The sequence below is a fragment of the Rhinolophus hipposideros genome (assembly GCF_964194185.1).
Source record: "Rhinolophus hipposideros genome assembly, chromosome: 18".
In the NCBI taxonomy this organism is placed as follows: Eukaryota; Metazoa; Chordata; class Mammalia; order Chiroptera; family Rhinolophidae; genus Rhinolophus; species Rhinolophus hipposideros.
In genome coordinates, this window is record NC_138064.1 from 19782956 (window position 1) to 19927134 (window position 144179).

General features: G+C 36.0%; 2 protein-coding genes across 5 annotated transcripts; both read left to right on the forward strand.

Annotated features, from left to right (window-relative positions):
* The first annotated feature begins 10203 nt into the window (after positions 1–10203).
* TMEM196 (transmembrane protein 196) lies at positions 10204–72736 on the forward strand. 4 transcript variants are annotated; one of them, XM_081079774.1, is made up of 5 exons: positions 10204–11286; positions 60514–60570; positions 65221–65475; positions 66625–66698; positions 69410–72736. In XM_081079774.1, exons 1-5 carry the CDS (start codon positions 11140–11142, stop codon positions 69414–69416), a joined length of 540 nt encoding a protein of 179 aa, XP_080935900.1. In that variant the 5' UTR covers positions 10204–11139; the 3' UTR covers positions 69417–72736. The 4 variants fall into 4 exon arrangements, with proteins under 4 accessions (XP_080935900.1, XP_080935899.1, XP_080935901.1 ...); XM_081079773.1 differs by having other exon boundaries at positions 10276–11304; XM_081079775.1 differs by lacking the exon at positions 66625–66698 and having other exon boundaries at positions 10276–11304.
* Positions 72737–83184: 10448 nt separating this feature from the next.
* On the forward strand, positions 83185–96718 carry POLR1F (RNA polymerase I subunit F). The gene is made up of 4 exons (XM_081080203.1): positions 83185–83472; positions 88326–88467; positions 92277–92485; positions 93785–96718. The coding sequence occupies exons 1-4, from the start codon at positions 83219–83221 to the stop codon at positions 94200–94202; spliced, it is 1023 nt and encodes a 340-aa protein (XP_080936329.1). The 5' UTR covers positions 83185–83218; the 3' UTR covers positions 94203–96718.
* The last annotated feature ends 47461 nt before the right edge of the window (positions 96719–144179 follow it).

Below are 144179 nucleotides of genomic sequence, written 5' to 3' on the forward strand. Positions count from 1 at the left end.
CTTTAGAGAAACAGGGACAAGTTAAAACTCACTAGTATCAATGAGTGGACCATTTTATACGATGCCTAAGGGACTTGGAAATTTCTCCTGTAAATGGTGGACTCCTCATGAGGCATGAAAATTATAAAATATTTGAACAACTATGATAATAAAAAGTTTTTACTTGTTCTGTTTGTTACAAAAGATAGAATTGAGTGCAGTGAATGGAATTCACAAATACAGATGTTGGTTTAACTTTCAGACTTTTTTTTTTAATGCAGTGTTTCTGGTCACTACAAGAATTGAAGAAGAGGTCAGGAATGTTATACTTTAAAGATAGGATGAAATCTAACAAAAGGGATTCTTACGGTGCTATCAACTCTACCAGCCTATGCTATTCTACTTGTCATATTTGTTAATGCAACCTAATAGCATGTTCTCATCAATTTGTCTCTGAAATATTATATAAATACTCAGTTAATCAATACATAACAAAATAACTATGAAATACCTTAGCACATATTTTTTAATGTGTGCAAGAGAGTTCAGAAATCAGCAATGGGTGTGTAACCTGTCTCTTTCTGGCGTAAGAATTTGCACAGAACACTCCATTTCACTGAACCTCAATAGTCAGTCAGCTGGTTCTTTTTAAGGTAGAAAGCAAGTCTCAGCAGATATTATTATCCTTGGTTTATAGATTAGGACACTTGGTTAGTAAAGTTGTTAATTTCTTCTATGGCTTTGCTGGGTTTTTTTGCTTGTTTGTTTGTTTTTTTGTTTTATGCTTTTTTTTTCCCCTCTGCTTGATCTACCAATTGGGTATTAAAAATCTCCAAATATAAGTATGGAATTTTCCATTTCTCTTTTAATTCTATTAGCTTTGGCCTCATATGTTCTGACATTCTGTTAATAGGAGGTTCCACATTTATGATTGTTATATTTTTGTATTCATGAGTCTATTGCTCTGGAAAAAGTTATGCCAAAACTTAATGACTTGAAGCAACATTGATTATCTCACAGTTTCTGGAGATCAGGTATCCAAGTGTGGCTTAGGTGGGTCCTCTCGTGCAATCAGGTGTTAGCGAGGTCTGCGGTCACTTCAAGGCTGTCTGGTAAAGATCTGTTTGCAAGCTTACCTAGTACGTGATTGTTGGCAGTGTTCGCTCCCTCATCCTGTTGTTGGACTCAGGGTGCCCATTCCTCATGGACTGTAGGTCTGAGGCTGCTCTCAGGTCCTTGTCTTGGCCCCCCAACATATCAGCATGTTTTCTTAAACATACAATCAGAGAAGGCAATAGAGATGACCATAACATAGGAGAGTCTTTCATAACCTAATTGCAGAGGTGACATCCCATCACTTTTACCAAATTCTATTAGTCAGAAGTGCTATATTTTGCCATGTATAATGCGCTTCCATGTGTCATACACACCCATGTTTTTGGCCCAAACTTTTAGGGAAAAAAAGTCTTTCGCCTCAATTTTTTAATTCAAATGTTTATTTGTTTACATTTAGGTAATAAGTTTTTTGTATTATAAATTAATTTTAGCATTCATTTTTAACATATTATGGTACAAGAAATTTTATGTAACTAATAGTTATGAAACACAACAACAAATACAAGATACAAGAAATGTTATGTACTGGTAACAAATTGACGATATTTATGCACCATAGAAGGCCAAGAACGCTTTGTCATGGCAAGTTCGTCGTAAGTTCAACAAAACTGATTATCATATTCCAGAAGATTATTTTGCTTACCAATATCATTATTGATTTCTAGAGTTACACTTTTAACTCATAAGCAAAAATAAAAGAATTTAAAACACTTATATAGATACGGAATTAGTACTACCCATGTATAATACACATCCTTATTTTTCCCTCACTAATTTGGGCAAAAAAATGTGCATTATACACGGCAAAATACGGTAAGTCACAGGTCTAGTCCACACTCAAATGAAGTGTATTATACAAGGATATGAATACCAGGAGGCAGAAATATCATAGTCCGAAGCTAACTACCACAGGCTATTTGTTTAATTAATTTTTTTCTTTTATGTTCATTTCTATTTCTGGTAATAATTTTGTTTTGAAGTATATTTTACTTTTTATTAATATAGCCACTATTTGCATAAAATATTCTTTTTCTTCCATTCACCTTTAAGTTATATGTATTTTTATTTCAAGTGTGTTATCTTGTATACAACACATAGCTGAGTCTGTTTCCCTTCTATTCTTTCTGACAATCTTTGCATTTGAGTTGTAATGTTTATTTCATTAATGTTTAATATATTTAATTATTTGTACTGTTGTATATTTATGTGCCATTTTTTTTTTTTTTGGTTTGTTTTCTACTTGTTTCCTCTATGTTTTGTTCTGGTGTTTCTCCTTTCCTGCCTTTTATTTAGATTTTAAAACAATTTTTAGAATTCCATTTAAGTTTTCTATTTAGCTTTTTAAATATATTTCTGTGCTTAGTTACATATTTTGCATTTTGTTTTTGTTACTACAAATTACAATGCATTCTTAATTTTTATAGTCTACTTATAGTCAATTATATATTACTTTATATAAATATAAAATGCTTGCAAACATATAGGACTGTATTTCCCATCCTTTATATTATGGTTTTTTTTATATATGTATATATCTATATCTATATCTATATCTATCTATCTATCTATATGTGTGTGTGTATATATATATATATATACACACACACACACACACACACATTGTAATCCTACAAGATGATGTTATGATTTTTGCTTTAAAGTTATATGAGGTCTGACAATTGAGTTCGTGAACTCATCCTAGAAAAAGTGCTACATGCCTCCTTGCTGAATATCACTATGGTCACCTTCAAAGTACTCCCCTTGGGAAGCTGTTCACCAATGCCAGTGCCTAGTCCACCATTCAAAGCAATTTTGGATTTGCCATCAGAACCGTCGTTGTATTACATTTGATGTACTGAATGTCATCAAAATATCTTCCTTTCAATGTTTCCTTTATCTTTGGGTAAAGAAAGAAGTCATTGGGGGCCAGATCAGGTGAGTAGGGAGGGTATTCTAATACAGTTATTTGTTTACTGGCTAAAAACTCCCTCAGAGACAGTGCCATGTGAGCTGGTGCATTGTCGTGATGCAAGAGCCATGAATTGTTGACAAAAAGTTCAGGTCATCTAACTTTTTCATGAAGCCTTTTCAGTACTTTCAAATAGTAAACTTGGTTATCTGTTTGTCCTGTTGGTACAAATTCATAATGAATAATTCGTCTGCTACCAAAAAGGTTAGCACCATCGTTGCAACAAGTTCGCAAACTTAATTGTCAGGCATTGCATAGTTTATAAAGATATTAAGAGGAAAAGGGGGGAAATGTCTTTTTTATTAACCCAGATATTGACCATTTTTGATATTTTTTGTTTCTTTCTTAAACTCTGGTTATCATTTTCTTCAGTTTGAAAAACTTGTGATTTTGAGTAGTTTGTATCTGAAGGAAATGAATTTTTTAGTTTTTATCTGAAAAGATCTTTATTATGCCTTTATTTTTAAAGAATATTTTAGCTCTATATAAAATGACGGGTTGAATTTTTTAAGCCCTTAAAATACATTATTCCACTGTCTTCTGCTTTCCATTGTTTCTGATGACAAGTCATTGATTCAAGTACATAATATGCCATTTTTGCTTTTAAGAGATAATCTGTAACTTCGGATAGACAGTTTAACTTTGCTTTGTTGTACCTTATTTGTGGCTTCTTTATTTTTCTCTGCTTTGTATTGATTTAGCATCTCAAATATGTGAATTATTCTCTTTCATAAGTTTGTAAAATTTTGGACATTATGTTTTCTAATAATTTTTTGTCTAATTATCTTTCCCATTCTTCTTCATCTATTCCAATTATGTTTGATTATTTGATATCTCTTAACAGATCCCTAGACCTCCTTTCATTTAAAAAATATTCATCTTGTTTATTACAATTATCAATTTTTATTTATTTTTATTTTTAAATGTTATTAAATTTATTATGGTGACATTGGTTAGAAAAATTATATAGGTTTCAAGTGTACATTTCTATAATACATCATCTATATATTGCATTGTGTGTTCACCATCCAGTCAGTTCTTCCATCACCATATACTTGACCCCCTTTTCCCACATCTACCATCCCCCCCACTCTCTTGTAACAACTTAAACTGTTTTTGTGTCAATGAGTTGTTTCTTTGTTTCTTTGTCTTATTCATTTGTTGCTTACAGTTTTATATCCCACATATAAGTGAAATCATATGGTTCTTGACTTTATCGTGTTAAGCAAAATAAGTCAGACAGAAAAAGACAGTTATTAAGTTTTATTGATCTATCTTCAAATTTACCCACTCTTTCCTTTGCCATGTTCATTCAGCTAAGTCCTTACAGTATTTTTTAATTTCAAAAATTGTATTTTTTACTTCTAGAATTTCCATTTTTTATCCTCACTAAAATTTCCCATTTACCTACTGAAAGAATATTCATTGGTAAAAAAAAAAAAAAATATATATATATATATATATATATATATATATATATATATATATATATATATATATATTCCCTGTTAGTTTAGTGGGGATAATTATAATTACTGTCTGAAAATACTTACCTGTTAGTTCCAATATCTGGTTTATTTTGTAGTTGGATTGGCTTAATTTTTTTTTTTTTGGTCACTTCAGAATATTCTCTAGTAGGCATTATATTTTTTTAATTTTGCTGTTAATTTTCTTGACTCTGGTAGAACTGCAAACTGTTTCTCACATGGCAATTCGTGTCATGCATATCTTTGTTTGAAACTAAACTGAGATAAAAATATTGTTTACATTATGTATCATTGTGATGCTCAGCATTCTTCTGTGTAGACCCAAGCTTCCTTCTGGCGTATTTTAATTCTGCTTGAAGAAAATTTATTTTAATATTTTTTATGGTGAAGATCTTTACTAAGAAAATTTACGAAGTAAATATTCTCAGCTTTTGCTGGTCTGGAAGAATCTGTTTTGCCTTCATTTTTAAGGTATTTTTGCTGGGTATACAATTCTAAGTTAATGGGGTGGGGAGGTTTGTTTTTAAAATTCCTTAGTTTAAAATGACATTCACTTGTCCTCTAGGATTGAATAATGTTAGATGAGAAGTCTAGAATTCTTGTCTGTTTTTCTCTGTACATAATGTGTCTTTTTTCCTCTGCCCTCTTTTCATTTTTAATTGCTACCATATCACTGGTTTCCAGCAACCTGATTGTGATATGCTTTGCTGTGTTTATCTTACTGGCAATTTATTGAGTTTCTTAGATATCTGGGTTTGTAATTTTCACCAAATTTGGAAAATAATTGGCCATTATTAATTCATATATTTTTATCCACCTCTTCTAGAACTTTATCTACCTCTTCTTATATTGTCTCACTTATTCAATTGTACTACAGGTCACTGAGTCACTGTACCTTTTTTTTTTTAATCTTTTTTTCTTTATGGTTTAATTTGTATATTATCTTTCTCTCTCTCTAAAATTAATTTCTATTGTCCTATCTTAATATTCACTGATCTTTTCTTCTTAATTGTCTAATCTATTAATCTCATGTATTATTTTTCATTTCAGATATATGAGGTCTGACAATTTCATGAACTTGTTGCAATGCTGTTGCTAACCTTTTTTGATATCAGAGGGAATATTCTTTATGAATTTGTACCAACAGGACAAACAGTTAACCAAGTTTATTATTTGGGAGTGCTGGCAAGGCTGTGTGAGAAAGTTTTCTCCAAGAGTTCATGGCTCTTGCATCACACGGCACTGTCTATGAGGGAGTTTTTAGCCAGTAAACAAATAACTGTATTGGAACACCCTCCCTATTCACCTGGTCTGGCCTCCAATGACTTCTTTCTTTACCTGAAGATGAAGGAAATATTGAAAGGAAGACATTTTGATAACATTCAGGATATCAAGTGTAATATGATGACAGCTCTGATGGCCATTCCAGAAAAAGAGTTCCAACATTGCTTTGAAGGGTGAACTACACACTGGCATTGGTGCATAGCTTCCCAAGGGGAGTACTTCAAAGGTACCTCTGGTGATATTCAGCAATGAAGTAAGTAGCACTTTTTCTAGGGTGAGTTCATGAACTTAAACATCTTACCTCATATAATTTTTCATCTATAGAAATTATATTTGTTCAGTTATATCTTCAATTTATATTCTTATTACATTAATGTTTTTATCTTCATCTTTGAACATATTTCTAATAGGTATAATAAAAGATTTAATGTGTTAGCTAATTCCATCATTTCTAATATCTTAGTTATAAATCACATTTTTCTGCTTCTTTATATTTCAGTTGTTAATTGAACAGTATGTATTGTGAGTTTTGCATATACTCACAATATGCAAAGTGAGTTGAGTGATGAGTGATGGTTCTTGTCATCTTCTTAAAGATATGTTAGATTTTGTTATGTTGCTTAAAGAACAGATAATTTGGAGGTCTGCTTTAATGCACTTTTAAGTCCGATATAGAGTTACCTTTACCCCAAACATAGTTTAGCCTTACTACTTATGTGTGCCACATCTATGTTCTCTACTAAAGGCTGAATGTTCAACAAGGACTCTTGTTGGCTATGGAAACTTGAACACTTCCCAGACTTCTTGTAAGTTTCAGATTTTAGTTCTCAAATCATTCCATTTCGAGCCTTGTGCAGTTGCACCCCGTGATTGCGTGGAATAGAATTTAACAACAAACACAAGGGATCCCTCTGGATAATTTTGGAGCTCTTTCTCCACTAAACACTCGTTTCTCTAGTACTCTTTCCTGAAGATGTTGTCTGTCTCAGCCTCCAAGAAACTTGCTATTTGTACCGTAAGCTCTGTAGGACGACTATTCTCTGCTTCATAGGCTCTTCTTGTAACCCAGTTTGTTAAGTGCCTCTAAGTCAAAAGACCAGACCAAAAAACCTTGCTTGTGTCTCTTTTCCCAGGGGTTACAGTTCTGTGTTGCCTGTTGTACAGTAACTAAACACTATTTATTTAAATGTATTGCATATAGTAGGAGAGTAAGTCTAGTCCAATTTACTCTAGAATGGCCAGAAGTGGAAATACCCACACTCTTTATTAAAGAGTAGAAATCACTATAAAAGCATTTGATTTTTATGTGTTTAAAATTCATTAATATTCAAAAGACATTTAGACATAAATGAAAAATTGTAATAAATATAGTACTAGTTGCTATATTTTGTCTAATTTGGTGAAGCGCTGACATTACTTAGATATATCATCAATAGAAGACGAAAAAGGCAAAAGGTACTTTCATGTCTAGTTATCTCCGCTTCTTGATCTTTAAATTAAAAAAAAAAATCCTCAAAATGTTGTTTTCTTTTTTCCCTTTTTTTGGCTGAATCACATTATCAAACCCTAGCTAGGTCTTTAGATATAATCATTTCTAACCACACTGACAAGAGTATTGAAGTATTAAATAGACTTGTAGAACTTAAAAACCACTAAATGGTTTGTAAAATTTTGTGATTTTTCTTTTCCTTAATCTTCTATGCTAGATTGGTCATTCAGTCCAGTGCTTTCACCAAACAAATTTAGTTTATAATAGCTCAAACATTTTAAACCAGATCTCAAAATTAATCGTTTAAAATTTTAACTTTTTCAGTTATTAACCCTATACTAGTGGTTGAATTATTTCATTAACTTACTTCATTATACTAAGACAGGTGGTATTTGCCTACCAACGCCTGGATTTTCTTTTATTCATATACTAAAATTTCTGTAAATCTTATTTGTGTAAATGGGTACATGAGAATCTCAGAACTTTTAAATACTTACTGGCAGACTTAGGTCCTTAAAAGGGACACATTATGAAGGATTTTATTCTGACTAATATGTTTAGTAAGAATTATTTTGAAGTTATCTGCACATTCATGTTCACTGTGTCATATATAAGCCAGCAGGTGGCAAACAATATTTTTTTTTGTACTATTGCTCTTGTTGAAGAAGCATTGAACTAGGTATCAACGGATCTCCTGAATGGCTCTTTCAGAGTACAATGACTTAAAGAATATTAAACCCTCTAATTCTGGAGCCAGTGGTATTTGGATAGCAATGCACTTTATTTAATTTTCTCTTGATTTACTGTTTTATCTTGTAATTCCTTCTCTAACAAATAGTTTTAAGAGATATAGGATGCCAATTTGAACCTATCTTTTGCTCTGATTTCCACAATTAAGAGTAAATGTTAGCTGCCCTTGTGTTTACTTTGTGGGATTCTTTACAACATTTAAAAGGTCATGCAATATATACTTTTTCTCCCAGAACAGGTAATGTAATATTTTTTTGAAAGTTTAACAACATTAATCTTCATGTTTTTAAACACAAAACAGTAATTTCTTCTGTGGATAATGATTGTTTTTCTTTCACTCCTATAAATATTTCCATTTTAGTGTGACTTATTAGTAGTCATTGATACATAAAGATGAAAATGAATGTATTTTATGTACATTTGGTTTCAGAAGTTTTAGATTTTTTAACCAATAACTCAAGATCAATCAACTCAGACTGGTTATATTTGGGCATATTTTTAGGCTTTAAGGTATTTAAGTAAACATATTTCTTTTTATCACATTCAGAGATGAAAATTCAGCTATAATACATGATTTGCTCATTTCTCTCTGTGAAATTCATCTATTGTTAATAGTACTTCCATGTTCTCTACAAAATTAATTTCCCTTCCTATAAATTATATTCCTTCCTATATATCTGCATTAATCATTCTATTTTAACAATAACTATAGCTTGTTATTCTCTTGCTAATCAAGACGAATTTTTTTTAAAAATGCGGTGACTAAAAACAAACCAAAGTTAAGTAACATACATGCTTCTTGATTTCTACATATACATTAGATTACTTAGATGAATACTATACTATTTAAATAAAGTAAACTATGCTTCATTAAAGCCAAAAACTCTTTTTGAAGGGTGCTAACGATTGACTGCTCGGTGGACTGATTTTTCTTGAAGTAGAAAGTGAATCACTAATTATACAACAGAAATGTTTGAGTTGCTCTGCAAATAGCACAACTGAAGACTCTTTAAAGCCTAATAACGTATGATTATCCCTTCCTTGCTTTTTTATTTTTAAGGGAAAAGGACTCATTTTTTTTTAAAATTCAGAATATGAATATATCATAAGGAAAGTAAATTATAGTGTAGAATTAAATTTAAAATATGAAACAGGCCATGAATCAAATTTAAAAGAACTGAAACGGGCACTTCTGCAATCTATTGCATATCACTCAGCTTTAGAGATTTTAGTATTGAGGCTTTGAAAAAAGAAGATTCTAATCAGAAAGGTCATTGCCCTGGACTATTCTGCATGTATTCAGGGGTCAAGAAGACCTGGTCTTGTATAATGTGCCCTAACTCTACCCTCCTTTCTTCTATTTTCCTTCAATCCATCTCTGAGGAGCCCAGTTTTTGAGAAATATGATCCATAACCCAAACACCTTCTCATTCCTTCACTTCCTGGGTCTCCTTGATGGAATACTTTGTGATTTTTCATGAGGTAAAAATCAGAGACATGAAAACAGGGTCCAGACAACGACTTGCAGACTCCTAGTGTCCAATATGCATCAGACGACAACACAAAAATACCCAAGCCAAAGTAGGCCCCTGCTTTAATGCTTCTGGAGAGGGTAGACTGTCATAAAGAATTTTGCAATGAGCCAAATTTTTAAAAATATAATGTCCTTTCCAATAGTACTTAAATGTACACCTCTTGAATTTGAGATAGAACATACGGTCCCAGACGAGCTCCGTCTGGCAATGGATCCCAGAACGTGTAGCAGCGCTTCTAGAAAACAGCAAGGATCTGCTTGCTGGCTGGGGAAGGACCACGGCCACATCCCCACAGAAGTGTCACCCCAGCCAATGGCGTCTTCCCCCAACCTCAGACAAGGAAGGTGACAGGTCGTGACAGGGGAGTGGACGCTCCTTACTAGCAGGCTTGAGTCTAGGTGTTCTGGAGAAGGGAGTCCCTTCGGAGGGTTCTTCAGAGTCCTAGTGAATTTAGGAGTCTGGCCTTTCTCCATCCTCTGTGCTCTCTGCCTTGCTTTACCCATGTGTTCCCACCCCCATCCCTCCAATACGCAGAAGAAAGTTTTACACACAATGAGCCCAGCGTTGACGTAGGCACTGCTTCCCCTCCCATCTGGATAGAAGCCCAGAAGGAAGCCAGTGGGGGAGATGAGGAAGTGGGGGTCGCTTGAATCGCTGTGGTTAGGGTCCCCAGGCGGGGCCAACCCTTGGCCAGCCAAGAGTATTGGATCTAGACCCACAAATAGATCAAGCTTTTCCCTCCCCCACCAGCCTCTTAAATCCCAATGAGGTCACTGCAATGAGAGAGAATCAGATCCAGAGAGAGGGGGAGGAAGAGGACGACGAGGAGGGAGTAGAAACCCAGACGGGAAAAGGCCATCAGACAAGGTCGCTTTTCCTGGCGACACAGCAACTGCGAGGAGCGTGGTGCTGAATACCATCCGCCCGCTCAGCCTGGGGACCGAGGGACGCGCAGAAGCACTTTGTGGTACCACGAAAACAAAGGAGAGGAGACGAGCGGGAGAGACAGAGGGAAAGAGAAGCTCTGAGCAGTTCCGCTTTGGATCTCCGGGAAGCAAACAGAGCTCATCTCCTTGTCAAGGAAAGAAAGGGAAGCCTAAAAGGGACTGGGAGGTTAAAGAGGGAGCCGGGTTTCCCTGCGGAGCCTCGGGACGCGGCAGAACTCTGGACAGCGCCTCGCAAGCGGGACTCGGAGCTCACCCGCTCCTCCAGGTTTCTAGCTCCTGCTTGAAAGCCCTGCTACTGGCGTGCTCTCCTCTCCTGGTCTCCGACCACCGAACCCCGGGAAACCCTTCTACGATCCCTGTCTGAACGTGCGAGGGGGTGGAGCGGCTCTTTCGCCTCTGGCTGGGTCAGGGAAGAGGGTCTCTGGTGCTGGAAATCCAGTCCTCGTGGATTAAACTTCACTGGTGAAGAAAGAAAAGTTTTGGGGTCTGGTAGGGGGCGGAAGGGGTACGGAGGATCGTGGAAGAAAGAAGGTGGATGGTTGGTTTCCCTCTCTGATCTGGAAGGAATGATGACCGAGGAAGAATGTGCACCAGCGGCCAGATTATTGGGAGCCTCTTGCTGCTCTCTGTGCTGGAGATAGGGCTGGGGGTGTCCAGCGTGGCCGTGGGGGCGGTCAGCTTCAGCCTGGCCCTCCGACAGCACAAGCCGCAGCTCGGAGACTCGTCCCCGGTATGGAGCGGGGTGTGTGTACGTTGAGCCATTTCACTCTCTCTTTACCTGTGTAAGGTGATGGTCAGTGTGCGTGCGTTACTCACTCCCTCCCTTGGGGGGAAAAAATCATATATCTCCTCTGACTTGCATGTAGATTCATGTTGGCAGGCTATGCTTCTTGACACTGCTCTTGTATTTATTTAGTAGTTGTTTTCTTGTTTTTTTTTTTTCTTACCTGGACTTACCACCAAATTAAATGGCTTTGTTTAAAGTTATGGAGGAGGGCAGTTTTCACTAACTGAATCTGCAAAAGACTGCCCAGTGGTGCTGACCGGTGGGTCTCACCTGTCAAGGGCAGACTCACTTAGCTTCTGGTTTCTTTTACAAGGAAAATAAAAATGACAGTGTTACATCATTTTCTTGTACCAGGAACAAGTAAAGATAGAGTTATGCATTTATTTCTGGGTAACAGTCCCCGAGGTACACTACGGGCAATACTAATATGCCAAAAAGAGAGAAGTGTGATGTGTGAAAGGAGCGTTTTATCCCAGAAAACACTGCTCTTAATTTTCCCTTGCTAGCTTTCTGTACTTCAGGTCTAAAAACTCTTTTATAAGTTCTAGGCAATAAGCTAAACAACAAATGATATGATATTTAGCAACATTGTTATTGGAGACTAACTCAGCTCACACAGTACCAAATGCTCAGAGAAAAATGTCATCATTATCTCTGGGTCAGATGGCATACCCAAATAGCTTCTTCTTCATTTACGTTAGGTGAATCTCCATGAAAGCCTTAAAGACCCATTTCTCCCACCAAGAATCAATAAAATAACTCAGCACTATTCCTAGTATGGGCCTAATTGTGAAAATCAACTGTTCTTCTTCTTTAAGTTATATAGCTGCTATATCTTTCTGGGTCTCTAGCTTGATTATAATTTAATAGGATGTTATTGTATCACTAACAACCAGTAGGTGTAATAAACAATCATGGCTTAATTACTTGAGCTTTAAGTTACTTAGAAATAATGACTATGAAGTCAAGGAAAATCTTTCCAAAGTAATTCATTTTGGGGGGGAAATTTTAGCATTCTTAAAACTGGTATGATTCTCCTTTGGAAACTTAGTTTTTATACTTTAATTTTTCAAGTAACGTGCATTTTTTTTAAATTGAAGAAGTTAGAGAAAAAAGAAAAATGATCTTCAATCCTAATATTGAGCTCCTCCAAGAATTCTTGTTCTAAATTCAATAACAAGTTACTACCAACCTCGGAGTAAATTACCTATTTCTTTATCATATAATTTTTATGAATGCATTTAAATTTAAGTCTGAATGTCTAAAAGGCAAATCTTATATCTGATTTTACATCTTCATATGTAGTAGTGATTATTTTGAGATTTGTAGTTATTATTGTTATTGTTATTATTTATCATAAATAGTCAGACTCTAAAACTTCAATCAGACAATTGTTAAAATGAAATATGATATTAACACTTAAAGCAAGGGGAAGAAAATAAGATCTTTTGAGGATTTATGAGGAAGAAACCTAAAACACTTTTCAAATCACTTCCCCTCTGAAATTTAAGACACTGAGTAAATAAACGTACGTTGTCTCTAAATAGTATTAAAGCATCCAGTTTGTCTTCAGGAATTAAAAAATGGTTACATTTGACATAATGGAAGAAAAATAAATGATTTTATCTTTCTTCACAAAGAATTTACTGTTTTCTAGAGGAGTTGACATATATGTATGTACAGAAAATGAAAATTTGAATCAGTTCAGTGAAAAGCAAATAAAACAGCAATATATCTCATTACTATCATAAAGAATTATTTTCACTTTAACTGGCTCTTTAGGGTGACCCAAATTCACCTGTAATCCTTGAATACTAGTTTGAATTCTATTGTCTGATTCAGTAAAATCGAAAAATATATGTGATGGAATGAACTGATTTGAAACTAGAATGCCCAAACAGTTGGTCACTTTTATAAACTCAAGTTAAAGAAACATCAAATATGTGAAGAAATAGACATCCGAACACTATCACTGTTTACCAAATTATAGGCTTGTTACATTGATTTTTTCAATTACTTTTCAGAGGTCATTTGTGATGCAGTTTGAATTATCTCTTAATTCTGTCAATAATGAGCTGATCAAATCAGTATTTATAGAGAGCTTACCATGTGCAAGGCATTTTAGTATTTAACACAAAGACTACTCAGTTGAATCAGAATGCCTCATAGAGGAAGCAAGATGGGTACATCACTAACTTTTATTAGTGGTGAGATATTAGGGTTTGACCTCAGACAGATAGAGGGGCAGATAAAGGGAAGGGGTTGGGGTGGTCAGTGAAACATCCGTTGGAGAACTATAATTTTTCTCTTGATATTGCAAGTTTATTTGGACTAGAATTAATGTATCACAGTGTTAAGTAATGTATCACAGTGTGAAATCTGGAGTCTACCTGGGTGCAAATTTCAAATCTGCCGTTTACTATCTGGATGACTAGCCAATGTTATTTTTTTTCATATCTTGTAAAATAGGATTATTAGAAGGTCCAAATGAAATAATGCTCTTAGTAAAAAGTACAGCATGTAGTAAGTACTGAATAATGTGAGCAGCTAATACTGTGTAGACTGACAGTAAAGGACGTGAGAAAGGAACATCTTTTGGGCAGCATGGATGAGGACAAAAAACTGGGATAGAGTGGGTTATGTTCCAGGAAGAATAGGTTCTTCTGTATTTCTGGGGCTTATGTGTGTGAGAGGGAGATAAGGATGGAAAGAATGGTTGGAGCTGGACCATGGGAGGTTATATGCCAGTGCAAGGCAATAGATTTATTTCCTCATATTTTAATGATAATAATGATAATAATAATGCCAATTCTTACTTTCCAAAGATACTCCAGGGAGATGCAGAGGAAAAGTAGATAGAAAATTATTAATCTCTTTGGTATTTTTTGAACACTAGCTGGGATTTTGTAATAATTAACCTGTCAGTGTAACCATAGTCTCTAATCAGCGTGTGTTTTGATTGGTGCCATGAAGGTTTTTTTCAACATATTAGTATAGTTATTACAAGATTTCTGAACTAAGTTTTAGAATTCAATGGAAATAAAACTGTACTATGAAAGGATTACTTCTTATATATGGAACCAACATCATAAGCTTTTTATCTAGGCCAAAGGCACTAAGAATTCAGGCAACTATTTTGATATTTGGACCCAAACATACAAATGTTTCTAAGGGTAGCTTAAAAATAAAATAGTACCAAGATAAAGGGCTTAAAAATCCATGAGGTGGGTGCTTATGAAGATTATTTCCAGTTACTATTTCATAATTAGGCAAAGGGTGCTTCTGCAGTCAGTCTAAAACGTGGGCATTTAGAAGGAAAAAAATCATTTAACCATAATTTCATAGAGAAAGCTATAAGTACCTTTATAGAATTTTTCTTCTCGATTGTTTGTTACAGCACATACAGTACCTTACTGAAAGCGTAAAAGAAAAAAAAAGACACTACTCTTGGATAACAATGAACCATTGAGTAAACTGCTTTGGAAAAGACACGGTCATGTGAAATATAATTGATGTGTAAGGTTTATTGACAGGGAGTTAAATAGACAGGGCTATGTTTCCAAGTTGCTGTGTGATAGCCAATTTTCTTAGCCTTTAGTGCATGCTTTATAATGGGAATGGACTGTATTTAGTAGTACACAAATTCATGGATCCAAGAGAATTTTATTTTGTTTCTCTAGGTTGACACTTGGATAGTGGTGTCCAGAACAACATCTGATTCTGAGTTGTATTTGATATTTACCATGCTAACTTCCATCCATGTATATCTGATAACCACCCTATAAATTAAATACATTAAAAGAACTTTTCTGAGCCTTGTTTGCCCCTCATATAAACATAGTGTTTTACAATATTTAAAATTTTTGTTATATAAATCGTATAAAGTTTGAGTTATATTTAGTGCTTATTTTTCTGTAGCATACTTGATTTGTGTTTCTTGCCTTTATCTGCTTAATGATAGGTGAGTGCTTAGGTGAGTGAATATAATAGCATAATCAAGGCACGCACCTGTTATGTTGACTCCTGATTCACCATGGCAACAACTCAGCCAATTGTAAGATTGTTAAAATTCACCTACTGTACATTCTGATCCATACCACAGCAATATAAATGAGGTGCTATATATAAATGGGAGCTGCTCCAAAGTATTATTTTTAATATTTAAATAGGTCTGATTCATTTAAGGAAAAAAAAATAAACTTCAAATGTACAAAATTTGAAGCTAGTGTGTCTATGACCAGGTGATATATCATTTTTCTCCAGTCAAAATACATAGCATAAGGAATTCATAACCATTAGCATGAAATGAAAACACTGCCCCATCCTAAAAAAAATATTACAAATGTACATTTATACTTCATTTTAAAATAATTTTACTTATGCAAGTAATTCATGAATACTCATTTCAAAGGGTTAAAAAGAAGGATCAAAACTGAAGTTCTCTTGCCTATCACATCTACAAAATTAGCCACCCTTGCAAATGTCATGCGTAATCTTGTAGATACTTCTCCATGCTTAAACAGTATTGTTTGAACATATAGGACAATTTTGATCAAGTTTCTGGATATAATAAAGACTATTTGTGGACTCTGTAGAGCCAGGTAAAGAATCTCCTCCTTTTCTTATTCACTTTTTTATTTTCAAGTGCTACTTGTTACCTACTGGGGTTAGGACAATTAGATAATTGGCAATTCAGTAAGTTAGACAAGCTGAATTATTGGGAAATGTAGTTACTAGTCAAGAAATCTTCGGTCACCTATTTGTTGACAAATTGTTAGATACAAACATAATCTGAATAAAGTCAAACTCTTTTATCTGGATAGTTTTTCCTAAAATGTACAAACTGGCTATCTGCGTTGATTTAATTATTGGTCAAATCGTCCAACCTGTGCTTTAAATATGGCCAAGCAATTTGACTTTCTTTTACAGTCACTTAGCCCTTAGATAATATTTCATTTTATTGATAGATGGGGGACATAACGGAGCCCAGTCATTCAACCTGAAATGCTTGTTTTTAAAATTAAATAAAAATTGGTATAGATTTTGGTGAGTATATAAAGGAGAAGAAAATAACAATTTTATTTTCAAATGATGTTGGGTCATTCGGTTGTGAAGTGAACAAACTTTCATTTTACTACTGCATATATATGTGTATATATATATGTGTGTGTGTGTGTGTATGTATGTATATATATATATATATATATATATATATATATATATATATATATATATATATATATATATCCTATTCAAATAGCATTTCTATACCTAAATAAGCCCCCAGAGTTGTTCAAAATACTTGACTTTATTGTCTAAGTAATTTAGTCAAATTATCAGGTGGTCACTCTGCAGATAAATGTTTATTTCAACGTGCTAAATGGACAATGCCAGAATAATTAATTGATAGTACATGAAGACTCTCACTGATCATCTCTCCAGGAGAAAATGAGAGACACAGAGGGAGAGAGAGAAGAAACTGTGTGACTACTTTCTTTTGTGATGTTCAAAATCAGGCAGTCCTTCTTGTGAATGCAGAATACTTTATTCAAATTGAATGACAGATCAGATTCATACATCTCACTCAGGAGAACTATGGCATTGGATAACTTATGTTTCTTCACTAAGTCAAGGAGAGAAATGCCAGCATCTTTTTCATGGGTCGTTGGGAAGTTGCTGTGAAGTTAGGAAGACTATGATTATCAAATGGTCAGAACCAAGACTGGCACAGATTTCAGTGCTCTGTGAATGTTAGCTGCTCTTTTTCTCTACTGCCTTCATGCTGTTCCGTGACTGCCTGGAACCTACAACACACCAATGGTGTGCTGGTTCTCAACATTTTTCCAAAACAGCCGTAATCAACTATAGCTTAACTCATCCTTTTTTGTGTGTGTGTATATGTCTAGTTAGCTTTTGACTTAATTCAGGTAAATACATTAGCAACTACAAAAATATACCAAAATATCTACATCAGAGAGGTCATGTAAATTATTCAGCTTAAAGCTGAATAGGGAATCAGCTGCGGCTATGAGATATCCCTCTTTGAAGTGGAAGGGTGATAGAAACTCTATCATAAAAACTTTCAGTTATCAGACAATTAGGCAATTATCTAAATTAGGCAATTGAAACTGTGGGGATATCGTAACTACTATTTATGTCATAAAGTTCTCATAAAACATAAAACAATGTAAGTTTTTGCCATAAAATGAAAATAAAAGTACAAATTAATATTTTTATTAACAATAAAGATACTTAATATCTTGGAGGCTGTATAATTTTGCTTCAACTATCCAAGTTGCTTTTGAATCGGTGTTGATTACACGCTGTATTATTAAACAGATGCATCGGTGAAGTATCTAGATTTCAACAATGATTATTTTTCAATTGAATTTTATTGGGGTGACAATGGTTAGTAAAGTTACATAGGCTTCAGGTGTACACTTCTGTAATACATCATCTATATATCAATGATTCTTCTAATGTGAATTAGTTCCCATGAACTTTAGCACCTGTATTAAGAGTCTTGAGAAGCAATTTTAAGTTCCATTAGTTCATGTTCTATTATTAAATATTAGACAAAATTATGTAGTCGAGACAAAAATGAAATATTAGTGGTTAAGTAAATCATCTTGGGGGACATGTTGCCTAGAGCCCTTTATCCTGTAGAAATAATGCTAGACATGATTAATTGTTAACTATGATTCAGGTACTTTTGTATACATTATTATTGCTCATTCTAACAATTTTGTGAAGGATGTAAAATTTTGCAAAGTTTATGTAGAAAAAAGAACTTACCTAGTGTCCACTGTTATTTCATCAGCTGAGCTGGTTTTTAAAGCCCAGGCAGTCTTGTTTCAAAATCTGTATTTTTTTCTGTTGCATTGTGTGGAAATTTTTCATGAAAAAGCCATTCATTCACTGAGGCCTGACCTCATTATTTGCTCCCACTCCTGAGTATATGAGTCAGGCAGGAAGGTGTAAAGGCCAAGTCCTGATTGCTGTTTATATCTATTTTCCAGAAGAGATTGGCACAGTCAGCTGATCAACAAGCACAACTCCCATGTTCTCAGAAGAGTGTGACATATTAACTAAATTGTTCCTACCCTTAAAGTTTAAGCTTTAGCCTTGAAACTAAAATTAACTTATGCATCGCAATGATTGTTAAATATTATGAGGGCAAGTCAGGAAGGCACAAAACAATATATTTAAACATAGTTCAAAATATGAGGTATCAGTAAGGGGTCAAGGATGACTTCCTCATGGAGGGAGAACTTTATCCAGGAAGTGGAGATCAGTCAGGTTTCCAGTGAGCAGAGAAGAGAAGATGAACTAAGCAAAGCTATTACCATGTGCAAAGCTATGGAAAGAATAAAAAAATGGAGGGTTTGTAGAGGATTGAGGAGACCAGACTTGTTAAAGCAGACATGTTCACATAAAAACTGATAAGTGAAGTTCTACCTTATTTAAATAGAATAGGATCAGCTTCCAAAGGGTTTTGCAAGAATGACAAGACTAGTCTGCTCTTGATTCTCAATGATGAGCTCTGCTGGGCAGAACTTGATGATTAAGAGATGAAGGCAGCTGAGCCGGGTATTACTGCTCAATTTCAAGGGAAAACACTAGCCCTTGGTTCCAAGATATGTATCCTGAATCAAAAGAAAGATTTGAGGGAAATCTTGAAACTTGAGGGAAGCGCCAAACTCACATCACAAACCTCAAGTGACTTTCCTGTTGATGGTGGATTTGTAAGATCATAAGTTCTTTTGTTCAATTATTCATACAGCTGCCTGACATATAAAAATAAGAGTAATTTATTTAATTGGAGGTGTCAGCATGACACAAAGAAATGAAAATTGGTTTTGGAGGTATTAAGACTTGGGTTCAAATTCTAGCTCTAACATTTTCTAGTTTTTTGAGTGAGTTACATTATCTCACTAAGCAATGAGTTAACTCATCTTTAAAATAGCAATACTACTACCTATCTCATGGAGTTGTTCTAAAAATGAAACGGAATACTTATGTGAAAGGCTTAATACATGTTAGGTATTCAGTAACTGTGACTGGCCCACAACAATGACTACATGCTTTTGCCATATTTCTAGAAAATTCATCTTCTGTATGTGTGTATTATAGACTTTTTATTTTATGCATTTCTGAAGGGGAGCTTGTTATAAGACCATTGATGAAATTGACCTTAGACTCAAGGCTTGGTAACATTTAAGTCATATATTCTCTTAGAAAATATGTACCTTTCATAACTGATTTTGAGCACTAACAGTTAATTGTGATTTAGTGTGCATGTCCAAGGGCCCCAGGAATATTTTCTAGGTCAATATTTGGATAAAGAGGTATAATATTGATTTACCAAATAGAGTTGTGTGCTTGATTTTTGGCTGGGCTTTGGAATTCTTAGTTCTTTCTCTACTTGTTTCCTGCCAATTATTTTCCTGCATGGGTTACTCTGAGGAATTAAAATAATAATGATAATACTTACAACATTAATAATAACAGCAATGGCCGCTTGTATTTATAGTATACTACATTGCCTACGAATTCCAACTGCTTTTGTTATACCATTTATCTCAGCAGATGAGTTTCTTCACTCAGGGATGAGAACCCTAAAGGATTTAGGGTTTAGTGATTTAAGATTAGAAAGTGAAATCAATAACAGGAGTAGGATAAAAATCTAAATCACCCAAAGAAAGAATGTGTGTGAGTGTGTGTGTGTGTGTGTGTGTGCGCGCGCGCGCGCGCGCGCGTGCATGCATGCATGCACTCATATACGTGTGGGGGAGATGAAGAGATAATTCCTAGGCGGATGTTGACAATTGTCATTGATATGCAATATCAGCTGCATTTAGGTTGCCAATGCCCTGATTTGGGGGCATGTTCACGATGCTGTGACTCTCTACTAGCAACAGCTTATTTCCTCAACCGGCCTTCCAAATACTGCCAGGGATGTTGACGGACACTCATTTGTGGTGTTGGCAATTCTTGGGAAGATCATAACTTCTATTCTCTAGTCCTCTGGAGTCCCTGGCGATTTTCAGCTCTGTGAGGACAGGTCACAAATCATAGATTCAAAGCTGGCATGTACCCAAGGGAGTATTTTTTTTTTCCTTTCCTCCTCACCAAATCCATCTTCTATATTTTAAACTTTGTTATATTTTCACCATGTATCAAATTGTGAGCATTATATTTAAATGTAGCTTAACTATATTAAAACATCTAAGTTGAATTTACTCATATATTATAAGAAGGAATCTTAAACATAAAAACATTTTTAAAAATCATGCAAATTGGGATAACCCTCATTAATGTAAAACTACCTTAAGTTATATAAAAATAGGTATTGAATTTTTATTATGAAAGATAGCCTACCGTGTAATGTATATAAAATGTTTAGGTTACTTTAATGACTAGAATGTTATTGAGAGCATTATATGTACCTGGATGTTCAATGTCTGTTGCATCTTCCTTTGCTTGCTTCCAAAAGTACAAATCATTACCTTAAGTTTTTATATGTTTGAATTTTAGAATTCATTTATTTATTCTATTTAGCTAAAATAACAAAAATTTGGACTCAAGGGATAAACTTTTCTGATTTTGTTACTGCTGTCTAGGAGATAGTTTTATCTTGTTTTGTTCAAAGGACAACATGAATAATGACGATACCTAAGATTTATTTTGACAACTGCCATTTAAATATACTGCAAATATTTAAGTCCCCCTTACCCGAATTCACAAGTTTAGTTATAATTTTCCTTGCTACCGTTGGAGCAGAAACAGTTCTAACATCTAAAAGCCCATTTATTTAGCAAACTCAAAGTATTCTACAGATTATTTTTTACAACAAGAAAAACTGTCACAAAGTACAATTGGAGCAAAACACAATGCATAATGCATTAAATACAAGAAAGACTGCATTACATAAATATTGAGGTGGACATGTGAAGGAAAGGCATTCTGAAAATCAAGGCTGATTCTTTCTGCACAATGAAGGATTTGGGTATTAGGCCAGTGGAAAGTTTCTGAGATGTTTAGACATGGATTCTCCCTTGAGTGCTTTTGGTTTCATTTATTTGCTGTGGTTGCCTCTTAGAACATGCTGTCTGCTAAGCCACCAAGATGGCCTGGTGCTAATCGAGAACTGCTTATCACATCAACATGTCTGTTGTATATTTTATCATCTTGGTAGTTTATTTTTATGTGAAGGTTATTATATTTGTGAGAGGTCATGGCTCTATTGATAAAAATGTACGTTAACCCCTTTCCAGTTGAACTTCTGAAAATTTTTACATTTTCTGAAGTGGAGGAAACATGGTACATATATGGATCTATGTGCCTTGCTTTATTTCAATGTTTTGTTTTGGGGTCGAAAATAAGAAATTGGTTCTAGCTTAAGGGAAAAAAGAACACTGCATAATTAGCAGAGTTTTCCATGGACTGAGAAAAGAAATATAAGTAGAAAAGTGACTTCTTTTAAAGACAAACACTATGCTGAAATTGCAGAAGAATGGCGAGAGGAGAAAGCGGAGACCATTCAGGGCATCTGTAAATCAAATAAAGGCAGAACAAATGCAAGGAACTGAGTTATGAGATAGTACAGCTAAAGTACTGGGACCCCCACCACCACCACCACCAAGGAGTTAGGCTTATGAAGATGAGGCCAAATCAATGCTGAGACAAATGGCAAAGATACTTGATAGGCCTGACCTACATTCCCTGTACTGGGTTGGGATGAGTCAAGAAGAGAATGACGGTGTGGTGCGGAGGAAGGACAATGAGAAATCTGGAAAATCAGGTTTCTGTTTCCTTTCTCATGAGCCAGATGTTCATTCCTCTCAGTTTTCCTTCCTATTAGATTTAGTCAACAAATATTGATTCCACAGCTACAGTCTATGCCTGAAGTTAGGGTTTGAGGCTCTAGCAGTGAATAAAATAATCATGATCCCTGCTCTACTGAAGTTTAATTTAAACAAGAATATAGACAATGAATAAATAATGCACAAATTAACAATAACAGGCTGTGACATGTTAAACAGAAGAAATATAGGCTTATGAAGAATATAACTGTTATTAATAATAAAAGAATCAGAAAAAAACATCTCCAAGGAAGCAATATTTTCTGAAGGATCATGAGGCTTTACCCAGATGAACAGGGGGAAAGCATTGTTTCAACCCGAGGGAACAGCATGGGTAAAGACCCTGAGATAGGAAAAGTTTGATTTGTTTGAGGAACTGAAAGAAGGCCACAGTGACTGGAATATGGCAAGTGAACAGGAGGAGTTATATGCACTGGGTGAGATGAAGAGACAGACGTGTGTGTGTCTGTGTGTGTGTGTGTGTGTGTGTGTGTGTGTGTGTGTGTATGAGGAGGAATCAAGACACATATTACAAGGTTTTTATTTTCCCCGACTTATAATAGGAGTCATTTGAGGCTGAAGTTTAGAAACATTTTGGAGTCAGACAAGTTAAGAAGTCACAAGACTAGTTAGGGGGCTACTGGGATGTATGATATAATGGTTACATGGATGAGAATGAAAGAATAAAATAAAAATTGAAAAAAACACAGATAATTGAGACACAGAGACAGTAAGATTTGACAAGATGTCATTGTAAAGTATTAAGAATGACTCTCAGATTTGTGGATTGGGCAATTGATACGATCCCACTTACTCTTTTGAGAATTAGATGATTAGAAAAGGAAAAGTCTGTGTGTGTGAGAGAGAGAAAGAGAAAGAGAAAGAGAGAGAGAAAGAGAGAGAGAGAGACAGAGAGAGAACAGGGGTCACTGTAAGGTGGGCAGAGATCATGGATCTATTTGTCATCTTTTAAGTTATCGGTGCCTGTGAGATATCCAAATGGAGAGATGCTGTGGACTGTTACATGAATCTAGAGTTCAGAAGACAGGACTGTGCTGGAAACCTGAACACGGGAGTAGTTTATAAATACATTAAATACATGTAAAGTTATTTAAAGTCAAGTGACTAGTTGAAACCACCAAAACAAAATCTTTAGTTGCTATAATATTTAGAAGCTGGATAATGATGCAGAGGTAGAATAAAAAATGACTGAAAATTTGTGACCAGAGAAATATGTTAAAGACCAAGAGAGTATGGTATCAGAGAAGCCTGAAGGAGAGCGTTTCTACGTAGGGGAAGGACTAAACCATGGAAGTCACAGCTTACCTCAGCAGAAGCAGTTAAACAGTGATGTATAAACCCACCTGAGGTCTGCTAAAGGGAGAATGGAAATAGTTAAGTGGTAAAGGGAAAATGTGTAGAGAGATAGAACAGCTGATACAAAAGAATTTGGAATCTATATGAAGGTTTATATTTTTATTATTTTCATTTTATTTTTTGATCAGTTACAGTTGGCATTCAATATTATATTAGTTTCAGCTGTATACCATAGTGGTTAGACATTTATGTAACTTACAAAATGACCCCCCCAATATGATGGACATAAAGGGTATTATTCTAAGGGCAGTAAGTCAGACAGAGAAAGACAAATATCATATGATCTCAGTTACTTGTGGAAGGTTTTTATTTTTAAGGGATATTTTGGAACACTTTTGCATGCCGATGTAAATAATGGAGTAGAAAGGAATCTATAAACGAAGAGAAAGTTTTGAGTAAATGAAGGGTGATTGAATTTAGAGCTGCAGTGGAGGTTTTGTTGATACGTTTTATCTTCGTCAGTTGTAAAAGAGAGCCAGCAAGACAAATAGGAATAAAGATGCAGAGTTTGTGACACAGTGTTGAATGGTGGGAGAAGTCTCTGATGGCTTCTGTGTTTTGTGTCTAATCTGAGATCTGAGAATAGCTAAGGGTAAAAAATAGATAGAAGTTTGGTTTGAGGAGCACTGAGAATGGCATTAAAATGTTTTCTATCCCAGTTGGCTGACAATTATGATTCACACATATAAACTGGATAGAGACATAGAAATAATTTATTCCAAATTCATCATTTCACAGATAAACAAACGGAAGCTCAGAAAAAGTGCTGGATATAGAACGAGGAAAAGAGTCCAATTCTTAGTCCAAAACTATTTCCAGAGATGCCTCAAAATATTAAGTATCCTTAAAGTAAGCGCTCAACCAAAAGGAAAATGCAGTTATCTGGCTACTGCCCCAAACTGAACAAGAATAATCTCAAATTATTGGCACTGCTAAACTATTACAGAAGCAGAATAAGCATTTTATTAGGTTGTTGGGGTTTCCCCTCAACTGGGAGTTTCCAAGAAACAGCTTTCTACAGAAATAGTGCTGTGTTTTTAGTGGTACTTTTTCAAAGCAACTGAGTAATTGAAGCTCATGTTTAAAAGTTAGCTAATATTTCCAAAGCCACAAGAGCTAGTGATCAATTTAGGTGAATAAATGAGTTTCCTTCAAGAAGCCTTTAAAAACAGATTCTAAATCTCATTGGTTAAGCTGTATACATTAGGAGAGTTGGGACAGGGAATATCAAAGTCCGGTAGCTCTGAATATTTTGTCTGTTTTCTTCTTCAACTCAAACATATAGGAATCAAAATGAATAGATTTAGTACATAACTTGCCTAAAGTGAGTAGGAACAAATATGTCTATATATAATATGCCTTCATCTAACACTTTTTAAAATTATCAGAATATTTTATAAAGATAGATACCTTTAAAGGACCACATTAAAAAAAAAAAAAAGGTACTCTTTTCCGTAAAAGTATCTTTGGCCATCGATAGCGAAGAATGTACTTCTAGTGATAGACTGAGCTGATTTTTTTAGCACGACATTAAGAAAGTAAAATATCATTATGAAAAATAAACAGAATTCACCACCTTTGTATCCCAACCAATCTTCAAAATAGTCTCGTAGAGAGGATTTTATGATCTATCAAGTTGAAGGTATCTGCTGCATTAAACATTGGACTACAAGTTTGGGAATCATTATACAATGAATTATTAGGAAACTAGAGCCCCAGAGAGTAAATAGAACTCACAGAGCTGAAATTAGCCAATTTAGGACAGCATTGGATCTCCTGGTGGTCGGATATTGTGGAGGAAACTCGTTTTTCTTTGACTTGTGTCCATTAGGTATCATCTAGACTTACACAGTCAAATAGTAGCCACTCGTGGCAGGTGGCTATTGACCACTTGGAATGTGACCAGCCTGATTTAAATGCACTGTAAGTACAAGATACACACTAATTTCAAGGACTGGGTATGGCAAACAAGGAGGTAAAATATCTCGTTTTTAAAATATTGATTGCGTACAGAAATGATAATAACTTGAAGATATTTAGTTATATTCAATGAATAAAATATATTATTAGAATTTTCACCTTTTTGTTTTTAAATGTCACTATTAGACTATTAGACACTGTTAGACACTATTAGACATTTAGAGATACACATGCTTGCATTTGTGGCTTACATTAGATTTCTATTGGACAGCTCTCATCTAGATACATTTTTTTTAGCAAAAGAAATAATTAGCTGGTCAGGAAAATCGTCATGCTTTGTTTACCTAAGATATGAACAATAGATGAGCAAAGGCTTTAAGACAATTTGAGCTATTAATGAACTAGGAAAGATGAATTAGCTTAGTTGGCAGGGAAAGACACAGAAATAGCTGCATGTTACCTATAGCATTTCCCCAAACGGACAACTAAGTTACCTGCTCCTGTGGCCCAAGCCTTTCAACCTTTTTTTTTTTTTAATTGTGAAGCCAGTCTCTGTGTGACTTTTTAAAAAGGGATTTTAAATATCATTTGCAAGTACCAAAAGTGTTTGGAAGAGGGGAGGAGAGGCTTTTTCCCATTTCTCCAACTAACCTGAAATTCATTCATTTATTTATCCGTTCAACAAATGTTCACTGAACTTTTTTGTATGTGCAAGGTCCTGCATTAATGCTAAAGTTTTAAAGATTTAAAAAAAGAAAAAAAAAAGGAAAAAATACTGGAGTCAAAACTTTTTGTAATGAAAGGTATAAAGTAAATAATGAAAAATATGATCAATGCATAAAATGTGATCAATGCATCAGTACTATAATGAACATGAGTATAATATATTTTGTTAGGTTCTGACTACTAATACATAGAGGATGTATTATATACATACATAGAGGATGAAAAGAGCTTCAGAAATAAAGTTAATATTTATACTGGATCTTCACATTTAAAAAGGATTTTCCAAATGGAAGGAGAAAACATTTGTTGCCATCTGCCATGTCCCACAACCAAGGCTAAGCATTCTCACATGGGTTCCTCTTTTAAGTCTATAGTCGTGTTATATTCATATTTGTCTCCTCATTTTTATAAAAGGAATGGAGAACATCATTTCATTATAAATGGTATATGTAGTGTCAGAGAGCTGTCATATATATGTCATAGTAGATACTGGAAAAATCTCTCCAAAAAAAATGAGTGGGAAGAAATAGGGCCATTTAAATCAGTGATCAGAGAATGTTGGAGCAGAGAGGAACTTACAAATTCATCCAATCCAATTGCCTCCTTTTGAAGAAGAAGCCCAGAGAATTCAATTGACTTACCTCATGTAAGTAAATGCAAAGGAAGACTAAATGGGAGTTAGGGGTTCTGCTTTAAAGTGCAGAACTGCTTTCTCAATAGTCCTTTGCCACAGCCTCTTAGCCCATAACTATAGAAAACGATTCCATCAGAAACTGCACTTCAGTAACAGCACATGTCAAACCCTATTCATCATTTACTGCAAGCTGTCAGATTGTTTGTACAAGATTCCTTTCTGTATTCTACCATTTAGAATTGCAATTATATTATTGACAATTTTATGACATAATTTCCCCTTGTTTGAAATTCTGACGATTTTCCCTCTTCTATCCTTGCTTTGCTGAATATTTGTTCCTTTTACAGGACTGATTTTATTGAGATAGTTATGGTAATACAAAGCCTCAGAATATACAGGATCCTAGAGCTTCCAATTTGCCAAGTAATCACTGGTCTAGCTTTAAATGAAACACTTTGCTGAGAATTTGAAAACAGATAATACACTGGACTCTGAATCCAAGGTTTTTATAGCTGGTGGGGAAAACGATCTTGCAAACACAAACAGATGTTAAGCACTTGAATTCTTCTAAGAGCTTTACACCTGTTATATTATCTAATATTTGCAGCAATTCTATGAGAAATATATTCTTGTGCATCTGATTAAAAGAACACTGTGGTAACATAATTTAAGAAGTTTCTCAAAGTCACCCGACTGGAAAAGGATGAAACCACGATTCAAACCCAGACAATTTGACTCCAAATCAGTCACTCTTAATCACTAACTTCTACAACCTCCTACTAAATATAAAATAAATGCAATTAAATACAAAATAGAGTGTGTGCTAATCCCATGGGTGCACAAAGGAAAGTAAAGAGGGAGACAGATGATTTCATGGAGGATGTGTGTTTGGGGACAAACTTGGAAAACTGAAGTAGTGTTTGAAGGGAGGTGAGGAGAAAAAGACATTGAGGGCTGGTGGAGGCATGATCCATGGAGAGCTTGAGAATGGTAAAGAGAATGTTGGTTTCAGAACGCAGAATGCACAGAAAAAAGAGAGCCTGAAGAGGTAGGCTTGACTTAACTGTGAAGAACTTGAGTACTATACTATGGAATTTGAATTATGTACTTTTTAAGAAATGAACACGTACTGAAAATGTTTAAAGGTTTTGAGGATAACAGTAACATGAGTCAATGTATTTTAGGAATAATTACCTGGTCTGCAGTGTGGAGAATTAGAGCCAGGAGGATTATAGACATCTTTCATGTTAAAAATTTGAATTAGAATGAAAGTAACTCCAATGGGAATGGAAATAAAAAGGGTACATGTGAGAAACTTTATGGAGGCACATTCAACACGATGTGGTGGAAGCAGGCTTACGAAAAATAAGGATGGTAGAGACTGGAAATTACGGCTGACTTTCTGCCTGTATTAAAGAGATTGAGAGAGTATACTGAGATCAGAAAAACAGATATGAAGGCATGTCTTAAGGGCAAAAAAAACAAATTAAGTTTAGACAATTTGTGCCTCTTTGATTCATTTATTCATGAAATATGCATGCATCAGTTATATAGCAGACATTGTGTTATGTACTGGGAATACAATAAAGAACAAGAAGATATGCTCCCTGCCTTCAAGACACAGTCTAAGGTAGGGGGAAAAATATTAAACAAACAAGTTTACAAATAAGTATTTAATTACAATGCTACAAAGGAAAGAGAGTGCCATAAGAGCTTAAAATGGGAACTCAGTCCAGAAAGATAAGGAGGTCTTCCACGAAGAGGTAATATTTAGGTAATATTAACATCAGGAATAAGAGTTAGCCAGTCAAAGAAGAATATGACTATTTTAGGCTAAGGAAAAAGCCTATGCCAAGTCCTTGAAGTGGAAAGGATTTAATGAGTTTCACAAAGTTAAGAGAGAGATCAGGAAAGGCTGAGGCTGTAAAAGAAGGCAGATCATGAAACATTTTATAGACCATGCAAAGATTTTGGATGTTTTTCTTAAAGATAATATAATAACATCAAAAGATTTGAAATATGGAAGTAACAAGTTCAAAAAAGAGTGGATTTGAGAAAGACAAGTGCCAATTTGGAAGCTTTTGCTGTAACACTGATGAAAGATGATAGTGGTTTGGAATAGAGTGGAAGCACTAGAAGTGAACAGAAGCAGATATATTTTAGCTATATTAAGGAAAAAAAAGAAGAATACTGTGTGGTTCACTGACTGTGGTACATGGAAGTAGGAAGGAAGTGTCAATAAGGAGTCCCAGATGTCAAGGATAAGAACTGAGTGGATGGCTGTGCTATTTCCAAAGTGAGAAATACTGGAGGAGAAAAATATTTTCAGGGAGAAGATGACAGTATTTTCAGGGGAATATTTTCACAGTGTTTTCAGGAGAAGATCATCAGAACATTCGGCATGTAAAGGATTTTGTGAGGCACCTCAGTGCCTTATTCTTCTAACTGGGTTTCGTCTTAATTTTTACACTATAATCCCCAGCAGTTCTCAAGTCATACCATCACCATACCTAGGCCAGTAAAAAAGGGAGTCCACTTCACTGACAGAGAACAAAGTTTCTAGAATGTGTTATCTTTTCCTCTGACTAACCTTATTTGTGTCTATTGTCATATCTGAAGCAATCACTGTAACAAAGAGGATAGGGCATCTTAATTAATTAAACCTTGTTCTCAGGGCTGCAGGAGATGAGAAGCACATGACTAAGAGTAAGAAATAGATGGCTTCCTCTGCAGAAAAATGAGGTGTAATGTCCAGAAGATGGATGAATAAATTTTGAAGAGCAAACTAACAGCTTTCTACCACCATACATAATAATTGATACCACAGATGTGAATAAAAGAAAGATAAAAACAAACAGTTTGAAACATGGGGCTGGGGAGTATTGAAAAAGACAGTTGGATTTATGTTTCTGAATTCAGAGAGAGAACAGTACTCCATATATAGATGTAAGAAGTTGTCAGCAGAAAAGCAATAATTAAAGCCACAAAGAGCATAAAGAGAAAAAAGGGAACTTCTGAACTGAAGCTATACCAGCTTATAGCATGAGTAGGAAAAAAATAACCCAACAATAAGGACCAAGGAGTGATGGGCACAAAAGTGTCAGGGCAATCGGGTGAGTTCAGTGCCATGGAATCCAACAAGAGGTCTATTTCCAAAACAAAGAAATGGTCAATAGGTGTTCAATAATCTTTTTCTACTAAATTTATTGAAGAGACATTGGTTAGTAAAATTATATAGAATTCAAGTGTGCATTTCTCTAATACATGATCTATATGTCAGATCAGAGAGTCAGTTCTCTTTCAATCACCATATATTTGATCTATATGTTCAGATCAGAGAGTCAGTTCTCTTTCAATCACCATATATTTGACCCTTTTACCCTCTTCTTCTATAACCCCTCCCACCCACCCTCTGGTAACCACTAAACTGCTGTCTGTCTATGAGTTTTTGTTTGTTTGTCTTCATTTGTTACTTTCAGTTTTATATCACACATATTAATGAAGTCATACGGTTCTTGACTTTTTCTGTCTGACTTATTTCGCTTGGCATGATAATCTCAAGATCCATCCATGTTGTTGCAAATGGCAATATTTCATTTTTTCTTATGGCCGAGTAAAATTCCATTGTATATATGTACCATATCTTCTTTATCCAATCATCTATCAAAGGACACGTTGGTAGTTTCCATGTTTGGGCCACTGTGAATAATGCTGCAATGAACATAGGGGTATATATATCTTAAGAAATAAATGTTTTCAATTTTTTTAGTAGATATCCAGAAGAGGGATTCTTAATTTTTTGAGGAAACTCCATACTGTTTTCTATGGTGGCTGTACCAGTTTAATTTCCCACCAGCAGTGTATGAGGTTTCCTTTTTCTCCACAACCTGTCTAACACTTGTTATGACTTGTCTTGTTGATAATTGCCATTCTAATGGGTGTGAGCTGGTATCTCATTGTTGTTTTGATTTGCATTTCCCTAAGAGCTAGTGAAGTTGAACATCTTTTCATATATCTGTTAGCCATTTGTATGCCTTTTTGGGAGAAGTGTCTGTTCAGGTCCTCTGCCCATTTTTTAATTGGATTGTTTTGTTGTTGTGATTTGTATGAGTTCTTTATATAGTTTGAGTATTAGCCCCTCACCAGAGGTATTATTTGCAAAACCTTCCCCTGTTCATTTGGTTGCCTCTTTGTTTTATTGATGGTTTCTTTTGCTGTGCAGAAGCTTTTTAGTTTGATAAGTCCCGTTTATTTATTTTTGCTTTAACATCACTAGACTTTGAGGTCAAATTCATAAAATCCTCTTTGAACCCAAGGTCCATAAGTTCAGTATCTATGCTTTCTTCTATGTAATTTATTGTTTCAGGTCTTATGTTTAGGTCTTTGATCCATTTTGAGTTAATTTTTGTATATGGTGACAGCAGTCTGGTTTCATTCTTTTGCATGTGGTTTTCCAATTTTCCCAACACCGTTTATTGAAGAAGCTTTCTTTTCTTTATTGTATATTTTTGGCTCCTTTGCTGTAAATTATCTGCCTATATATATATATATATATGTGGGTTTATATCTGGGTTCTCAATTCTGTTCCATTGGTCTGTGGGTCTGTTTTTTGGCTAGTACCATGCTGTTTTGATTATTGTCACTTTGTAGTATAAATTGAAGTCAGAGAGTATGACACTTCTGGCCTTGTTAATTTCCTCAGGATTACTTGGGCTATTTGTGATTCCATACAAATCTGATTAATTTTTGTTCTATTTCTTTTAAAAAAAAAAATTCTTTTTTTAAAAAACTGGGATTTTGATGCAGATTACATTAAATGTATATGTTGCTTTGGGTAACATGGCCGTTTTATGTATGTTGATTCTTACAATCTGTGAACATGGAATATGTTTCTTTTTCTTTTTGTTGTCTTCAATTTCTTTTAATAATGTCTTGTAATTTTTAAGTGTATAGGTCCTTCACATCCTTTGTTAAGTTTTTTCCTAAGTATTCTATTCTTTTTGTTGTAATTGCAAAAGGAATTGTGTGTTTTTTTTTCATTTCTTTTTCTGAAATTTTATTTTTAGTATGTAGGAATACAGTGGGTTTTTGTGCTTTGATTTTATATCTTGCAACTTTACTCTATTTGTTTATTGTTTCTAAGAGTTTTTTGGTAGAGTCTTTAGAATTTTCTATGTAAAGAATCATGTCATCTGTAAAAAGTGACAATTTGGCTTCTTCATTCCCAATTTGAATGCCTTTTATTTTTTTCTCTTGCCTGATTGCTCTGTCTAGGACTTCAGGTACTAAGTTGAATAACAGTGGTGAGAGGTGGCATTTTGTCTTATTCTTGATCTTACAATAAAAGCTTTCAGTTTTTCACCATTAAATATGATATTAGCTTAGGGTTTGTTGTATGGGATGTTTATTATATTGAGATACTTTCCTTCCATACACATTTTATTAAGTGTGTTAATCATGAATGGATGTTGTATCTTGTCAAATGATTTTCTGCATCTATTGGTATGAGCATATGATTTTTATCCTATATTTTACTTATGTGATGCATCACATTCATTCATTTGCATATGTTAAACCATCCTTGCACCCCTGGAACGAACAAACCCTACTTGATCATGATATATATATATATCCTCTTTTAAATGTTTGTTGTATCCGATTTGACAGTATTTTGTTTATGATTTTTGCATCTGTATTCAACAGAGATATTGGTCTGTAGTTTTCTTTTTTGTCTTATCCTTACCAGGCTTTGGTATTTGAGTAATGTTGGCCTTATAAAATGAATTAGGAAATATTGCTTCTTTTTCAATTTTTTGAAAGAGTTTGAAAAGGATAGGCATCAGATCAAAGATCTTTGAATGTTTGGTAGAATCCACTAGTGAAACCATTTGGACCTGGACTTTTGCTTTTGGGAGGTTTTTGGATGATTGTTTCAAGTTCCTTATTGTTGATTGGTCTATTTAGTTTTTCCAGTTGTTTGTGATTCAGTCTAGGAAGGTTATGTATTTCTAAGAACTTGTCCATTTCTTCTAGGTTATTGAATTTTGTGGCATATAGTCTTTCATAATATTCTTATATGATCCTTTGTATTCATTGAAAGTTCTCTTTCATTTCTGATTTTGTTTATCTGTATGTTTTCTCTTTTTATCTAGTGAATCTAGCCAGGGTTTTGTCAATTTCATTAATCTTTTCTAAGAACCAGATCTTTATTTCATTAATTTTTTTCTATTAACTTTTTGTTCTCTATTTAATTCTGCTCTAATTTTTTTTTATTATTTCCTTCCTTCTGCTGACTTTGGTTTCATTTGTTTCTTTTTCTAGTTTTTAAGATGTAAATTAGGTTGTTTATTTGGAATTTTTCTTTTTTTTTTGAGATAGGCCTGTAATGATGTAAATTTTCCTCTTATTGCCTCTTCATAATATCCCAATATTCATAATATCCCAATAAGGTTGATATGTTGTGTTGTCATTCTCATTTGTCTCTATGTATCTTTTGATCTCTCCTTTTATTTCTTCTTTCACATACTCATTCCTTTTAGTAGCATGTTTTTTAATCTCCACATATTTTTGGTTTCCCCTGCTTTCTTTTTGCAGTTGATCTCCAATTTTATGGAATTATGGTCAGAGAATATACTTGGTATGATTTCAGTTTTCTTAAATTTGCTGAGGCTAGTTTTGTGTCCAACATATCATCTGTCCTTGAGAATGTTACATGTGTACTAGCGAAGAATGTATACTCTGGTATTCTGGGATGAAAAGGCTCTCTAAATGTCCATTATGTTCATTTGATCTAATGTTTCATATAAGGCTGATATTTCCTTACTGATTTTCTGTTTGGATGATCTATCCATAGATGTCAATAAGGTATTTAGGTGCCCTAATATAATTTTGCTTTTGTCAGTTTCTCCCTTTAGTTCTGTTAGTAGTTGCTTTATATATTTTGGTGCTGTCTGATTGGAAGCATATTGATAGATATTATGTCTTCTTGATGTTTTGTCCCCTTTATCATTATGTAATTCCATTTTTGTCTCTTGTTACCTTTTTTTTTTAATGGGGAACATTGGGGAACAGTGTATTTTTTCAGAATCCATCAGCTCTCAGTCAAGTTGTTGACCTTCAATCTAGTTGGGGAGGGTGCAGCTCAGCTCCAAGTCCATTCATCGTTTTCAGTCTTAGTTACAGGGGGTGCAGCCCACCATCCCATACAGGAATTGAACCGGCAACCTTGTTGTTGAGAGCTCTGCTCTAACCAGATGAGCCATTCTGCCATCCCACTGGCAGCTCAGGCACAGCTCATTGTCTTCAGTCTAGTTGTGGAGGCACAGCTCACTGGCCCAAGTGGGAATCAAATCAGCAAACCTGTTGTTAAGAGCTCGCGTTCTAACCAACTGTCATCTGGCTTCCCCTCTTGTTACCTTTTTTATCTTGAACTCTCTATCGTCAGACATAAGTGTGGTTACACCTGATCTTTCTCAATGCAATTTGTTTAGAGTATTGTTTTCCATTCTTTCACTTTGAGTCTATATTTGTCCTTGCTGCTGAGATGTATCTCTTGAGGGAAGCATATGATTTGGTTTGTTTTTTGATCCAATCTGCTACTCTGTGTTTTTTTTATTGGTGAGTTCAGGCCATTTACATTTAGGATGATTATTGATATATGAGCATTTCCTATAGCCATTTTCTCTTTTGTTTTCTGGTAGTTCGGTGTCCCCATTGTTTCTTTGCCATTGTGTTTCTGTCTGTTATTTTAGTTTGGTGATATTTTATAGTATTTTTCCTCTGTTTCCTCTTTTTTATGTTGCGTGTTTCTGTTGTAGGTTTTCTCACTGGTGGTGGTGGTTACCATTAAGTTTATGTATACAGTACTCCTTTGTCTTCTACATGCATCTTATCTCCATTCCCCTGTGCAACATCAGACCTTTACCCACTCCACTTTTGTGTTTTTGTTGTCACAAATTATCGCTATTTATGTTCTGAGTTCATTTCTGAGTTGCAGGAGCAATTATCTTCTTCTTTTTTACTTTTTAATGTTTTTAGTTCCTTTAATCTTTATGTTATATTTAAGAGTATAATGCCCTATTCTGAATAGGGGTTTCCACTTCCTGGTTCTGTCTGTCTGTTAGTCATCTTACTCATAGTTTTGTATTCTTTTGTCTTTTTGTTTCAGGTAGAACAACCTCCTTCTGTAGTTCCTGTAATGCAGGGCTTGTGGTGGAAAAATTCCCTCAGCTTTTGTATGTCTGGAAAGTTTTTATTTGTCCTTCATTTCTAAAGGATACATTTTCTGGGTACATTATTCTTGACTGGTAATTTCTCTCTTTAAGTAATTTGAATATTTGATTCCACTCCCTTATATTGTAGAGTTTCTGCTGAAAAGTCAAATGATAATCTAATGGGATTTCCTTTATGAGTTTTTTCCAGAACTGCAATCTTTTTCCTCGTGTCTTAATTCTTTCTTTGTCATTAATTTTTGACAGTTTTAATATAATGTGCCTTGAAGAGGGCCTTTATTGATTCAGATAATTAGGTGTTCTGTTTACTTTTTGGACTCAAGGATCCAGATCTTTCCATAAGTTTGAAAGTTCTCATTAACTATTTGTTTGAAGAGGCTCTCTGTGTCCTTCTCCCTCTCTTCTCCTTTCAGTATGGCTCTTTCTGATGGAGGCTAGACTTCTTTCATTTCTTTTAACTCTCGAGTCTCTCTCTTCTTCTAATGGTGTCTTTTCCAGATTTCTATTTTCAATACCACTCATTCTTTCCTTCATCTGGTCATCTCTATTTCTTAATTATGTCATTATTTATCTATTTTATTGAGTTCTTCAGCTCCAGAGTTTCTATTCGGTTCTTTTTTCAAATTCCTATCTCTTTGGTAAATTGTTCTTTTTTTTTTCATTGAATTTATTTCTGAGTTCATTAAACTGCCTATATGAGTTTTCTTGCATTTCTTTGATTTTTTTCTGAACTGCAATCTTGAATTCTCTGTCATTTAAGTCACGTTTCCATGTCTTTAAGTTTACTTTCCAGAGATTTTTCATTTTCTTTGTGAGCTGCCTTGTTACCTTGATTCTTTATGGTATTTGATGGATTCTTTATCTGCCTAGGCAGCTATGGAAGTAAATTCAGCAGGTTAATAACAAGAGGTCTTTCTTTGTTTTCAGTAGGTAGCACAGGAGTGTTTTATTTTCTCTTGCACTGCTCCAGTTGGATTTTAGGATATCTGCTGGGAGATCCCCTGGGGAGGTGAGTGTCTCCTCTGTGACCGGGTTATCTCAATCTCAAGGAGATCCCTGTGGAAGAATGTGGTGGGTGATGGGGTTCTGAGCCCCTAGAATCCCAGGGCTGCCTCTGCAGCCAAATGCAGTGCTGCACTGCCTGAGTTGTCCCAGGTGCCTCCACTAGGATCACCCTCGAAGGATGGGGGCAGGGTAGTTGGGAGACGCCACTGGTGTGTTTGTGGCTTTTTTCTCCTCCTAGTAATGGTGACTAGATCACAGCTTCCTCGCTTCTATATCACCACTTTTATCACTGGGATTAGCCACAATATGTTTCTGCCACTCAGGAAATGTCTCTCCAGCTCTCAGGGCTATAGATATTCAGCTCTTTAATCCAACCGTCTCTGCTATAGTTCCTTCTGGGGTTTGCTGCTAGCTCTGTGAGGGGAGGTGGACAGGCTTCATGGCTTTGTTTTCTGCCAGGAAACGACGGCTGCTAGAACCCAGCTGTCACACTTCTGTATTCAGTCTCTGCCTTGAGGTCTCTGGCCCAATCACCTCGTTTGGCTGCATTATATGCTGATCCCTCGGGCGTATGCTTGGGACCATAGAGAGTGAACTTGCAACCTGACTCCTCGCCTCTCCTATGATGAGCTTTGGGCTGCATCCGTGGCATGCTTCTCTGATCTTCTGCCTCCCTTCTTCCCTGTTTGCTGCAATTCACCTACTTTCAGATGTTTCATTGTGTGGATTTCTCAGACATGTTTCTATGCTGTGCACGGAATCCTTTGTTGGATTACAGCTATTTAACTTGTTGTAAATTCAAGGGGAGAGATCAAGAGGACCCCTCACACCGTCATGCTTCTGACATCAGTCCTCCTTCTAGCAATTGATAAATGTGTACTATAAACCAGGGACCATACTAAGTATTTTGGTTAGGAGTAGAGTGCTGGTGGTAGTTATAGCATTACTAAAAAGATAATCTCTTCTTTAAAAAGCATAAGGTCTAGTGATATTGTAATATATATATATATATATGTATATATATATGTATATATATATATTTATATATATATGTATATATATATGTATATATATATATTTATATATATATGTATATATGTATATATATGTGTATATATATGTATATATATGTATATATACGCATATATACTATAATATGAGTCAAAATATAATAAGGTCCATAAAAAGGCACACATAAGGTACCAAGAGAATATAGGAAGAACATAGGGAATTGCACCTTGTCAGAAAATTTGAGATGAACCCTAGAGAACAGGTAAGAATAAGAAAAAGACTTTGCAAGTAGAGAAGTGGACATAAGCAAAGATGATTAACTGAGAGTACACGGAGATTATTGTGGCTACTTTGGTGTAGGATATCAGCAGGAAACCAGTTTGCAATTGGGTTGGAACTACCCATCTGGGCCCAATCACAGACCAAGGAGTTTATAGAGCCGTTGAAAACAACTGAACAAAGAAATGAGATGCTAAAAAGCATGCTTAGAATGAACTTAGAATGACAGTGGAGAAGCTAAAGGCAGGGAGACAAGAAACCTCTTAGATAATCCAAGTGTGGGCTAGTGAGGGCCTGAATGAAACAAGATATTTACTGTGGATGTAGAATTAATGGCACACAGTATTTGATTGATGGGAATGATATGGAAAAAGTGGAAAATGAAAAGTGCCTCTGAGAGAATAGTAGTAAGGGTGAGAAAAATAGGAAAGTAATGAGTAGGAGCAGATTTGAGACTTATTTTGTGAGTATTTGGAGCTGACAGTATCCCTGCTGGATCTATTCATTGACTCCCATGCATCTGGCTGTGAGCACAGTGAATTCAGCATGATTGTAGGCTGACCTAAAAATAGCCAAAGCCTTCATGATGACCAAAATCTTGTGTTATTCTCTAGTCTCTTGGAACATAGACCACTTTAGACATGACATTTTTCTGTAAAATATCAGAGGCAAGTATTATTGTCAACACTTAGAAGACTTCCCTTGTGTCAAATAGAAATTAATGCATTTGATAATTACTGTCTAGAAAGTAGTCCACTTATAAGCCTTAAAATCTTGTTAATTGCAGCTCAGCATATCAGGGCCAGAAGTTGGAAGAGAATAATAATGCCCAAACCCTTGAGTATATATTGATTTGCTGTTGGACAACCCACACACATAAAGGAGGGAACATGAGCAAATATTCGCAGTTTGACATAAGGCAAGATTCTGTGAATGAGAAAAAAAATGTATAAAATATTTTTAGTAATGTCTGTCAGGATTTCAGACAGTAGTCTATACCCATTGGATGCTCAAAAAATTTTACACAGTGTTCATAATAATTATTAATAGGCCCATTTAGTTATGGTTTATTCAGTATTAGAAATTATACCAAGCTCATCATGATCATTATCCCATTAATCCTTGTAATAGCACAATAAGTATCCGGATACTTGTAGTAGTATATCCATTTTTCAGATGGGGAAGTTGAGATTCAGAGAGTTTAAGTAGCTGGTTTAAGTCCCACTAATATGTAGCATAGTCAAATTTAAATTCCATGCCTTCCTAACTCCAAAGTCTGTGCTTTTAACTGTTATACTATGCTCCATTTCTTTTAAGTTCTGGCGGTAAAAAGCAATGCTTGTTCTATAGCTCAGACCCTAGTGGACAGCACCCACAGATTAACCTTTTCCCAGAGTGAGAAATGTCCTGAAGCATACATATGGATTCTCTAAGATTTCAGAGTACCCAGCAGCTCAACATGAAAAGACATTGTAGATACCCTTCTCCCTCTTGTAATCTCAGCTATTCGTTGAAACACAACCATCATGCTATCTATCTTGTGAGAGGAAAAGGGTTATTTTCTCTTCAATATTTATGTTTCCTCTTCACGTCATTGAGCAGGGGGAAAAAAATGCCAACCTGTTTTTTCCTAGTTCTGCTCTAAAACCCAAAAGAACCATGATGTCCTTTTCCTCTAATCAGAGGCTTTCCTTATTTTTACCCCAGAAATCAGAGTAAAACTTAAAACTGCATTACATGTTTAACCATCCCTCTCAACCTATTCTTAGTATTAATAGTTATTCCTTCTAGATGCCTTTGGAAACAAAACACTATTCAAGGAAATGAGCACTGGGAAATTGTAACCTTTAAAACAACTATGTAAAAAGACATAATACATGATATTTCCTCCTTCAGAGAGTCTGAAGTTGCATTTTGGATATAAATTGCACAAACCCTACTTTATTTCTGAGAGAACGATGTTAATTTTATTAAGTGCTATAAAGTAGAGAACAATCAGTAAAAGAAGATAATGTTTGTTTATAGACTTCTAAGCATTGTAGACCCCATTTATTTTAATCTCTGTTGTCTTATTTGGGAGTAGAAAATGGTGCGGGACAGACAAAGAACACCAGAGGGCCACGGCTTAAAAATATCTACCACCCAACAACAAATTTTCACCAGTTTAAGACAGACATGTGTTAATTCTTCTGAGATACAAATACCTGCGGGGAAGGGAAATATATAGACTAGACAGGTGGTGACTAGGTTCCTCAACATCTGGAAATTTGCCAGAAAGTTATCTTCTCTTGAGTGAAAAAAGGTCTGCCAATTTATTGATTTCCTTTCCAGGCAATTCCACTGCTGACACATCTTTTCTTAAAGAGACAGAGAAAGACAGACAATAGGACATTCAGGAGTAATCATGAACATGGCTGAGAAACCAGAACATGTTTGTTCTAGAGAAAATACAGGGTCAAGGGTTTGCTTGTCTTAAAATGTGGAAAATGGGTAAATGCCACAAGGATGAAGGCTTCATGAAAGAAAGAATTTTCTGGCAATTAAGGTGATTTAAAGATGAAAACGGCTGCTTCTCATCATGGACAAAAATTGATCCTAAACTGTAAAGACTCTTGTCAAGCTAGAAATGCAAGTAAGACAGTGATGTCCGTTACATTTCAATTGTATGATTCACTCACATCCCTGTTTACACTACAACAGGCTGAGTTTTGCCCCGGGGAGAAGGAGAATTGTTTGTGAGTGTTGTTTGTTTGGAAGCAGGAACAGGGAGTAGGAGAAAGGAAGGGAGATAAATGGAAGAGAGGAATCTGGAAGAGCTGCTAATTCCCAAAAGACTTTGACCTTCCCTTTCATTGAAAACAGAACTCTCCAGGACATGTAGCACTGGTGTGGATTATTACCAAGTGTTCTGACATACACACAAAGCTAGAAAACGGTGTTATTCCCATATGGATACTAGCTTTTTGTGTCTAAAACCCATCCAAGTTATATGTTGGAATTTAAATTGATGCCCTTTGGGGATTCTGTGACTTAATTCAAATATATATTCACATGGTGGGAACTTAAAGCCAGAGAATGAAATATTTTTATTAGCTCTTTTCATATTACACTTTATACGTCTTTTCTGTTTTTAAGAAAGATTGCCTCTGCTGGCTTATTTCCCATTTTGTTCATATTCATTAACTCCTCTAAATGCTAAAGCTATAGACCAATGGCTTATATGATATGATCAGAACAAAATTCTGGAAATATTAAATGAAATTTCCTATTATTTTATGTAACTTTACTGTAGAGAAATGGGAAAATATAAAAGCAAAATGACATTGAAGTCACCAATGATCCCACTACTCAGAGATAATCACTGTTTATATTATGATATATTGCCTTAGCTTTGTATGTATGAAAATAATTTTTTCAATATAAAAACAAAATATACATAAAGTTTTTTTATTTTATTGCTTTGTTAAACTTAAAATAGCATTATAAGCATTTCATCATGGCCTAATATATTTTAAAAAACATGATTTTAAGGACTAAATTTTAGTTATTTAGTCCAGTCTTCTGCTTTCAGATGGTTCCATACAATTATTTAAGACTAACATTATCTATACATCCTAAAAAAGATTTGCCTTAGCTCCCTTTCGTAGATAGCTCCAGCTTCCTACCTGACTTCAAAGCTAGACAAATGTATTCTTTATCAAGATAAACTCATTTCTTTTTTTCCTCTACATTGAGAGTTGAGCATCCTTAGAATTTTGATATTTTCTTTTGAGCTTGAAAATTAGAAGTCTTTCATAACTGCTTCTTTCCTTAGACATGATAATAATATTATCAGAGAGTCAGTATAAGACAGTGGGGAGGGAACATGCTGTACAGTCAGACAGTTCTGGATTTAAATATTGATTCTGCCGTTTATTAATCGTATACACCATTGAAGTATATCTTGGACAAGATCATTTCCATTTCTCTGAAACTCAGTTTCTCCTTCTGTAAAATGGACTGGTTTTGTTGTTTGAGATAACATGCTTGAAGTTCCTTGATTATTGTAAACCAATATTAGTAAGTTAATATTCAATGATTGTAAGTTCCCTTCCATGTATGGTTTGATAAGCCCTCCTATGGATTCTTACCAAGTTCTGTTATCACTGCATTTAGGTCTGCCACACAATGAACACCTCTAAAGGTTGAGGAGGAAACTTTTCTATTGTAATTATGTATGGTCTTTATTCTAAAGGAAAATTAAAGGGCTTTAACTCGAGAGGTAGGAGGACCTTATCTGAGTAATGTCCAAGACATAACCATCGCCATAAATATACATGGGTGAGGAACTGGTAGAAATAAAGGTATTACATGAAAAGATTGATTAATTGAAGGGAGAAATCTTTGTTCAAAAAATCACTCCCAGCTAGAGATAAAGACCAACATTTTAGTAGTAAATGGAAAAACAATCCTGTAAATTAGTTGGTAGCTAGTGCCACCAAGTGGTAGGAAAATACATCTTTCGAGACTAGAATCCAATAGCCTTTAGGGGAAAAGCTTCCCTTGTCACAATTTAGTAATTACATTGTGGACCCAAATGTATTCTGTCCCCTTTTCTCATTGCTTCATAACCACCCAAAATCTGATCTTCATTAAATGGCAAGCTGTCTTTGATTTCTATTACCACACTATCAAAATATCCTCCCATCAAAAGAAACTTTTAAGGCTAATTTTGAAATTTGCCTCAGGAGCTTCCTCTAAAACAGAAAGGAACATAACTGCAATGAATGCTGAGAGAGTTGGGGTAAAAAACATGACTGGAAAATCCTAATTTAGTTTATCCTCTAGAGTTAGAAAGGCCAGGTCTGCCACTTACCAGCTGTATGATGTGTAAACATTGGTCTTAGGATCAGTTTTCTCTGTTGAAAATGAAGATTACATTAGATAGTGTATATAAAATATTTAACCCAGAGCCTGGTCTCCAGCAAGTGCTCAACAAATGTTAACATATTCTTTTTATAATTATGCCTGTTGCACTATATTTCCCTTCCTTAAACCTAAATATTTATTGTCGTTACAACTATTATTAATATAATTCAGCCTAACCCTAAAGAAGTACAAGTTAAGAAGGTAAAATCACTGTAACAGCAAACTTTGCCAACCGCGAGAGGGATGTTCCATGATTTCTCTTGTTCCAAAGAAAGAACTAAGGAGAGAAGATAGGAATGAAGAAAGTTCCTTCTCACTGAGGTTCTGAGCAAGGCAATCAGGTCCCCTTTCAGTTCCCCTAACTCACATTGTACTCAAAAGAATATGAATCAATTATTTTTTTGGAAAGTTGCCTATAATATAAAATCCTTATGTGGATGCCAATTATAATTTTATACTCTAAGAACTATAAAGAGTCATCTATTATTAACATTAAATAAAAAGAAAGGTAAAAATAGGAAGGCTGTTTCTGCAGTTACAGTAAACTATTACCTGACATTGTATATTCACCAGCCTCAATTAACCAGCAGATCCATACATTTATACATTGTCTTGACTAATTTATGGTCAGAGCAATAAATAGCCCAGTACACTAAGGAGCCTAAAATGTTTTCTGTTTCATCAGAGATAGATAGCATAGCATGTGTTTGTCACTGAACTCCAGTTATTTTGTTTGTCACTGAACTCCAGTTCTTTGAAAATTGGTCATCTAGCCTTGTAGCAAATTACCCTTAACCAGAATGTCAGTATATTTCATAGGATCCTACTTCAACCCCTTGTCAGAATTGTACCAACCTGTCCCCTCCACCCCAAGAGGTGATCATTGAGTCACTCCTGAAACATTTCCAGAGATCTCATTAATGTTTCTTTCTCCATGTAACTCACATGCATTTTTCTTGATTGTGGAATTTAAATCCAAAAACAATATGCAACATTTGAGACTACCCCCATTTCCCAGATGGTGCAAAGGACAGAACTTTTGGTAGTACCAGCTTCATCCTGTGAACTGGTTCATCCTGCAACACCAAATGTACCTGTTCTGTATAGCTTATCTTTCAGCAATCATGTAATCTCACAGACAGATATTTTTACGGTCTCAGCATTTTAAAATAAATAAAAATAAAGATCCTTGAGGTATCTCAGTTTTAAAAATCTGGATAGAAATCAGAATGAAATGGAAAAGGGTCACCATTTTCGTTAAATCAACTCACAGAATACTCCAAAGGATGATTTCAATTGGAAGCAGAAGACCATGGAAAAATGGCCTCCAGCTCTTTGTCTCCTAAGGTTTGATATCCTCCTGGAATCATCAGTACTGGGTCCTTCCAACAGGATGTGGGATGGAACACAGCCTGCATGTTAGATGAGTCGATGCACCTGAAAGGGGACCGTTGCCAAGCATCATACCATTTCTTTGGTAATTTTGCTGTAGTACCCTTTTGTTTCCTAATCAAGTTCATTTTAACATATTAGCTTATTTTTGTTGTGTTGAAAGAATAAATAGGAAGGGATTTCTTTTTTTTTAGTTAAAATTTATTGGGGTGACAATAGTTAGTAAAATTACATAGGTTTCAAGCATAAATTCTGTAATACATCCCCTATGTCTCACATTGTGTGTTCACCACCCAGAGTTAGTTCTCCTTCCATCACCATGTATTTTGACCCCTTTTACCCTCTTCTACCACCCCTTTCCCGCTTACCCTCTGGTAACAACTGAACTATTGTCTTGTGTACATGAGTTTTTGTTTATTTGTTTGTCTTGTTTCCCTGTTGCTTTCAGTTTTATATCCCGCATATCAGTGAAATCATATAGTTCTTGATTTTTTTCTGTGTGACTTATTTCGCTTAGATAAGCTAAGGGATTTATTTTCTGTTAGGTTTTATTCACTATTGGGCTAGAGATATAGCCAGGAACCTGAGGCTAAGTAAGATAATAACTGTGAGGAAAAAGAGAAAAGAATTTCAAGAAGAAAGTTAAAACGAAGGTGATAGGCATACTTGTAGCTGTTCTTCCCACCAGAGAGATTTCCCTCAAAGCTTTTCATTGGAAACATTTTATGACTTGTCTATGAAAAATAATATTTTTTTGGCAAAATGTTTCTCATATACTTAGAGCTATTGTGAAAATAAGCAATGATTTGGAAACCCCAATCTTCAGTTCTCATTGAACTTCTGCCACTAACTTGCTGTGTGATTTGGGGGGGAGAGGGAGATTTTAATTCCTATATCCACAAAATGGAAATATTAGCTTTTTTTTTTCAGACTTCCCAGAAATACTGAGAGGAAAAACCCAAATAGTAAGTGTTGCAAACTTTTGAAAAAGTAAACTATGGAAGTTTGAGAATTGATCCCAACAGAATACTTGAGACAGTGTTTCTGTTTGAGGTCCTTTAACAGGAATCAAAACAAAGGAACTGGATGATGAAGGTAAAGTTCCATTTGCTAAGGCATCTTGTAAACTTTCTTCCAGTAAGGCAAATAATCTTTGTGCTGAAGGATATTGATGGAGAGTGCAGTGTTTAATATTTTCTTCAAAGACCATATCCAAAGTGTTTTTTTTTTTTATACACCCAAATTCTTTTTGCTACATTATTATTTCTTCCTGCAATCTTTGGGTTTTTCAGTAAAAACATACCTTAACTCCAGGAAATAGAAAATCTGTCAGACTTAATATTTTTGCTTCTTTAAGATCCAGCACCTATTGTCTGGCTCTATTGAGAGTATGTTATTTTTTATTCACTGTGGTATTATCTTGTAATACTACAAAGTTATGTAAGTGGCTGTGCATAATAAAGTTGCTGAGTAATGAAGAAATGAATCTGTGAAAGGCTGGAAGAAAGGTTCAAAATTATCTTATGATGGTTTTCTTTATCCAGAGAAAACTGAAAGCCAGCACATTAATAACATAAATCAATGAGACTCAGAAACCACCATTCAGAGCTATTCTGAAACAATTCAGAAAATCAGCATCTTCTCTGGATCCTTTATTAGCTTAAGTTTATAAATCATCTGCGCCATTTTTCCACTTCAATTACAATGGTTACTTCCAAAATTTGGTCCTCAAAACCTCACTCTCCAGATTCATTTCCAAGAATCTTCTAGTTTTAACTGCCTGATTCATGTTCTTGTAAGGTCTTATTTTATTTTTTTAAGGCAATGAGTTATTTATAATCAGTTTTCAATTTTATAAATTTTCCAATGACCTCTTTTGAGAATTGACTTGCAATTCTCTCTATTTGCCTTGTCAAGGTTTTAGGGCTCTCTGGCAATCTAACTGAACCAGGTACGGAAAAGATTCAATACATGTTGTTGTTGTTTAAAACCAGTTTGAAGTTAACTAAATAGTTAAGTGGAAAGAAGGGACAGTTCACCCTCAGGAAATTGCAGGTGAGTTATAAATAGTATACTGCAACTTACTGGTTATCCCTGGAGTTTGGAAACACATTATTCTACTATCCTCTTTCTAACCTCCTGGTTTTCACAGTCCAATTATGTATACGGACAGGCTCTGGTATAAACATATTCAAGAAGAAAACTTTAATTTCCTCCCTGATCCAAAAATATTCATTATAAGAACTGTAGTGAACAGAGAAAGCCTGGCTAAATAACATAAACTACAATATTGGACCACAGAGTGGAAATAAAATAATTCTTCTCTGTGTTTATTTTGCAAGATTTCAATTAACTGGTCCAGACTCTCTTGAAAGAGAGGGAAGCAGACAGAGAAAAATATGAAAAAAACAAGTTAAACAAAAAAATTCCCCTTAGAGAAGCAATCTTCTCATTCCTGAGACTCTCTACATGTTAATAGACTACTAATAGCCCCACCTTAGCTTCAATCTTGGTGTTCTGATCACCAAAAATGATTCCTCTTCATGGGAAACAGAAAAACAATTAGCTTAAAGGATCTTAAAAGCCCAAATATACCACCAGTTCTTTATTGAACCTGTCAAAGATAAACCACTTAAAACTTGCCATGCAAAGGCATAAATCTTTACAATAGGATCCAGAAAAAGTAACATCGGCTTCCTTACCCTTTGTGGTTGATGGAGATAAGTATGAACCAAACACTCTTACTTCTGCTGGAGTGCTTCTGACAACTGATTTAACCCTGGGAATGGAGAAATAAATGTTCTCTATGAGAGTTTAAACCCTTCATGAAACAAAATAAGCCTGGTTCATCATATAAGCCTAGTCTTCAGGGTCTGACATTAGATGTCTACTGCTGCTCCGCTCAGGGCTACCACTCCTATGGTAGGTCCCACCTCTAGCCAGCTCTTGGTAGGACCAGCTCATCTAAGCCAAACTAGAGAATTAAATCAGTCCTGTGATTCTACAGCTAAGCTTCTCACACTATAGGGAACATAACAGTTACTTTGGAATTTATCCAAGATGCTGATTCTTGGATCACATCCCATCAAAATTGAATTCAATGGGAACCCATGACTCTGCATTTATAACATGTCATTCTGCTTTAAAAAAAAAAGATTGATGGATGTCATCCTTTGAAAAAATCTTGTCAATGCATTGTAACTCAGGTCATTTGGGCTAAAGTGAGTCCAATTGTTAAACTAGCCAAATGCATATTCTCAAAAACTATTCTTGGAGAAGAGACAGGGAGGTAGCAGAGCAACTTTTACGCATTGCCTAAAGCCTGAGAGTGTTGAGGGAAATCTAGTTAATTGAAACTGGATGGATATATATTCAGATAGAATTATTGTGTGAAACATATATCCACAAATGAGGAAAGATTGCTTCACTTTGAGATCTTACAGAGGATTTCAAATACAGTACATAAAGTCAGGAGTATTATATTTGTGACATAAACGCTAATGTTTGATGAATTGTTTTTAGGGACCTTATTCTGCCTACCATAGTATTCTTTCTCCCCCTCCAACCCCCTCAGAAGAACACAGAAAGATAGTAAGTACCACCTAACTTTAGTCATGGCCCTTCCAGGACAGGCAGGCCATAACTTATAATCAGAAAAGGGGGTACTCGTCTCTTGCCTTTAGAATCTCTACTTTCAGACAGGATTTGTTTGCCAAATATAGTACTTGATGGCATAAAAGAACGTCAAAGTAACGAAGCAATTAACTCTATGTTTTTTTGTGTGTTTTTTTAAAATGTGTTCGGATATTTTAATGTGCTGAAGCTTTTTGTGATATACTTGGATTGTTTTCACATTAATTTATCTTGACTGAATGTAAAGGATCTGAATTTTTTCCAGGAGCTAATTTCTGGATGGGATTGGGAAAGTATGTGCATCAATGTTAAAGGGTTATTAAAGGGGAGATTGAACTGTAATCACTAAGAACAGTTTACTGAAGAATAGAACAGCTAATTTGTAGGTAACACTACTAGAGAGAGTGCTCAAATTGACCACCTTCCAGTTTTCACCAAGGGGGGGAAAGCTAATTTGTATCTATTCTGAAGCCAAGCCAAGTGTTCTGAGAGAAAATGAATCAATAGCTGGGATATATACTCATAGATTACTTTCCCAAATCATTTTCTGTCTCACATAATTAAGAGAACATAAGCTAATAATGTTATATGTCAATTATACCTTCATAAAACTTTTTAATAAAAAATTTGTTTAAGACTATAATGTTTTCTAGTTTGAGAAATGACTTCTCACCTTTGAAAAAAGACTTCTGGCAATTATTACTCAGTGCCAAGGTAATATGTTTTTCAGTGATTTTTTTGTAGAATGGTCTACTTATGCTGACGTATCAAGAACATCTGAGGTTTCAGAAGGAAACTTTAGAAACCCACAAAGCTGAAATTGTGACACTTAAAAGGTCAACACCATTCACATTATTTTCAAATGCTACCCTTGAGAAGAGAATTAACCTAATCTGACAATCATGAGTGTTTTTTTTAAAATAAGTTAATTGGATTTTATTCAGTGAAAAATCTAATATACCGAGTTATGTGTCTTAAAATTGGCTAAATTTGATTATTTTCTGCTCCTCCCCATGCATACTATAAATACATTCATTCATTCATCTACTAATTCATTCCTTTAGTTTGAAATTCCGTTATGTCATCTAGAAACAATTTCAACAACACGGCTTTGTCTGAGGTGCTATGGCAATGTTGGATATAAAAATAGGTGCTCTCTCACCCTAAGGGTACCAGTAATAGCAAATGATATAATACACACAATTCCATTTTGGAATAATATGAGGTTCAAAACTGGTTCTTTGCTCCATAATTTCTTTTCTTCATTGACTTGCTCATCATGGAACAAACTTCCTTTTTATAATTTTATTTTTAATACATCTTTTTTCTAGAGGGTTGAGAGACTATCAAAATACTTTGTAAAATAAAAGCTGTATTTTACCTACTGTCATGAATGTGTAGAACAACAAAATTTTTTCTAACTAAAGATGAAATATAGTAGTCATTGAACATGAGGCTACATCTACTTTAATATGCAGTGGTTTATGGTTTGTTGTATTTAACTGAGAATACAACCACATTCAGCCTTCAATGTCATTTTTCCATAACAGGCTCCATTTCTTTCACAAGGACTGAACTCAATTCTTGTAAACTATTCTGTGGCACTTTTGGATTTGTGCGTGAAAGCTCTGATCATAGCAGTTTCCAAATTCAATTCAATTAAACATGCAAAACCAGCCATGTGTAGACAAGCAGACAAGATGATGGCCGTAAGTGTTGAGACTGAAGAAACATTAGCAGAGCTTCTTAACTCCAGGCTGTGGCCCGCCATCCTCCTTTCCAAATACACATTCTGAAAACAAATATTGGGGAATTTTTATCAGGTGGTCTTTTTTCTTGTAAATACCCTTTTTTTCTTTTGAAAGGAGCATGGCACTTTGAGTCATTCACCAATCTATGTGTTTGCAGAATGTGTAGAGCAGGATAGCAGCCTATATTTTGGCATCAAGACGTTCTGCTGGTATTTCTTCAAACTAAGGCCATCATCTTCCTTGACTATATACAAGGCCAGGAGTGATTCACTAGTAAGGATGAATCTTGATAGGCTATTGTTTCTTAATAGATCAATAATAAGTTTGCCTTGAGCAAATAGAAGTTTAGTCACTTAAATTTTGAATAGCAACACCTGCCCATGGCTCCAAAATAAATAACTAAAAGTATTCAGTGGCATCCTAGCCCCCTTCTCCAACACAACGAATCACAGCTATTTGTTTCTTATATGTTTTTCCAGAATTACTTTATACATGTGAGAATTACTTTATACATGTGAGAGCAAATATGGATATAGATTAATATATATTTCTTGCCTTTTTTCACAAAAAGTAGTTTATTACATACACTTACATGATGGTGCAGCTTGCTTTTTTTTCACTTAACTATATGCACAACTTTCCATATCAGTGTTTAGAGAAATTTCTCACATATTTTAATAGATGCAGAGAAGTCTATTGAATTTAATCAATTCTCCACTGACTGATACCTGGGATTGTTCCTCTTGTGTTATTAACAATTCTGAAATAAATAATTTGACACAGATCATTTGGCATACTTGCAGCTATGTCTGTTGGATAAATTCTCAAATACAGGGTTGCTAAGGCAAAGGATATAGATGTATACATATACAGATATATATATATAATTTTGAAAATTCTTGCTATATTCCTCTCAATAGATAATGTATTGATTTCTCTTCCCACAAGCAATGTATGATAATCAAGTTCCCCGTATCTTAATTTATTATCAATCTTTAGGATTACTGCCAATCTGATAGATGAAAAAAACATATCTGAGTTAGTTTGAAATTGCATTTCTCTCATTATAGAAGAAATTAAGCAGATTCATAAATAGTTCTATATGTAAATATATAGTATAATATATAGTATATATAGTATATATATTTATATATAGTATTATATAATATAAATATAATATGTAATATATTAAGCTAAGAATTAGTTCATAGTGATATCTACAACTCTAATCCATTACCATATGGATCAATCTAGCTTGTCCTCTTGCTTATCTACAATCTCTCACTCTAACATCCATCATGTATTTAATTTTCTTGTTCAATTTCAGTATAAATGTATAGCAGTATCAGAATTGTTAACCAGTAATCCTCTAGGAACAACTTTGTCAAATAGAGTATAGTGCTTATGTACAGTTTCTTTTCCAACATTATTTGGGTCAGTGCCTTTTCTCCCACGTCCTTCAGTGAAACCATTTCATACATTTGTTATTCAGTTGGATTGTTTTGTCACATTCTGCATTCTATCCTGGGATTTCCCTGATCCGTTAAATCTTTTTCTTTAATTTGCATGCATTAAGGTTTATCCTTTGTGCTATAAAGTTCTATGGGCTTTCACAAATGCATTGTATCATGTACCCACATTTACAGTATGATATAGAACAGTATCACTTAAAGATATCCCTATTCACCTATTCAACTCTCTCTACCTTCCTCCAAATGCTGGAAACTACTCATCTTTTCACTGTCTCTATTGTTCACTTTTTAAAAAATATCATGTAATATGACCTTTTTAGACTGATGCTTCTCATTTAACTATACGTATATGTATATTTCATTTAGCAATACATGTATATATATGTATGTCTATTCACATATATGCAATATATGTGAATTTCATCTGCTTATTCGAATATCATGAACTCTCATTTATTTTTTCACTGAATAGCATTTTATGGTATGGATGTACCACAGTTTATCTGTTTACCTATTGAAAGACATCTTGGTTGCTTCCAGTTTTTGTCAGTGATAACACTGCTATCGCATCTCAAATTAGTTGAGTAAATAGCTATAAGCACAATTGTTGGATCATATGGGAAGACTGTTTAGCTTTGTAAGAAACTGCAACATTGTCTTCCAAAGTAGCCGTACCATGTTCCATTTCCATAAGCAAGGAATGAAATTCCTGTTGCTCCATACCACCAACAAATGGTATCTCCTGAGTCTTTTGTTTGTTTGTTTGTTCGTTTGTTTTGTTTTATTTTAGCCTAACAGATGTGTAGTGGTATTTCATTGTTGTTTAAATTTTATAATTTTTAAGGACAAACAATGTTGAATTTCTTTTTATACTTTTACTTGTTGTCTGTAGATCTTTGGTTAGGCGTCTGTTCAGATCTTTTGCCCATATTTTAAATCAGTTGTTATTTTCTTATTATTGATCTTGTTTACTTTCACTCTATTTCCTTCCAATGGTTTTTGCAACAATGATTATTTGTATTAGTGTCTTTTTTATGCCTATGTTCTCAAATTCCAATATAAAATTAATCAGATTTTTCCATATAATAGTATATTACACCCAAGTCTAGGTCTAGTTAACTAAAGCAACACAGAAAATTTGAAAAAAAAAATTCTGAAAACATTAGGGGCTTAGGGAAAATTTTGTTAGCAACAATGAAAGGCACTGGGTAAAATAAGTTAAGATAGTGAAATAATGATCTCTATTCCTAAGATCCATTAGAGACCATAGAGTTCTGACACTTTGACCTTCTGTTATAGACAAGGACTTCATGTTTCTCCCTTCAAGAGCCCTTCATTTGGCTCATGTCTGTCCATATCTCACTAAGAGTAATTAAGGGGAACATCAGAGCTTCAGTGGAAAGCACTAAAGTGAGTGGATCTGCTGATAAAGCACTTGTGAACATCCTGCATGCAATTCTGGACACATTGAAATCACCTGGGGAGGTTTAAAAATTCTGATGCTTGAGTCTCAACCTAGAAATTCTGGTTTCTAATTGGTCAAGGTATCGGGAATCTTAAAAGCTAATACACAGCGAAATTTGAAAATCACTGCCATCAGGCAGGCTTTCCAACGTGATAAACTTTCCCTGTGTTACACAGATCATTTATACTACAATTACTAGGGAAATGGGATCCCAAATGGAATGAAGTCCATGAGAGAGAAGACAGCCTTATAATTCTAGCCCGGGTATCATGTAAGAAAATGATCATCATATCAGCACAGCATCAGCAAAAATAGGAATTGCTTATCATATTAGCATTTTGTGTGATAAACTGCAAAATAATCCTTTAAGCGGGTCCAGTTGTCATTCTTTAATTGGCAACTGAAGTACTCATAGAGTGAAAATATTCCAGAACTGATGGAAGCAAAGCAACACATCAAACTTTTAATCCACGCAGGAGGAGAAGTACACTGTTGAACCAGAGACAGATTTCTTTCGAATTAATTTCTCAACATTTAATGTTTCTCTGTGTTTTTCTGATAATTTTTCTATATATTTTTTTTAAAAACTGACTAATTTTGGCGACATTGTATAAATCTTCAAAGGTTACCAAAGTATGAAGTTCAACTTGTAGTTCAGCTCATTATCTTAAGGAGAAAAATTTAGTGCCATTTCTATTTTCTACTGAGTGTATCTGTAATAGTGAATTTCAGTGAAAATTATTTCATCTGAGGTGGTTAAATGTTATGTCGGAAAAAATTTCAATAAGCTGTCTTAAAACAAGATTGGCCCACTGTCTTTTATAATCCCATCTGCCCAACACTTGTTTGTTCTCCTGGCCAGCTGATAGAACCTCTGCTTTCATCTGCTTCCATTTCAACCATGGTCCAAAATTTTCCATTACATAATTTAAACTCAGAAATTCTGCAATAGCCTATTTTGCTCTTAGTCCTTTCCCAAAATAAACTTTCCTGGACAGGAAAAAATACTAATAAGGAACTCGTTAACTAGCACCTAGGTCAGTTCTAAGAGAGCATGAGAAGGGGGGTGGGTGGAGATAAAGAAGGAGAAAAACTGACAAGGGAAGAGAGGTTTTCATTTATTTGGGGGAGGTTTTAACAAATCCCTTTTCTTTACCAGCAGAGTCTGTCCTTCTCTTTCTTTTCTCTCTAATTAGGAAAGTTGAATGCATTCACATTTAATCTGATTGCTTATATTATTGAAATTATACCAATTTACTTTATAGCTTCATTTTCATGTTTTTAACTTTCCTGTCATCTGTTGGTTCAATCTTTATTGCTACTGTTGTGTTTTTCTCTTTATTTTCTGGTCTATATTTTAATGCACACATTTAGAGTTCTACTTTTCTATCACTATCTGGAACTAATTAAGTCCTCTGTTTTTCTGCGAATGATATAAGAAGCTTAGAACAGTTTATTTACATCTTCTTTAACACCAACCCACCATCTCTCTTGCCAAAATACCTGGGATATGCATTCTAAACAGATACAGGTTTCCAATCAATATTTTTCAATTTAAACGATTTACTGTTCTGTTTTATTTTGTGCTTTTGCTACTATCGTCCTTTTTATCTCATGTCTCCCCTTATTTATTTTCCTGAAGAACAGCTTCTAGTAATTCTTTTAGAGAAATCTTGTTTGGGAGCCTGTATTAGTTTCCTGCTGCTGCTGGAATAGATGACCACAAGCATTTTGTGGCTTAAAGCAACAGAAATTGATTCTTTCACAGTACTGGAGGCCAGAAGTCTCAAATGCATCTGCAGGATGGCATTCCTTCTGGAGGCTCCACTGGAGAATCCCGTTTCTAGGTCCTTTCCACTTTACAAAGGCCACATACGTGCTTTGCCTCATGGCTCTCCTCTGCGTCTTCAAAGACAGCAGTGTAACCTTCTCAAATCTCTTTCTATCACTTTGTGTCTTTGTATAGTCTTCTGTCCCTTTTGACCTTCTTGTCTTCCTCTTAAAGGACCTTTGTGATTACATATAGGGATGATCTGGATAATCCACAAAAATCACCTCATCTGGAGATTATTAGTTTAATCACATCTGCAAAGCCTTTTTGGCCATAGAAGGTAACATACATAGATTCTGGGGATTGGGACATGTATATCTTTGGAGAGGCCTAACTTAGCCTACCACAGTACTTTTGCCCAAATAAGCATGTCTTTTTTTATCATCTCTAGTGGGAGTGAGAGTGTGGCTGCATGGATGGCTCAAAGTTCAAAAGTCTTTTTTTTCAGAACCTTGAAAATATTTTATCTTAATACCTTCTTTTAGGCTGTTAGCATGAAAGGTGGAGTCATTGTAGTAAGGTGTTGATTTTGACTATTAAAATAATTATCTTTGGTGCACCATAGTCTTCAAATTCCATTAATGGTGAACTGTAGTTGCCTTAATAGTTTTCAATGTCAGTGCCTTGCCTTCAGCTTCTTTTGTACCTGCTTACCTCCACCACAGAAGAAGTCTCCTTCCACACTCTTTCCTTTCCCTCGGTGTAGATTGCAGTTGCTCGCTACTCCCACTGGTTAGGCTCCTAGTGAAGGACAGGTGGGAGTGAAAAAGAAAATTCTTTGTTGTGCTAGTCCAGTGTCAGTTTAGAAAGGCCCAGTGATCTGGCCTCAGGGGCAGGACTTTCTGAGTATTCTGTGCCCTACTCCTTGAGACAGCCAAATTTGACATTGTATCTGTGGTTGGTTTCGTGTAGAAGCTTCCTGCTTCTCCCTCAGTGGTTAGGGACTCCCATTTAGTATAGGCATAGCATGTTGGGGCCAAGATAAATTTTTTCCCCTCCCCATATACAAAAAAATTTTTCTTCTACTTTTCCTCCATTTTCAGTAATAATGCATATGTACGAATGCTGTGGAAATTACAGGTTTTGCTACCCTTCTGCCAAGGGCTTAAAAATTTGATTCATAAGAGAGAAGGCCTCACGAAGGAACAAGGCTTTGCACCCCCAGTCCCAGACACACACACACACTTGTAGGATAACAAGCATCTCCTCCTGCTATCTCTACAACAGGTTACATAGTTTGTGTGTTCAGACTCATTTTTGGAGGAGCATATTCTTTTAATTGCAGTCATTCCATTGCCTTGGAACCTTAGCTCTCTGATGGACTTGAGAACAGCTGTCAGTCTGTAGTTTACTCAGTTTTTCTTATTATTAAGGTGGAAATAACACCTTTGGCATTTCTATATCCAAAGCAAAAGCAGAAGGCTCCATGAACTTTCATTAAGAAAATTCACTGAAGAATATAGAACGCTATCTCTATCAAAGCTCCATTTCATCCTACAGTGAGTTCACAACCTTAGTTATTTATTGAATTTAATCTAAATTGGAATCAAATGAGTGCTGCTTGGAGGACTAACTAGTTTTATTACACAGTTGCACTTAATACCTTATCTTTAGGTTGCTTTACTTATATAATTTCATAGAGAAAAGCAAATAACTCTTCCTGGATTTAAACAGCCCATCTTCTCAGAAATACATATATCTGGCCATCAGTTTTACTTTTTTTAAACTAAATTGTTTTTCATTTGTTTCATAATTTCCATAATGTGGGTGAGTGCTTTGCATCCTGGATAAAGCTATGTTGAGGAAAAAAAAAGTAGCTTGAAATATTATAACCAATTCTCTCTATATAATAAGGAAAACTTAATTTTAGACTGTGATACAATCGACTGAGCTTATACTTATTTTATTACAACAAAAATTAACAATGGCAAAGGCAAAGGAGAGCAATTATAGATGATCAGGTGTTCATTGAACACTTCTAGTTGTATTTCCTAGAATAATGCATACTGCACTAGCACTGAAAAATCCTTTTGAAAAGCATTTCCATTAGAATTAATTAATTTAGACACTTAATGAAATCTTTTATTATATGTATGATTTGTGACCTTGATGTGTGACCTTGAGCAAGCCACTAAACCTGTCTGGACCTCTGATTCCCCATGTGCACACTGTGAAGGCTAAAGTAAGTCATCTTTTAAGATCCCTTCCAGTGCTATGACTTGGGGAAAGATAACCAATGAAAGAAAATATCATTTGCTGCTTTTTTGTGCTTATCTTCTTGATGAACTGTGATGGCTAAACTTTATCCAAGATCCCTTAAAGCCTCCTCAGAAATTTCATGATTGTATATACTTCTGGTTATAAGGGTCTATTTTTTCTCAGATTACAAGTTTTCGCTAAGGAATGTGGATTTTGGACACCCTAACAAAAGTAACTCTTGTGAAGTATTTATACTCCATATCTGATTGAGAGTGGAAAAATATTATTTGATGCCCCTCCTACTCTACTTCCCCTCCCAAGCCCTGAACTTCCTTTTCTTAGTGAGAAAATAGAAAGAAACAATTTTATTGCCACCTAGGTGTTCTAATCAAAATGAGATGGAGAACTCTGCATATTCTCCTGAGGTCCCCTTGGGTTTTGCTATAAAGAAATAATGGCAATATTTATAGATTTCAAAAGAGATCCAAAGAACACAAAACTACATTACTTTCAAATTATTTCAAGAATGAGTTCTGGGTAGATGGACTTTCAGGGTAAGTAATGGGTTAGTCAGGGAAGCAAGGGGAGAACATGCTGAAATTTGATCTGAAGCTTGGAAGCACTGAGAGGTACAGAATTGGTCCAAACTGGAATGGCTTCAGCACAGCCTAGAAAGATGTGAGATGGGATCAGTGCTAAGAAAGAGCCCATATGAATGAATACAAGATCATCTAGACCTAAGACACAGAGGGGGGTGAGAAATGCTCACTCAGCAAAAGCTTTCCAAGACTGCTGAAAATTATGCAAATATGCAAGTTTTATCAAGTTCTGAGTTTCTATCTTCTCATGGTTTTATAGTATTAAAATTATTTTGTTAGGTCTATTTATATAGTATGTTAACCTTTTTGTCTGTTATATGCTTTCTGAATATAATGCCAATTTATTTTTGCCTTTGTAAGTTATCATTTTTAACTACCAAATGATAATTTTATGTATTAATATTTGTAAGTATTTTCCATTTTGGTCTATGAATTTGTTGCTATGTTTAGGAAGTCCTTCCCACTCCTCTAAAATTATGTAAATATTTAACTTTATTATCTGTTATTACATTTATACTTGCCTATGCAATTAAATATTAAAACTGTTTCATAGACATTGGCTATATGATGTTAGGGAAGATTAACAAATTGTCCTAATTCTATTTATTGAATGAATGATCCTGATATTTTCCCATGAATTTGAAAGACATCCTATATTATATACCAAATTCTTATATATCCTTGTGCTCCCCGATCTAACTGTCTTGTTGCGTCATTGCCTGATTTATAATCATTTCATTCTGTTATATGGAAAGTTCCCTTACAAAGAGAAACTTAACCTTACCCATTATTTTTCATCAAATTTTCTTGATACTTCTCATATGCATATTATTTATTTTAGATAATCCTCAAAACATTTTGATGTGTATATTTTAAAACCTATCCATGTGTGAAATACTCAGTTAAAACCATTTAAAATGTTAGTTTTGACTCAAGAAGGCTAAATTTAAAAAGAAAAAAATCAAGTGAAAATGAGTTTACCCACAATCAGAGCTTTCTTCCTTAGTAGGCTTATTATTTATTAATGAATGTATTACTTTATTTGTATGGTTTACTTTCATCCAGAATTATGTGCAAATGTGCAATCAAATGGCCATGAATGTTTCTATCCAAATTAAACAATTTACCAGTTTCTGATAACCAAAATATCTAATAGTGTGTCATTGGTAGATGTTTTGATGCAGCTACTTTTGCAAAGCAATTAGGTAACGAATGTGCTTACTTACACAGAAATTAGATGCCATCAATACAGTAGTCTTCCCATTATCCGCAGTTTTGCTTTCTGCTGTTTCAGTTACCCCCGGAAAACCTGGTCTAGGAATATTAAATGGAAAATTCCAAAAATGAATAATTCATATGTTCTGAATTGCACACCATTCTGAGTAGTGTGATGAAATTAAATAAACTTTTCTGGTATCCTAGTGCTTGTTTTCAAGTAACACTTATTTTTCTTAATAATGGCCCCAAAGTGTAAGAACAGTGATGTTGGCAATCTGGATATGCCAAAGAGAGGCCATAAAGTGTTTCCTTTAAATAAAAAGGTGAGTACGGTACAATAAGATATTTTGAGAGAGAGAGAGAGAGAGAGAGAGAGAGAGAGAGAGAGACCACTTTCATATAACTTTTATTACAATGTATTATTATAATTGTTCAATTTTATTATTAGCTATTGTTGTTAATCTCTTGCTATGCTTAATTTATAAGCGAAACTTACTCATAAATATGTATGTATGTAGAGGAAAACATATAGTGTGTATATAGGGTTTGAAACTCTGCAGTTTCATGCATCTACAGGGGGTCTTGGAACATATCCCTCACAGATGAGGGGACTATTGTAGCTTCATCCCCTTGTCTTCTTCCAGCATAGCCACAAGGACAGTATTTCTGGTAGAATGAAGAGGTAGCCATTTTACTTGACATCATTTGAGAGGCATAAAGAATGTCTCTATAGGAAAACTTTACATATTTTGGATATTAGCTCCTTACCAGAGGCATTGTTTGAAAATATCTTCTTGCATTTGGTTGGTTGCTTCTTTGTTTTGTAGATGTTTAATTTTGCTGTGCAGAAGCCTTTTAGTTTGATACAGTACCACTGATTTATTTTTGCTTTTACTTCCCTTGGCTTTGAGGTCAAATTCATAAAATTCTCTTTGAACCCAAGGTCCATAAGTTTAGTACCTATGCTTTCTTCTATGCAATTTATTCTTCCAGGTCTTATGTTTAGGTCTTTGATCCATTTTGAGTTGTTTTTGGTATGTTGATGACAAATAGCAGTCTAGTTTCATTCTTTTGCATGTGGCTTTCCAATTTTCCCAACACCATTTATTGAAGAGTCTTTCTTTTCTCCATGTTTTTGGCTCCTTTGTCAAAAACTATCTGCCCACATATATGTGGGTTTATTTTTGAATTTTCAATTCTATTACATTGGTTTTTGTGTCTGTTTTTCTGCCAATACCATGCTGTTTTGATAGTTATTGCTTTGTAGTACAAATATATAAGGAACTCATACTATTCAAAAATAAAATAAATAAAGTAAACAATTTAATTGAAAAATGGGCAGGGGACCTGAACAGACACTTCTCCAAAGAAGACATACAAAAGCCCAGCAGATATATGAAAAAATGTTCAACTTCACTAGCTATTAGGGAAATGCAAATCAAAACCACAATGAAATATCACCTCATCCCAGTTAGAATGGCTATCATCAACAAGACAAATAATAACAAGTGTTGGATAGGCTGTGGAGATAAAAGAACCCTCATACACTGTTGGTAGGAATATAAATTGGTACAGCTACTATAAAAAAATAGTATGGAGGTTCCTCAAAAATGTAAGAATAGAATTACCATATGAACCAATAATCCCTTGGGGTATCCAAAATTTCTGAAAACATTTATCTGTAAAGATATATGTACGCTGATGTTCATTGCAGCATTATTCACAGTGGCCAAGACATGGAAACAACCATAGTTCCCTTTGATAGATGATTGAATAAAGAAGATGTGGTACATACACACAATGGAATACTGCTTGGCCATAAGAAAAGATGAAATATTATTTTCAACAACATGGATGGATCTTGAGATTATCATACCAAGCGAAATAAGTCAGAAAAAGTCAAGAACCATATGACTTCACTCATATGTGGGATATAAAACTGAAAGCAACAAACAGACAAGACAAACAAACAAAGAAACAAAACCTCACAGCTGCAGACAACAGTTTAGTGGTTACCAGAGGGTAAGGTGGGCATAGTAAAAGAGGGAAAAGGGGGGTCAAATAAATGGTGATGGAAAGAACACTGGCTATGCATAGTAACACACAATGCAATACATGGATGATGTATTATAGATTTGTACACTTGGAATCTATTTAATTTGGCCAACCAATATCACCCCAATAAATTTAATAATAAAAATATATGTCCCTGTCTAATGCCTTATCCTTTCATTTGTGCTAAATCCCCTACCTATAGTATAGCCCACTGATTTCTAATTGCTTAGTATGAATGCATGTATCACACCACTTTTCTCTCTGAGAAAATAGGAAGGGACAAGAAAGCAGTGGATGGAAATAGAAGGAACAAAACTCTAAATTTATTTACTTCATAATTTTGTGTGGTGATAAAACTGATACAATTTTGCTTAAATACCACAATTACCTATATCAACCTTGCAAAAAACAAATTTTTGTTACAGTTTGCATTTTTATTCCTTCCTATTCTGGAATGAACTGTTTTCATTTTTAGCTTTTGATAGGAATGTAAAAATTTCAAGGTTCCCTGAAGCAAGTGTCATGAGTGAATTACAAGCTAAAATCTAGGTGTTCTCTTATCTTTGGATGTGAAATAATTGTTCTTCTTTTCCTTTCAGTTTCTTCTTTGTGGCATATGTGGAATATTGTGCGCCAAAAAAAAATCTGGACTTGTCGTAAGTTTCTGCCTTATTTGTGTTGTGTATTAAAATATTTGAAATGTAAGAAGTCAAAAATGGAAATGGTGACTAACCAACTTTTATCTGCTGAATGTTACTTATACAAAAAGAAGACTGACAAATAAATCCTGGCCTTTTTATTTTCAAAGAAAACTATCAAGGTTATTAGAGACTATGACAAAAAAAGAAAAGAAAGAAAGAAAGAAAGAAAGAAAGAAAGAAAGAAAGAAAGAAAGAAAGAAAGAAAGAAAGAAAGAGAAAAGTTTTGATACACTCTTTAAATATGTGAATGACTTCTGTGAATGACAGTTTCCACTTTTCCAATTTATAGAGTCCCAAACATTCACATGACTTCTTCAATAAGCTGAAAAAGATATAACTTGAGTTCCTGGGAAATTTAACTGTTTAAATATGGAACTGAGCCTAAGGATTACTGGCTTTGTTTGACTGTGAAGTTAATTTTGCAAACCAGCAAAACAGCTGTGTTGTTATAGTTACAGTTAATTCCCAAAGATTTTTTATTTAATTTTATTTTATTACTGTGAATGCAAATGTAAGTGTTTTCAGATGTTTTATGGTACTATCATGGGTTTCAGGGGTATGGAACATGCTCCCAGTTAACTCTGGCATTGGCTGGAAGATAACTTCTGCATGCTGAAGTGTGGGTTCCCCCACTGCCTTCCACATCATTTTATGAGAGTTTTGGAAAGAAGGAAAAAAACGTGGTTTATTTCATTGAGTACAATAGGGAAAATCATAGATCTTTAAAACTTTGCAAAATTAATATGACACATGGACCCTAGCAAGTGGTCTTTGAGCCTAAAAAGCTTTTTCCAAGGGGAGACCAATTATTTGATGAGGTCAAGTAATGGGGGGTGGTGTAGTTATTTTTTTAACATATTTTTTTTATTGGGGAAGGGGAACAGGACTTTATTGGGGAATAGTATGTACTCCCAGGATTTTTTTCTAAGTCAAGTTGTTGTCCTTTCAATCTTAGTTGTGGAGGGTGCAGCTCAGCTTCAGGTCCAGTTGCCATTGCTAGTTGCAGGGGGCGCAGCCCAGGAGTCGAACCCGGCAACTTTGTGGTTGAGAGGACGCACTCCAATTGAGCCATCTGGGAGCTCAGGAGCAGCTCAGCTCCAGGTGCCATGTTCAATCTTTAGTTGCAGGGGGCGCTGCCCACCATCCCTTGCGGGACTCGGAATCAAACTGCCAACCTTGTGGTTGAGAGCCCACACTCCAACCAACTGAGCCATTCGGGAGGCAGCTCAGCTCAAGGCCCGTGTTCAATCTTAGTTGCAGGGGGCGCCACCCACCATCCCTTGGGGGACTCAAGGAATCAAACTGGCAACCTTGTAGTTGAGAGCCTTCTGGCCCATGTGAGAATTGTACCGGCAGCCTTCGGAGTTAGGAGCACGGAGCTCCAACTGCCTGAGCCACCAGGCGGCCCAGCCCGGTGTAGTTATTTTTAACTCCTTTTTGTAATCATGCCTTCTTCTGTGAGAATATCTATTGAGACTAAAAAGATGAAGTCTCCATTACTTTAGACATATGATATGTAATATTTTAAAATTACATACAAGGAAACCTGTGGATATTTTTTTTTCTTCGTGGAGGCTTGTAATTTGCATCTATGATTCTCCCATCGATCTTTTGACATGGACTTCATTTTTTTCTACACCTGTCTTCTACAAAGACTCTTTATGGCTATGTAGTAACAATTTCTTGGAACTTGGGTGAAAGAAAAAGTTGTGGGGAGAGAAGAGAGAGAGAGAAGGAAGATCTCTTAGTCTGCTGGAGCTGTTATAACAAAGTACCATAGACTGGGTGGCTTATAAACAACAGAAATTAATATTCATGGTTCTGGAGACAGGAAGTCCAAGACCAGAGTGCCAGCAGAGTTGGGTTGTGGTAAGGCCATATGATGGCCTTGCAGACTTTGGCTGTTCCAGACTTTGGCTGTTTTCTCACAAGACAAAAGGGAGAAAATAGCTCTCTAGAGAATTTTATATGAGCACTGATCCCACTCATGAAGGCTCCATTGTCATGACCTAATTATTTCCCAAAGACCCCACCTCCAAATGCCATTGTATTGGGAATTTGGCTTCAACATATGAATTTTGGAAGGACAAAAGCATTTAGTCCATAGCAAAAGAAAAGGAAAGGAAAGGGAAAGAAAAGGGAAAGAAGGGAAAGGAAGGATCTTTTTAAAAGCCCCTAGGGTCTTTTTTTTTTTTGTCTTTCTAATTCTCTTACAAGTTAGAGAACAAAAATCTGAACATCTGAATTTTTTAGGAACTGTCATTCATTTTATCCTGCTATACCATCTGGGGTTCCCATAGATGACATTTATCTATCAAGGATTCTTTACCCTTCAGTCAAATTGTGTAAAAATTTCTCCACTCCGAATACTCTGGCATCTAGAATCTCCAGCCTTGTGAGATTTGGAAATAGTATATGGTTGTAAACGTGGGTATGGATTTTACATTTTAATTCCTAGCTGAGAATGTTGTCTGTACACATTAATGAAGTGCCATGCCTTGAAAGAATTACTGAGAATGACATCAGAAGAGATACGTGTTTTCCTCTAATAGTCGATTAAATTTATCATCTTTTTCTTAATTAATAGTAATTAATTATTTGAAGGCTAAAATGTATTCGCTTTTCGTATTTTCTAAGAATGAGTAAAAATGAAAATACATTCCCAAGAAATTGCATTCCAGCTGAATACACTTTAAAATGAAATAGAACTGGTTGATTCTACTTAAAATTGGGAGCTACAAGTTCCTACTTGGGATGATGTAATTATTTGGTCATTGATACTCAGTATTCTATTTAATTAATTGTAAAAAAGATTTTATGCATCCATTACTGGATTTTCAGCCTTGGTGACAAGTACTATGAGACAGACACAAAAGGAATGCTGAATTCAGTTGGAGAGATAAAAGGAACTATTTGTAGTGCTTTCTGCCCATCATGCTATTTCATTGTGCTACTTCATACATCCATGGTCTTATCTTTTGCTGGGAACTACATGCACTTAGCTCGGAGGACATGTTGTCAAGGAAGTCTTGTGTGAAACCTGTGTTTGGGCTAAGTTCCTCTCCTCCCTACTTTGAGGGAAACTCATTCATCCCTCTTTCTTAATATTTGCTGTGCCATGTTGGAATGGGGGATCTTCTCTCACACACAAGACTGCAATGTACTCAAGGGAGATATTAATAACTATGAGCTACTGATTTTTGTAACACCAACTGCTAGTTGATTCAGGGCCTAACAGGTGCTAGGTGCTCAATAAGTGCTTGCTAAACCCAACTATCAACAACAAATAATACCTGTAAATGTAGAATTAAATGCTACAGTAAATTATCTATCTATTGACCCTGTGGAATTGTGCCAGAGGAGGAGATCAGCAAAGTCCAAGAAGTCTTTTTGAGAAAGTTAGGACTAGATTTGGGCCTTCCATCTAAGGGTCCAAGGAAAAAGCAAAATTCTTTGCAGGAAATAAAAAATATTGTTGAGATGGGAATGCACAAGCTGTGTTGATGGACAAAAGAGGATATAGGAACCGAGACTCTGTTCCAGAGAATGATGGAAATATGTGACATCGTTAAGGTAGTATCATACGATAAAGTATCCTGAAAACCCACAAGAGAATACAAAATAAAATTATTAAAGCTATTGAAATATTCAGTTAAATTTATTAAATATTCACAGAATATTTACTATACAAAAGGTGTTGTGCTTGGTTCTGCCAGCGATCCTGTGATATTTAGGTTGAGTAAAAACCCTAGTTCTATTAATAGAGACACAGATCAAGCCAATAGTAAGTTCAAAAGCAAAGCCACATATTGTGTTTCTCCAAAACAACTAATACAACAGTAGTTTTAGAATATCTATTGTGTATTCTTCACTGCCATGCCACGTAGTAACAAAAAATTTGTAAAATAAAAGGCCAATTCACAGCGAGTCCCTAACTCTCCTGTTAGGGAAATGTTAATCAATACACACACACAATAAAATGTTTATAAATTTTAAAAAAAGAGTTCACTATATTCCCTAAGATCACAAAACTAGAGAAGTATGAAAATTTGAAGCTTGGTGAAACTAATGGCAATTCAATGAGAAGACATGTATATATTTGAGGGGTTGGGGATTAACATAGTGAAACGGATTTGAAGTCAGAAAATCTGAGATCAGTACCTAAATTGAGCATTACTTGCTCACCATTTATTTTCCAAAATGTGTATTATCATCTCTCTCAGAGAATTGCTGAATGGATTAATTGAGATGGCATCTGTTGAAGTTCCTAACAGAGTAGCACACTTTAGATACCAAATAAATATTACTTAAATCTGAATCTACCTAGGAGACAAATTTTGCTTATTTCAGAGTTTTCATAAGATGTGTCCCTGGCCTTTATATAGTCAGCTATTAATTCCTGAAACACTATGGTGTATGCCCTCTCTATTGAGTCAGATTACATAGAAACTTGATGAAAGGAGAGCTCCTGTCCTGGAGGAAGCACCAAAAGCATCTTCTCCTTACTGTAGCTCAACCATTCTGGACGCAACAGGAAAGGCAATGCACTGTATTGGGTCAGCTTTGCTTTCTCAACTTTAACACTCCCATTCTTTTCCTTATCAGATGATCCTCTTTTCTGCTTGCTGCATATGTGGACTCATTGGGGGCATCCTGAATTTTCAGTTCCTTCGGGCAGTGACAAAGAAGACCTCTTCCCTCTATCCTCTGCATGTCGCCTCCATGTCTCTTGCGTGCATTGGGATCGGCGGCTGCACCCTCTCTTCATGGCTCACTTGCCGTCTAGCCAGCTATGAACAGAGGAGGATGTTCTCAGAAAGGGAGCATTCGTTGCATCACTCCCATGAAATGGCTGAGAAAGTGAGTCTTGTACCTTTTCCTCTCACGACTCTTGTGTGATAAAGACTGTAGTCAAATCTAGGTGAATTAACGTGCAGCTTTAGAGGAGAATGTGAGGAATTAGACTTTATAAAAGTTTGGTCCTACTGGATTAAGAATTGGAATTTATTTATTTTTTTTGCAATTCTGGGTACACTTATTTTCAACATAATGTGATAGCCTTTCTATCTACACAAAAACAGAATTCCTAAAACAGCATTTTTAAAAATACTAAATGCCTTATAAATATGGACTTTTACGTATTAAGGAAAAACACTAAATATACTTTCCACCTAATAACAACAGTTTTAGAAATCAGATGAATTTGCCTTTTTAGCCCCCCCTTTGTGCTTGTAAGTAGATGCATTTGATTATGTAAATTAGATTTTCTAGCATAAAGGAGCCTTTTAATAAGGCAACAAAAAGCCTTGCCTATCAGTGCAGAAATTTCAATTCACATAAAGGTTTGTTTAATTCGCATCTAAACTTCATGCATATTTGGGTAACTATGCCTGTATTTTAAACAATGTTCCTTGCATAATTGTTTCATGAAACCCATTCAAACAGGAAGTTACATTTACCTCATAAAAGAACAAATGATGTAGTGAGCTGTCTATGTTTCTACTACATTTTGCACACATTTTTAAATTTAATTTCTGTTACTGAATCTATTAAGGAAAATATAAACAGCTGTGAAATAAACTCACTAAGATAAGGCTACATCGTATTTTACTTGATATCATGGAAGTAAAACTGCATAACCACAGTAGAAAAAGGTACCAAGGGTTACCACTGCATATTTCTGTACAATGTTATTTTAAAGAAAAACATTTATTCTGTTGTGTTATGTGTTTCCACTTTGTATACAATCTATACATTCATATAAGAAGAGTAAATGCTCTTAAATTGTTCCAAGAAAGCAATTTTAAACAGATTTACATGTGTCCTTCAAAAAAGTTAATAGTACAAATAGCAGAACTGGTAATTTAAAGAAATGGGTTGTTAAAATTAGATTAATATTATATATTTGGATAGTGGTTCTTTCGTACTCTACTTTTATACTAGTGATTTAGTTTTTTTTGTGTATATGTTTGTGCAATATTTATTGTATGATTGTTATATTTATATTAGAGATTGAGGGCTATTGAAATAACCGACTTGCCCAGCTGCCCGGTGGTGCCCCCGACACCAGAGTTACCTACAAGGTACGCTGATTTTTAGGGAGTTACCATGTTGTAATGTCACTGCAGGAAGTGCCTCCTCGTCTAGGAAGCCATGATGTCAGCAGATCAGTCTGGACTGATGCTGGATGTTGTTTCTCAAAGTATCACTTTCATGAATGCTACTTTGAGGGACTGACATAAATCTACATGGCAGAGTCTTGCAGCTTGAAAGTTGGTTGAGTATTTAAAATATTCAGCCTGCCTATAAGCATCCAAACACATTTCTGCTTGGATGATTCATGACTCCTTTATTTTCTGCTACATCATGATTCTGAGTCAGTGTCATCATTCACAGACCAGAGTTTTGTTTTTAATAACAGATGTATTTGATAAAGGCAAACTATATTTCCCTCATACCAAAAGTGCATGAGGAGATAAGCTAAGTCTGACACTAATACAGTAAAAATTCTGTATGAACCCTTTCTTTTTGTAAAATTATCTGATGTGATACATTTCAAATTTATTTCCCATATTTTGGATTGCTGAAAATAAATAGTCGCCACACTTGCTTTGGTTAAACAATATAATTGGAACTACAGAAAGTCACGTAGCTACTGTGGCTCAACTGCAGTATGTCCATTTGCAAATACTGGTCAACGTTAAAATATAATCTTCCCGTTACACTGGACATGCCTACTTGCAAATAAGCTGGAGATTTTCTTTCATTTAAAAAGGAATTTTTCCTGTTATGTTTTTATCAGTGATTTGATTGCATCTATGTTAGAGTGAATTTGGTTAAGAAAAATTTTTAAGGTTTTGAAAAACTGGATTTTTTTATCCTGCAATAAAAGATTACACATTAGATTAGTTTTTATGATTTTTAAGCTACTTTTTGAATGCAAAGTCATTTTTAGAAAAGAAAAGTCACCTAAGAAACTTCTGTAAACTCATTAGGAAATTGGGTTTTTGTCCTCGTCGGAGGAATAGGAAAAGATGTATGAGTAAATATTGTTAAAGATCATTTTGGAAGGATTATTTCTATTTGTCTTGCCACCAATAATGAGGTCTTGAATGAAGACTCAAATCAGCTTTTTTATCAGTAAACATAACCACAGCCCAATAACCCTAATGTACTCTTTAGACTTACCTTCACTTCATATTGCTCTAGCAGAGCCAGCCTCTCTTTTAGACTGAACCATCACCAGACCATAGAGGCAGGCTGCTGGCAATAAAGGATATTCTCAACTTCCTATCAATGGCTTTCCTCTAAAAGGGTTTGCGTTTTCAGGGTTTTTTTTATTTTTTCCTTGTAATTTTTTTTTGCACCTCAGTAGGGGAGATAAAATGGATATCCAGGGACATGATGACCGACCAACCCCCTACAGCCTGGAAGGAGCCAGGGCACTTTGCATGGACAGATGGTTCTTGATGTGAGAGGAAAGGTCTCTACTGCATATTGTCTCCTTTCCCAAAATTTTCTTGGAAGAAACTCTATCCCATCTTCTAAAAGACAACAGTTGTCAAAAGCAACGTTCAAAAACCAGGCCAGTTCCTACCAAGTCACTCATTGCTCCTCCTAAGCAACTTCCAAAACCAACCAATACAAAACAAAGCAAGTGTTTTCCTTCTATTTTAGCTTCTGTATTGAATTTTCAAAGAGAAGAGACTAAAAAATAAGGCATAGGTAGCTTTTCATTTTCAAATAAATACTTGGAAGAATTTCTAAAGTTTATAAAAGCAAACACAATACTTTGTAAATGCTAATTCACCCAAACAGAAAGTAGATAGATATAAACTGATAGCCAAGAAATAATTGAGAAAATGATTTCCATTTGAATTGTTCTTTACTGCTTTGTTGCAAATAGGCCTGTTCAAGTGTAGAAAGATGTTGTCATCTATTTTTAGAAAGTTTTGCCTAAATACTATTTATAATATGATGCACTAACCATTATAAATGTGAATGAGCCTCACATCTCCTCATTATATATTTTTTATACAGGGAAGAGCTTAAAGTTTAATATAACATGAATTCACAGCTTCTAAATTTTTCTTAAATTAGCGTATTTTCTATCATTGCAAATGGAACTTTTTATGTTAGGTCATCGTTTGTATTTAAATTTTCATTGCATTCCCATGTAGATTTCCTTATTAACTTCTTAATAATTGATTCCTTAAAAAACATGTTAAGTGATTTTTCCTTTTTTTTTTTTTTTTTACTGTATGAGTGACAGTGTCATGAAAAATAATCTTTTCCACTATGATTTGTTAGTGAACCATAATTATAAATCAGCAATGCTCCCTGTGGGCCTTTTTCAGTTCTTAGCAAAAAGACCACAGACTTTTCAATAGAATTAAGGTAACCCCTACATGGCACTTGTTGACATGCTCAGCAAAGGTGTCTATGCATTGGAGAAACTGGGCATAGAACGATCTTTTTTCTAGGTAAGGTCTTTCCAAAATAGAGTTGCGGAACGAAAGGAGAAACTCAGGGCTACTGGGGAAAGATTTAACTGTTTTTGTTCAATCTCAAAGAAGACTTTGGTCTCACAGGCTGTCACTTAAGCAATTTCATGTGCTCCAAGATGCCATGAAATTTCATTTCCTCAAATGCAACACCACTATCAATCCTTGTCCTTCTCCCAAAATCTGCAAGTTTTTCAATGGCTTGAAATTTCTGTTTTGCAAACCCATTAACCAAATCAGTGTCTTCCTCTGAAGGAAATTGTAATCAATTCATGTTATTTTCCTAACAGGAAGTGACGGATGGCATGAGCAATGGAGGACCACAACTGATATTTAATGGAAGACTATAATCAATGTTTTAAAGAACTGAGCATTTTTTAGGATTTTCATGAGGCAAGGAAATACCAAAGGACTAGGAGATAAAACTAAAACAGTCCTCACATTCACTACTATCTCTCCTGAACACCCACTAAATTATTCTTTCTCAATTTTGCCTCACTTGTTTCTTCAGCTATTTTTATTGGGTGAAAAACTTTCTAGAAATGTTCTAGTACAATAATTTCAACAGACTTTCCAAATTGTTCTAAAAAAGACTTTTCAGGGAAAAAAAAAAGGAACAGGTAAAACATAAAGATTCATATTCTACACAAGCACTATTTGATTAGCATGAGCGTTAGATTTATTATGACACATTTCATATAAGTAATTAAAAAGAACAAATATCAAGAAATAACAATAATTTAATGTCTTTGTTTTGAAAGATGATGGCTTCAAGAATGCCATGATTCAAAACCTCAGCAATGCCTTGTTGTAAGAACCTTGTAATTATTTTCAACTAGTGAATGAATTATATTTCATAATTGATTTGTAAATGACAAAAAACTTAAAGCATAAAAAAGAGATTTTTTTTAGAGAAAGAATACTAATCTGTTTGATATTTTTGCATTCTTGCACAAAAGTGAAAGTTGTAAATGAATATCATTTAAGATAAATAAACATGTATTGATCAAACTGTGCAGATTGATCTGCATGTTCATAATTGAGCCCAACAATAAAGTATGCGTGTGTATGTACATATATATGAAGGTCTGACAATTAAGTTTGCAAACTCATCCTAGAAAAAGTGCTACATACCTCATTGCTGAATATCACTACGGTCACCTTTGAAGTCCTCCCTTGGGAAGCTGTGCACCAATGCCAGTGCCTAGTCCACCCTCCAAAGTAACTTTGGAACTCTTTTTCTGGAATGGCCATCAGAGCTGTTGTCATATTACCCTTGATGTCCTGAATGCCATCAAAATATCTTCCTTTCAATGTTTCCTTTATCTCCAGGTAAAGAAAGAAGTCATTGGGGGCCAGATCAGGTGAATAGGGCGGGTATTCCAGTACAGTTATTTGTTTACTGGCTAAAAACTCCCTCACAGACAGTGCCATGTGAGCTGGTGCATTGTAGTAATGTAGGAGCCATGAATTGTTGGCAAAATGTTCAGGTCATCTAACTTTTTCACACAGCCTTTTCAGCACTTCCAAATAGTCAGCTTGGTTAACTATTTGTCCAGTTGGTACAAATTCATAATGAATAATCCCTGTGATATCAAAAAAGGTTAGCAACATCATTGTAACAAGTTCGTGAACTTAATTGTCCAACCCCATATATATATACTGTAAATATTGAAAATATATAGAGCATATATTTATAGTATTCATGAATGTAAATAGGTAGTAGAAAAGAAATTGTGATGCTGTGGGAATATTATCAAGACTCTATTCCCACAGAGATGGGAAAGCATTGTTCAAGGCTTTTCTATGCCCACAAAATCACATATTTAATTTCTACTAACTTTGTTCATTTTTATTCTTTTTATTATGTCTGCTGTGTGTAAATATTGTATCTGATATTTATGAAGTTGAGTGATCTGAACAGTGTAAAGATAAATTAATTATTTGGCTATTTTACTATTATTATGGTATTTATGTAATATCAATTATTAATACTGATTTATAAAAATAACTTTAAATCACATACTTCCACATTTATAAATATATACATAATGAATTATGATTATTCATATTTATATTTCAAACAATTTACAGCCCTATTAACTTATATAAAAGAACAGATGACGTATACCCAAAATATGAAGTTACAATTAGCTTTGGTACAACTTAATTTAGTTTTTTGTGTTACAGTTCACATTGCATAGTAGAGACAAACCATTTTTAAGAATGCATATGTCCAAAGAACCTGCAAGGGTTCTCTGTAGAGGAAATAAAAAGATAGGCTTGCATTTATACAGCAAAATTCAATCCTTTTCTTCCCTAATGGAATGTTAAAATAGCAATCTATGACAATAGGTATAGGCAAGAAAATAGCATGGTCTTTGACAATATTGATGAAAATATAACCTCTGGCAACAGATTAAAACAGTCTAATATTTTTAAATATGTAACTCTCACTGTTTTGTGTACTTTTATTTTTCCCCAAAGCTAATCAATTTTCAAGTTATTTTTTATGAGTTACTTACTGACCATAGCTAAATTACCACCTTTAATATCCAGTATGAGAACATGTTATAATTGTGCTAAGAAAATAAGTTAATTCCAGTTACTGGAAATCTAAAGGTCTTTTAGTTTTAGAGCACCATGTCATCACCTACATATTTAGTCACCTCATAATTCTGGCTGTATATAAGTCAAAAGAAATAACTGAGCTCTGGTTGTTTGGTATCCTTTTTGATGTCTTCCAACTCATTATCCAGTAGATTCAAGAAGTTGCCCATAAATTCAGATAGTGAATTAACCTCATCACTATTAATTTAATGCCACAAGCAGGCATGATTTTTGTCACTGAAAATCTAAACTATATAATGCAGGTATTTTGTGTGTACATGGCTCTATTGAAGTTTTCCAAGGATGTAGTTTTGTACTGAAAGAATGGCCACTGACTCTAATTTTAGACGGCATTTCTTTGTAGACTTGTTTGTGCACTACAGAGTTCTAATACATCATTGAGATGGTTTAATGTCTCTTGAAATAATTTATGAAATCACACTTAACGGACAATAGCAGGCATATCACTGCTTTGACATAGAGTTAAGAAGAAATGAAATCATCACAATTATGCAAATAGTCTACAGTGTACTTGACAAAACGTAGCTATATCTTTAAGTGTAAATTATTTTATCCCAATATTTTCAGGACTCAGTTATTCAGAGTGATTTATTTAGGATGTGTAATAATTATTTTTGAGATATGTAGGAGAACTATGCAGTACTTGAAAATTTAATTTTCACAATACATTGAACTATGAACTACAATATTTTAAGTGACTACATTACAGTTTTAGTATGAGCCTACCCTTGGGAAAAAGTAATATAATACTAAATTAGAAAAAATATGTGAAACTCGTGTGTTGGTGTGCTATAGAGACTAGCTACAAAAAGGTGCAGTTATTATAAGCATAAAAAATACAAGTGGACTCCTCTTGGAAATTTTAAATGTATGTGCGTATGTGTACACACACACACACACACACACACAATTGTTTAGAAGTGGAACATGGTATGATGATTCTGTTGATATGCCTGTGTAATAAAATGGTGTGTTTTGAAACTATATATGGTATGGGCTTTCTTTTCATCATGGTACAAAAATTAATTTCCCCTGATAGCTAGATGAATAAATGTGCTGTTTTGAGATTGGCAAGGGACAGGATGCTGTGTATGAGGAGGCCTCCGCTAGAGGATACGGAATTAAGAAAAGGTATTATTTGAGATAGGAGAGATTAGAGTGTGTTCAAATATAGAGAGAGAGTGGATGAAGATACAGGACCAAATGAGCATAATTAGAAAGTGGTCTCCCTGAGGAGGCAGCAGGAAATAAGATACAGATCCCAGGAGATAGAATTAACTATAGATAGACCTGAGAACACTGGGAATCTCACAAATGCAACCATAATACAGATGGTCCCTGACTTTCAATGGTTCATCTTTTGATTTTTCAACTTTACAGTGCTGCCAAAGCTATACATATTCAGTAGAAACTGTACTTCAAAATTTGAATTTTGATCTTTTCCCCAGCTAGCGATATGCGGTACAACACTCGCGTGGTGCTGGGCAGTGGCAGTGATCCTAAGCTCCCAACCAGCCACAAGATCATAAAGATAAACAGCCGGTACCCTACAGTGTACTGTGATACCAGTGCTTTTTTGTATATTGTGCTTTGTGTTTTTGCATCCCATCATGTCTACAAAATGCCCATGTGTGTCTCCTGCTTCTGATGAGAAGAAGAGGAAGGCAATTACGGATGCTCCTGGACTTACAATGGGGTTATGTCCTGATAATGTAAGTGTTCTGAGCACGTATAAGGTAGGCAAGGCTAATCTATAACCTTCAGTAGATTAGTTATAGCAAATGCATTGTCAATTTACAATATTTTCAACTTATGATGTATTTATCGTGATGTAACCCCACTGTCAATCTGTATTTATAGAACTCTGCTAACCTATTTGGGCTTGTCAAATTGGTTTCTACTGGAATTTGAAGTGGACAATAATTCATTGCGCAGACTGTCCTATGTACTTCGGGCCATTAAACATCGCTGGGCCCCACCCATTAAATGCCAGGTGGACACCCCAGTTGTAACAACCCAAAATGTCCTAACAAATTTTCACCTAGTTCTTTAGTAGGGAAGTATTGCCCTCTAATTTAGAAGCATCGAGGAAAACCCTTGAACATGAGCCAATATTAATGCTACCCTCAAGTGTAGACTTGAACAGCTCAGGGTCGCAAAGTCACTGTTACAAGGTCTACCTAGGATTTGATAGAGTAGCTACTATTTTATCCACATGGTTATTTAAATGTAAATGCAAATTAATTAAAACAAAAGCAAATATTCAGTTTCTCAGTTGAACTAGCCATATTCCAGTGGCTGAATAGCCACATATGGGCGATAGTGATAAAATATTTCCATCATCTCAGAAGGTCCCATTGGACAATGCTAGTCAAAAGCACATAGAGGGGAACTGCTTCCTAACCCTCAGTACTCATGTAGGTTCATCCACAGTCAACCAATTAGCATTATAATAGAACGTGTGAAAAGAGTTGGTTACTGCTGCATGGAATTTAAAGTTGATGGACCAGTTAAATCCATGGACTGAGCAAAACTAGCAAAAATACAGGTAGGCCAATCCCATGATACAGTTATGACCTTTCTTTAGAGATTGCATGTTTTACAAAAATTCTGTTCATGAAAAGATTTCACTAAATTACTAAATATCTTCTGTTTGACAGGTAAAATGAGATGTTTCATAACACCTATTTTTGAAGAAATTTACTCAGCCTATAACTATGTGTCAATGAAAAATTCTACATTTCTTGTGCCTGAGAAGGTAAGAATAATATGCTGCCCTCCACGTTTTTCATTGATTTAACTCAAATGTGGCATGTTTAGAAACCTTATGTCCAAAACTACTTCAAAAATTCTTTAAAGAATTTGGCAAACACATTTCAGAACCTTAGAAAGAGCATCTTAAGTACTATTTGGTTAGAACACAGTTTCCAAATAAAGTTTCAGAACTTGGCATCACTTCACTCTTTTCTTCTTTAAATCAGTTTTCTGGAAACATACGTAATATTTCTGACTCAAAGAATATGACAGCCAAGAAATTCAATTATTCCAAATCCATAAATCACAGGTTGTCAGTTAGTCATAGCAGAGGAAACCAATTCAGAAATTGCTTGGAAATGTAGATGCCTAGTAAAATTATACAGAAGGATTTTTTTCACTCTTTTTGCCAGGAATACTCTTTTTACTGAATACAAGTCTTTTACCAGGTATGTATTTCCCAAGAAATATATTATAAAAAGTCAAACCTTAGATCTGAAATAAAGGTATTTCAATATTTAGCAGTTCAATATTATTTACATCAACTAACTATAGGCAGAAGCCTTCATTTAATTGGAAATCTTTAAGAATTAGGATTCATCTTTACTTTCCTTCACATCACCTATTAACTATTGATTTCAAAGTTTTTTCTTCACTGATATCCAAAGGCTCTAATTCTTTGCACACAATACGTTGCAAGCCCTACCCCAAAAGTCAAATTGTATTGTGTTACTGAAAATTGCCAGAGAGACTCTAGACCTTGGCTGAAGCTTCATAGGAAAAGCTAAAATATTGTCAAATTTTCATGAAATCCTTATGTAATCTCAAAGAATCAGGACTCATGGCTGCTCCTTGCTATTAATCAATCAGGATAATGGTCCCCACCTTACTCACTAGGACAGAGGTGCTCCTCCAATGTTATTCCAAGATATCCTAAAGGAGGGCTTGAAGAAATGCCTTGGGCCCACCAAGGTCACTGCACAGGGGGGAAAAAAAAAGCTACATACTTCTTTGTGGCTGGCTTTACCAGCCAACACTATCCCTCACTCTGTCCCTCATTATAAATAAGTAAAGAGGTAGCACTCAACCTTATCATATAAACATACTCTAAAGGCCCTACACTGTCTAGATATCCATTGCCCTCATTACAACCAAAAAGTCTTTTGAGATTTGAGCTTCTCTGTCTTTTCTGTATTCTAAGTATATTAATAGTTTTATATCAATATCTGAGAACAAAATAAAATTTTAAAAGGGTCCTCTATAATGAAACTATTATTGGAGAGAATGTCAAGTTTCCAAGTGATGATAGAGTTGAGTAGTAGTAATTTTAGCCTGTTGCTACCTATCAGAAAAAAGGATGGCAGTACAGCAGGTAAAAGATCACCAATTATTAAATGCTATTATAACGCATATTGTCTATGAATGTGAATATTCCTTTATCATATTAATATATTTATTTAATGTGAAATACTGAAAAAGTAGAAAGACATCAATATTTCAGCTAAAAGATAAAGTTAGTTCAGGCTGTCGCCATGAGTCTTAAAGCCATTCAACCAAACCATGCAACTTGTATACACTTAGGTCCAAAAACTAAACTACAACTCCATGTCATATGAACCAATCCCCTTTCCTTGTTCTGCTTCTTCTGATTTCAGATCCAAATTTCTGATTCTGTGGTCAACCCTTGATTTCAGTTTCTGGCCCCTGCACTTGAACCTGAGACTTTGTCTTAGTTGTCAAGCTTTGATCACCACACCCACTCACTTCACTCTAGTCATTCAGGATTCATTAACAGGAATTCCTATTCCACATCAGCCCGTGAAATCCAGCCTTGGTCACCGAGCCAGAAACATCTAATGACAGAAGCAGCTTCAACAATATTAGTCACCTGGCCAACAGGCAAGTGCTCAAATTGGAAACAGGAACTCAAAGAAAGGATCTCAGCTAACTAAAGAGAAAACTTGAGCTCCCGATGTACCCAGGACAAGCAGGAAGCTGTCAGATACAAATTGGGGCAAGACAGTTTTTATCCTGGGCTTCATAATAAGGGATTGGGTCAGTAAGCAAGAGAGAAAACTAATTTTGTCATGAGCAAAATTCTTCCTTTATATGTCAGATATGTTTATTTCTTGTAGTACTTGTGTTTTTCTTTGGTTTGTGTTTTTTGTTTTGTTTTTTTAATTCTAAGTTAGCCTACTCATCTGCACAAATGGACATCAAAGGCAGAGTTTTTATTCAAGCAGAACTAACACTGTCAGTATCACTCAAAAGCCAATCAGGTACACGACAGCAGAAATCACAACAAATGTCAATGGAAAGTGAGAGACAGAGGGATAGAGTTGCTTTCGTTATTCATAGGTCCTCCTCACCTGAAAATGTCCGTTTCAGTATGAATTTTGGAGTTCCTTGTTTTTATGACAAATGTGGCTTTCATGTAGGGTCTTCCCTTGTAAAGTTCTACGTGCTAGTGCATTCTGGGAAAGTCCACTTTGCCACTGGATACAGACAAACTCATTACTGAAATAATCCCAGAGCACTGAAGTATTAAGAACACTCTGTGGCCTCTTATGAGCGAGTCTAGAACATGACCCATTAATATACATTTCGTTTAATCACTTGAGAGTAAATTATATAGCAAAATGAACCATGTCTACCTTCTATTTTTATCTATTTTCCACCCTCAAACTTTCTATAGCATGTTCTTTGGAATATATTTAATGGCATAGATCTATGAGTTCACACCCACACGAACTCTGCAGCCAGCAGGTGGTTTATTAAACTATAGCTTTAAAATAATATTCAAAAAATAAAAAAGGAAACTCCTTTCTATTTTTGTTCTGTAGTGAGCTAAAGACAGAGGGAAGTAAATGAGAATTTTCACAGGCACCCCTGAAAGCACCACAGTTAATTTTATTGGCCAAATTCCGTGGGTTTTAAAACCTTGAAAGATGGATATTGAAACTCCATTGCAGTAAGGTCTAATTGGGAAGGAAATAGGGTCTTGGAAGAAATACTGATCTTTGTTTTCATAAAAGGACCGAAAATGATAGAAAGATAGCATTACAACCTCAGAAAGTAGCCCCACCCACACTTTTGATACCTTCATTACCCCTTCCCAACCATCAGATATGCTCATGTTACACATGCACATACACAAACACACATCCCAAATTAATGTTATTATTTAAGACAATCCTTTTTAACTAGAATATTTCACCCAAAAGGGCTATGATGTTGCCTTCTTGATAGATATCTAGACAGATACTTGCGTCTTCATGTAGAGCTGAAAAATTGGTATGCATTTTATCTAAATCCATATTTTTAAAGTTCAGCTTTTATCTATCTATCTATCTGTCTGTCTGTCTGTCTGTCTGTCTGTCTGTCTGTCTGTCTATCTATCTATCTATCTATCTGGACAGAGAGAGAGAATTCTAACACACACAATATTCGGAACATCTAAACAATAGCCAGGAGATAAAATCCAAACATAAAGATCAGGGTGTTTCAACATTATTATATCGAGTTACTACAAAGTGAGAAAGACACAAATAATCACATATGTAGAGAGAGTGAGAATACAATGATTAACATGATTTTTGCTCTTATTATTACCCTCCTAAGCTCCTAATGTGATTTACAAATACTCCATTTATTAAGACTGTGTAAAAACTACTTCTGCATTATGCACAAGAAGAGAGTTTGCCTCTAGACTGCAGAATTGAATAAACATGACCATTGGAACTGGTAGTTTATGTGTTCTTGGAGAAATTCTGAATGAATAAAAAAAAATCAAATAGTAAGATAATTGAGGCAAGGTAATGTTTAGGATAAAATTATCACATAGATAAACAATTGTTCTGTACTTTTTCTTAAATGAAAATGTGGCCTGAGTGCAATTTGTTGTTAATTTCAAATGGGTGGGCGTCTTATTTCAGCAACAGAAGAATTGCAGGAGGATACAGCTATGCCTAAAAGAGAATGGAACATACACGTGTACTAATACAAATAACACATATTTCGTAGAGAATTGTTTTTCTTCCTGAAGATTGTTCTATACTCCTTGGAAATAATCCTATTTTAACTTAGTTTTAAGTTTTCTCATTAGTTAAATTCCTGTGCAAAATTTACCATAATGTTATACCTTTCAGTATAATCCAAAAGAGAACATAAAGTGAAATTCTTCATTCGGCATGAGAAATGTATGATAATTAAGAAATGGCATTCTATCTTTCCGAGTCTATAGAAGTTGTATGCTATTTTATGTTCCTTATTTTGCGAAATTTACTGTGTTGGCACACCGAACCATATGAAAGAAATAATCAAATACATTATTAATGATCAGTGCATTTACATCAGTTTTGCCTGAATAAAAACGATCAATTCAGAGCTTCTCTCCTCTAAGTCAAGCTTCTTTAGAGGCACTGGTTCTCAAACTTCAGCAGGTATTATAATCACCGAGAGGGCTTGGTAAAACAGATTGCTAGACTCCATCCCTAGAGTTCTGATTCACTGAGCCTGATCTGGGGCCTGAGAATTTGCATTTCTAACCACTTTCCAGGTGACGCTCATGCTGCTGGTTCCAGCAGTATGACCTGACTTCGAGGACCACCAAGAAAACATAAACTTATGAAAGAAGCTGGGTCTTAACTTACAGGCAGACACATTTGAATTCTTTCATTTCTATGTATTTGTAGCCACAGCACAGCTTGCAAAAGATGAACTCTATTCTGTTCAATAAAATGTAATAGAATGTGCTGTTAATTTTTATTCATAGCAAGCGTGGTGTACATCATCGATTTGTTCAATCTAATAAGAAAGTAGAAAGGGGCTGTCAAAGTCAAAAATTGATCCCAAGTCTGCTTTTGAAGGACTGAGGTACAAAAAAGCAGACCACAATAGCTGCCTTGATTTTTGCCATCCCTGCAGTACTTAGGGCTGAGGCGAAACTTTACAAATTGAAAGCTCACGATTGCCATCTGCTGACGTATCTGTGAATTACAAATGGTCTGCATCAACCGATAGCTGGTGAATCTACATTGTGTTCCGATTTTTGTTTGCTTTTGTTTCTTCATTTCCAAAACCAATTAGGCAAATTTTAAGCATGTATTTCCCCAGCAGCAGTGTATTTTACAATTTATTAAACTACTGAAAGAAAACTACTATTTCCAAAACTAAACTCATTTATTTCAAACAGGTGGTTTGTATTGAATCGACTTTAATTCTTCCTACTGACAAACGAAATTGCAAATTTGTTTCTCAGAATATCTAGTTCGTACCTAAAATGAATTTTATCAATAAAACGTTTTAAGAGGATACTATATTGGAAGCTTTAATTTGTTTTAAGCTGAATCAAATGTTTATGTATATAGATTGCTTATAATGGCAGTGCATTGAAGAGGAGGTGATAATAATCATTCTAATAACTCCAAAACAAAAGAATCATTCCCAGAGGTGAGGCCAAGGCATTGTCCAGATTTTATTCATTCTCTTATCCAAATTTTTCTCCTAAGGCCAGGGTTTTACCTCGCTCTTCATCCAAGAAGGTCATATGCTCCTGCTCCCAAATTCCGCTTTAAAGGCTTAATTAGGCTGAAGCAAACATATTATAACTGAAGTGTGGATTATAAACTCAAAAAAATATTATTAAGTATTTAATGTAGGCTAATCACTGTGCCTAGTATTGAACTGTCATTATCTCTTTAATCCTCACAACTTCTCAATACCATCATACCTCTGCTATACAGATTAGGAAGTTGAATTTTAAAAAGACTAGGCAAGTTGTCCAAGATGACGGTGCCAACGACACCCAGACAACCTGACTCTAGCACCTGGCTTCTATCAGACATATCATATTGCCTGAATTATTTTCTGCAAGACTGCCCACACTCTTACTTTAGCCAAAAACGGTGCTTTTTTGAAATGTTCCCACGTCTGCTAAAAGGGTAATATTTAGGGTTTTTAGGCGGGAATTCCCGCCTGTTCTCAGAAATTTTTTTTCGCTTTCCCCTTCCCAAATCCTGAGAAAAGTTGATTGGGAAACCGGGAAAATCGACTCCTTAACCCAGGTGTTTGGTAGTATTGGCCATCACTTTGTGGAAACGATTCATTGTGGAGAACAGAAAACAGTTTATATCTTGGGATTTGGGAACAGGAAAGTGAAAAAAATTCCTGAGAATGGGCAGGAATTCCCTAGGAGTATTTATCAGTTTGACCTGATTTCCACTGTACACTTTTTAGACAGAGGCTAAGTTAAATAAGTCACCCATTTTCCTGACTATTGTAATTTCTTCCTTTATCAGCTTTGGTTCTGTGTACAGGAAACATGATGATTTTTAGTGATTCTCAGCATGAGCTGTGGAATAATTCATGCCTGGTTTAAATTTCTTGATTAATGAACACCTGTGTCCTCTTGTGCAAGTCATTCATTCATTCATTCATTCATTCACTCAAGATATATGTGCTAGGCACTAGGCTTGTGGTTGTTAACAATATACATGGGGTTGCCAGCATCACGGGGCTGACATCTTCAAATTTTCCCTAGAACCTAGTCTCCTCATCTGTAAATATGTATAATAAATATAATAAGTAATAAGTGCATATAATAAGTACATATGAAGATTCTGTGCTGGTGATTTGTATAAAGCAGGTTTGTATTAAAGCTTAGCTAAGATGATGACGATCATGGTAATTGTTACAAGGTTGATGAAATCGCCACTCATTCTGCCAATGTAATAAAATCAACTCATAAGGGTCATGAAACCCTTCCTGCTAGTGGTATTATTATTACTCTTTATCCAGAGTGATAATTTTTAGGGACTTCCAATACCCCATCTGGTGTATGACAGAAGTATCCTCTGATGCTCTCTCAGGCAAAGGACAAAGTACTTGAGATCAGAAGCATTCCATGAACTGGATTGCTATTATGTAAGTTCCAGAATCTAGGCAAGAGGTGGTGTGTGTGCATACACTTGTGGGCTTCCCCTCTCCCTCAGACAACTGCACAGCCACCAAGAACGAAAGCCCACTCTAACCTGCTGGAAGATGAGAAACATGGAGTCACATCTGACCACAGCTGAGCTCAGTCCAAACTAGTACCCACAGAATTATGAATGAAATTAGTAGTTACTTAAAGCCACTAAATATGGGGGTGGTTTGTTGGGCAGCAAATGTCAACTGATGCAATGGCATTTTTTTCTCTGGAATTCCTTTATATGAAACTCTTTTCTTTAAGCCTTTGCACATAGCTCAAACTTTCTAATTTCATCCCTTCATTAAAGTCTACTCTAATAATTTTAGCTTTAAAGAAAAAAGAAAGAAATATGCCTAATATCACACATCTAGTAAGTGGCAGAGTCAGGATTCAGATTCAAACAATGTGCCTTTAGCACCCAGAATCTTCACCTAGCACTATATTAAACTGTCTAAAAATAGAGGGTTTTTTGTAACAACCAAACTCTTCAACAATAGGGAATCTTTTGCTCATTAAGTTCTGATTGGTTTTGTTTTTTTAGTATAAAACAATACACACTCATTACGATAATACATGAAAATTTGAATGTGTAAAAAAAGCCATAAATCCACCCTCAAGAAATACCTAATATTAATACATGGGATTTATACATAGATTCTTTTCTAATCATATGTGTGCATATTTCCTATAAAAATTGGAGCACCTGGCACAAACTACTTTATAATTTATTTCAGAAAAGCACAACTTATTGTATATTTAGATTGTTTCAGAGATTCTTTGCTGGGAGAGGGAGAGGGAGAAGGCCAAAAGTGGATCAAGGACCATGGGTAGTGGCTAGCGAATAATGTGAAGTGTGATGAATGAAACTACTGGGGGCAGGTCGTAAAAAGTACGGTGGACCTGTAATTTAAGAGCCATATTAAGGAGTCTGTATTATGCCGAAGAAAATGGGGAACCTAGGTGGGCCATTGGTGGGCAAGTCATGGTCATATTTGTGTGTTCAGAGAAAATTGGCTGCTCTAGTGTCCTCTTGACCATTGGGCTAAGCTTCCACATGCAGTCTCACAGTTTTGCAAGCCAGGATGGAGAGAAGTGTCCGAAGAGATCGGTGTTTTGGCTTTGGCCCCACAGGCCTTGGGGCTGATTTATTGTTTGGGGGTGCAAAAGAGGCCCGAGTATGACAGCTGCACTGAGCTATTCCGAGAGTGGCGGTACAACTTTCTGAATCAGTGATTACAGGGCGAGAAAAGAAGACACGCTTAAGAGAGATGATGAGTTCGTTTTCAGATGTGTTGCATTTGAGGCATTCGGGCTGCTTTTTAGGATTGGGTTCCCTGCAGAAGATATATTCCTTACATACTTTTTAAATTTATCATCAAGTCCAAGCTTGTAAAATCTACCAAACCACCTTACTATTGGCAATGATCAAAGTGTAACCCTTAGTAAATCTACATAGTAAATCCAATGAGGACATTAGCGAAAACACAGGTTTGCCCGCCCTTAAGAGACTAGGTGGTTGTAGATCTTGGAGCACACTTCATAGGGAACCCCAGGCTCCTAGCTCTGGGAGTTGTCTAAGTGCGGCACAGCGGTTGCCCCCTGCTGGTCAGAATTGCACAATGCCGCGCGAGGAGAGAGATCGCCTAGGGGCGTGGTTCTGGCGGTGACGTATAAAGGGCGAGTCCGGAAATGGGCGGTTATGTCGCGTCAGTCGAGCGCGCCGTGGGAAAAGCTGACCAGCCGCATGGCCGCAGGTTGTTCCGAGGCTCCGCGGCCGAAGGCGGCCTCCGAGGGGCTGGTGGGGGCGCCGGCCGGCGTCCTGCCTTGCCTGGAGCTGCCGACCTACGCTGCTGCCTGTGCGCTGGTAAACAGCCGCTACTCCTGCCTGGTGGTGGGGCCGCACCGAAGGCACATCGCGCTGTCGCCCCGCTACCTCAACCGGAAACGCACCGGTATCCGCGAACAGCTCGATGCGGAGCTCCTGCGCTATTCTGAAAGGTACCACGCGTGGAGCCATCGTCTTCAACCAGCGGGCAGCGCCGTGACGTAGCTTGCCGACCCCGCCTTTGGGAGCGGGAGCGGGCCGCGGGTGGACGCGCTGCTGGCGCGGCGGGAAAGGCGCGCGTGGGAAAGGGCGCGTGGTGCTCTCCGGAGGCCAGAACCGCCCTCGGCAGGGAAGCGAACGTGACGGGGCCTTGGCGGAGGGGGTGGAGACGCTCCCTCGACAGCCCCGGCGTCAGGGTGCGAAGGGGCCGGGGGTCTGCGGACCCCTTGAACCCGGGTGTGTACGTGTCGCACCTGACAGTGAAAATTGGGAATGAAGGGCTTCAGTAGATTCTCTCTCTCTCTCGTTCAGTAGAAAACTGCACATGAAGCATTAGTACCATTTTTGTTTGTAAAATTAGTACAATTTTTGTTTGAAAAATGCACATGAAGCATTAGTACCATTTTTGTTTGTAAATAAATAACGAGCTTGTTATTTATTTATTTATTTATTTATTTATTTATTTTTTTGGTTTTGTGTGGGCCCTGGTACTTGCTCAGGGATGAGAGAAATACTATTAGTTTTGTTTTGTTTTTAAGAACAGTTTCTTTAGTCTGACTGGCCTGCCTGTTGCTCTTGAGGGTGAAAAAAAAACCTAGTGCTTTTAAATTGAGATATTGGAGAGTCCTTGAAAACTCTGCGGATTGCAAGGGTTAGAGGGTTAGGGAGACAGGGCAGATAGCTGTACTTAGACTGCTTGGTTCAAAGGCAAGGGTGAGTGGATTCCCTAGGGATTCGTTGTTACCCTCCAGGAAGTTCATGAGTCCCCGGGAAGTTGCAGGAATTTCCTATGCCAATTTTCTTAAGCAAAGTGTACAAAGCTTTCATCACTTTCTCAGGGGATCCTGCAACCTACACAAGTTAAGAATTCAAATAGAATGCTCCACTTCCTACCAAGCACCAACACACACGTGTTGTGTGTCTATTTTGTATACTAGGGACTTTGGGTATGAAAAGAAAGAAAAAAGATCTGTACCTGAAGGAACTTTAAGCTCTAGGAGAGAGATAAATGTAAGCCAAATCCAATAAAGTGTTAAAATTCATCATACATCTAAATTATAATAAGAGAAGGAGTGGTGAATGTAACCTTAGTTAGAACCTTTGAGAACCACTTGATAGGAGGAGGGTACTTGGAGATGGTAACATTCCAGGCAGAAAGAATGGCCTAAACAGATGGATAGTAGATGTAAAATGGAATGCTTTGACCAAAGAATTTAATAGGTGGATAAGGTTTTTGTCAGAAGAAAGACAATGGGTGCAGTTGGGGAGGAATGGGGAGTGGTTAAAGACCTGATGGGGGACAACTCAAAGGATGGCCGCTTTGCTCTTCCTGCTTTTGCCCCGTTTTGCTTTTCTGTTTTGTTTTGTTTTCCTTAAGCTGGGTTAGCACAATACCCTCTGACTCTGAAACTTGGCATACTCTTGAGAGAGTAGTACATATCCCTGATCTCTGTGACATAATCAAATCTGCAGTTTAAGAAATTAAGCTGCAAATCTGATTATGATTTGGAAGAATTCAATGATGGTTAAAGGAGGGTGAGCTAGTAGATAGGAGACCAATTAAGACTGTTATAATTGTCCGCGAGAAAAATGATTAGAGAGGAAAGATTCGAGAGGTTCAAGGATGTACGAGGTGCTCATAAAGTCTGGAAACATAGGCAATTGTTTGTATTTTACAACTTTCTGTAACCAGTTAATGCCTCCACTGACAGGTTAGAGCAGGGGTATCCAGACTTTTTTCAACTGTTTTCACCAAGGGCCATATGCGGTAAAATACACAAACAGCTGGGCCACTCACTCGAGGTGAAGTATGTATTGCCTCACCTGGTTTATTTAAGTAAACTAAATATAGTTTTGGAATTATCTTCGGGTCAATTAACAATGGATGGCGGGCCGCAGTTTGGACACCCCTGGGTTAGAAGAAAGTCACCAGTGTCTCCAATAGGAGGGGACCGTTACACCAGAGACTAGGACTGATTGAATGATAGTTTCTCTAACTGAATTAGGCAATGTGGCCACGCTGAGCAGCTTGCACTCTGAACAGATCTGGACTCTCCCTACCCCCACACTTGTGGGGTGTGCCAAAGACCCTTTAATCAGTGCAAATCTAGCACCACACATTGAGCTGTGCGTTACCAATGAGGCACAAAACATTGAACATAGCAGGAACTGTAATCTCAATCGTTTATCATGTATAGTTGTTCATGTTTGCAGACTGGGGCCACCCTGTAGAATCAAGAGGACTTGCTTCTCTTTGTTTTAGAAATGAGGAAAAGGGAGAAATTGGTAATGGCTCCTATATCAGTGTCTGGGTTATCTCAACAGCATTCTCTATTTGACAGACTTCACCTTTTTTAAAAATAACCTATTTCGATTTTGAAAAGCCTGCTTAAAGTAAGTAGTTTTCTAAAATCACATTATAGCTTTGGACTAAATTATATCTTTGAGAGACCATCAAGAAAAAAACAAGTCTTATTTCTCATATATGACAGCTCTTAAGTTTTTTGAAGTGGCAGATATGTTCCCTCCCACTAATTCTATAAAAGCCTTAAATGTGCAATCTAAGCATCTCTTAAACTTGATTTAATTGTTTTCTAAATATCTTAAGTGAGGCTACCATCCTGACCTAAAACCTACTTAGGATGGTTTCAGAAGAACAAAAAAGGGGAAAAGGTATATAGTGTTGAGGTGTTTGTAAATCTGATGACTTTTGATATGTTTTATGCTGTGAGTTGCTTTTCCCAAGGTCTGATCTATTTACACAAATCCTTTTAGGCTTAGGCTCTGGTCACATTCCCTAGAAGGCAGTTCTAAACCCTACAGAATGCAATACCTCCCTCTTATAAATTAGTTGGCAGTTCTATCTTTACTATGGTGAAAACGCTTTTTGCTGAAAGGAAACTTAAAGATAATACAATCTACGTTCACAATTGCACAAAAATATCTGTAGTGCTCTAATCCAATACAGTAAAATGCTCAAGCTTGACTACCTGGGAAGACTAACGTAGTTAGATGCGTCCTGCCACCTATACCCAGAATCCTTGTGAATGTGTCAGTTACAAATGGGGATTGATGCCGGGTTTTGAGTTCACACCTCAGATAACAGTGTCTCTGATGGTGAAATGCTTTTCTGAAATCATGGGGAATTCTTGGTAAAGTTCCACTCAAAACAATGTATCCTTGAATTTACATATTAGCCACATTCCTAGAAATTTTAATGCATATTAAAACCATGCATAAATGACTATGTTAATATGTTGTTGTTGTTTTTAAGTTAGATTCTATGCCCAGATATTTATAAATACTTATTCAAAAGTACTGTAGAATTAGGGACATTTCTTCATTCTATAGGACTGTCCTCCACATGACAGAGTGCCTCCCATCCCTGCCCTTTGCCGGTGATTGTGATTAGTCCCTGATTAGTACCCCAAATCCCCAAAGAGCCCCTAGGGCACAGCAGTACTCCCCCCACTTGAGACGCCCTCTCTAATAGTGGATTGGGGAAACAAAGTTTTGATTTTGTTTTTCTAATATGGCAGTTAATCTCTCGCACCCCCACACCCCCCTCTTGCTGTCTGTGTTTTCTGTGCCCCTGATATCATCTTAATGACGTATAGTTCCTGTCTAGGAAAGCCACAGGCAGAAATTAATAACACAAAAGACTGCTCTCCAGATTGGGTCTCTGAGTTTATGGATTGCCTAATTTGGTGGTTATTAAAGTTCCTTTCCAGTGTCTGTGGCTGTTAGAGATAAATTCTTTCTTTTATTCTATGTGAATTGTTGTAGAAATTTAATTGAGTTCAACAAAAATGGTCTTCGCTCTCGAGGGCTGTAGCATCTTGTGTGGCATCCAAACACACAGAGGGGGCCAAACAAAATGTAGACACATTTTAAGAAAGGAAAAAACTGTATTAAAATTGTAATACTCAACATATACCGATAACAAAAGATGACTACAAGTCATCTGTATACATTTTTTGGCACCCCAGTATTCAGATAGATTCAGTGAAATGAGACTAGGAACACACCGTTCATGGAGTCCTGCAGGAGTAGAAGAGGAGTGATTGGTTTCAGCCTTGCCTGATGGAGGGAGTCAGAGAAGTTTTCTGGAACAAGTAATGGGTGTGGGAGTGAAGCCACCAGGTCTGTCTCCCTAGTAGTTATAATTTCTTAAGAACTTGAAAATGACATTTTTGCAATAGTAGTTCCCCCCAATCCTGACTATCAGACTTGTAAAGTGTCAGAATCAGTTCTCCATAAATTATATAGTTGTATTAACATTTCCATTTATTAGCAACAGTTGCAGTTTGGGATTTTTCTCTATTAAGGCATTGGCTTTAATATTCAGGGCTTCAGCTTTGCTGGATGCCTCTTAATACAGAAATTTGGTAATGCTGGAGAATACCAGAATTGCTTTAATTCGGTCATACTCACAGAGATAGACAAGATATTTTTCTTGCCAAGTCCCATTTTTGTCTCTCGTTCTAGCATGACTAGAATCCAAATAAGGAGTAAATACTGAAGAAGGGTCAACATTTTTGCTCATGAAAAACTGGATATTTCTGGTTACCTGTCTTAAATAACCGTTTTAAACTTAGCCGATATATGGAAACCCTTTGGTGAAATTAGACTACCGAAGTTATTACAGACTAAGCACATGCTGTAGTGTTTTGGGCATGGGTGGTTATATTTAGGTAGGAGAGGTATACATTTTGGACTCAGAATATCTAATCAGTATGACAATGCCTAGTTTAAAAGAGGATTAAAGACACTGTTTTTTTTTTTCTTTCCTTTTTTTTTTTAACAGCCTATTAGGTGTTCCCATTGCGTATGATAACATCAAAGTAGTGGGTGAACTGGGAGATATTTATGATGATCAAGGACATATTCATCTTAACATTGAAGCAGATTTCGTTATTTTCTCCCCTGAACCAGGGCAAAAGCTTGTGGTATGTATATCTTTTTTCCCCTAGTTTTCTATGTGTAGTTATATATATGTAACTTGGAAAAATTTAAGAGTGTACATACATACACCTTGGACTCAAATGGATTGTTATCATGGGTAACTAAAAATTATTTTAAAAGAAAAGTTATTTTGCATCAGCTCAACCTAGGTAATTTTTTAAACTCTATCCTCCTAAAACTCACACGCGTGTACAGACTATGTGTCCATCCAGTTTGTTCTTTTCTTTCTATAGCACCAGAATAATCTTAAGGTGTAAAAACTCAATTTTTATTATTTTATAATTTCTCGATTATACATAAATACAACTTTTTATAAGGGATTCAAAGTATAGCAGTATATAAACAGGGATTCAAATTCAAATGGTTGTGGGACCTAGCAGGTAATGAACATGAATGAGGGATGAGGGTTCAGGGAACCTATACTGTGCCGTGAGAGTAAAGACCCTGTGGGGAAGGTCTTTTAGTATTTCAGGAGAAGCTGGAAATGCAGAAATTGATGTGAAATCGACTGAACTGTATCCCTTTATCTTCTTCACTTGCCGCCTTCTCCCACCAGCAGTTCTGTGTATGTGTGTGTTCATATGTGTATATGTATTCATATGTGTATATATTTCTCTAAAAAATTTATAGGAATTGCTTACTCTCAGAGATAATAAATGTTGACTACCCCTTCATATTATTATTAAAAATATAGGTCAGATTTCAGTATGATAAAACTCTACAAGATATTTCTAATTAAAAACATTTTTTTCAACATCAATTAAACTGGTAGAAATAGTATTCTTGGCCTGCCAAACTGGGATCCTATAATTCATACTATTAAAGTTGCAGTAGATTTATTCTTTAAAATTCCAGTTCTTGAATACATTTGGCCAGTTTTTTCCAATTTTTATTTTTAACAAAATAATATGATACAATTTACAGACAATAAAATGCATAGTACGTAGTATGGAGTTCAATGAATTTTGGCAAGGTCATGTACCATTCTGTCTCCTTAGAAATTACCCTTGTGCCCTTTCCCAGTGAATATCTCTCTCTCTCTCTCTCTCTCTCTCTCTCTCTCTCTCTCTCTCTCTCTCTCTCTCTCTCCCTCTCCCTCTCCCTCTCCCTCTCCCTCTCCCTCTCCCTCTCCCTCTCTCTCGTACGTATAACCACTGTTCTAATTTCATTTATCATATATTAGTTTTGCCTATTCTGTAATTCCATATTAGTGGAATTTTTCATTATACACTATGATCTGACTTCTTTTGCTCAACATATTTTTGAGTTTCCTCCGTACTGTTGCACGTACTGGTGGTTCCTTTTTGTTGCTCATGGTATCCAATTATATGAATACATCACAATTTGATTATCTGTGTTTCTTGATGGTCATTTGCGTTGACAGTGTGGAGCTATTATGAATAAAGCTGTTGTGAAATATACATTTTCATTTCTTCTAAGTAAAAAACTAGAAGCAGTATTGCTAGATCACGGGTAGTTTAACTTCACGAAAAACTGTTAGACCAACTTCCCATTCAGCACTTCCAGTTGCTTTGCGTCCTTGTCAACACCTACTGTTGTCAGTCTCTTAATTTTACAGGTGAACATATAATAGCTTCTCATTATGGTTGTAATTTGCATTTCCTCATCAGCTCTTTTTCATGTTTTAATAAGAAGGGCCTGTTAAGTACTTTGCCCATTTTTAATTGGGTTTTTGTATTGAGATGTAGTAGTTCTTTTTATAGTCTTACTACAAATCCTTTTTAAATCAATATGCAGAGGGTGGCAAAAAAATGTATATACACATTTTAAGAAAGGAAAACTGTATTAAAATTGTAATAATATAAACCGATAACAAAAGATGAATACAAGTCACGTTTGACTTCTGCAATTACAAGAAGTGCTCAAAGTGGTTACCATCGGAGTCCAGACACTTCTGATGACGGTGAACTACTGCTTGAGCAACGCTGACCGAAGTGTCCTCTTGTATACATATCTTTGGCACCCCTGGTTATTGTAAATATTTTCTCTTAGTCTATTGCTTGTCTTTTAACTTTTAATGTTATCATTTGATAAACCGAAACTTTTAACTTTGATGAGATCCAATTTATCATACTATACTTTTATGGTTATTGCTTTCTGGATCCTGTCTAAGAAACTGGCCTACCTTTAGGCTGTGAAAATATTCTTCTATATGTTTCTAGGATTTTTGTAGTTTTAGTTTTTCCATTTAGGTCTGTGGTCAAGCTTCAATTTTTTGTGTATGGTGTGATGTAGGCCCTTGAGATCCATTTCCTTTTCCATTAGCTATTCATTGTTCCAGACCCATATATTGAAAAGACCTTCCTTTCCCCATTGAATATTTTTTTAAATGATAGACTGTGTTTTATAGCAGTTCTAGATTTATAGAAAAATTGAGTGGAAAACAGTGTTCTCATACCTTTCCTCACTCCCCTCCGACACACCACAAACATACTCTTTCTCCTATTATTGACATCACCTGTGGTTCATTTGTTACAATTGGTTAGCCAATAAAGTCTGTAATTTACATTAGAGTTCACTCTTTGTGTTTAGGTTTTGACAAGTGTATAATGACATGTATCCATAATTAAAATATCCGATAGAATAATTGGTCACGGCCCTAAAAATCCTCTGTGCTCCACCTATTCATCCCTCCTTCCCTCCCCTTGATACCCTGGTACTACTGATATTTTTACTGTCGCCATAGTTTTGTCTTTGTCAGATGTCAGATGGTTGGAATCATACAGTGTGTAGCCTTTTTTTTTTTTTTTTCAGATTGGCTTTCACTTACCAGTGTGCATTTAAGATTCCTCCATGTCTTTTCATGGCTTGATAGCTCATTTCTTTTTATTGCTGAATAATATTCCATTATATAGATATACCACAGTTTACTCAGACCATTCAGAAGGTACCATTGTGGACACCAATCTCCTGATAATGACAGATAGGAAGTTTTATTGTCATATGTATAAAGGTGGCTTACATTAAATAGCATTATATACATGTTAATATTTATATTTCTGTAATTCACCATACATGATTTAAAAAAAAAAAAAAACATTTCAGGTTTTCATTCATATAGTTTATATTGACACCTAGGAGAAGAATAAAAAACTAAGGGGCTTTCTTTTTTTTTTTTTTTTGCAAATTTACATTTTAAGCATAGCACATACTTTTATTTTAGTTTTAAAGCTTGTAATAATGTTTTTGTGATTTAGTCGTGATTTAGTCAAAGTAGCCATGCTCAAGATATAAAGAGTAAGCTATCTTCTAATAGGACTGCTTACATCATGCTATATGGAATCGTTAAAGAATGCTCTTTAAGCTTTGAAATTCAGACTGTTTATAGAAATACAATGCGGATACTAGTTATTAAAAGCATATGCTTCCTGCCTTGAGGTCTTTTCACATGTAGGTCATATCAAAGAGTAATTTTTGCTTGGTTTCAATATGGTTATAGTGTGTTCTACTCCCCATGGAATCTTGCTATGGAAGCTAAGGTGAGTTTTTTGGAAGGTAAAGGGGAGGTGCTTATTTATCCAGTTAGGCAATTGATATACAATTACTTATTTAATAAGGTCGAGCTTTCTAAAAACTCTACAGTGTTCTAAATAGATGTTTTAGTGTAACATGTGGAAAGTTTTAATTCAGGAAAACTTTTTCCATATTGAATTATACCGCTATTTTGATGTTTTCTCTTTGAAGATCATTTTGAAGTTTATAAAGTTTGATTCACCTTTTAATTCTTTGGATCTCTTCCTGATGTTATATTCTTTTCTTTTTTTCTTCTCAGGGTACAGTTAATAAAATGTCTTCCAGCCACATTGGCTGTTTAGTACATGGGTGTTTTAATGCCTCCATCCCTAAACCTGAGCAGATGCCAATTGAGCAGTGGCAGACCCTGGAGATAAACGTGGGTGATGAACTAGAATTTGAAGTATTTCGTTTAGACTCGGATGCTGCTGGAGTATTCTGCATTCGAGGGAAACTAAATATCACTAGGTCAGTTCCTAATCACATTATTATCATTTTGGTATTGTTTCTATTGAATTCTAAATTTAGAGAACATAAATCCCTCTTAAAAAAATAATTTTGTTTATTTAATGTTCATGTTTTCAAACCATAAAGTCAATGTAAACAGGAATCCTACGTGCTATGACAATGCATTAAATGTTCTAAAGCTCTACATTTGGCTAACTGGTCTGTATTTTAATAACTCAGTTTTGCTGAGTACTTTCTGGTTTGTTGTAAATTTTTTAAATAGTTGATCCCTGAGCTTGATAGTACTAAAAACTTAATCATATTGCATAACTCTTAGCCTGCTTTTTTATTTTTACACAGTTGAAACAAAAATTGTTTTAATTTTTGTCATTATATTAGCTAGATAATTTAATTTCACTATTTTTCTGTATTGATTCTTATAAGAATTACTCTGACCTTGAGCTTGTCTCCATAGGAACCAAATTTAATGTGGGAAAGAAAAAAAAGTCTTGAAATACTGCTGGTGCTTACCATTTTTCTAGAGCCTGCCTTAATAAGTAACAACAGTATGGGCTAAAGTTCCAGAGCGGCTCTCTAGTAGAATTTTCTGTGAGGATAGAAATGTGCTGTACGTGTGTGGTTCCGTAGTCTAGCTATGGAGCTCCTGAAATGTGACTAGTGTGACTGAGGAACTAAATTTTTAAAGTTATCACATTGAAGTTACTTCAATTTAAATTGTTGTATGTGCTAGTGCTACTGTACAGGACTGTGCAGTTCTGGGAAGAAGGCTAATTCATTTATCCTTGTTTTTATTTTCTTAGTAGAAAATACTTCACAACAGCGAAGTAATACTGCTTCAGCATAGGTTAAGAAGAACGGTGAACTTTTATTTGGAACAGGATTGAGACAGTAGACAGGAAACTCCATTATTTGATAGCTTCCAGAAGTACATTTTCTATCTATCCTATGCCAGTGGTGAGGCTAATAAGCTTGGGTATTTGTGATGCTTAATGCTCAGTGATCAAATTTTCTGAACAAAACCAAAATTTAGAAGCCATGTTTTGACACCCTTTATATGTCAGTTTTACGTGTGAAAACAATCTGGGAGACGTGCTTTGGAAACTAATTTTAACTTTTCCAAGACATTTCAATGGGCTGTATAATAATAGGAAAGAATATTTGAAATTTATACCATAGTTAGGTATCTCACACTGCTGTCATTATTTAGAAATTCTTAGCATTTTGGGATAGTCTTGATTTCATTTTGTTCTTTTAATTTTGCTTATTGCTCTGTAAATTTTTTAAACTGTTAATTTGTAGTTTACAAACCAAGTGCTCTGCAGTTTCTGAAGAAGTAACAGAAACTGGCATCAAAGAAGCTGTTGAAAAACCTCCAAAGAAGAAGAAGAAAAAGAAGAAAGACTCAGAGCCGTATGATGAAGTGGAAGGTGGCATCACAGACCTAGCAGGTGGTGCAGACGTCACCATGAAGGAAGAGACAGACCTGCAGATTAATAATAATGTGAACGGCCTCCGGGAGGAGGAGCCAAAGAAGAAGAAGAAGAAGAAGAAACAGGAAGCTCAGGAAGCTCAGGACCTGGACCCTATTGTCCAAGACAGTAACTCCAGTGGTTACCAAAGCGACCATAAAAAGAAAAAAAAGAAAAGAAAGCACAGTGAGGAGGCTGACTTGACCCCACTCTTGGAGCACTCACCTAAAAAGAAAAGGAAAAAGTAATTTTCTTTAGTGTAGTGTAAATACGACTCAGTTTTTAAAAGATTGTTTTATACACAGTAGATGAATAAATGTTTGAATGATTTGAAAATGCTTGTGTGTTCCAGTAGTTTTCAAAACAGGAAACGTTTGTTTAGGAGTTGAGTTTTTGGTGCCAAAATTGCAAAACTGATAATTAATTTGGGAAATGCCATTATTATGAAAGTACCATTTTACTGTATACAGAATGAGAAGGTAAGAGCTGCTCTCACTTTCAACTCTTTAATTCTTTCAGTTTTTACATTCTAAATAAAATTATTTCCATAATTTGAAGACTAATAATGCCACGTTATCATATCATTAAAGCATGAATTACAGGCCATTTTGTTTGACTTTTTTTAAAATGCAAGGCATTTACCAGTTTCAGATTTTCCTTCATCGTGGCTCCTACGATATTTGTGTTGTTTATCTTAAAATGGTTTGCCAAAGGAGTTTCCGAAGCTTCCAGACCTGTTAGGAAACATGTCACTACTGATTGTGTGGTAGGAAAAGATATTTCCTGTTCTTTCCTTCCAGGAGCCTGTGTGGTGCTTTCTTTTCTCACTAAGTCTAAGAGCTTGTAGTATGGAGAGGGCTGTTCTGCTTTTGTTGAAGGAGGAGGATCTGATGAAGGACAGGATAAATGTGATTCTGATTAGTGGGGAATTTCCCAATTACTTTTTAATAATTGGGTTAGGCTACTAGAAATTGTTCTGAAGAGAAAACAGCTGTTGACTGCTTTCACTGAGAAAATGTGGAATATGCCTTAACTGTTAGAAAACTGAGTAATGAAATGATAAGCTGGTTCAGGCTGATGATCAATGCATGGCAGTATTCACTTAACAGGTATTTGAGCATCTACTGTAAGAAACTCCTGCTAAGGTCCAGGGATATAATGGCAGACAAAGTAGACGTAGTTCCTTCCCTCGTGGAATGTCAGGAGAAACAGAGGCATGCGCGCACACACACACACACACACACACACACAAGATAAGTAAGAACATGCAGAAAATTAGTAATTGTGGTAAGTACTACAAAGAAAAAGAAAATTGTCCACTCACTGTTACTTTTGTAAATGGATGAATGGTTGAATTGAACTCAACATGGCAGAGCCATTTCTGTAGTATCAGAAATAGTACTGATATCACACTTCTATTTTTGTGAAGGCATAAATTTTGCTAGTAGTATATCTTGATCCAAAGCTATAATGATAGAATATAGTTTGCAATGTTTGTCTACAAGCATATGTGCCAGAAAATGGAAAGGTGCAGGCTAATGTCTTTCTGTACAATTTAGTTTCATGTGGATTTTGAGCCTGTGAAATTTGGCTAGTCCAAGTTGAGGTGTGATGCTAGTATAAAATATACACCCGATTTTGGAGATCTACAAAGAATGTAAAATATCTCAATGTATATATTGGTAAAATTATATTTTTTGCATAGTGGGTGAAATTAAAAGTTAGAATTCATCTTTTTTCAATTTGTTTTACTAAAAGATTAAAAATTACACATGAGGCTCACTTTATCTTTTGGATAGCACTGGTTTAAAGGAAGGATGAACAGAAAAAGGTTATATAGCTTTAAAAAAGGTTATTGTAATATAGCTTTAAAATTAGCTATATTCTCAGGGTTTAATATAGTTGCATACCCAGAAAATGTTTTATAAATGCTTCCCTAAACATTTTAAATTTGAATACATGTTATAATCATGTCTGACTTAACATAGAAAATTAATTTTTAGTGAAATAATTCTCTCTAATTAAATACCAAGGAAGTTGTCAAATTTATGCTATGCATGGAAAAGTGCATTATGGCTTAGCAAAATAAACAAATTCCCACACGTTTAAATAATTTTCATCTTTGAAGAAAAAAGCATGCTGAATTTGAAACTAGATTTATTCATGCTTTTTCACAAGGTGCGTAGCTTTGAAAAAGCAGGTCTTGTCACTTGCCTTGTCTAAAATGCAGTGACCTTGTGTTTTCATCGGATACAAAACCTCTGATGATGATATCCTCCATGTATTCTTCAAAACATTTGTCACGTGCTATACTAACCTAGTTTTTATCTTTTTATCTCAGAATTTACTCATTAAAATCCTCTAGCCGCGGGGCAGCCTGATGGCTCAGTTGGTTAGAGCGCGAGCTCTGAACAACAGGGTTGCCAGTTCGATTCCCACATGGGCCAGTGAGCTGCGCCCTCCACAACTAGATTGAAGACAACAAGCTGCCACTGAGCTACCAGTGGGGCAGCCCAATGGCTCAGTTGGTTAGAGTGCGAGCTCTTAACAAGGTTGACGGTTCAATTCCCGCATGGGATGGTGGGCTGCGCCTCCAGCAACTAGAATGGAAACGGTGACTGGACTTGGAGCTGAGTGGCGTCCTCCACAACTAGATTGAAGAACAATGACTTGACTTGGAGCTGATGGGTCCTGGAAAAATACACTGTTCCCCAATATTCCCCAATAAGCTATTTTTACAAATAAAATCCTCTAGCCGAGCGTCAACTGCTTGCCCTCTAATTTCTGTCATTCAACTTTGCGAGGCACCTCATTAATCATTTGACATAAGTAGATGATGAAAGGGTTTCTACTCTCAAAGCACTTACAAATTGATCTGTGAGATACACAACAAAATGTAAGTCAATGATAAGTTCGAAAGGCATGAACCAAGTGTAGAAACAGTCACAAGCAATGCCATTTTTGCAGATCAGGGCAGATGGTAATGTTTGAGCTGGTTTCTGGATGAGCAGCATTTTGACACATAGAGAAGGGAAGTAGGTGTGGTATTCCAGGGGGAGAACCTAGCAGAGGCCTGAGACATCCAATGCAGAAAACCATCTCAGGCACTACATTCTATGTAGTTTTTTCACACTAAAGTGGATAAATGTGCTTGCTTTGTGATAATAGTTTTTATTAGTTTTTCTTGTTTTTCACTTGTAGCACTCTTATTGTAGCATTATTGTTTCAACCTGTTCACTTGTTTATAGAGCATGTTTCTCGATCAGTATGTCATGACCAAATAAGATTTCTGAGGGCTGGGATTATGTCAACTATATCTACACTGTTGAGCAGTGGTTCCTTTGTACAGTGAAAGCATCAACAGATACTTTTAAGTTGATAAAATGAAGAGCATGGTTTCAATTGGTATCTCTTTACCTCTGATGGGATGTTCTTAACATTTTCATACATTGTATACATTTTTTCAATAATTGGATTAAGTGCTTTGCCTATATGCATATATGATGTGATTTTCAATTATTTTTATCCCATCGGTTTGTCATTGTCAACTTAGAAAAGGTGCAAATGGTGGAAATAGAGTTTCAATTTGCTTATACATTGACCATAATGATCTTTTTGGACATATTTCTTCCAAAAAGAAGACAGTTTGCATTACAAAATTAATATGTATTCATTTTTTTAAAAAGTTTAGAATCCAACAGTATGTCCTACCCTCCTAGTCATTGATCTACCTCCCCAACACTCCTCCACTCCCCACACACACACCCACGTGACAATTCTACATCCGGAAAATTACTATTGTCAATTTCATGTATAGTTTTAGTTTTGTTTTCAAATGGATTTTAAAATATTTTAAAATACAAATACAAACTACTCATACTATTTGAACCTACTTTCATTTGACATAGACTACTTTCCATATGAATATATAAAGGTATTTCTATATTTAATGTCTAGAATTTCAATGTATAGATAATTTAATTTTCTAATGGTGAATATTTAGGTTGTTTATATTTTCCCTCTTAAACATTGAGCACACAATGCTTAAGATGTCTAGGATTGTAGATATCTTATTTGAATGATAAGTCCTAGAAGTGCAATTGCTGTATGAAAGGGAATAAATAATTTTACTTTTTGACATAGATTGTGAAATTGTCTTCCAGGAAAGTTATACCAGTTTACAATCCTATCAGCAATGTGTGGTTGGCCACGTTTCTAATATGGAGATTATCAGTCATTTTAATTTTTGGCAATCTGATAGACAATCTAAAAGGTTATATTGTGTAATTTATATTTATTTGGTTTTTAGTGAGCTTGAATCACTTTTTTGTGTTTATTGACTGTGCATTTTTTCCTTGAGAATTTCTCTTTTTGTCTTTTGATTATTTTTCTGGGAAGTTTTCCCATTTATTTTAAAGAACTGTACATATCAAAGATAATAATGCTTTTTTTCTTACTGTTCAAACAATGTATTTAAATTTTTAATCCATCTGGAATTGGTACATAGTTAGATACAGGATTTATTTTTCCCCAAATTGATGTTCGTATGTCCCCAAACTATTTTCTAATTAATGTATATTTCTCTATAGATTTGAAGATCTATCTTAGCTTACACTCCATTTCACATACTATAAATGGTTCTGTTTCTCTTCTTACATACTTATGTATTCTAGTACAGGAACACACTGTTTATTGTCCTAAAGTGGTAGTCGGAATTCTTAGATGGCCCCTAAGGTTTCCCATCCCAATCCTCATAACTGAAGATGGTGAATTTTACCTCCATGATACATTTATATTGTAGTATAATTGTGACATATGGCACAGTTGGCTTTAAGATAGAGATGATCTGGGTTGACTAACCTTAATCACATAGCCCTTTGAAGTCAGTTTTCTTCAGCTGGTGGCAGAAGAGAGATTTGAAGCATGAGAAGAATTTGATTGGAGGGAGAGTCTCCCTTACTGAAGGTGATGTGTCAAGGGTCTGAGTAACGGAGACTTACCCTGGCCGGTAGGAAAAGAGGGGCCTCAATCCTGTATCCAGCAATGAACTGAATTCTGCCAATGATCTTGGGAGCAGATTTCCCCCTAGATCTTCTAGATGAGAATTCAGCCAGCTGACACCTTGATTTCAGTCTGGTAAAATCTTGAGCAGAGAATCCACCTACACCTGTTCGACTTCTGCCCGACAGAACTACTGAATGGTTGTTTGAAGCTGTTAAGTTTGTGGTAATTTGTTAAATAGCCATAGAAAACTGATATGCATAGCTTTAAGGTAAATCTTGATATTTGGTTGAACTATATTAGTTCACTTTCAGAATTGTATTGGCTCAGCTCTTACATATAGTCTTCTGGTTATACTTAAAAATCAATTTTGTCAAGCTAGAAAAAAGCTTTTTGGGGATTTTGATAGAATTGCTCTAAATTGAGAGGTAATTAAGGGGCAATTGAGTTCTGTATCAACTTAGTTTTCCTAGCCAATAAACGTGTTAGGTCTTCATTTATTTAAGTCTATTCCATCCTCTAGTAGCACTAAATTTTTCTCTATTAAGGAAAATTTTTCTCTCTTAATTTTGTTATCAGGAATTTTATACTATTTCTTGCTTTTGTTGATGGGATTTTAAAATATTACATTTTTAACTAGTAATTGATGACATTTAAGAAAGTGATTTTTTAATTTTTTGTTTAAGTATAGTTGGTATATAACATGTTGGTTATATTAGTTTCAGGTGTATAATATTGTGATTCGACATTTCTGTACCTTACAATGTGATCACCCCCCTAATTCTAGTAATCACCTGTCACTTTGCAAACCTATCACAATATTTTATATACTAATGCATGTAGCCAGATAGGCCGAAGTTTTGTGTATTTTATTGACCTCAGTTCACCACTGGTTTTATTTACCAGATTTGCCAATTTTTGTTTTGTTCCTTAATTCCTACTCTTTGCTAAATACTATATTTTGGTTTACATTTTCTCTCCTTGGCTTCTTAAGTTAAATTCTTAGATCCCGTTTGATTTCAAGCTTTCTCACTTATTAGTGGAAGCATTTGACCCTAAAATCTTGCTCTGAATTCCATCTTGTATGTATCCTGCAGGATACATATGTAGTGTTCGCATTGTTTCTAACGTCTAGATATCTCTGAATTCTTTGATCCAAGATTTATTTAGAAATTTAGAAGGGTAAATTTAAAAGGGTTAAAATTTCTAAGAGGTTCTGTTGTTACTGATGATGATGTTTATTGCTATCTTCTAATTGTTAGTTTCTAGCTGTTTTGTGCATGATGGTTTTCAAAGGTACATTCTGATTTCTACTTTGGAAATTGAGATTTTTCTGTGTGGCCCAGTCTATGGTCAGTTTTTATAAATATCTTTAGGCACTTGAAAATAATATTTATGTTTTTTTAAACATACAAACCAACCTTTTTGTACAGCATTAGGAATAGAGACTGTGGAAATGTAATGGCTGTATGCGATGTCAGATGGGTAGTAGATGGGGGTAGGGGGTTATCACTGTGTGAGGGATATAAATGATAAATATCTATTACATTGTTTTGTACACCTGAAACTAATAAAAATTAAAAATGAATAGTTTTAGTATACTGTACAGTGAGAAGAAAAGTGAAAAATAATGGATAACTCTGTCCATGATCTGGCTTTTTGGCATTTCTCCTGAGTAATTCATGGAAAGTTCAAGAAATGTTCAACTCAGTATGGCACTGACTCTTTACTGAAAGCAAAGCTGTTCAGATATTTCATCTAACCTGTTTTCTCTTTCAAACCTCTGCCTTGCCAGCAGTGAATAACTTCATGGCATTGTTCTTTTTTTCTACTTCGTTCAAATAAATATTTAGTACACTAGATCACCTTCAAACTCAGTTGTCTTTCGTCAGACATTAGACTCATAAACCTGTTCCCATTTATTCACATTAGTTTGATTACTTGTCCTGAATTTTAAAATTTTTAGTAAGGCAAAAATTTAGTAAGTTATAAAATTGGAATAATTAAGAATAGAAGAGTGCACAACCAGGATTTCAATGGCAAATAAGCTGAGTCTGAATAGTTGTAGGTAATTAGTTCCACATTTCCTGGACATAATTAGAAAATGCTCTCGTAGTTATTGACTCAAGGAAAAACCAGGACAAATAAAATACCTTGCCAATTCTTGTCTTAGTAAAAAGTTGGAAATACAAAGTAATAGAACCATTAAAGAGGACCATACTTCAGAATTTAAAATTAGACAGTATTAGTAAATAAAATGACCTAGAAATTTATTAGATTATGAATAAGAAAGAAAAGAAATCTAAACATGATGTGTCTAATACGTGAAAGAAGTTCCTGTTAATTCTGCGTCCCACCATATTTTGTTACAGTCTAATGTCTTTCAGATTTGGTTGTCTGCAGTCCAGATCAACAGTTAAAGAAGATTCTTATAGGCATCAAAAGACATATTTTGTGTAAGTGTGAGTATTCATGCATATGTGCGAGGAAGCCTGAAAGAATACTAAACCCTCAAAATGAATGATTATACAAAAATATTTCAATATCTAGTGTTCTAAAATGTTCATGCCCAATTTTGTATTCATTACTTTTAACCTTTATATGTTAAGTGACAGTGATTTAACACCATGATTGTGGAGTAAAGCAAATGACAATGTACCTGATTCTTATAATTTGTTACTTTGAACAGTTTAACTTACCTCTCTAGGGTATGTTCCTTTACCTGTAAAATGAGAACATTAAATTGGGAGCTAAGTGATCTAGATTCAGTTATAAAATCCCGAATGTCATTGATACTGCTATCTATTATAAATAGTATAATACATCTGGAATCTTATTTACTTACTTGCATCTATTGAGAACTGTAAAAGAGTCTAAGATTTAACTTACTTGCAAGCTAACAAGTTAGTTGGCCACAAATTCATGGATGCTGGCATGAGACATGAGATTCCTACGTCAGAGAGACAGGACTTTTATTACTCACGGTACGTTAAGCTGCTGGAGCTTCTTTGTGTTAGTTCCCATGGCCCTGCAAGTCCCATGGGGATAATGCTGAAGGCCTGAAGTAGATTCTATGCATGATACAAGCTTGCGTCACAGCTATGCATAAGTCACCCTATGCTTGGGGACTCTATAATCATTTATAATGTACAAGCAAACTTGCCCAACGTTTGCCCCAGAGGGAGACATTATTACACTGGACAGTAAAGAAACCTGACCTCTGCTGTGGAGAGAGACACTTTTTATTTTCCAAGGCTTTAGCTACGTAGACATCATTGAAAAGGTAATCTGAACCAAAAGCTGTGAGTGCCTCTTTTTCACAAGATGTGCAGAAATGCAAGAAACTTGTGGAAAATTGTCTCCAGACGTCACCTCATCCCAAAAGATAAGGTCAATTAATATCCTCTGGATTACACAGCAACCTAGAATGCTTCTGCTTAACCTTCTGGGTCAGACTTACATTGTAGTCTGACAGCTTATCTTATCTTCCCCAGTTCCTATTTTCTCTCAGAGGCATTTTTTCCTAACAAAATCATCACATTTTTAATTATGTTTAGGTGCCTTTTTCTTGGAGAACCTGACTAACATAGATACTAGCTGCAGTAAGATCTAATGGTTATGGTGAGTATTTTGACTGTTAGGTGGAATGAACCTATTGAGAATCAGGAAAACACAGGACAATAGCGACAGGTGGAGAGAGCTGCTAATATGTGAATCTACAACCAGTCAACCTGAAGCCAGAATCACGTTGGACTTCCATAGTCCATAAACCAGGAAGGCCCCTCTTTTCTCCCTCTCCTTTTCCAGGAGAGTGGGAACGTAGCCTATCTCCCTGCAGGAGAGCAGAAACGGTTGACCAGTTGCCTCTGAATCCCAAGCACTAGTACATTGCTGGCATATAGTTGGTATTCAATACATATTTGTTAAATGAATGAACAAGTTACACTTTTTCTGCTTGTAACTTCTAACCACTGTAAGGCTGGATTATTATGGAAGTATAAAAGATGGCCATGGAGCAAAGTGTATTCCTGTAGTCCAGGAGACCCATTGGCCAAAATCTTTGTCCTGTTCCCTTTTGAATGCAAGCAAAGTGTCTGATAAATCACCCTTAGGAGAGAAGAGCACTTCTTAAGTCTAATATTACATAGTTCAGAAAGAGGCTTGACTCTCTCTAGAGCTGTATGCCAATATTTTTTTTGTTTTACTTTGTTTTTCAGAGCTACGTCTTGCTCCATTAAATTAACACTTTTTACCTTGACAGGCTGTGTTGGAACCAACAAGAATTTCAGACAGTACACTGAGTTATCTTCCCATACTCCCACATTATAATCTAGAATTATTTTTTTCCTAAGTAAATGAAGCCAACTTGTGAGATAGGAAAGTCATAGGCAGTTAGGGACAGGACTGCGATGGAAGGCACCAAGGCCCAGACAAACAGTCTCAAAATGAGATGGGAAAATCACGGCCAGTCAGGGATGTGCGGCAGAGGACCTCACCTTAAGGCCAAAGAGAACAGCAGCTGGCAGAAGGAAAAAAAATGTAGGAAAGGGAACTAGATGGGAGGGGCTATCACATCAGACTGCTGAGTCAGCCAAGATACCAGCCCAGGTGCAGAAAGGGGAGGCGTGGGGAGCCCAACCAGCTCCTGGTAAAGAATTTAAAGATTACGGATCCAAGGGCATGTAGTCTTTGCTGACTCAGCTTACTTAGTATGCGGGGTATTCCGTTCCGATCCTCCCTCTCTTTGGAGAGCTGTACCCTTGTGCTTTTCGCTCTTGCAATAAAACTGTATATTGCTTCAATTTACCTCTCTGGGTCTTCTTTCTCCTCTTGAAGTGTGTGAGGCCAGGAACTCAGGGCGCCAGGCCTCAGAATCCTATACCATTTGGGGGCTAGCCCTTGGGATTGACGGAGAGGTAAATCCTATCTGTGCCTTTGTAATTGCCCATTCAAGCAGCCTTCATCATTTCTGTCTCTTTCTCCTATCACACAAATATTGGGCCTCCGTCAGCCAGTGAAAGGCAAATAGCATGGCTGCCAATCTCTAAGACTCGGAGAACAGGTCTCCCTGGACCGGGGGTGGCTGTTCCCCCAATTTACATTGGGAATATTGGCCATCTGCCCCTGGGCTTCTCTTTCGCCGCGGGGAGCGGAATGTCCCTGGCACGTGACTTGGACTGCTCCCTCCCATACTGTCCCTTTCTTTTCAGCCTTTCCTGTTTTTGCCATTTTGTGAGAGATTGGTCCAGGTTTTTCCCCGTTAGGCCACCTCACCTGCCTGATACATTATTCCCAGGGACGTCTGAAGAAAATGGACCTTTGCCTTTACCGCACTTTCTTAGTCTCCAGGGACCTTCTCTTCAAATATTTGACAGAATTCCTCCTCCAGCCCCACTGGGAACTCCTCCAGGCCCTCAATCATCCGTGACGTTGCCTGAGGTTCCCACCAGCACCTCTGTCGTTTCTGTTCCCTGGCCCAGTCCCGCTGCGCCAGCAGCAGCCCTTGCCTGGTGGCCCAGGTTCACTGGGGCCTCCACCCAGGGGGGCCTGAATATTTCCCGCCTTTCTCCTACACCTGTTTTTGCTGTCCTTCTGGCAGAGTCCTCAAGGTCACCCCCCATATCCCTGACTCCCTCTACGTTAAGGAATCCTCTTTCTTTGAGGCCTTTTGAGGCTTTCACCAATTTACTTCAGCCCCCTCTCTCAGACTCTCCCTCAGACAGATTCCCTCCCTCCAGGCCAGGGCCATTTACACACTCATCACCATTCTCTTCAAATCGAGTCCCTTTTACATAGATTGCACCATCAATTACAGGGATGCCCAGAGTCAGGACTTCCACCCATCCACCCTGAGATGGCCCATCCTCGGCCAAGGATTATGTAGGTCTCTATCGTGGGGGTAGGCAAGCACTCACTGAGGCCTGGGTCAGGCGGCCCAGGTAAGCATGACTAATCCTGGCAACCCGTGGCCCCCCACTGTCTAGCTCCTGGTCATGCAGCAGGTTAGACCAGCGGGTTAGACCCACAGGACTAGAGGACACTCTAGGCATAGTAGTGGGGAAAAAAGAGCAATAAAGAGATGCCTTTTCCTCTTCTTCCTCCCTTTCAGAATGGGCAATCAGCCCCCAATCACCTACATCCCCCGAAATGCATCCTGAGACAGGGATAAATTTGATCCCCAGACCCTGAAGAAGTGGCATATTTGCTCTGAAGTGTGACCCTAATACAAATTAGAAGATTGGGAGACCTGGCCTCCTGAGGGAACTATTAATTACCATAATAAATACCATCATACAATTAGACCAATACTGTAGATGAATATGGGAAGGAAAATTCTGAAATTCTATAAGTTCAGGCGTTTTTTTGCCCTGAGGGATGATCGAAACTTGTGCAAAGAATGTAATATTGACCCGGCCCTTCTGGCCCTGGTCTCATGCCCCCCTTCACTGAAGATTTCTCCTTCAGACAGAACACTTTCCACCTCTTTTGAGGACGGGCTACATAACTGTCCTCTCCTCGGTTTCTCCTCGGTCCTCTCACCTTTCCCTCCCTCTCCAGGCCTGACTTGTCCCTCAGAACCCTCTTTCAATCCTCCTTCCCCTGGACTGCCTGCCTGCGGCCACTACGCCCAAGGGACAAATATCTTGCCATTACAATAGATGCCAGGAGAATTTGACCTGGTCTGGGTGTGGGTCTCTTCTCCCTACAAGACCTCAAACAGATAAAAATGGAGACTTAGGAAAGTTTTCAGATGACCCTGACAAATACACAGAGGCTTTTCAAAACTTAACTCAAATTTTTGAACTCTCATGGAAAGACACCATGCTAATCCTCAATCAGAGACTTACCAGCTCTGAAAAACAAGTGGCTCTACAAGCCACCGAGCAATTCAGGGATGATCAATTTTTAGTATATCATGATGAACAGACAGGATGGGATCCTGTCAGGGAAGCTTTCCCCACTGGAAAGCAGGCAGTCCCCACCAATGATCCCCAATGGGACCCCAATTCCACCATGGGAAACTGGCAGAGGAAGCACTTTCTGGCATGCATTTTGGAGGGCTTACGAAAGACCCGTGCTAAGCCTCTCAATTATTCCAAACTCTCTACCATCAGTCCGGGGTCAGACAAAAATCCCTTAGTCTTTCTAGAGAGTGTCAGGGAGGCCCTGATCAAACACATGCCTATCAGGCCAGACACCATGGAAGGAGGCATGATCCTTAGAAACAAGATTGTAACTCAGGCTGCCCCAGATAATCTGCAGAAAACTATAAAAATTATCTATAGGGCCCGAGGGCACATAGAACAATTGGTTAACGTAGCCAACACTGTGTTTTACAATCGAGACCAGAAGGAGGCACTGAATAGAGAAAAAAAGATAAAAAAGAAAACAGAGATGCTTGTGGCAGCCCTTCAGGCTGTTGCCCCACAGGAGACCAGAAAAGAAAAAAAAAAGCTTTACTGTTATCGATGTGCACAGTCGAAACTGGAAAACAGAGTGCCCCCAGAGACAGCACAGAAACCACCCCGACCATGTCCCATCTGTAAAAGAGACCACTGGAAATAGGAATGCCTTAGGGGGTCTCAATCCCCAGGACCAGCCATGCCCAGCCAGACCCCCACACAAGACTGAGGGGGCCCGGAGCTCTTACCAGTGGTTCCCTCATCCCATTTGCCCATAAGGACCCCTGAGCTCTGGGTACTTATGAAAATAGAGGGGAAGCCTGTTGACTTCCTCCTAGATACAGGAGCCACTTTCTCTGTCCTCCTCTCTAACCCAGGGACACTCTCAAGTTGCTGTGTCACCATCCGTGGGGTAACCAGAAAGCCAGTCACCAAATATTTCTCACAACCCCCATGGTATTTGTGGGTTGACCTATTGTTTTCTCATTCCTTCTTGGTTGTACTGGAGAGTCCTACCCCCCATGTTGGGAAGAGATCTCATGACAAAACTAGGGACCGTAGTCCTTCTGGTCCCTGGACAAATTCCCAGCTGCCTCCCAGACATCGACCCTGAGGTCTGGGCAGAGCCTGGAATAGTCGGCCGTGCTCTCCCGGCCCCCCCAGTCCAGGTTTACCTGAAGGACCACCCCCACACGTCTCCCTGCAGGAGGCAGTACCCCTTAAAACCTGAGACTCGACAAGGACTAATGTCAGTTATTAATAACCTTAAAAAGACAGGGACCTGCAGGACATGTAACAGTCCTTGTAACACCCTGGAAACCCGGCGGTTGGTGCAGGACATCCAGTCCATTAATGAGGCAGTCTCCCCATACACCCTATGGTCCCAAATCCTTACACACTTTTAGTTCAAATACCTAAAGAAATTAAATGGTTCCCTGTCTTAGACTGAAAAGATGCCTCCTTCTGCATACCCTTACACTCTGAGTCACAATACCTTTCTGCCTTTGAGGACCCCGAAAGCCAGACCTCGCAGTTCACTTGGACGATCCTTCCCCAGGGGTTTAGGGAAAGTCCTCATTTATTTGGACAGGCCCTCTTGAAGCACCTGTCTGACTTTTCCTCTGACCAGTGTACCCTGCTACAATATGTAGATGATCTCTTGTTGTGTACTCCTTCTGAGAGCCTTATAAGCCACGGAACAACTGCCCTCCTAAACTTCCTGGCTATAAGGGGTTATAAAATTTCTAAGGCCAAAGCCCAGATGTGCCAGACCACAGTCAAATATTTGGGCTTGATGCTTTCAGAGCAACAGAGAGCCCTAGGGCCAGAAAGGTCCAACGCATTTCTACCATACCCCCACCCCAGGATTCTTAGGACTCTGAGATAACTTAGGGGTTTCCTTGCATTGTAGGATATTGCCGTCTATGGATTCCGGGCTATGGGAAAATAACCAGACCTCTGTATCAAATAATCAAAGACACATAAGAAGCCAAAACACACCTGGTGCTCTGGAACCCCAAGGCAAGCAGGTCTTTAACGTCCTGAAATAGGTCTTTACTAACTGACCCGGCTTTGAGACTCCCTACCAGGGGGCCCTACAGCTTATATACCACAGAGAAAAAAGGAATAGCACTGGGAGTCTTAACCCAACAAAAAGGGCCTGCCTAACAACCAATAGGATTTAAGCAAAGAGTTGGACTTAGTAGCTCACAGGTGGCCCACCTGCCTCCTACTGTTGCAGCAACCCCCCTCCTAGTACTCAAGGCAAGACCTCACAGTACACACCCCATACCACATTCAGGGATTACTAATACTGAAAATAGCCACTGGTTCACAGATGCTCACCTTTTAAAACACCAGGCCCTCCTGCTAGAAGGCCAAATAACACAGATCAGGACATGCTCTACCTTAAACCCTGCCACCTTCCTCCCTGAGGAAGACACAAAACACGTGCACGGCTGTCAACAGGTATTAACACAGACCTATGCGGCCAGATGGGACTTACAAAATATACCCCTAGACAATCCAAAATGGATGCTCTTTACTGATGGGAGCTCATTTATAGAAAATGGGGCCCGCAAAGCTGGCTATGCCATCGTCACTTTACATGAGACCATGGAAGGAAAGGCTCTGCCCCCTGGGATGAGCGCCCAGCTAGCTGAACTTACTGCTCTCCCCCGAGCCGTGGAACTAAGCAAAGACAAGAGGGATAACATATTCACTGACTCCAAATATGCCTACTTATGCCCATGGAGCCATCTGGAAAGAAAGAAATTTCTTAACAGCCACTGGGTCTTCCATTAAATACCATCAGGAGAACAATCAGTTACTCCGATTAGTACACCTCCCCAAAGAAATAGAGGTCATTCATTGCAAGGGACACCATAAGGGAAACGACGAGGTTTCTGAAGGTCACCATCTAGCAGATCAGGCGGCCAAAAACGCCGCCAAACTAGCTCCTACAATCCCCTAGTCTAGGATAGCTCGGCAACACATATCAGGCCCCAATACTGGCAAGAAGAACAAAAGTGGACAAAGGAGAGGGGCTACACTTATCTGCCTACAGGATGGCTACAAGGTGAGGGTGAGGTCTCCACCTCCCAACAGCAAATCAGTGGAAATCCTCAAAACCCTACACTGGACTTTCCATTTAGGGCGGGTCAAAACCATACAGATGGCTTAACAGGTATGTACAGGCAAAGACATTCATAAAATTATAAAAAACATCCTTGCCTCCTGTGAGGTCTGCCATAAAAACAATCTCCTAACACGTTCACATACAACCCCGGGAGTACAAAGACAGGGTAAATATCCAGGGGAGGACTGGCAATTAGATTTCATGTACATGCCCAAGGAAAATATACAAATAGCTCCTCAAGTGGGTAGACACATTCACACATTGGGTTGAGGCCTTTCCCTGCTGGACTGAAAGAGCTATAGAGGTAGTTAATGCCCTAATCACAGAAATTAAACCCAGGTTTTGTCTCCCCAGGTCCCTCCAAATGACAATGGACCCTCTTTCAAATCCACAGTCACCGAAGGAGGCTCTAAAGGCTTGGGAATAAATAACCATGTCCACTGTGCGTGGAGACCCCAGTCCTCTGGCTAGGTAGAAGAGACCAATGACTCTATCAAAACACATCTTCGAAAACTATCTCAAGAAACTAGTCAAAGATGGACCACCTTACTCCCTATAGCTCTCCTTCGTATTCAAAACACCCCAACAGACAGGACATAAGCCCTTTTGAAATACTCTATGGTAGACCCTCCCTAACAAACAACCTACTAGTAGACCGTGAAACCATAGAATTAACCCAACATGTGACCTCTCTAGCCCAATTCCAACAGGCCATCCAATACATATCGAGATCACAACCCAGGGAAAAAGACAGCACCCCCCAACCCCCCATTTTCTCCAGGGCATGAAGTTCTTATTAAAAACCCTTCCCTTTTTATCTCCTAGTCTAGACCTGGTCTGGAAAGGACCCTACACGGTAATCCTCTCTACTCCCATAGCTGTAAAGGAACCAGAATGTGACTTTTAGATCCACCATTCTCTGATAAAACAGTGGAATCCAGAAGAACCAGCGTCCTCTGTGGGTCCAGAGCTGGTGAGCCCTTCGACAGAGTCAGTCAATTACTCCTCTGAACCTTTGAAAGATCTAAAGCTTCTCTTCAAAAAGGCTGCCAACAAATCAGATAAGCTATGAGAAATAACATCATCCATATACATAAACCTTTACTTCTAATTTTTACAACAATTCTCCCAAAAGGATTTTTAGATGTCCTATGCCCTTCCAAAAAGATGAAAATGTTTGGGTTTACTTAGCCAAACATGCAATGAATGTATGTGATTTGTGTCTCACCAGAGGAACCTAAGTAGAACAAACCTTTACCTCCTGCCTAATAGAAGTTTGCAGCCCTTAAACTGTATAAAAAACCATACTATCTTTCAGTTTATTGATAAGCCCATTTCTTACTCTGACATCTATAATTGGGGACCCGTCAGTTCCCTAAAAGACAGGAGCATGTTTCCCTTAAAAATAACAGCTGTAACCCTGACAGAAAAATGTGTCAAATTCATCGGTTGTTCTAACCAATGTTTTAATCTTTCAGCCACTATCAGCTTAAACTACAGCTCCACCACCTCTGTAAGTTATGCCAATGCACATGTCAAATTACCTGCTGGATGGTTTCTTATTTGTGGAAAGACTGCTTACCCCTATGTTCCAGCTTACAACACTGGGGGAACCTTGCTCCTTCGGGAGGTTAACTGTCTTTTTACCTCAAAAATCTCATCAGGCTAGACACTACAGGAAACTTACTGTCGTGCGGGGTGTCCGGCGGGACGGGCTGCGGGGTCTCTGGTCCCGCTCCCCACATAAGAACGCAGGACATGGTGAGGCCAAAAAGGAACACCCACGGAGCCATAGGTAGGGAAGTCATACCACTATGGTCTCACTGGAGGCTGGGTTTACACGAAGGGCGACCTGCTGTCCGCTTTGCTGCCAACCGACCAACTCTCCTCAACTCTCCTTACTCTCCTTCAGTCTCCTCCTTCACTCTCCTCAGATCCCCTCCATAACCGCAGCAGTTATATCAGTGACCAATGGCTTAATGGCTACAGCTGATGGCCAACCAGCCACAGCTGACGGCCATCCATTATCTGAGCAAGCACCTCTCCACATAAGGCCGAGAGCCTGGAAACTGCTTTCTGGGGCTCTGTCCCCAAACTTACTCTGGACTCCAGCTGTAATAGTGATGTACAATTGTTCAGTCCAGCTGAATATGTATCATTATCTCTTTTTTGAAGTATCAGCTATGACTATTGCCTTAAATATAGAGCTTAGCCAAGTAGCCTGCTCCATGGCAAAGGCCCTAAATGCTACTTCACAGGCCATCCATGCCATTGGACAGGAGTTAGGACAAGTCAGAAAAGCAGATCTTGAAAACAGAGCTGCCATAGATTGTTTACTCTTGAGACATAACCACGGATGTGAAGAATTTAATGGATTATGTTGTTTTAATCTCTCTGACAACTCACAGTTAATTGAAGGCAAAGTAAAACAGATTCAAGACGTAGTGTCCAATATTAAACAGAGAGAAGGACTTTTTGGCTTTGATCTCTCCTCCCTTACTTCCTGGCTTCCCAACCTGACTGGGCTAAAAGAGACATTTCTCATTTTTCTCTTATTCATTGTTATAGGAATTATATCGTGCTGTTGCTTACAATGTAGCTCACCTCGCAGATCGGTTCAAGCATCTGCAACTGTGCCATAGGATGGAGACCACCCAGCTCCAGATAGTCCTGAATATAAAATCTCACCAAAATTCACCCTTCTACCATGGACCACTGGACTGCCCTCTGACCCATACTCCGCCCCTTCTTAGTAGGAAGCAGCCAGAGGAGTCTACTCCACCTTTCCCTAAAGGCAGTTAGGGTTATGTCTTCAGAGGGGGGGATTGAGATAGGAAAGTCATAGGCAGTTAGGAACACGACCACAGTGGAGGGCACCAAGGCCCAGACAAACAGTTTCAAAATGATATGGGAAAATCATGGGCAATCAGGGACATACAGTGGAGGACCTCACCTCTAGGCCAAAGAGAACAGCAGCTGACAGAAGAAAATAAAATGTAGAAAAGGGAACTAGATGGGTGGGGTTGTTAGGCAGGGACTCACCTCCCGCTCCCCATACAAGAATGCAGGATATGGTGAGGCCAAAAAGGAACACCAACGGAGCCATGGATAGGGGGTTCATACCATTATATTCTCGCTGGCAGCTGAGTTGGAGATACGGGAAGCAGGCTCCACACATCTGCAATCTGCTGTCTGCTTCTCTGCCAACCAACCCACCCCCCACCCCCAGCACAGCCACGGCAGTTATATCAGTGGCAATGGCTAACTGGTGACAGCTGATGGCCATCTACTACCTGAGCCAGCACCTTCCCACGTGAGGCTGAAAGCCTGGAAACTGCTCTCTGGGACTTTGTCCCCACAGGGGCTATCACATCAGACTTCAGAGTCAGCCAAGATACCAGCCCAGGTGCAGAAAGGGGAAGCCAAGGGAGCCCAACCAACTCCTGGCAAACAGCTTAAAGATTACGGATCCAAGGACATATAGTCTCTGCTGACTCAGCTTAGCGTGTGGGGTATTCGTTCGGATACCCCCTCTCTTGGGAGAGCTGTACCCTTGCGCTTTTTGCTCTTGCAATAAAACTGTATACTGCTTCAATTTACCTCTCTGGGTCTTCTTTCTCTTCTTCAAGTGTGTGAGGCCAGGAACTCAGCGCGCCGGGCATCAGAATCCTATATCACTAGAATTTACTTAAGATTTTAAAAAATATAGAGAGAGTGGGAATAAGAGTTGCTTTAAAAATTCAGGGCTGCTATAGGAATTCCAGAACAAGAATGTAGCTGGACTCAAAAAATATTAGAAGTTACTGGAAAGTACCAATAGTTTCTCTTGATCACTCATAGGCTTTCCCTACATTTTGCATTTTGCAACCCCAACCATACAGAGAGAGGTTCCTTGGCTCTCAGAGCCAATGGCAGATTCTTAGCAGAAAGAATGGGGCCCAGTCTGGAGATGGGGTCCACACCTAGCATTCACATGGCTGCCTGGCACCCAGACTTGTGAGAACCTGTAAGGACTTGTAAGAACATGTCCCCCAAAGGGGGATCATTGTTATATGGCAGATACTCCAAGAGCTAACTTCTACCTCTGGTACTAAATAAACATAATATTTTCATCTTAATAAGCATTTGAAAAGGTGAAATTTTGTATTTTTTCTTTCCCCAAAGAATTCTTGACTGACTTGCATCTTCTATGCAGTGAAAAAGGCATGAGAGGGAAGTAGCAACATTTTAGTCATGGAGAACCATCTGAACCCATATATTTATTATTAACATCTGAGGGTACCAGCAAAGCACAAGCTCAGGCTACTGCTAAATGAATCAGTCAAGTTGGGAACATATAGCTTTGAGAAGATGTATGTTCTGTTTTTATAACCCAGCGGTAATATGCCTGTGTCATCCCAAGGGGTCATAAATGGTGGGAGGATTAAGTGAGGCACTTATAAATTTAGTAAGCTGTAATTCTGGATGTTTGTATTCTATTGTATGAAATACATGGCTCATCTATTTCCTCCCTTCAAAAATCATAAATTTAAAAAAATGGGAAAGAATCCATTTATTTTTGAAGTCCCTCTTTAGTTATAGGCAGGCCTGGGGCGGCAGTTTATTCCAGTCTTCCCATTCAATTGTTTGATTCTGTCTTCATTGCCCCGGAGGCTGTGGCTTGCGCACTGGCACACTGTTTATTGTTCTGTGCAAGAAAAACAAATGAAAACATAAAGAGGGCTGCCAAAGTGCCTTTGTGGATGCAGTCAGCAGATTAAAGAAAAGCTAAGAGAGGTATTGTTTTCATGCAGCCAAATGTTGGAGATTCTGTATATTTTACCAATCCACATGTGACAGGGAGAGAGAAATATGTGCACACAGCCTAGATTGGGGTTCCTTTGTTAACTGTCTCTACATTTGAGTTTGATTTATTTCAAAATATGGAAAGCCTGTACTGCCAACACATTTAAGAAACAAATGGTGAAAACTTCGCCTTGGTCTCCAAAATGTCCAGAATGAACACTTCAGAGGCAGACTTGGACTAGACATGACTACAGCTCAAAAAACACACACAAAAAAACCATGACCAGTTTTATTTTTGGACAAACCCTTTTTTTTTGTCTTGAAAGTGATTATGTATCGAGACAAATTTTTAACATGTATTTTCTATGCATATATTTCTCAATCTATTCTATAATCTATAAGAATCTCACCTATGATTTAGAGAAAAGAGCATTGGAGTAGTAAGACTCCTCCACCTAGGTTTTAAAATGGACTTTGAATTTTTTTTCCAGATAGAGTTTATAGACTGAAACAACTCAAATCATAAAAATGACAGCTTTCCTTTCAAATAGAGATCACTGTAGTTTCACAAATGATAACTGAGGAGTTTCTATCATTTTCTTGCAAGCATATCTATAATCCCAGTAATGTTGAAGAGTTTTGCATTTAATTTGACATGTAAATATATATATATATTTTTAACTAAAACCTGTAATTTTAATTTCAGGCTACATATCCCATATTATATCACTTGATGGTGTACCATAAAGCCAAAACCTAGCAGTCTCTCGTGGCCCCAAGTTACTTTATGAGGCTGAATGTGAATATACCCATACCTTAAAAGGCCATTTGCTTTGTATATATTTAGTTTCTGGTTTTTATTTTTCCTCTAAGCCATTCAATCATGCAACCACTAGTTAGTGGATACCTACTATGTGACAAACTCTGACCTAGGCACTGTAATTAGACCGGAGAACAAAACAGACACATATGCCTGTCGATGGAGCTCATGTTTTAGTTGCAGGATACAGAAAAAAGTATAAGTAAGTAGGTAGTATGTCCGGAGATGACAAATGTTATGGGGAAAAACGGCAGTGTAGTGAGGGTTACAAATGCAATTTTCAATAGGATAGTGAATAAAGGCCTCGTTAGAAGGTAAATTAGAGCAAATACTGAAAGAGATGGATTATGGAGGTAGAGAATTTTAAAATTCAGTGGAGGCCTAAACATAGGAGTGCTCTGGGTTTCAGATTTCTGAAAGATTTCCAGACCAAGGATACTTGTGTGGCTATACCAGAGTGAACAAGGTGGAGAATGAGACATGAGTTAAGATAAAGTTACATCTTTGTATATTTGACATGATATAACCCTGGTCAACAACCTAGAGTAAAAAAAAAAACTGCTTTGAAGGAATTAATGGCGTTTGCTTAATTGTTTTCATATCAATTATATCAAGAATAACTGAAGACCTGTAATTGGAAAACATTAATACAATTTTAAGTGTCACATGACATATGCTTATCTGTTTTGGTTTCCAATTACAAAAGAAAAAGAATATATTCATGGTTTTCAACTTGTATACAATCATTAGCTCAAATAGCATTACTCCTGTTTAACAGATGATATAGGAGCTTCCCGATGTCAATTTTTAGTTATTTTACCTGTAAGTTTAAATTATTGATTCAAGTATGCTTTCTTTATGTACGTAGGCATATATACTTCCTTCATATACTTAGGCATATATACTTAGGCTTAAAAGTCTGTAAAAATAGCAATAGCAATGAAGCCATATGACTTAATAGCATAAGGAAGTGAGTATGTAATTAAAATCCTCATCACAAATAAGTGGTAAGAGAAATGCACTTTAGGTATAACTAGAAATGAAGTTCCTCTCTTCCCCTATACATCATCTTAATCCAGTTGAGTCTGGTTTATAATCCTGATAAAGGCAGCCTTTATATCATACAACTACGGGTTCCTAGACACATTGATTTGATTGGGGATGTACAATGGTTCAAGCTGCAATAGTCAACTTCTGTTCGGGATATAGAAACAGAAATTGAATCAGCATATTATGTGGAGTTTTGAGTTGTAAATTCATGGAGATAATGTCAAAAACATAACCAGCTAGACTCTGGTGCAAGCCAAAATGAGTGACAAACAAAAAATTAGGACCTTGCAAAGAGAGCAGGTTTTTCGTGAGAAGATATATACTTGTACTCATATGTCCCCAGAAGAATAGAGTTTGAGAGACTGGCTGCCAGCCAAATTTCTACCTCATGTATGGCATGGCTGTACTTCCTGCCGTTGGCTTCCATGAGAGTATTCTTCTCTTTACAATAAACATCCTTTTAATCTGAACCCTTTTGAAGGGGTTCTGTTTCTTGCAACCAAAGAGCCTTTTGGTTAGGGACTGGTTATTGTAAGGATTTGACTTACGTTAATCAAGTAAGCTTGTTGTATTGTTTAAGCAGGCCTTGAAAATATTGAAGTGTGATAGAAAGTTGCTCAGATTTCTGATAGACACCCATAACTGAAATCGATAAGGCATCTCTCTTCTCTTTCCTCATTCAAATAAAGTTGAGTTTAGTGACTACCTTGCTGCACTTGGCAGTTACACTTGTAAAGTTACACATGTGAATGTGTAGCATGTGCACTATTGGGGGGGAGGAATATCTAGACTTATAAGTACCTTCTTTTGGATATGAATGGGTCTCATCAATAATTTGAAAATACATAACTTGTCTTCTAACTACCTGCTTTTCTCCCCCTCTCCCTCTATTTTATGATAACAGAGTTACTAAAGTATATAAAGAACATTGATGAGAAGAAAAGCTTTGTACTACATTCAATTTTTTAAACTTTATAAATAGTGTATTAAAAGGTTACTATTTGCAGGTTTTATGTTAAGTACAAAGAGAGCTACAAATGGGATTAACAGGTGGTATCCACATTGTTCCTTCCCCTATAAAGGAACTTCTGAACTAAAGAAAATCTTTTAAAAAGCAATGGTCTATGTTCTGGATTGTGTTACTATAATGCAAACTTTGTTTACTGTGAGGGCCAAATAACAAGAATCAATTAACATTCTGTTATGGTGGAGAACCATCGTTAGAAAGCTGATAATGTCACCTTTCTCACAAAATGGGCACAATTTGTAGGATAAATCTGAAAGTCACTATAACATTATTTTTATAAAGCATTTAATAAATTTCTCAAAAAACCTAAGAAACTCTTCACCCAGTATCAAGATTTAGTTTACTCTTTTAAAAACCAAAACAAGATAAAACATATATATGGCAGAGGGAGAGATGATTAACAATGATTTTAATCATCAATCAGTCAGCTATTGAATCAGCAAATGATATCGTAGAAATATCATTTGCTTAATGAAGTGAAGGATTAGTGAGTTATTTTGTAAGGTGAAACAATTTTTATAGCAATATTTACCCTCACTTTTATTAATTATAACACTGTAAGGCAGTCTGTAACATTAAATTTCAGGCCTAACTTTTTGTTCAGGTTGCAAATCTATGATATGAATGTGGGAGGGAAAGATATTTTGACCTTTGTTTTGACAATTATATATTTTTTCTAATGCAAACTATATCATCCCTAAAAGTCAATGTGAAAATGATCTTTAAAACTTTCAGGGAGTTATTATAATTACAAATGAAAGCCATGCTGTTATGGTGGAAAGTATACTACTATATATAAAAGACATAGATGTCACTAACAAATTAAAGGTTATTTCGAGAATAGAAATAATTAAGGATCAGAGAGATTTGTGCAAGATTAAAACAATAAGAGTACTTAATTACAGTTAACTGGATGACAAAGTAATCACTACAGTAATTTGAACGTGCAAAATTTAAGGCAGAAGTAAAATTGATTATAATAGTATAAAATTGGGCCCAAAACTTCCATGAAACATTAGGTAAAAGCATAATAAATTTAACTGGACTGATAATCATCTTCCAGACAAAGTGATTTTATTTATGCAAAGTCAACTGTGTTTTGTCATTTTTAAGATATGAAATAAACTGAATAAGACATGTCATAATTTTTCTTGAAGGTAACCAAGAAACAAGTCCTAATAGCTCGGGTTCTGCGAATGATGTCAAAGAAAGAGAAGTATGCTTGGGTCCTCCCAACACTATCAGTGAGTGAAAATGAGAGAACATTAATAGGATCTTTAATTTCCCATATCTGCACTTGAGAATGCATTCTGTTATTTTTGTTTAAATTTTTCTTCTGTAGAGAATTTAAAGAAACATTCCAATTTCATAATTTCCAGGCTATTATAACAACACCTGTTTTCCACTATTCTTGTCTCTTAACTTCTCTCATTCTCTCCTATGCTTCCACTGATACTCTCTTTTGTCATATCAACCTCACCCCTCCTCATATTTCCCTTCACCTCGTGGCTTAAATCTTTTGCATATTGGAAATAATCATTCCTATAGCAGATGACCCTTTGAAATCCCCTCCAACTACTAAACCTACAATATAATTATTTCTTTCATAATGTCCTCCCCATTAATTTACTCCTTCTCATAAATGTACTTAAATTATGAGAAAAGTAATCCAAAGAACCTTAAAAATCAATAAACACGTGGAAGACTTCCAGGGCTCATTAGAGAATGGACACAGCTGAAGAAAGAATCTCTGAGCTTGAGGATATGTCAACAGAAACCTTCAAAACTGAAAAGCAAAGAGAACAAAGACTGAACAGAAAGAAAAACCAGAACAGAATATCCAATGACTGCGAGACAACTACAAAATGTATCACTTCTGAGTAATGAGAATATCAGGAGAAGAGAATAAAAGAAATATTTATAATGACAGAGAATTCACCCAAGTTACCAGACATTAAACCACAGATTCAAGAAGCTCAGAGACACAAAGCAGGGTAAGCGACAAAAAATAACACTTAGGCATATCATTTACAAATTACAGTAAATCAAACAAAAAGAAAAAAACCCTGGGAAAATCCAGAGGAAAAAAATACAAATTACCTATAGAAGAACAAATACAAGAATTACATTTAATTTCTCTTCAGAAACCATGCAAGTAAGAAGAGAGTGGAATGAAATATCTAAAGTGTTGGGAGAAAAATGCCACCAACCTAGAATTCTGTACCATGTGAAATAAAGAGTTTATGAAACAAAAATCAGGAGAATTTATTGCCAATACACCTGCCTTGCAAGAAATGTTAAAAGTTCTTCAGAGAGAAGGAAAATAATGAAGGCCAGATACTCAGACGTACATAAAAAAAGGAAGACCACTGTCATTTTACATACTGATGAAAGACAGAATGCTTTCCTCCTAAGTTTCGAGAAAAGACAAACATGCTCACTATGACCACCCCAATCAATATGATTGCAAGGAAGAGAAATAAAAGGCATACAAATTGGAAAGGAAGAAATAAAAATGGTCTCTTAGAAATGTGCGATTGTCTGCATAGAAAATCTTTACATTTTTTTTAAAAAGCAATATAACTAATATTTGAGTTTACTATATCACAGGATATAAGGAAAAAATTCAATCCTATTTCTATATACTAACAGTGAATAATGAAAAATACAATTCTTATTTCTAGCCCGATATTTTTGAAACTATAGGCAAGCTGATTGTAAAATTTATATGGTAAGATAAAGGAAATAAAATAGAAAAAAAAAACTAGAAAAGGAATAAATTTTTTGGAGAATTGACACCACCCCATTTTAATATTGAATATAATAATACAGTAACCAGATTATATGGTACTGAAGAGTAAACTCAAAATCAATGGGAAATAATAGTCTAGACATAGAACCACACAAATCTGGCCAGTTGTTTTCCTTTTTTAAAAAAAATCATAAACATTTTATTTTAGAACAGAACAATTGTGAAGATAGAGACTTCTCACATAACTCCAGTCTAGTTTTTCCTATTGTTAACACCTCATGTTAGTTTAGTACATTTGTCACAATTAATGAACCAATACTGATATGTTATTATTAACTAAAGTCCACACTTCATTCAGATTTTCTTAATTTTTACCCAACATTTTTTTTTCTTTTCCATTCCAGGTTCCCATTCAGGATAGCCATCATGTTCCCTTGGGATCCTCTTTGCTATGACAGTTTTTCAAACTTTCCTTGTTTTTGACGACCTTGAAAGTTTTGAAGAATACTGGTCAGGTATTTTCTGGAATGTGTCTCAATTGGGATTTTTCTGATGTGTTTCTCATGGTTATCCCAGGGCTGTGGGTTTTTGTGCCATTCTCACCACATTATATCAAGAGTACATATTGTCAACATGATTTATCACTGTTGATACTGACCTTCATCGCCTGGCTGAGGTAGTGTTTGTCAAGCTTCTACACTCTAAAGTTACTTCTTCCTCTCTCCCCACTCACTCCTGCTTTCCAAACTGTTCTCTTTAAAAAGTCATTATGTACAGCTCACATTTAACTAGTAGGGATTATGTTCCACCTCCTAGAAGGTGGAGTATTTTCATAAGTAGTTTGGAATTCTTCTGCAAAAATTTGTCTATTCCTCTTCATTAATCTACTTAATTGTTAATGATCTCAATATTGGCTGCTGGATATTTATTTAATTATTTGGTTTGTATTTCAATATCCTTTAATTATTTGTTGCTAAAATTGTTCCAGATTTTGCTATTTTTCATGTAGTTCTTGTGTCCTTTTGACATGCTCTCACTGTTCTTTTTAAAGAACTTTGTCACTTTTTGTTATTCTGCCCTCATGTTAAATATTTTCTGCTCTGAGAATTAACCATTTTTCCTACTTAGGAAAAGGAGCCCCATTTCCTCCAATTACACACGATGTTAGAAGCCAGATCTGGGGGCCAGGTGTCCTCACTGCTTCTACCTTGTTGCTTTTAGGCCTTCTTGTTCCTAGCTGACAGAGCTAGGAAATACCGCGTATACTAACCCATGTATAGGCACAGATCTCTATAAATATTTACATCTGTATCTATATTAAGGCAAATAGGGATTCCTACTCATGCTTCTAATTGTAACCTGTTACCATATGGATCATTCTAACTTTCCCTCTTGCTCTTGTATACCCTCCCTCTCCAATATGACAGACATGGCTCCACTGTCCTTTTACTTCATTGTTCAATTTCAGTATACATATAAAGTACATATAGTCGTCTCAGAATTGTTAACCCATATCCTTGTGAGAAACAGCCTTGTCAACTAGAGTATGGTGTGTACTTTCAGCTGCTTTTGGATTTAGTGTTTTGGGCTCCTCTCAACTCCAGAGTTATGTACGTCCGTGCCTCTTCCCCCACTCCCTTCAGTGAAATGGTTTCAGATATTTGTAATACTCAGATTGTCTTGTCACATTCTGCATTCCATCCCAGCATTCCTCTGAATTCCTAAATGCCTTTTTAAAGAAATTGCCATAAATTAAGGCTCTCTCTTTATACAGGTAAAGTTCATTCAATTTTGAGAAATACAATGTCATGTACCCACCATTATGGCATCACACAGAATAGTTACACTGTAAAAAAAAAAAAAAAAAATCCCTGTGCTTCACTTGTTCAATCTTTACCCCTAAACCTCTGATCTTTTTGCTGACTCTATAGTTATACCTTTTCTTGAATGTCATGTAACTGGAACCATACAATATATAGCCTTTCAGACTGGCTTCTTTTATTTAGCAACATGTATTTAATATTCATCTATGTCTTTTCATGGCTTGACAGCTTATTGCCTTTTGTTGCAAAAGAGTATCCTCGGTATGGATATATCATGGTTTGTGTATCCATTCATCCTTTGAAGGATATCTTTGTTGCTTATAATTTTATACTTTTTGGCAATTATGAGCAACGCTGCTACAATATTTCCATTCCTTTGGGTGAATACCTAGGAGTGTGATTGCTGGATTGTGTGGTAAGACTATGTTTAACTTTTATATAAGAGACTGCCAAACTGTCTTCCAAGATAGCTGTACCATTTTACATTCACATCAGCAATGAATAAGAGTTCCTGTTGCTCAGCAGCCTCACCAGCATAGTACTGTCAGTTTCTGGTTTTATTTATTTATTTATTTTTTATTTTAGCCATTCTTATAGGTAGGTAGTGATATCAATTTCACAGTATTTCATTTGAAAATGTTAGGGTCATAAAAATTATATTATTGGAAACGTTAAAATTCAATATATACTTCTTATAAGTTTTATTATCTTTCTCTTTTTACATGCACTATTTTAAATAAGAAAAAATGCATGTAGTGTTTTAAGATATTCAAATTCTCCAGCAGTGAGAGAATTAATGAATATGTGTTTGTGTATAAAATATATAAAATTTTGTAACTCCCTTCCCTCCCCCCCGTTCCTGTGACCCTTTTCTGGACCATTATATGCTCAAAGAAATGTGGTTTGAGTCTACTGCCTAATTTTATGGGTTCAAGCACACTTCTTTAAAGTTCCAAAATCACATCTTTCATAGTGCAATCTAATCTAAATTTATCCCCATTTAGGAGACTTTTCACTGTTGAGTTAAATAATAAGAAGAATAAAATAAAATAAGGTTTTCAAAACCATTCAATCAATATTTTTTTTCCTTATGTTCAATTTGAACTGACATTTATATGTTTCTTCAGTTTGACTTACAAGGGTTGATTTTTATGCTAAGTGGCTTGTGGGTATGGATGATTTTCTTAATAAAGTGTCATCTCTACTATATTCTGTTTAAATTCATTGTTAATTAAAAAAACAAAGCTTGGCTGCCAGCTGTTTGAGTGAGGGACTATGAAGACCCCAAGATTGTGGATTGTAACTGTCCTCATTTGTAAGAAAATTCTTCCTGCTTGGAAAAGCCCCTTGAAAAGCAGATGGCAAATAAATTTGAATACTTTTTTGTAAATTGTTTAGAACATCTCCAAAGCACTTTTCTTTCAGCTTCTTTAGGAGTAACCACTTTATAAAAATTAAGGAATCATCATGCTTTCCCTAAAATAGATATCCTTCATCCTATATCATATTTTTGACATGTTTGACAATTTTGATAAGTATGTTGTTAGCCTGTTCCCTCAGTAAAGTTGTGTCTCCACACATCAGCTTTTCCTCTTAAGTGCTTTCCATTTAGGTAAACTGAGTGCCTGCCAGTTACCTCAAGATGTAATAACGTATTTTCAGTCCATAAATAACTCCTTTTGGATCTTCCACAATTTCCAGATTTCCATCACCATACTTAAAATCATACCTGATTTTAATAAACAGCTAATTTATCCTGACCTAAGGTGAAACTCCTAACTCTTGCGTTGTTAAAACACACACACACACACACACCCCACACGTTCAATTCATACATTGTCTAATGTATACCTTTATAAATGCATATAGCTCATTTTTAAAAACTTCTTTGACAATAGCAGTATATCCTCTGTCATTCATTGTACATAAATGTAATGCTGTTTCTCATTTGTAAAAAATATTAATCCTCACATTATTTCTAAAATTTGTTATAAATGAGCCACTTTGCCCTCACCATACAAAGGGAAAGGCTATTTTGGGAGTGGAGAGGTTCGAACTCTGGCAGAATTTGGTCCAAATCTTTAGGCAGATTACTAACTTGTAAGCCTGTTTCCTCATCTCTCAAGTGGGACGACTAAGATTTGTTGCATAGGGATGTAACAGGTTTAGAGATATTATAGGAAAAAGAACTGACCTATTGGCTGACAATGGCTGCTCACAATTAATGGCAATTATTTAAAACATGAATTACTTCTTGCTAGGCACAGATTTTTTTTTTCCTTCCAAAAGAGAACTCAGCTCTCTCAACAGATATCCTTTGGTCTATCACCCAAGGAAACTTTGTTCTTGCAATATGTATTTACATACTTTAGAGATTTTCTTCCTTAAAAAGCAAAAGCAAAAAAAATGCTATATGGAAAAAAGTACACCTTTAAAAATCTCAAGATAAAATACATTTTTGTTACCAAACATCAAAATGATTAAGATTAGATTTTAAATGAAAAACTGTAATGGTTATACAGATTTCAGCATAACATTTTTTTTGCAGTTCTTTTTTTTAAGCATTGGGTTTCTTTTCACCATAAACATAATGCTTTTGTTATCAAATATGCTTTTTCTTATGGTGTAATCATGACGTATTATATAAAATCATTTATGTAATAAATGTATGTATGTATAACATACATACATATGTTAATCTTAGTTTTAAATCGAACTTTTCTAGTACTTTTAGAAAGTCTCTGCCTTGTTTCTTCATTAAAAACCCATCGTCTCTATTTTAAATTAAAAATTTACTTTTATCAATATATGCATATAAAAATTTTCTCAAAGGTCTGTTTTCTCCAAATCAGATGGAAATTTTGCTTGTCAATGATCATTATTTGAGAAGTCATTATAAAAAGCTGTATATCTTCTGACATTTTCTCCAAAGAGAAGTCAAGGAAAAAAAAGGCTCCAATAAACTTTAATAAATCAATCAATCAATACGCTACCCTCCAAAAAACAGTCCATTTCCAAGTCATTCAATTGGCAATCATTTCTGTGTTGAAGGGATTTCTATGCACTTTTTATACTCTACCACAAGGTGGAGTATTGCTTTAAATATGGGACCTTTTTACACCATGCATTCCTAACCAGATTAATGCTATTATGTAGGTAAATAGTAAAAGAGAGTTTTAATGAATGTTGATGAAATTTTGGGCACTACCATTTTTAGCACAATGAGACTCATTTGAGTTACTACTCAGGTATAATTAAGAACAAATATTAAACATAAATATTTCATTTAATGACCCATCAACAGAAGAATGCAAAGGAATCTGTTCCAATCCTGTGGAGATGTTATGCCATAGGGACTTGAAATAGGATTTAATTTTCATTCAATTGTGTGTTTTTTCTTCAAAGGCAGGAGTCATGGAATATGCTACTGTTTTGATGATTTATTTATATTTTGTGTATATATATTTATTGTGATAATGTACAGTTTGTGTTGAAAAATATTTATTGAATTACGTTGCCTTATTTTGAAAATATGGCTGTGCTGCTACTGATTGCTTTAGAATCATCATGTTGAAGACTTGACTTACCAAAGCAACCAACGTCTGTTTATTGACATTAAATAATTCCTATCTGAGATACTACAAAAGTAATCTCATTTCAGTTACTCAATGTTGCTTTTAACTCAGAGCAAGTAAAAGATGACTTCCTTGGAAGCTATGGCTACTGGGGCAATTCTTATGGCGCTGACAGTCATGAAATTACATGTCCATGACACTTTTCTGCCGGATCCCCGTTTGTCACTTAGTAGATTAAGGGCAGGAGCTGTGATTGAGCAGCAACACAGATATAATGCAATAACAAATGCCAATTATGCATGAAAAATGAAGAAAACATCCTTAAATAGTATCCAGTGACTCACATTTCAGACCAAGGAGAAGACCACTCAAGTGTTGGGAGTGTTACACTTGACTTAATCCAAAATGTTTCAGAACACCCATCTAGACATATCTATCTTTTCAAAATATTTCAAATTTTGAGCATCAAAAGTAGCTAATAAAAGAGAAAAAGACAATTTCCCTAACCCCCCCACCTCACCCTCAGCATGTGTGGAGCCAAGATTAAAAGAGTAACATAAGACCAATTCAAATTTGGAAAGAGAAAGATGACATTTGAAGCCATTATTTCAGAACTAAAGAGTGGTTTAATTTTTCTTTTTATAATTGTTCAGAGGTAAGAAACCAAACATTTATATGTTTACCACAACAACTTAATTTTTTATTGAGATGTAATCCATATAATGAAAAAATAGCCATTATAAAGTGTTCAATTCAATGGCAGTTCATGCATTCACAATGTTGTGCAACTACCATCTCTCTCTGTTTCAAAACATTTTGTCATTACAGAAGAACACCCTGTACTCATTAAGTAATCACTCCCAAGTCCCCACTCCCTTTATCCCTGGACAACCACAAATCTACTTTCTCTCTCTATGGATTTGCCTATTATGGATAGTTCATATAAAAAGTATCATATAATATAAGACCTTTTGTGTCTGGATTCTTTTACTTAGCTAATGTTTTCAAGGTTCATAATGTTGTAGCACATACCACATTTCGTTTATTCATTTATCCATTGGTGGGCACTTGCATTATTTCCACCTCTTGGCCACCACAAAAAAACGCTGCAGTGAACATTGACATACAAGAACCTGTCTGAGTCCCTGTTTTCAATACTTAGAAATGGAATCGCTGGGTCATATAGTAATACTGTTTAGCTTTTTGAGGAGATGTCAAATTGTTTTGTGCAGTGACTGCACAATTTTACATTTCTACCAACCATGTATGAGGGTTCCAATCTTTCCACAGTCTTGTAAATACTCATCTGCCATTTTTTTATTAGTTTCAGGTGCACAAAACAATGTAATAGACATTTATCATTTATATCCCTCACACAGTGACAAACCCCCTCCCCTCATCCACTAGCCCTCTGACATCGCACACAACCATTACATTTCCACTGTCTCTATTCCTAATGCTGTACTCTGCTTCTTGTAACTATATATATATATATATATATATATATATATATACACACACACACACTACAATTTTATATATATGTGTATATTACATATTATTATATGTATATATATTATATGTATATATATATATATATATATATATATATATATATATATATATATATATGATTGTAGTTGACGTTCATTATTGTTCAGCTTCAACTTCAGGTGCACAGTGCAGTGATCAAGCATCTACATCATCCCTGAGGTGGTCTCCCTAATGAGACAAGTGTCCATCGGATACCCTACAAAATCTTCACAACATTATTGATTACATTCCCCAAATTGACTGTGGTAACCCCGTGGCAATCTTGTGGTTACTCACTGTGCTTTCTTATCCTCTCACATTCCCCCTCCCTACCCTCCTACCCCAGTTTTTAATTATGGCCATCTTAGTAGTAGTAAAGTGGTATCTCATTGTGGCTTTTATTTATATTTTCCTAATAACTAATGATGCTGAACAACTTTTTATGTGCTATTGGCCATTTGTATATCTTCTTTGAAAAAATGTTTACCCAAGTTCCACGTTCATGATTAATTATACTCTCTGTACTGTGGAGTTTTAGGAGTTCTTTACATATTTTGGATATTAAATCATTATCAGATAGATGATTTCCAAATATTTTCTTCTATTTTGTAGGTTTTTTTCACTTTTCTGATAATGTCCTTTGATGCGCAAAAACTTTTAATGTTATGAAGTCTAAATGAATTATTTATTTATTTTTGTTGCTTGCGCATTTGGTGTCAAATCTCAGAATCCATTGCCAATCATGAGGTCATCAAAAATTACCCTATGTTTTCTTTTAATAGTTTTATAATTTTAGGTCTTATATTTAGGTTGTTGATCCATTTTGAATTTATTTTTGCATATGAAGTGAAGTAGGAGTCCAACTTTTTTTTTTGTATAAGATTATCCAGTTGTCTCAACACCATATGTTAAAGAACTTTTTTCCTCATTGAATAGCTTGGCACCCGTGTCAAAAATCAATAGTTCATAGATGTTTGAACTATTAATTCTATTTCTCAATTCTATTTTATTGCTCTACATTTGTATCTTATGCCAGTACTACCCTGTTTTGAATACTTTAACTTTGTAGTAAGTTTTGAAATCAGGAAATGTGAGTCCTACTTTGTTTATCTCTTTCAATGTTGTTTTTAGTTAATTAGCACTTCTTGAAATTCTGTGTGAAATTTTGGACTGGCTTTTTCATTTCTACACACACACAAAGAAAGCAACTGGAATTTTGATAGGGATTGCAATGAATCTGTAGATCACTTTGGAGAGTATTGCCATCTTAACAATATTAAATCTTCCAGTTCATGAACACAGAATGTGTTGCTTCCACATAGTTGGGTCCTCTTCCTTTTAGCAATGTTTTATAGTTTTCAGTATGCAAGTCCTTCACCTTCTTGGTTAAACTTTGTCTTAGGTATTTTATTCTTTTGGATGCTAATGTAAATGGATTTTTCTTTATTTCATTTCAGGTTATTTATTGCTGGTGTAGGAAATATAACTGATTTTTGCATATTGATTTGGGAACCTGCAACTTCAATGAATTTGTTTATTAGCTCCCGTAGGGATCTTTTCAGATTCTTTGAGACTTTCTATATATCATATCTTGTCATCTGCAAAGAGAGATAATTTTATTTCTTCCTTTTCATTTGTATGCTTTCTATATCCTTTTCTTGCATAATTACTCTGGCTAGGACTTCCCGAGAATAGTGTTAGTGAAAGCAGGCCTCCTTGTCTTGTCCTTAGTCTTACAGTGAAAGGTTCTAGTCATTCACCATTGATTAGGATGTTAGTTTTGGGTTTTTCATAAATGCCCTTTATTATGTTCAGAAATTTCTACTCCTAGTTTACTGAGTGTTTTTATCATAAACTGTTGGATTTGGCCAAATATTTTTTGATTATTTTTTTTCCTTTTTTCTAATAATGAGGTATATTTTACTGATTGGTTTTCTTACATTGAGCCATCTTGCATTCCTGCGATAAATCACACTTGATCATGGTATATAAACATTTCATTGTCCTGTTGGTTTCAATTTGCTAGTATTTTAAGGATTTTTGCATTTATTTTAATAAGGGATATTGATCTGCTTTTGTTTGTTTGTTTTTAGTAATGTCTTTATCTGGCTTTAATAGGGAGGTAATACTGGTTTCGTAAAATGTGTTAGAAAGTGTTTCTTGCTCTTCTATTTTTTGGAAGAGTTTGAGTAGGCTTGTTAATTCTTCTCTAAATGTTTTATAGAATTCATCTCGTGGACTTTTCTTTGTTGGAAGATTTTTGATTACTTACTGATTCAATGTCTTTGCTAATTATAGATCTGTTTAGATTTTCTATTTGTTCTTGAGTCAGTGTTGGTGATTTGTGTTTCTAGAGATTTGTCCATTTTATCTATATTATGTATATGTGTACTCTACAAACATTCATGGTATTTTCTTATAATCCTTTTAATTTCTGTAAATTTAGAAGTAATATCCTCATTTACACTTCTGATTTGAGTTACTTATGTCTTCTACTGAGGGTGCCAAAAAAAATGTATACAAGCAGACACTTTGGTCAATATTGCTCAAGAAGTAGTTCGCCATACTAAAAAGTGTCTGGACACTGATGGTAACTACTTTAAGCACATCTTGTAATTGCAGAAGTCAAACATGACTTGTATTCATCTTTTGTTATCAGTATATATTGAGTATTACAATTTTAATACAATTTTCCTTTCTTAAAATGGGTATACATTTTTTTGGCACCCTCCGTATTTTCCTTAGGCTAGCTAATGGTTTGTCAATTTTCTTGATCTTTTCAAACCCAACGTTTTACTAACTATTGTTGTTTTTTTTTTATTCTCTTATTTCATTTAATTCTCCTCTAATCTTTATATTAATATATACTTACTTCTGCTGGTTTGAGGTGTAGTTTCCCCTTGATTTTTTAATTACTTAAGTTGTAAATATGAGTTGTTAACTTAAAATCTTTATAACTATAGCATTTATAGCTATAAATTTCTTTCTGAACATTATTTTTGCTGCATCTCATATTTTGGTAATTTGTATTTTTATTTTCATTTATATCCAACTATTTTCTAATTTTCCTAATGATTTCTTTTGAGATCCATTAGTTATTTAAGGAGTGTGTGGTTTAATTTCCAAGTATTTGCAAACTTTACAGTTTTCCTTCTGTTATTGATTTCCACCTAATTCTATTGTAGTTGGAAGAAAACATGATTTCAGCCTTTTCAAATATATGAAGAATTGTTTTATGATCTAACATATCTTCTAACTTAGAGAATGTTCCATGTGAACACTGATTTTGTTCTGTGAAGTGCTCTGGATATGACTTTTATGTCATGTCTGTATATGTTAGGTGATATATCACTTTTAGGTTCAGTTGATTTACAGCAGTGTTCCAGCCTTTACTTCCTTATTAAATTTCTTTCTAAATGTTCCATCCATTATTGAAAGTGGATTATTGAAGACACAGACTGTAGTTGCCGAATTGCCTATATCCTCCATTCAGTTCTGCCAATTCTTGCTTCATATATCTGTGGGCTCTGTTGTTTGGTATGTATTTGTTTATAATTTTTATATCTTCTTTATGAATTGACCCTTTTATTAATATACAGTTTTCTTCCTTGTCTCTTGTAACAATTTTTGATTTTAAATCTATTTTTGGGGACGGCCCGGTGGCTCAGGCGGTTAGAGCTCCATGCTCCTAACTCCAAAGGCTGCCGGTTCGATTCCCACATGGGCCAGTGGGCTCTCAACTACAAGGTTGCCAGTTCAACTCCTTGAGTCCCGCAGAAAAACGGCAACTGGACCTGGAGCTGAGCTGCGCCCTCCACAACTAAGATTGAAAGGACAACAACTTGACTTGGAAAAAAGGCCTGGAAGTACACACTGTTCCCCAATAAAGTCCTGTTCCCCTTCCCCAATAAAATCTTTTAAAAAAATCTATTTTATCCGATATTAGTGTAGCTATAGTAAGTCTCCTTTGGTGATTATCGCTATGGAATATCTTTTTCCATCCTTTCACCTTCAACCTATTTGTGTCTTCGGGTCTATAGTAAGGCTTGTAAGCACCATATCATTGGATCATGTTTTGGTTTTTTTTGTTTTGTTTTGTTTTCCATTCTGCAGATCTTTGTCTTTTAACTGGCAAGTTTGATTTACATTTCAAGTGAATACTGATAATGAAGGGCTTACATCTGCCATTTTGTTATTTGTTTTCTATATGTCTTATGTTTTCTTTGTTCCTCATCTCCTCCAATGCTACCTTCTTTTTTGTTTGATAGATTTTTTTTTTCTGGTAAACCATTAGACTCCCTATATTAGACTCCCTATATATTTAAATGTATATATATGCATTTAAATCAAGTTTATTGAGATGTAATTTAAATCAGCAAAATTTACCTTTTTGGTGTATAGTTCTATGAGTTTTGACAAATATACACAGTAATGTTGGCTACCACCACAATCAAGATATAGAACAGTTTCTTTTCTCCCACCAATTATTCACTTGTGTACTCTGTAATCAACCCTCTCCACAATACCAATCCTTCACAAATGATCTCCTCTCTGTCTTTATAGATTGTCCTTGTAGAAGCATACAGCATGTAGACTTTTTCTGTGTGTGGTAAGAACATTAACATAAGATATGCTTTTAGCAAATTTTAAAATATGCTATCAATAACTATGGAGTATATCCTATACAATAGATCTCTAGGACTTATTCATCTTGCATAACTGAAACTTTGTACCCTTTGATTAATATCTCCCTGTTTCCCCCTTGCCCTAACCCCTGGCATCCATCATTCTACTGTTTCTATGAGTGACTATTTAGGTTCCTTATATAAGTGGTATTGTGTAGTATTTGTCCTTCTGTATCTGCCTTATTTCACTTATCATAATGTCTGCTAGGTTCATCAATGTTGTCACAAATGTCAGAATTTATTTTTTAAGGTTAAATAAAATTCCATTATAAGTATATACCAACTTTTACCTGTTCTTTTGTTGATGAACATTTAGATTGCTTCCATGTCTTGGCTATTTTGAATAATGTTTCAGTGAACAGGGAAGTGCAGTTATCTCCTCAAGATCTTGGTTTCAATTCCCTTGGGTATATTCCCAGAAGTGGAATTGCTGGATCATATGGCAGTTCTATTTTTAATTTTTTGAGGAACCTCAATATTGTTTCCATAGTGGTTGCACCAATTCACATGACCTAAAACAGTATACTAAAGTTCCCTTTTCTTCACATCCTTGCCAGCATTTATCTCTTTTTTTAATAATAACCATTGTAATAGGTTTGAGGTGATGTTTCAGAAAACATTACATCTTAAAGAACCAGATAAAGAAGAACAAATGAAGCCCAAAATCAGCAGAAGGAAGGAAATAATAAAAATTAGAGCAGAATTAAATAAAATAGATAACAAAAAGACAATAAAAAATTAATGCAACAAGAAGCTGGTTCTTTGAAAAGATTTAATGAAATTCACAAGTCCTGCTTTAGACTCATTAAGGGAAAAAAAAAGAAAAGATACAAATAAACAAAATCAGAGATTAAAAACTGAAAACATTTCCTCTAAGATCAGGAATAACACAATGATGCCCTCTCTTAACACTGTTTTTCAACATAGTATTGGAAGTCCTACCCAAAGTAGTCAGGCAAGAGGATGAAATAAAAGGCATCCAAATAGGGAAGGAATAAGTGGGAAAGTAAATTGGTACAGCCACTATGGGAAATAGTATGGAGGTTCCTAAAAAAAAAATAGAATTATGTGTACCATATGACTCAGCAATCCCTCTTCCAGATTTCTAATCCAAATATTTGAAAACATTTATCCGTAAAAATATATGTGACTCTATGTTCGTTGAAGCATTATTCACAATGATTAAGTCATGGAAACACCAGTGTTCATTGATAGATGATTGGATAAAGATTTAGTATAGATATATGATGGAATATTACTCAGCCATAAGAAAACATGAAATGCTGCCATTTGCAACAACATGGATGGATCTTGAGAATATCATGCTGAACAAAATAAGTCAGACAGAAAAAGTCAAGAGCCATATGATTTTACTCATGTGGGATATAAAACTGAAAGCAACAATCAAACAAAAACTCAGACAACAGTACGGTGTTATCAGAGAGAAAAGAGGTGTGGGTGGAGGTAGAAAAGGGTGAAGGAAGTCAAACATATGGTGATGGAAGGAAAATTTGACTTTGGGTGGTGAACACACAGTGTAGTATGCAATAAGAATTGTACACTGTAACCTACATAATTTCATTAGCCAACATTACCCCCAATACATTTAATAAATAAATAAATAAATAACAAAGGAAGTCCATAGAGAAACCTCAACATGGCAAGTCATTTATGATACAAATTGATTTTGTTTTTGTCACTGAAGAAAGGACACTTCTTCAAAATGGTGCTGGGAAAAACCATAAGGAAACCCTGTTTCCCTTCTTACCACAAAACGAAGTTCATCTGCATTAAAAAGTTAACATGAAAAAAGAAACTATAAAATTACTAAAAGCAAATATAAAGAAGCTTTTATATAATTTTGAATTTGAAATTGTTTTGCTTTTGTTCTGGAAGTAAACTTGGTGGATTTTAAATAAATATGTCACTTATTTAATTAAAAACAAAACAAAACAAAACAGCAAACCTGAATAACACTGTAGTCAAAAGGACCTACCAGACAAACAGAACATGCCACAGCAGAATACACATTTTACTTAAGTACATACAGGACATTCTCTAGGATAGAGCACATGTTGTTCCAAATAGCATGTCTTAACAAATTTAAGAAGATTGAATCATATTAAACATATTTTCTAATCATGATATGAGATTAGAAATCAGTGAGAGAAAGAAAACTTTAAAATTTACAAATATATGAATATCGAACAACATACATACTCCTGATAAAAAGTCTCAACAAACTGTATATTGCAGGAACGTACGTCAACATAATAAAGGCCATATATGGCAAGGCCACAGTTAATATTCTCAATGATGAAATGCTGAAAACTTTTCCACTAAGACCAGCAACAAGACAAGGCTACCCATTCTTGCCACTTTTATTCAAAAGTATTCTCGGGGTGGCCAGTTAGCTCAGTTGGTTAGAGCACGGTGCTAGTAACACCAAGGTTGCTGGTTTGATTCCCACATGGAGCACTGTGAGCTGCGCCCTCCTTAAGAAAAGTAAATAAAATAAATAATAAATAAATAAATAAATAAATAAATAAAATTATTCTGGAAGTTCTTGTGATAGTAATTAGGCAAGAAAAAAGGCATCCAAATTGGAAAAGAAGAAGTAAAATTGTCTCTTTTTGCACATGACATGATGTTGTATATAGAAAATACTAAAGACTCCACCAAAAAAACTATTAGAATTAATAAACAAATCCATTTATGTTGCAGGATACAAAATCAATATACAAAACTCAGTTGCATTTCTGTATACTATTAATTAACTATCTGAAAGGGAAATTAAGAAAACAATCCCATTTACAATTGCACCAAGAGAATAAAATACTTAGGCATAAATTTAACCAAGGAGGTGAAAGATCTGTGCATTGAAAACTGTAAGACATTGATGAAAAACATTGAAGAAGACACAAATAAATGGAAAGATGTCCCATGTTTGTGTCTCATTGAAAGCACAGATGAGTTTAGAAAGATCACAGCAGTCATTCTATGTTAAGCTTGTAAACTATTTTCTTCTGTTTATGACAATCATTAGGTCCTGTATTCACTGACAAGTATTTTCACATATATAACTTTCACTATTAAAATGGCAACTAATTTCTGGAGTTAGTTTTAATCCGCAATGATGCTTCTCATTTTCTTACCTAGAGTATAAATGCAGTAAGGTACAGATTTTCGTCTTATACGCCCCACCTCCTCTGTCTGAAAACAATATCTAACCAGTGCCCAATATTTGATGACTTCATTGATTTTTTTTTTTTTCTGAACAGTTTCCATTAGATTTTGCTGCAAAAAGTGGTAGGATTTGTGTCAATGTTCCAACTGCAGGTGGCACTGACTGACTTAATTTGTCAGTTCTGTTCTTAGTTATTCTTTCTTAACCTGGAAGTGAACAGATTACTACACATCATGAATCACGTTGAAGGAAAAACCTGAAGAATAGTTCCTTTGAGGGAGCAGTTTCATGTGGGAAACCATTTTCTCATTTTATCTATTGCACTTCTAGGAGTCCAGCCAGGACCACATCTGTTTAGTTTATTTGATATATCTTAATGTCTAGGATAGTGACGTGAACATGTAGACATTTGATAACTGCTATATCATGATAGTTGAGCCTATCATTATTAGGGCTATTAAGAAGCCTACTCAAAAAATCATTTGATGTTGTGACTTTATGGTAACATTTGTTTTGCTTCTCAAATTCTGTTTTAATAGAAGACTTGAATGAACCACATTTGTTTAAACATTCAGCGAATCATAAGGGCCACCTAGCCGATATACCTTATTTTACACAGGAAGAATTTGAAGAATGAGGAAGTTTGACTTGTTCAGTGTAGAGCGTTGTTAGTTCCAGATCTAGGGTGGGGATAAACCGGTCTTCTGATTCTAAACACAGTGATATTTCTACTATACTAAAACAAGAAGTTGCTTATGCTATTACAAAATGGTAATTTATAGCTTTTATTCAAAATGGTGTTTTTAAAATTATGCTTTAGCATTCACAATGGAATACAAAGAATACTGAAACTAGTTTGATATATTCCTTCCCAATTTGGAGATTTCAATAGAGTGGGTGGGCCGCCTATTCCATTTTATTAGGCATTTATTGAATAGTAATAAAACCCAGAGAAAAGAAAATACAACCTAATTAAGTCTAGTTGGATAGCCAATTTCAACCTCAGCTGACAAAGGAAACTGGCAGAATTTAAGTGAATAGAACTTCAGGGTCTATGTTAAAATTGGCTTTGGGGAATTAAAAAAAAAAATAAAAAATTAGAGACTCACCTCCCTGGTGAGATGGCCAGTGTTGAAAGCAAATCTCCTTTAGAGTGATTCAGGTATCGATTTCTGTTGGGGTTCAGGGAAATGACTGGGGATTTTATAATACATAATATCATATGTATTCTGACATTGATGATTTTCATTGCTGAGGCAAATTGATATAGTATAAGATGAAAATCCTATACTTCCCAAAGTAGGCTTGATGCAAAATGCAGCTACCACAACAAACCTCAAAAGACGTTTGTTCATTTGGTTAATTTTGTGGCCAAATGTTTTATTTCATAATTCTGGAAGTCAACCAATTCTCTGTTCCCTTGCTACATTTCAACGCTGAATAAATACAGTGCTGGACTTGGCCCACTGAAAATGACCTGCTATCACTCATGCAGGCAAAGCCACGAATTCTGAATTGATTTGGTTCTCCTTCTGGGTTGTGGTAGGGAAAAAAATGCACACAGTGACTTATGTCTGTTTCTTCAGGTGACTTTCACCTTCGCTGACTTGATTTGTGCTGCGGGGACCACAGAGAGACCTTCATCTGCCTCCCACCAACCAAAGGTCAAGCTACTTTCATGCTACTGTGTCTTATTTTCTTCCTTCTGGGACTGATCCTGTAAGAACAGGATCAGTCCTTATATTACTGTCACATCTTTTTTAAAACACACACACACACACAAAAAAACATTTTCACTTTCTGATTAATTGCAGGTCACTTTTAAGTATAGTATAAACCTATTTTATTATTTTACAAAAGAGTTCTGATGTAGAGTCTTCTGTTTCCCCCAGTCCTAGCCAAGCTGAACCATTTGCTATTCTCCAAAGGCATGAGGCACCTTCATTTTGTGCTTTTGTGTAGACTCCGTCATTTGCCGAAAATGTTCATTCTTTGCTTCTGTGCCTGGCTGATTTCTATTACCCTTTGAGATTTAGCTTAGCTGTCATTAACTCCAGAGAACCTTCCCTGTCTCATTCGGTCTGGATTCCGTGTCCCTAACTTGTATTTCCTACTTTGTACCTTGGCTCATCATTCCACTCACTCTATATTGTTATTGCCATTTTGCTAACCTCATGTGCCCCACCACCACCTCATAAGTCAACTTAGAGCATTCACTGGCTATTGCCTGTGCCAATCATGGGGCCTGACACACAGTAGGTACAAAACACATGATGGTTGAAAAAAAATGGATGGGCATTTGGAAGAAGAATCAGCTTGCTGGACTGTTAAATTCAAGTATACATCTTATAGCAAATAGTTACATGATATAGATGGAAGAAAATGTGATTTAGAATCATAAGACGTGAGGTCTGACCTAGATAAGAATCTTAGCTTCCCTTCATTTCAATTTATATCTCCGTAAAGTAAAACTGTTCTGATTCCTACTGACGAAAATTCTTAGAGACAGATTATATTTCTTTTTTTCTTTATAGAGACCATGAAGTGGGTTGGTGATTTCTAGTTAACTAAACAACTATATACTAAGGCTTTAATTTGTATTTATCACAATATACAATATGTAGCACCTTTAAAAATTAATTTAGAGCTGAGCTGACATATAAATGTTCAAATAAATAAATGTTTTAACTTTGACAAAACCTATTTGGCAGAGACCACAAGTTCATATGCCAATGTGTGTAGGAAAAGGAAATACAAACTCTGAATGCTTGGGGAGAAGGGCGACATGAAAGGGATTTTACAACTGAATGGATGAGAACCAGCAAAAAGTAATAGAATTTTAGAACTGAATGAGTCACCTATCTTCTTTGACTTACAACAAGTTCAATTGACATGTGATGAACTGTAGCCAAATCAAAGAAGTCACAGAGTCTTGCCTGGAATTCAGAATTCTCAGTCTGGTGCTCTTTCCACCATAACATCTGACCTCCTGTATGATAAAGGCTAAAGCCAGTAGTGACAGAGCACATGCAAAGCCAGCGATAGAAAGAAAAAATAGTGGAGTCAAGGCCTGAGGCGCACATGTAGACTCAAAGCTCCAGCCTGATATTCTAGACAAAATTCAGAAAGATATTTCAAATGTTACATGAAGTAAATATCTGCTTTTATTTGTCCTGCCCAGCATCCTTTTAATCAATAAGAAAAGTCCAATTTTCCTCAATGAACTGTCTCAGACTCAGTCCTTATAACTTAAATGGAGCCACTCTATCTAGGACCAACCTTGTTGCTAATCTGTATATTTTTAGATTTACTGCCCAAGAGTCTTATACATTTGTAGAGTAAAGAGTAAAAAGTGGTAAAAGAATACTATGTCTAACCTTTGGCAATTCTGAGCTCTGGCCTGTTGAAGACTGTCATCCATTCTGCAGTAGCATGTTCATGCTATATCTCAGTTAAATATATATTGAGGCATTTTTTCCACCTCCCACATTATGAACCTTTCCCTTTCCCTGCTGAGATCATCTCTATTGTATTTAAACCTCATTCCCAATTCTCCTAAATGTGTAGGTTCCATCACTAGGCTTCTGCTAGACCCTGTTCCACACAGCTTCTTAAGGTCCACATTCCATATTATCAATGGTAATGTTATGATTTTCTCCTGTCAAGTGCAGTTTTTGAATATTGCCTCCCTATTTACAGAAGAATGCTGGCTCTGCAAGTAGACACCTTTGGGACTGAATGTTGGCTGTACTACATGTTAGCTATGTGACCTTAGGAAAGCCACTCACCACTGTTAAGCATAATTTTGTTTATATGCACAATTTATAATAATTTCTATCTAACTCATATGATTGTTGTAGGTCTATTCACATAGACTAATAGATATGTCATATGTAAAACATTTATCAGAGGTCATGGTACTTAGTAAACATTATAAATATTAGATATTATCATTTTTATTCTTGTTATAAAGCAGTCACTCTGGGTAGTCTTTTCCATATATTTGTTTTACTTTTAAGTTGTTAATGTTTTATAGCACCTTTCAATATTTTGAAGATTGAAAACTTAGTCAGATTTTACTCTAAGACACGAACACACTATTGGTACTGAATCCTTTACTGGTCATTTGGTGATAAAATAATCTTTCTCTCTAAGAACTCTAAGCATGATAGATGATAGGTACTCTCTACCGCTAGATCTCATCATCTGTCTTAAGAAAGGACTGAGAACTGGTCATCTTACTGTTTACTCCCAGCTCCTATGGCATAAGATCTGGCACTCAGAAAGAAGAGAGGGATGGAGGGATGTAGGGAAGAGACACCAAACAATTACCCCATAGTAATTCCAATTTTTTTTACTCTGAATTCTAGAAAGTACTTTAAAGTGGATGGAAATTTCATATATATATATATATATATATATATATATACACACATATATATATGTGTGTGTGTATATATATATGAAATTGTATATATATAATGTATATCTATAAATATATGTATATACATACATATATGTATCTCTATACACATAGATATATATGTCTATATATGTACGTATATATGTACATATATAGACATATATGTATACACATATGTATTATCTTACACATCTATATTCTCCCATACAATCAAAATGTTAAGAAACTCCAAATTTCATATGTAGATATGTATATATAGGTATATATATGTATAATTTTACACACATATATTCATCCATATAATCAAAATGTTAATAAACTGTCCTAATTTCTTATTTAATTAAACTGTAATGTGTCCAGTATTTCTTTAAATGAATGTTCCTATTGATGCTTAAAAAAAAAACTGTCAAAATAGAACCATTGCTTTTTTATATCATTTGTGTAAATACATTTCATACATTCAGTATAAAATTATTGATCATCTACTGTGGGATAAGCCATATGCTAGATGCTGGGAATGTGAAGATGAATAAAATATGACCTCTTCTTTCCTACAGATTACCAATTAACAAAGAAGAATGATTAATAGGTAGATAAATTGTGATACAACATGGCAAGCGTGTGATTCGATGGAGTTATAAATTAGCATGGATCCTGAGGGTAACAGAATAGGAAACTGAACGGTATCCTAACAATAGCTCTTGGTTTTTGTTTGTTTGTTTTTGTTTGTTTGTTTTGGGGTGGGGTGTTTTCTTTTCTTAGAACAGAATGCTTTCAGTTATAAACTTAAAAAAAAAAATTTTTGTGTGGGTTTTTTGTTTTGTTTTTGTTTTCCAGAACAGAATGCATTCAGTTAGGACCTTTAAACAAATTTTTGTTTTCTCACATCTTAGCCTTTGAAGACCACTCAGGAGCACTCTTCCTGCCTTCCCTGGCCATTGTTTCCTTTTCTAATTGTTTAACTCTTGCCTCTATCATTTTTATCCTCCCAAAAGTGTATTGTAAGAGCATAGCCAAAAGGTGAAGTGAGGAGTAGAAACAGGATAAAATGATTAGGGGTACTAGCAAATGTATCTTTTGCTGCTACAGAAACTCGACTCCAACTTGCTTAGGCAAGAAAGGTGAGGTATTATCCTCCACAACCAGACTGCAATGGTGAGAAATATGCCATCCACTGGGGGCTACTGCAGCTAGGAGATCTGACTACTGACGGGATTCTCTCACCATCTAATATGCCTACTATTGCCACATCCATTTCATTCCTCCAGACAACTTTCCTTCACAATGTTGAAACAATAGTTACTGGTAGCTTCCAAGCTATTATGATGTTGGTTTCCACTTGAAAGACTCTAGAAAAAATTTTATTAGTCATTGTGACCAGGAACAATGAAATGTGACCAGAATAGTAGGGTCTGTAAGAAGATGGTGGCTCTTGCCCAACCATGCTGTGGTGGGAGAGGAAGAGAGAACATATTTGAGAAGAAGAGGAATGAATGGTGGGGCAAACAGAAGCAGTCATACATGCATGCTGGCTTTTAACAAATGTTTATTGAGTTTCTATTATGTGCCAAACACTGGACTTGGTGCCACAGTCTAGTGGGGGAGAGTAATATTATTCAAACAATCTATAAATAAGCCTTCTCAATAGAGGACAGGAGCAGGTGCCCTGTTCCAAGTGCATTCCACTCTCTGGAAACTTCCCTAACCTGACCACAGCCAGCTCTATCAGCCTGGGATCAGTCAGGAAAACAAAGCCGCTGTAACTATTCCAAGAATAAAAAGTTTTATTAGAAATTATGCTTTACAGAGATGTTGGAAGATCTGGGGAGGGAAGAGCAGAGAATTGCCGTGGAAAATAGAGGGCACTGAAGCTGGAAAGTCAGGGAAGGTGGTGAAGACTTCTTTGCGACCTGCAGCAATAATGTGAGAGATTCTCACATGCTCGCTGAAAAGCTGCTGTGCCTCTCATGCCTGCCTCCAAGTCTGGCTGCCACCGCAAACAGAGAATCATGGCTTTACCTTCTCTTCTGCTGCCCAATCTTCACGGAACTTTCCCTCAAATGGAAATTCTACCCAGAGTGAAATAGGGAGGAGAAGTTCGGGGAAGGTAGCTTCCCAGACCTTGGAAGGGTGTGGTTATGAAGCTGAGTGGGCAGCAGACAATACATCCCAGCATCCTCACCTTGTTTCAGATGTTAGCACATGGGCCAACATTTTTTGATGACCCACTTCTGCCAGTCACCATGCTCAGCATTTCATATGCTTTCTCAATGAAGCCTTACAACAACCCTAGTGATGGTGTGGGGCAGAGGAAATAGGAGGGAGAGAGAGCTTTATTTTCTACGTTTTACAGGTAAGGAAACTAAAGCTAAGAGAGGGAATTGGACCCTGGTTCCACAGTTGAACCAACAGTGGAGCTGTGGTTCGATACAAATCTCGGAGAAGAGAACCCTATTTCTGAACTGCATGCAACACTGTTCTCCTAATCTATTCCTTCTTTGATATAATTATTGGTTATGGCTAAGGCAGCCAAAGCTTGTTTGTTTTCCCAGGTAGTTTCACTGCAGATAGCACTTCTAATTTTAATGACTTATAAAAGAGCCACTCGGGGAGAAAGTCCTAAAAGTTGGTTGTACTCCCAAAGGAAATGTCAGCAATTGTGAGAGAAGCTAAATAGAATGGATGGATGAGATTCCTTCTCCAAAATTATTCAAGGCAAAAATAAAGTACCGGGAAATGGTTTATGATAGGATTGATCTTTTTAAAAATGAGAAACAGTAATCCTGCTGGGCGATTGTAAGGGAAATCTATACCCCTGTGAAGTGGAACATAGCATGAAAGTATGCTGAAATGAAGAAAGGTGCTATTGCAGTGAAAATGAAAGCCAGATACAATGGAATATGAGACAAAGAAAGCGTGCTGGAAAAAAAAAAAGTACTGTTGGTTATCAGAACATTTTTAGAAAGGAAGAGAATAAAAGAGGAAGAGCAAGAAAAAGTAGGAGAACAAGACAGCATGTAAGAGAGACTGACTATGTATGGAATATTCAAGTAATATATTCTGGCCCTCAGAAAGAAGTTCTCTATAGAGCAACAGTGTTCAAGGGCTTAATGAGGAAGTGTTCAATCCCACTCCAGTACTAAGTACTTTGATATTGGGAGTTGGGTATCTTGCATAGTAGAAATGATCTTTTTGATTACTAGAAGGATGTATTCCAAAATAAGTATATATACATATATATCTGAAATTTTCTTTATAAATGCATTTCTCATACGTATACAATCAACTCCTACATTTCCCAAGCTCTCATTTCAGAACTGGTATATTGAAAACTTGGACACAGAAAGTTGACAGCCAAATTCCATGCCACTATGATGACTCCATCTAGACTCAGAAGCCCCATGGATATCATCATGATAGAACCTGCAGCCTTACTTCCTTGTGTCCACAAGGGGAAAATGCAGAGTGTGTTTCAGTCCAGACGCAGATAAGAAAACTGTGTCCAAGGTGTGCTGCTGGGAGTTAGTGTGCTGTCATTCTGACTTCTCAGCTTGTATGGCGAGGAAGTTATGAGGCTGTCCCCAACTGGTACCTGTGAATGATTTACGTACCTGTTTTAAAAAATGGCAGCAAAATAATCCTTTAGATGCAGGAGAACATAGTTTTAACTAATACTAAATCCCCCATTTTAGGAGGATGGATTTAAGAAATGAAATGACTTTTTTTTTTTTTAAATTTACGAAGCACAAGCTACAAATTGTCTATGATGAAATGATATTTTTTAACCCTTTCGGTCAACCTGATTTGTATTTGTGTATCCTAACAATAAGTAGCATCAAATTTGAAGTAATGAAACATAGTAATCTACTAATTCCAAGGCCTTTTTGCTCCAAATTTTTAGAAAAAAATAAGAATGTCACTGAGAGGAAACAGGCTACTGTCAGTGATTTGCAGTCACTCAATGGAACCACTCAGAGTTCTCAAAGGAAATGATCTCTGGCTATTTCTAGATATTTCCCCCCCAACATTTTTAAGCTTCTTTCTACTCAACTGATAACAGATTCATTGAGTCAACCTGTCATCATTCTATCATCTTTCACCACTAAAATTCAAACGAAAAGTTCTTGCTGAGGTGGCTGGGAAGGAAACACAAAATTGTGAACTTTTCAGTAAATAAAACTCCTGGCCAGAAGTTGTGCTGCATATGTGGGTTGTGAAACTCAGTGTACCCCCAAGGATGTCGGCTGTCACTTCCTAGGTGGCTGCTACGGGGTAGCTGGGAAAATGCAAAATATAAATAAGTAGAAACAGCCAGGTGGCATTTGGTAAAGGGGATTTGGTAAAGCAACTTTTTATTTCTGGGAGTCTGCATGAAAAATCGTACCGAAATCAAAATCCAAAAGTGGTGGGTGGAGTGAACCAGTTTCTGTCTATTTGGCTGTACAAACTCAAGAGCTCCAAGCCAAGTGCTATGTGATTGGCAGCTTGAAGAGATGGCTGCAATGGAAATTGCAGGCATGTGGGTCAGGGCTGAGGTGAGAGGACAGTAATGCATGGATCCCTAGAGAAAGAGAGTGCAGAGAAAGAAACGATATTTTGGCACTCAGGGCAGTTTCTGGATTCAGCATATCATGTTGAATAAAAGATAATGTGCACTTGGCAATAAAAACGAAACTTAATGACTCATTAGTTGCGATAAATCTGATTCCTCTTGAAAGAAACTCTGTCTCAGGTTGCAGACTTGAGTAATTATATATGTCAAGAAGCAACTTATTTAATTATAAATCAGAATGGGGGTGAATCTGAATAGTAGCAAAAGGGAAAATAGAAGAAATAATGACTCAAAGGTTTCAGAATACTGTAGTAGTACTTAGACAGGGGTAATAAATTACTGAAATATGAACATAACAGTTTACAAACATGTGATATATGGCCCCTGCTGGGTTGATTTCTATTTTATCTAAGTTGGTGTTCTCACCAGCAAATCATCTACAAGCCAATTTCAAAATGAAAAGAAAAACACACACAAACACGCACACGCACACACATGAGGCCTTCATTCTCATAAAAATTCAGGCTTTAACCTTGAACATCTAACATGTGCTAGCAAGGAATTCAAATATGTAGAAGAGTGCAATGGAAGCAGCAGCACCTGATTATCAAGTTCTAGGCACTTTTGTTTAATCTGAAATGTGTGGTCTACTACCCATGCTAAAATACCTATAAAATGAGGAAGTTCTGATGGGGACAGACCTTGCATAGTACAAACTTGGGTACAGGAAGATACATTAAGGATCTGTTACAGGAAAGAAAGAGAAGGAGGGACAGAGGAGTGGGGGAGGAGAGAGAGAAAAGGGAAGAAGGGAGAGAGGGAGGGAGGAAGGAAGCTGGCTGATGTTAGTAATATGTTACTAAAAATAATATGTAAAAACATATTACTTAGGGAATCTAATATATTATGATCCAGATAATTATGAGTTAGAATAATAAGCTGATAATAAAGATTCCCAAGGTATATGTATT

What these genes read in the sequence shown, in the direction of transcription:
- TMEM196 (XM_081079773.1), top strand. Translation starts at nt 11,140, where the DNA reads ATGTGCACCAGCGGCCAGATTATTGGGAGCCTCTTGCTGCTCTCTGTG. An exon ending in CGGTATGGAGCGGGGTGTGT is followed by an intron (nt 11,305 to 60,513) that starts GTACGTTGAGCC and finishes TTTTCCTTTCAG; the next exon opens with TTTCTTCTTTGTGGCATATG. An exon ending in AAAAAAAATCTGGACTTGTC is followed by an intron (nt 60,571 to 65,220) that starts GTAAGTTTCTGC and finishes TTTCCTTATCAG; the next exon opens with ATGATCCTCTTTTCTGCTTG.
- POLR1F (XM_081080203.1), top strand. Translation starts at nt 83,219, where the DNA reads ATGGCCGCAGGTTGTTCCGAGGCTCCGCGGCCGAAGGCGGCCTCCGAG. An exon ending in CTCCTGCGCTATTCTGAAAG is followed by an intron (nt 83,473 to 88,325) that starts GTACCACGCGTG and finishes TTTTTTTAACAG; the next exon opens with CCTATTAGGTGTTCCCATTG. An exon ending in GGGAAACTAAATATCACTAG is followed by an intron (nt 92,486 to 93,784) that starts GTCAGTTCCTAA and finishes GTTAATTTGTAG; the next exon opens with TTTACAAACCAAGTGCTCTG.